General features: G+C 39.7%; 1 protein-coding gene across 2 annotated transcripts; it reads right to left on the bottom strand.

The window, feature by feature from the left end:
* Window positions 1-59,750: 59,750 nt before the first annotated feature.
* On the bottom strand, window positions 59,751-110,257 carry PLOD2 (procollagen-lysine,2-oxoglutarate 5-dioxygenase 2). 2 transcript variants are annotated; one of them, XM_053952109.1, is made up of 20 exons: window positions 110,069-110,257; window positions 95,357-95,448; window positions 93,760-93,896; window positions 88,022-88,185; window positions 86,819-86,931; window positions 84,870-84,933; window positions 83,947-84,044; window positions 82,088-82,189; window positions 78,231-78,356; window positions 76,500-76,621; window positions 69,304-69,408; window positions 68,914-69,039; window positions 67,585-67,726; window positions 66,317-66,379; window positions 64,880-64,993; window positions 64,411-64,476; window positions 63,848-63,952; window positions 62,376-62,522; window positions 62,026-62,151; window positions 59,751-60,980 (listed from the first exon to the last, which is right to left on the bottom strand). In XM_053952109.1, exons 1-20 carry the CDS (start codon window positions 110,166-110,168, stop codon window positions 60,825-60,827), a joined length of 2,268 nt encoding a protein of 755 aa, XP_053808084.1. In that variant the 5' UTR covers window positions 110,169-110,257; the 3' UTR covers window positions 59,751-60,824. The 2 variants fall into 2 exon arrangements, with proteins under 2 accessions (XP_053808084.1, XP_053808085.1); XM_053952110.1 differs by lacking the exon at window positions 66,317-66,379.
* Window positions 110,258-128,478: the final 18,221 nt, after the last annotated feature.

Raw genomic sequence — 128,478 nt, 5'->3', positions numbered from 1 at the left:
TGGGCAGTGTGGGCAGTGGGAGCAGTGTGGGCAGTGGGAGCAGTGTGGGCAGTGTGGGCAGGGAGCAGTGTGAGCAGTGTGAGCAGTGTGGGCAGTGTGGGCAGTGTGGGCAGTGTGGGCAGTGTGAGCAGTGGGAGCAGTGTGGGCAGTGTGGGCAGTGTGGGCAGTGTGGGCAGTGTGGGCAGTGTGAGCAGTGTGAGCACTGTGGGCAGTGTGGGCAGTGTGGGCAGTGTGGGCAGTGGAAGCAGTGTGGGCAGTGTGAGCAGTGTGGGCAGTGTGGGCAGTGTGAGCAGTGGGAGCAGTGGGAGCAGTGGGAGCACTGTGGGCACTGTGGGCAGTGTGGGCAGTGTGGGCAGTGTGGGCAGTGGAAGCAGTGTGGGCAGTGTGAGCAGTGTGGGCAGTGTGGGCAGTGTGAGCAGTGTGGGCAGGGGGAGCAGTGTGAGCACTGTGGGCAGTGTGAGCAGTGTGGGCAGTGTGAGCAGTGGGAGCAGTGTGGGCAGTGTGGGCAGTGTGAGCAGTGTGAGCAGTGTGAGCAGTGTGAGCACTGTGGGCAGTGTGAGCAGGGAGCAGTGGGAGCAGTGTGGGCAGTGTGAGCAGTGGGAGCAGTGTGGGCAGTGTGGGCAGTGTGAGCAGTGTGGGCAGTGTGAGCAGTGTGGGCAGGGGGAGCAGTGGGAGCAGTGGGAGCAGTGGGAGCAGTGGGAGCAGTGTGGGCAGTGTGAGCACTGTGGGCAGTGTGGGCAGTGTGAGCAGTGTGGGCAGTGTGAGCAGTGTGGGCAGGGGGAGCAGTGGGAGCAGTGTGAGCACTGTGGGCAGTGTGGGCAGTGTGAGCAGTGTGGGCAGTGTGGGCAGTGTGGGCAGTGTGGGCAGTGTGAGCAGTGTGGGCAGGGGGCAGCAGGTGAGGCACCCCCAGGACAGACCCCTGAGCTCTGCCCTGGCCATGCTGCCCAGGGAGGACAAGGACAGGGCAGGGTGGGGAGCTGGGGAGGCTGTGAACACCCTGCTGCCTCCAAAGAGCTGGCAAAGGAATGAGCAAAGCTTGCCAGAGATCCTTCTCCCTTCTTTTCTTACACAGCGCTGGGAAATGACATTTTGCTGGCCGCTGAGATAATTCTCTGAGTACCCTTTACCTTTGACAAAGACATTCTTATTGAAGTTTGTACAAAATAATTCTAATCTATTGAAGAGCACCACTTCATTCACAGCTACCACAATTAAATGTATCCAGAACAGAGCTGGAAGGTAATTAGCAGTGATAACTGTCTGTCACCTTTTTCATATCTGACATTTTCAAGCCCTGTAAATTAGAAGTGTCTAATGCTAATAACTTATTTATTTTTATATACCATTGAACTTGCCAGTAATTTTTAGTTATCAGTTCTTAAAGAAAACACTTTAGAACTGGAATCTTGTAAAATTTCAGCCTAGAGCAGACTACACCAAAGTTAATGAGCCATGAAAAATAAGACTTAGTTTGAGAAGGCTGTTAATACAATTTTTCAGCTGTAGCCTGTACTGGCAGGCCATGATCAGTTAAAATAGATACTTCAATGAATCCATTATTGGATATTGAGAAAATAACCTACAGGGCTTCATTAAATTAAAAAAAAAAGAAAAATTAAAAAAAAACCCACAGTTTTTCTACTGGGTTTTAGTACCTTTGGCAGCAAGATGAGAACAGTCCCAGCAGGAGGCAGAGCTCTCGTTCCAGGGCAGTGTGAGGGTCAGCACTGAGCTGAGCTGCTGCTTTACTCACTCCTTGTCCTCTGTCCCTCGGGCTGGCCCCTGGGTACGCAGGGATGGAGCTGTGAAACCTCCCCTGCCCTGCGGCAGAGTCACTTTGCTGAAGCTGCAGGAGCCTGGGGACTTGTGCTGGCCAAGGGCGAGCTCCCTCCTGGGCTCCTGCTGCCCTATCCCTGCCGCCGAGAGGCATTCACAAGGAGTCAAACACGCTGCTGTATCTGCCCACCATTTCTCAACACTGTGCTTTGAAAACAATCCTGAAATACTCTTTTATATGTTCTACATTATATTTGGTGTTGTCTTTTTTTTTTTTTTCCCTTACCTGGAACAATATTAAACTGTACCAGAAAAAAAATGCAAACATGCAATGGTAAATCCAGGTGCCTGGGGTTTGGTATCATGCTAAATTTTATCTACATATTTATAGGTTTTCTTTTAGAAGAATAGCCTATTTATTTTCCTAATTAATTGAGGTTATTGCAAAAATGCAAAGAAAACAAAGAACAAAGCAATCTACTCCCCCCCCCCACACCCCCCATTTTGTTTTGTTTTGTTTTTTGGCAGGGTAAACCAATACAGTTAATTTGTAATAAGGTTTTTCTCAATTCTATTTTGCATTCAAAATGTTTTGACTTTCAGAGTCATCCTTTTTTTCCAAGAAAGGTGTCTGAGAAAAACAGAAAAGAACAAATTGTCACTAAATTCACCATGTTGGCCTCTTTTCCCAAGTGTCATTTTCACTCATACTGCTTGGCAAGCTGATATGAGAAATGACAAAGAAAGTTCACAGAACCATCACTTCTCTATTAAAATGAAATAGCCTCTCTTTTGCTGGCCTTCTTCACCATTTTCAGAATTTAATGTCGGCCAATGAGTGGCACACCAGTGGCATTTATAAATTCAGTTCATTTTGCTCTATCTGGAAAACAGAAATGGAACTTGGCACCTGTGTATTTTCTTGATATCAGATATTTAGAAACTATCTGACTACATGAAGAAGCATTTATCAAACTAAACATGCTATCTATATGTAAACACCCCTACCTGTTGCAGAGATTACTTTTATATCCCCATTTTTCTCCAGTCTTGATGGTGTATTGTAGCACTCAAACTGCTGATGAAAATGATTGGGTTCTGCTGATGACAGAATGGGAAATGACAAATAGATTGAAATCCACAGATTATTGTAAAAATAATTGCTAAACTTGCTCCTGTAACTCTTACATATTTTCTTGCCACACAATGTCCATATTAAATAAACAAATGTAATAGATAAGTGTCTCTCTAGCCCAAAAAACCTGCTTTTACCATTAGTGACTATAAACATTAGCACTCCATCTTAGTGGGTGAATGTCTGTATGAGATTCAGCACTGGACTTCCCTCATTACCTTTTAGATAATACTTTACACATATTTACATTTATATATAATATATATAAATATTTAATGTATAATTTATACATTACCTTTTAGATCCCATACTGGCTGCTGCCTGTCACCACCAGTCTGTGACCATCTGGGCTGTGGGAATACACATTTAAAGGTGTTGTGTGGTGGGGGGATGGGTGCAGTTCTTTAATATGTGGAAAAGGAGAGCTCACACTCTATACTAAAATAATTTCCTGCCCCGAGTGGTCACTGTGTGCAGCTCCTTGTGCATGGAATGGTGTCAGCACAGCTGTCCCAAAGCAGCCCGGGGTCACCAAGATCTCAGCTCCCTCCCTGCTGAGCTCCCAGCACCAGCACAGCCTCATTTCTCAGCCTTACCTAAAATCCAGCTTCCACACAGTTACCACACTGAGCTCTTGGAGACTGAGCTCGTGGTTGGACTGCTCTCGCATTCTTGGTGTTGCTTTTCAAGCCCTCTCCCTCCTGGATCTTCATTTCTGTCTCTGTCCCTCTTTGTTTCCTTGTCCTTGCCTGGGGCAGTCATCACCTAATTTTGTCTTGCACTCATTTCCCCATCTCCCTCCATGCTTCAGTCACTGTCACGTTATGCAGCTAAAAGGTGCTGTCTGCCCCTTACACCCACATCTGAAGGGATGATTAAAATCCTGTTCAGAGCCTTGCAGCATTCTGTGCCAGGTTGTTCACCACTGTGGGGTGGAATAGTGGGAGTGTCTGGAGGTGCTTGTATCTGACTGCCAGCTCTCCTGTCACACTTTCTCACTAATACCCCCTTGCATTAGCTCTCCCATCTGTACTCCCATAAACTTCATTCATGTTCCTACTGAGAGCACAACGTGCCCATATCCTGTAGGATATCCTGCATTGCCTTAAATCTCCCATCTTCCGTTGCTCTTTCATTTTGCTATCCAAGGTTTGCAGTGTGTTCTTAATTTCCTCTGCAAAGTCTGGCAACTTTCACTTCCTCACGTCTTCCCCTTCATCTGTTGCTTTGCCTAAATCTTCCAGATTCAGCCTTTTTTTCCTGCTTGCTCTTTTCTGCTCTACAAGAGGGGGTTATTTGTCCAACAATTTTTCACCTACTAATTTTCACGTATCCCTGGGATACAGTTTTCAGACAATTTTTGCCTTTGTTTTAAAAATAACTTAACCTCTGTATCCCACTTTCTTTTATTGACTGTTTCTCTTGCTATCTAAAAGCCTGGCCTTTTGAAAACAAAACTTACTATTTGTTGATATTTAAGCAAAATTAATGTGTGAGCTCCTATCAGTTTCAAATTAATCTCTTCACGAAAATTCATGGCAGAATGAAAATACATTTTGCTTCAGAAATGCTGAAGTCTTTCACCTGTAACAAGCTGCATTAACTGGACCATTTTGACAATACCTGTTCTCCAGTCTACATTTGGGAAGGTATATTATTTTGTGATGTTAGAGATCCCAGCAGTATTTATCTCCCTAGTAAAATGTCTTTTCAGCTTTATCTCTTTCCAGTCTACTTGAGCAGAGGAGAGTCATGACAAGCAAAGTATTCAGGACAGATGCAGCCTTCAACACCAACAGAAATTAATCTACAGCAATTCTCCAGTGTGCTTTGGCTCCAGACTCCAGCTTTCACCAGCTTTCCAAGCAGTGCATGCCACCAGCCCTTGTCTCAGTCAAGGCAGGGGCTTGGCTGCTGCTACAATGTCTGACTCATCCTGCAACAGAAACTCAAATTGCTCTTTTATTCTCCTGAGGGTTTATCTCCTTATATTAAACAAACATCATAGTTGTTCCTTTTGCCTTAAACCTGATAGTGTGACATTACAGCTAAGTAGCTCATGGTCCCTGCTGCTGAACAATAATATTTTTTATGTCAACTAGAGCCCTTTGTAATACTTCATGCAGTCAGCGCAGCATTCTGAATATTTTCTGAGTTCTTGGAAAACTCTTGTGTTTAAGATGTACAGAAGGGTTTTCTTGATTAAAGGAAGTACAGTGACAGATTCTGCTGGATCAGATCTCTCTTATGCACCTTCTGTTACTGCTCAAGTGAGGCAGATGAATGAAAGATGGGGATTCTTCTTCTTGCCAGCTATTCCAGAATTTCTTAAGAGTTCATGTATTTATATGGAGAAGTTGTATGGTTTTTCAATACTAGACTTTCTGCAGTATTATGCTTGGGGGTACAGACAATTTTTCATACCAAGCAGAAAGACAAATGGAAACAGCACTTTGCTGTTCCTCTGTCTGTAAAAGTGATTTTCCTGTTGCTTCTATTCTTCAGCTATTGAGTTGGAAAACTAGATTCTGGAATTTTGCAACTGAAATCCATTGACATTAGCAGCAAAATGTACAGTCAAATGAGCAGAGGGCAGAGGTCCCCTGAAGAGTATGAGAGAGTCTAACTTTATAGCACAGTTTGGTTCTCATTCTGTGGAGTATAAAGTAGATAAAAATATCTAAGGATAGCCAGGAACAGGAAAATCAGTCTAGGCAAGAGGCAGATCTGCCAGGACCATCTCCAGCCATTCTAAAGTTTATCTATGATGCAATAATTGACCTGGCTCTGTTTCATGAGCTCTAGCTCAGAACCACTTTGGTACTTGAGGGCTATGGAACATAAAATTTGATAAGTGTGTGTCCTGAGAAGGGCACAGAATTACAAGACAGTAAATTTGATATCGATACTTTAAGAATAATTTGGAAGTACAAGAAAAATTGAAACAGATAAACTAAAACATAAATGAATCTTTATTCTTTGTTTTTTTGAAGGAGACAAAAAGTCTGTGATAAAGAAGATCCACTTAATATAATATATCTGGCTTTCCAAGAGGCTCTCAAAATCTCCCTTGCCAAATGAGAAAACAGAGAGTAGGAGAAGTTGAAAGAAAAAAACCCTTTGAGATGGGCAACTGGTCATTTAAATGGCAGATACAATTGACCAAAATAAATGTGAAATTATCTAGATAAGGGAAAGATAAATCATCATTTCACATATAACATGTTGTGTTATAAATTACAGCAGACTGCATCTTGCAGTCCATGAGAACATCAGCTCAAAGAATAGAAAAATAAAGATAAATGTTAGGAATTATTAAGAACAGGAAAAAAAAAAAAAAAGAGAACCTTCTCACCTTCTCTGACTGAGGTAGTTTCTGATTTCATGTTTGGTCTGTCTGAGACATCTGCTTTTACTCATTACTTGAGACAGCATACTATGGACTTTGGTTTTACCCTGTATAGCCATTTTAAAGCTTTTACTGACATGCCTCAGTGTATTCAGCAATTTAGTCACTAAAAAGCATAAAACCCATATTTTATAAATAACAGAACTAAGCCTAATTACATGTCTTGTTTTCATTTTCAGTAAGTGTGTATATATATGCATATATATAGATATATATATATATATATATTTCATTTTTCTAATCCTCAATTCTAAATTTCAATGTTGTCTTTATTTCATTTTATATCCTCTATATTTATAGCTCCTTGCAAGCTCCTAATATGTTCCTCAAGATCACAACTCTGACTAGGAAGATGACGGAACATTCAATTAACAATACTGAACATAATTTGACTGGCAGCTTGCCTCAAATACTATTTTTCTCCTTGTCTTTCCTTTTGATTTTACAGCAGAAATTTCCCTGAAGCAACACTTACATTGTGATGCCTTCCCTGACACAGGTTAATTGCTATTTGCTTTAATTATTCTCTACTCAGCTTCTGAAGAGCTGTCAAAATACACCTTCCTGATTATATATTTCACAATAAGGCTGGAATGAAGACTGGATCATTGAAATAGTAGTAAAAATAACCCATTATTTCTAGGTTAAGTTAGTTTTTCTCATCAGCTGCTTTGCAAGAAATTGGCACATTCTTGCAAGTATGCTAAGAAAAGCTTACTGAGACAGACAAATAATTAAAATAAAGTTTGATAGGGGAAACATGCAAGCATATAACAATTCATAAAAAATAATACATTTTTTTAGATGCAAAGCATACACAAAATGGAGCTCCTTCAAATCGTGTCCTCCTTCAGATATTCCTATGCCAAGCTCAAAATTTAAAAAATTGAAAAATTGGTATAAAATTATGTCCCAGCCTGGAAAATTTCTTCATCATTGTGCTGTAAGTTGCCAGAGAACATTATCTGTATAATAAATCAGGGTCTATATCTTGGATTTTGCCAAGTTATTCTCTATCTTCCCTGGCTTTTGATATGTATTATTTTCTCTGGGCTTATGCTGCTCTCAGTGAGGTATAGCTTTTCTCTAACTCGCCTCTTTCCCTCTGCTCTTGAATGAATCCATTTTACCTTGTCAGAGCTCACATGCCTCAGGAGTCTATGAGTGCACAGTTTCTCCTGAAATGGGTACAGACAATGCCAGCATGAAGCTCCATCACTATTTCAGGCTAATCCAGATCTGAGGGCATAGTCTTTCAAATTAGATATAGAAAGAAATTGTTTTATTACTTGTTTGGATCCCTCAGAATCAAACTCAAGACTACTCTTTGGATCTCTTTCTCTTCTCTCATAACCAAAATCATCGTCACGTAAGTTAAATTAGTCTCAGCATTGCCAAGGAAAGCAGAGCCCCCCTCAGAGTTTTTGGATACCCACCTTTTGCTGGGTGAGGTGGATGTGTGGAGCTGCTACATCTGCAGGATGCTGGGGTCTCCACTTCCAGTGCGCAGCCTTCAATGCCTCCTGCCTTGGGCCAATGGGCTGGTTTTGCTCAAATAATCCCAAAATTACCTGAAAGTAATTATGATAGGTCTGAAAACTGCTCATAGGTGTCTAACATGAAACAATTCTGGCTTAAGACTGGAAGACAAAATGATATCAAAATAAATATTCAACATGGCAAATCTTCACAGTGCATAGCTTGCATTTTTCAAACCTAAGGAGCTAAAGAGAGGCCAGTACCACCTACACAGCTGAATTTGAAGCTTGTATTTCCCTGAGAAAACAAACATACCATTGACTTTCATGGTTACTGTTTAACATATTTCTTAAATGGAGTGTAATACATGCAAGGTTTCATAATATTTTTTCTACAAGATAATTTTGGGAGATATTTTTGTTCTCATACACCTCTCTCTGTACTCACCAGTATTAGATTGGTAAGATTTTCTAAGAGAGCTCAAACTCACCCAGAGAGGAAGTCTTTAGGATACAGAAAGGGCAGTGTTTGCAAATGCTCCTCTTGCCTTTCTTTATGAGGACTGTACGTGAGCAAACACAAGTAATTGAGCTTGCCAATCCCCAGCTGTTTATTCCCAATTATGAGGTTTACCCCAACAAGATAACTTCTCAACTTTATCTTACTCTGAATCTCAAGCAGAGAAGAAAAATCTTTTTTAACAAAGCAATGTGTTTGTGGAACAGGTTTAACATTGAGGCTGGAACTATTTGATGGCAGGATGAATCTTCTACATTCCTCTGCTTCTCACCTTTCCTTAGCACAGTAGTGCTTATTCTAGAATAGAATAGAAAAGGGAGTACTTTTCTGCAATTTTTTAGTCATCATTTGTGGTTATTCTAAGTTTGTGATTTGGGGGCCTTCTTCATGGAATTTGGCCATTGTAATGACACTTTGTAATTTGCTTTGCTCAGAGAGGATTTTCAGCCACACAAGTAGCGTTAAGCAAAAAATACAGAATACAAAAATAAATGTTTTTCCAAACAGCAAGGTGTTTATATAGAAGGCTTGCAGAGAAATGATGGCACTGTGGGAAGAATGAAAATATCCTGCAGAGCTCTGTTGGCCACATACATCTTTAGCAAATAATACTTCATGTTATTTGGGACACCTATTCCAAAAGACAAAACACACCAAAACCCACATGAAAAATAGAAACTTTTTCCCTGCAATTTTCTGGAACTCTAAAATGTAAGATCTTGAACCCTCAGAAAAAAAGTATTATTTCAATGCTTCTGTTGTCATATTGCCATCTCTTACTATGAAATTCCAGTTTTGTTTCCATTTCAGGATATAGGAGATTCACATATCTGATTTTTCTGCCATCTATTTATTGTGTCATGTTTATTGTTTATGGGGCACTCACATTCCAGGCCAGGAATGCTATCTGGGGTGTGCAATATGTGGCATTTCTAATCTTTGCCAGCTTAACGAAAGCATTTTCTTTTTACGAGCAATTGCTCAACAGGGATTGAAGTGTGCAATGAAATATCAATACCTGTAGGTAAAACCCTTTTCCACCTTGCCTGTTTTTATGGCTACTATAGATCAGTTTTTCCTACACTGCTGTAGGAACTGTTTTCTATCAAATCACTGCTCAGGCATAGCCTGGAAAATGGAAACCCACCCACAGTGATGACAGCTAAATGAATATGCAGTACAATGCAAATAGCTCACATGTTAACTGGAACAAAATAAATGATTCCTATATGTGCCGAGACATTTTCAGGCAGGTTTCACCACTTCAGCAGAATAAATCCACTCATTCCTTTGATGTTTCTTCAACTATGAGAAAGAAAGTTCTCCATAGTAGCCTGACTGGATTTTGTACGGAATCACATTGTGACCAAGGCTAAAGAAGGGAGAAAAAGTCAGCAGCAGCCAAAGATCAACTGTCATTGGAAATCAGGGGACAACCCTGGGAAGTACATGAGACATTTTTGGAGCAGTGTGTTGCCATCAGTGGACATCATTCTTAGTAATACCATTATTTTATGACCAGGTATGTGCTCATTTGTTTTCCTCACTTTCAAAAACATTAAAATAGAAATGCAAACCCTTCCTATAATAAGAATGGGGTTTGTGGCATTCGTGTAATTTTTCATAGTTTTTCTTTTGTTGAGAGAAAGCAAAATCCAGGAACATGTACAAATATAAGAAGGAAGAAATTTAAAAAAAAAAATTAAATTATGTGAAAATAAAAAAAACTTCTACAGCTCTTTCTAACTTTTTTTTCCCCTAGTACTTTTCATGTTTTTCCTCCTGGAAAGTGATGGTTCAAACATTTCTTTTACTCACTCCTTCTTACTGACTTCAAATTTGAAAAAAATAATTCAATTGTTTTCTTGTAAATAGAGGAGATTCTTACAGCAGAAAATTCCTAGAAAGATTGAAATAGCATATGCTGCCCTGGCCTATTCCATATCCTGCTGCACAATAGCCTTAAAGAAAGACATTTCCTCATCTGCATGGTGGGAAAAAGAGGATTTCCATTACGATCTCTCACAGCAGAGAGACTGGTGATCAACATTGCAGCGACTCGCAGGATTTATGTTAATAGAATTGTGGCCCAAGGTTTTACAGGAAACAATTTGTTGGAGCTGTTCTGCTAGACAATATTTTACAGTTAAAAATTTCACAGGCGACAGGGGTGTCTTCAATTCCATGGGTTTCCACATATAAAATTAATGACCTTAGAAGCCCCAGTGTTTACTCCAAGACTGGGTGCATCCAAATTTAAGTGTTACTGTTCTGTTTGCATCACTTGTACAACAGCTCTCCTGAATTCAGCATTTTCCTGAGGACATCAGTGGACTTTATAACTGTGTCTGAAAGCATCTCAGAAACTATTGACAGCAGGGCAAAAAAATATGGCAATACCTAACTGGGAGAAGTGAGCTATAAGAAAGGAAATTTGCTCTATAGTTTGAGTTCTTTGATTGGTATTGGAAAAAAAATGGGTGGATCTAAAATCAATGAAATATGAACATAGTTCACATTTAAATAAAATTTTGATTGTTATCCCAAATCTGTGGAAGGTCTCACATTGTGTTCAAAGAATGTTGAACTGTGGAATAGTTCCTCAGCTGCCTTTGGGTTATGGAAATCACAGGAACATGTGACAAAATTGCAACCATCTGCTGAAATCATATAGATCAATAGAAAAGTCAAGTGTGCACTTTAAGCCATTTTCCACTTAGTACAGAATTGTTTCATACAGAGTGGAATCTTTTAAATAAGGTGTCAAATATGGCTTTCTATATGCATCAAAGAAATAGCTGTGTAGAAATATATGTCAATTTCAAACTGGCACAGAATCGTCCTTCTGGTTCAACTTAGAAGCTTTCACAGATTTTTGCCAAAATACTTACTCCTCTGATCTCATTTATGTGTTAAAACTCATCACCACATACACTGCATTTATGCTATTTTGACATTTGGTCTTTTTTTTTTTTTTTTTGTGAATGTATAAAGCATTTGACCTACTTTCAAAAATATATTGTGTGTGATATGATTTGTTTCTTGTGTAAAAGTAAAACACCCTCTGATATACCTTTATGTGTGTTCTGCTGCAAAGCTCACACAGTTTTATGACTTCAGCATTAACTGCTCCTGGAAGGAGCTCACTTGGAGTCTGTTCTCTACCCTTAAAATAAAGGCTGTTGTGTTTTGACTGGTCAAAAGTCTTTATCCAATTGCTAAGCTGCATGGACATAGATCAAAGCTACCATGCCCAAGAGTGTTTTAGCTTATATCAAAATGGGGACTGCAGAACCATAAACACAGTATTTTAATGTAATATTAATACATTATAATGCTAATACTACTATTTGGGGGGCCTTATATTAGGATTTTGGGCCTTAAAGGTAACATTATAGTCATAGTGAACATAATTTTGGTGAACTATCCAATCCTCATGTTCGCTTTGTGGGCTTCCAAATACCACTCAAAATAGACACAGATACTGCAAGAAAATAACTATGGGAGCAAGGAGTAAATTTGGGGTTTTAATCTGGAAAATATATTTTCAGAACTGATTATATAATTTAGTGGAGCCACTGGTATTCAGTTTAGATATGTTGATTAACTAAATATAGGTTTAAATATCAGCCAATAGAGAGGAGCTGGGGTAGAGCAGCCCTGATTTCCTATTCTATCAAAACAGGCTTCAGACAGAAGAAACTTGTAGCTGTTTGCAAGGATCTAATATGTGCCCTTGAATTTATTGTAAACCTTTGCTCTAGACATTATAAACCTTTGTCAACAAACACTTCTTGGTTTGGAAGGAATCTGACATAGTTCTATCTTAATAATTCAATTCTTCATTAGTTTATCCCTTCAACATCTTTTTTACTGTGTGGGAAGTTCTGAAATCCCAGAGCAAACAACAACAGTCTTTAAAAAAATGCTGTGATATTTGGAATACAATACAGTAAAATCAGACATAGACAAATCACAATTTTTTCATACTCAAGCCCTTTGGTAAATCAGGTTCCTTTTTTAAGGGATGGATCACAGACTGTTGTGAAATGTGGCTTCAGTAAATTTCTGTCTGAAACCTGCACCAGCCAGTAAGTTTTTACTGAACATCAAACTTGAAAACTACTCCTGCACACTTCTATTTCAGTGCAATACCACATGTTGCCATGGTCATTAGGTGCTGATATAACCACAGCAGCCAAACCCACATTTTTCTCCTGCTCTTTCCCACCACACCTGCTGCACCCCAGACCTGCACTGACTCCCTTGTGGCGTTACAGACACATTCCTTCTCCTGCATCATGGATTGCAAAGGGAGGATTACACTATTTGGAATCAGCTTCCATTTCTCCAGCTAACACTGTAGCAATATTTGCCAGAAAAAGAGATAGTTTAACAAAACATAAGGCTCTGAAAAATGAAGCAGTTTGAAATAAGGATTTGTATTAATCTGCTGGAAAAAATTGCTCCTGGGATTTTCTGCTAGGATTAATGCAGACAAGCTGAACACAAATGACTAAAAAATCCCTGTATCTTACCTTTTGTTTTCTTTTTCACCCTGACTTCTTCTTTCTCATTTTCCAGATATGATGCTCTGTCATCCCTAGTTGTTCCTCCATGTTTCAAAATTCTCTTTTCTTTCTGTTAAGCAAAGCTATCAAAAAACACTATCTTGTTTAATTATTGCATTTTTAACTTTTTCCAGATGCCTTTTAATACTTCAAAACAATAACAAAGCTGTAGTTACTAGTAGTTCCACACTACTTAATAAAGACCAAGTCCACCTCAGCTGTCACTCTTAACACCCTCCCTCCTTAGGTCTTGCTTTTCTCTCTAGAGCCAGATGTGCTCCCTGAGCAATTTCCCCAGGAGAGAAGAAAAAAAAATCACCGAGTAGATATCATAGTGATTGGGAGACTGTTTATTTTTGTTGATTTATTTCATTAGCTAGCATGGGCATCTCAATAGTTGTGTCTTCTTATGATATCCTACAGTCTGACTTCACAGAGTTTTAACTGGCCATTAACTTTTTAAGCTGATTTAACTCAGAAAATATCCACAGCATGGCTCCAGTTTGTCTGGAAGTCATAGAATTCTAGAACGGTCTCTGTTGGAAGGCACCTTAAGGATCCTCTTGTTCCAACCCCCCTGCAATGGGCAGGGACACCTTCCACCATCCCAGGCTGGATGGGGCTGCTCAGAGCCCAGCCTGGCCTTGAACATTTCCAGGGATGGGGCAGCCACAGCTTCTCTGGACAACCTGAGGCCAGGGCCTCACCACCCTCACAGGGTACAATTTCTTCCTAACACTGAATCTAAATCCACCCTCCTTCAGTTTAAAACAATCCCCCTTATTGAACTTCATGAGGTTTGCCCTTCTCTCAAGCCTGTCAAGGTCTCACTGGATGGAATTTGATCTCTTCAGTCATTCCAATCTTAATGTCAGCCTACTTCAGTGGCAGCTCAGAGTAGCCTAAGACTATACAGTTCCCAAAACATGAAAAAAAGAACTAATTCATATAGCTCAGCACTGATCTAAACTCTTGCAGACCTGGACAGAGTGTGAGACATCTCACAGAATATTAAGAATATATTTTTAGCTATTTCAGTGACATTTCACTTCAAACAAATTCAGTTTGCATGTTTAAATTGTTCATAAAGAATAATAGGAAAGACCAAGTCTCTCTACAGTGTTTTAATAGATACGTAATCTACTGAAAACCAGCAGGATAATAATTAACGGGAAGAAACAGAAGAACAAATAAAGTTTTCTAGGAAAGAAAAGTGCTCTCTTAAAGACAGAGAAGACAAGGTGGAAAAGGAGATAAGAGCTGTGACAAAGAAGAATTACAGACCTTTGGCAGAAAAGCAGGGTTTTTAAATCTATTTTGTAGCAATCTTAACCTAAAGCATGCTGGTTTTGTCTCAATGTGAAATGTTTGCAGTTTTGGGCTAGCTAAGCCTAGAAGGTGCTGTTACACATATCTGATTGGCAATGTTATTAGTGCAGGGAGTAAATCCAAACTAAACCAAATGAAGGGTAAGTAGTATAGATAGTCTGCTATTTTTCAGAATGCTCTGGTGTAGGAAGAATTTCTTTTAGAGCAAGAATTAAATCAAAATTAAAAGATCATAAAATAATAATAATATAATTGCATCTACTTGCCAACCATTGAAAAATAAAAAAAAAAACAGCATTTGCCAATCAGTTAATGGGTTATTTGTTCCTGCTACTATTATTTTATGCTTCCAGGTACTCAAAATGGCTACATTACACAGAGACACAGTTATAATACTATCACCAAACTGCAGCAAGATAGGTTGCCTAGAGAATATTATGCCAGAAGACTCAATTTACTTCTCCTTTGTCCTTCAGCACATCTTTATATAGCCCATGAAGTTTTAAGAGTTACTTTTTGCTTTTAACCTAATTCCTTATTTTCACCATAAAGTTGTCTCTCAAGCAGAATTTGCTTTCAGAGCATCACATCGTTGTACTTGGCCAAAGCACAGCAAGTCTGCACATGTGTACTGCTCCCTCAGGCATCTGAATCTGGAATTCCCAGGAGGACTATCAGCACTGCAGCTCCCTGGGGGCATCCCCAGTGTCACACACACAACTCACACACACACACTCTGTTGTGTGGATAAACAAGCATGCAGGAAGGCACCAGTGCCAGGCTTCCCTGGGTTTCCTCTGAGCAGGAGCATCTCTGAGTCTGTCATTAGCCACTCGTGGACTACCTGAGCCACTCTCCTTCACAGGGCAGGCTCATGCCTCTTTCACACATTTGTGTTGTATCTTACTGCTCTTGGCCATTCCTGCTCCAGTTAGATGTAATATTTGTACTGAAGAAACCTTCCAGAAAGATGGCTGTGTTTGCTCCTCAGTGACAGGAATGCTCTTTAGACAGATTTCTGCCCTTATTTAATCACTGCATGTGTTTTTGTGTGCTACATACCAGTGCTCTTTTTATAGTTCCCTCTTTCTTTAGGCCTGCAGCTTCTTCTACTGATCTGCTGACTCAGTAATCTCCGTGATCCACACTATCTTCTTAAAGTTCTTCTTTTCTCATAACAGATCAGGAACTGCTGCACGTATTGGACCCGTGTACCTCTACAGAAATCACCAGGCTGCAGTTTTTGTAGTTCCTGCACTCCATCTTTGCCCCAGGCATCAATGTCACAGTGTCACCTGAAGATAGTTACTTTCTTGCTTTACAACTAAGTTTTTATCCTGGTTGATTTACAATCTGCTCCCAGACCACTCTTTTTGAAAGATGGATTACCCATCACCTTGGTACTCTGAGTCATTAAACTCATGATTAAGCCAATCTGTCTTTAAGTCTCTAGATCTCATCAGCTCTAAACACGTTGCCTTGGCTGTACCTGAACAAAGCACTTGTGCCATTTTTTCCCAGTGCAGATGCCTGGATCTCCACTGGACAGGAGTAACCAACTCGAGCTGGCTGCCAGCACAGCCCAGCAGTGCTCCATAACCCCAGCATGCTACACGTTTTCCAGGCTGCTTTAAAGCACGAAAATAATGTATAAAGTTTCAAAATGTATCATCACCTCTGACCCTGTATCTCTAAAAGATGGGCAAACTCTGAAGCCTTTGAGGTGCCATGACTGAGCGCATGCCAACATAAACCTTAAGAAATCCACTGCTCTACAGGATTTTCTCTCCACTCTCCCTGCAATGCTGTACAGGGATTAGTGAAATATAGCTGTTATATAAAAAGTCCCATGTTATGTATAATTAGTGAATGCATGAGCAGGCAATAGGCTGGTTAATATTTCTGCTTGATATCTGTGTTGTCATAATGATTAACCTTTCATAACTGTCAGAGCAGCAACACTATGTGAAAATGCCAAAACAGAAAAGGGCTGGGAGGGAACAAAGATCTTTGTGTAAAAGCTGATGCACTGCCTCCTGAGTCAAGTGCTCTTTATGATGTAGAAGAACCACATGTAGAAGTACAGGTCAGCAGATTGGAGGCAAACATCTAAGTAAGAAGGAAAATAACTTGGCAGACCAGACTTTGGATAACAAACATTGAATATGAATCCTGAAGTAAAATGGTAGCAGACTCATGTGTAAGTGAAAAAGCTGTCAGTGAAATGGTCTTGGATGCTCTTTACCAATGTGATACTAAGTAAAAGAGCAGGAGAGTGCTTACAACTCTAGTATAAATATGACAATATTTCTATGTCATATATTTCATGAAAATAAAAAGGCAAAAACCTCTCTGTGAATCCAATGAAGATAATATCCATCAGTTTATAGTTTGCTGAACTTGGATTCAGCTCCACTGAAATTGCTTATGCAGGCACACAGAAAGTGAATGTCAACATTTGGACTGAAGTGCAATTAAGCAATTAAGACTTATTAATACTGAGTATTAATAAGTAATACTTATTAATAAGTAGTAATACTGAGAGGCCTTGGATGAAGTGAGTGTCCCATTTCCTCAGGTATAGTGTAAGAAATGCCATGGAGTTACGACATGGCCATGGTGTGAAAAGGGAAAAGCCTTTCTAAGGGCAGAACCAATTCACAGATCTGTCTCAACAAGAAATTTTCCTTCTGTACCCTTTTTTGTTCCATACTTTGGGCAGATGCCTTGAGCTAGATCTGAGTTGTTGACATTTCTACTGGGCCTGTTTTAGGAGACTATTTCTAAAGATTCTCCTCTTGTATTTTAACATCTACCCCAGTTCATCAGCGCTATAAACCACAAATTTCTTGAGGAGAATATCAGGTGTGTGTGCACACACACATAATTCTGTGTGAAATCCTTCCTTCCTTTGCCTGCTGTGTGTTTCAGTGAGGAGCAGGCAGTCCTCCCAGGCACAGTGAGACGAGTGCAAGGCTTCCTGAGTCTGAATGGTGAAGAAAAAATGAGCTGCTTTTCCATGGAGCTATTGTGGTAACTCCCTGTGCCAAAGGGAAGGTCCAGTGCTTGAATGCACATCTTTGTCTGGAGGTCACTGGTAAGGCTCAGCAGAACCCTGAGAGGTCATGCAGGGACAGAACTCGTGTCCTCAAACAACACCTGGGATATGTACACAAACACTGCCCAGAGGAAGCTACATCTTCAGTAAAAAGAGACATTTGTTGTCTCTGTTTACAGCTGTCTCACTTCTCAGTGAATTCACTAACCTCAGACCTTGCCTCTCTCTTCAGGCTCTTGCAGGTATAAAAGTGAATAAAACCTTTGCAGCTGAAAGGATTTTGGTGCGAGTCATTTGGCACCCAAATGCTGAGTCCATTTCTCAAGCATAAAATATTTTTTATATCTTATGTTTAAAAATAATAAGTATTTCTTATACCAAGTGTTTATCACATGGGGGGGGGGAAATTATCACCTTTTGGTGTTTATATGCATAAATCTAGATGAGCTATTTTTTTGTAGAAAAATGAATAAAAAATTTTAACTGGGTACCCCCAAAAAAATTGACACAGCATCAGCTTATCTAAACTATTTTGTACCTCTCCATTTCTGAGTGTGATGTCAGCAATTGTTTTTGCTTTTCACAAAGTCCTTTAGAAAACACTTACAAGAACAATTAGAAATTTAACTCATTAGAGTATTGAGAGGACTGTTTCCAAGAGCTTCAAATTTGTATTTGGAAAGCTCTGCAATTTAAAATTTGTGATTATTCCAATGTGTAAAAGTTTCAAATGCCTTTAATCAACAAGATTAACATACTAAGGTTGCTAATATTTCTTCCATTTATAATTAATTTCCATGAAATGGTATATACCAATTACATATAAAAAACTTTTAGTCCCAAGATGCCTTCTCTAGAGCCACCTGCTTCTGATACAATTCTATTAATTTTCATTTTCAAAACAAAGAATATATTCTGCTACTTCTGTATAATAAGTGCAGATTTTTGACAAATGGAGAATGATAGCTATGCTGCACTTATGAGTCTTGTTTAAATTAGATTTCAGAAAAAGGCTGGAAAATAATCAGGTTTTAATGGACAAAGACATAATTAATAGAGTGAAGTTTGTCAAAATACAAATTCAGTTTGAATTTTCAAAGAAGAATTAGTCAAGTAAATAGAAAAAAAAAGAAAAAGTAAGCAGGAAAAAGAAACTAAACAGAACTGTTAAGCAGTAGGATGGTAAAAATTTTAAAGAACTTTAAGCCCGAAAATTAAATGCAAAATATACCTACGTTTTTTGTAAAGAAGATAAAGTAGAATATTGGGATGAAACTATGGTTAGCTAATGAACTGTGACTACAGAAATTAAAATTACCATATTCAGCATTCATCCAGGCTGAAATTTATATGTTCACACAAGGAATATCCATCCAGAATGTTAAAAGAACTGGCATGGGGTCAGACCTGAAAGGACTCGTGACTGAGGAAAAATAAAACTTCTGTTTACGAAGAAGGAAAATTGTAGTCCCAAAAACTGACTGATATGTCATGACCATCAACACCAACATAAGTAACACCAGAAAATATATGAATACTACAAACAAGAGAAAAATATTGATAAATTAAAAAAGGATACTAAAAAACAGCACGTGATTAATAGTGAACTGTTGCATCAAAGTCACTGCACTGATTCTTGAATTAAAATGCAATGATTTTTTGTTGCTGTGCTTTATTTTCCAAAGATGTGGAGAAATCTGCATTCTTCAGGATTCATTCAGGCTGCTGAGAATGCTGTGGAACCCAGGAGCAGCCCAGCCAAGCAGCTGAAGCACTTGTGTTCCTCTGTTCTCACATTCTCCCAGCCCCTGCTTCCCCTCTCAGCAGATTTGCAGACTTCTAAAGGCTGAACCTTCATATAAAATTAGAATTTAAAAATGGGACCAGTAAGCCACACAAACCTAAGAGGACATTATACCATTTACCAAACAATAAATGTATCAGTTCCAGGTATTTATAGATGAAATTGAATGTGCCAGTTTGGGCATATGTGAGTAAATTTAGCTTCCTTGTCTTTTTATTTTAATGCAATATGTGGTAGATACAGTAACTTATTTTTAAAACCCACAAAACATAAGCTTCATTTCCTCCTACTTATTAAGGATCTCAGTTTATACACTTCCATGGAAATAGAGTGTTCAGCTTCCTGCTAAACTGTTAGCATGTTTCTGCCAACTTCTCAAACTGTTTCCCTTTACCCTTGTTGATTGTGAAAATACTTCAAATCTTGGGGCAAATCACAGTGGAAAAGAACAGAGGCTATAAGTAGGTAATATTAATTTCTTCACACTGTGAGCTGATATTCACGGAACTTTTTCCTCTGAAAGGTGGGAAATCAGACTACACTAAGGGAAGGTCTGGGCCTCCTCAGTAGAAGCCATTTCTTTTCCAACTTGTCTGCCACCATTAAACAATTTTCCATGAACCACAAGCCCATCATTCCTGAGAAGCCTCTGTCAACTCCCTTGCAAACTTTAACTGCATTTCCTAACTAAAGACTCAGCAAAAATCATTCACTGCTCCCTCAGAACCAGGGTAAGAGCAAACTGTATGAATTTATATCTTTCACATACAGCTCACATATGATGGACTCTACTATGGGCCCTGAATCACAGATTCTCTCCTACTGGCTGTGCTCAAGTCACATTTCTATGTAGTACTTTCCTAGTAGTCAAAAAAATTTACATTTGCATGGAAACATTTCCTTCAAAGCCATGACCTTGTTGGAATCACCATTCTACACAAAGGATCTGCTCTGATCTAGCAGAGATGAAAACCAAATTCTGAAACACTCATGGTCACAGAGGAGTGGTGATAACTCCAGCTTATGCTATTTCCACAGTCTGTCCCTACTATAATAATTTCTCACAGCTGGAGAAATAGAAACAAAGGCAAAAAACTGTAGTTCTGTTGCCCATAAGGAGCAGAAAAAAACCCTAAGATCAATAAAAATCTTTGAAAGTTGCTTGGAATAATCTCCATTTTCTTCACCCCTGAAATAGTAACTTCACTTTTAGTAGTTGCTTCATCCTTTTATTGTTTACCAGATGCAGACAGTGAGCTACAGCAAAATAAAACCAGAGCTATCTCTCCCCTTACAGCCTGTACTCCTGCACGCTTCTTCATATGGTTTTATTTTTAAACATTTTCCCATAAAGATGTAACTTACTTTAGGGCTTACTTGAAGGAAGCTCCCAACATGTTCCCATATGCGACTGCTTAACCCAGAACAGCTGAGATTTGTAAATCAGCAACAGACCCAGCAGCACTCTCTGCCTGCACAGGCTGCTGGGGTTTGCCTTTTGCAGAGCAGCCCTCCACTAATGAGGAGCTGGCAAGAGGCACAATGCCCCCCGGAGCTCATTAAATGGCTTATTTTGGGCTGCTGGAGCCTTACCTCAGGCCTGAGCACGGGGCTGGAGCAGCAGTGCTGCTGCATGAGCAGGGGCTCTTCCGGAAGAGTTTGAAGTGAGGTTTCCTCCCTCACTCTCTTATTGTGACATAAAGTTTCAATGGCACTTTAGTGGTTTACCTCAGGAACTTGTCAATGCTCACATCGAAGAGGCTTCAGCCTGGGGCCACTCTGGAGTCACTCCCCCACATGTCACCGTGTCCCTGCACTGACAGCCTCCAAACACTGCTGGCCCTTCTCAGCCTGCTCTGCAGAGCTGCCACTTCTCAACAAACTGCACAGACATCTTCCCAAAGTAAGGGAAATTACCTGAGCAGCAGCAGAGCCAGCCCGTGCCACACTCTGCTCCAGATGAGGCACCCTTGGGGCTGCTGAGCAGGGAAAGCCACAAATGCAGTAATGTTGCTCTAGTCAAAACTCATTACTCAGTTCTCTCGGCCGTGGGTGAGTCTGGAAGTGAACAACAGTCATTAGTGCTTCCTAACCTGCTCTCATTCTCCTCAGCTGTCATGTCCAGGTTTGCATTTTCTAGCTCAGACATGCTGGCAAAAGAGATTCTTATGAAGTGAAGCTCAAGTGCCAAGTCCAGTGGCCCCTCCGGGCTGCAGATTATTTTGCTTGGAGGCTCATCTGCTCTGGCTAAGCAGAAGAGTAAAAACACTACAAATTTGATCAATCTTTCCTCTGCTCACAGGTAGGCAACTTATATTCTATAGAAACTGGAATCCGAGGCTGTGGTTGTGCAAAACCTCAAGTTCCTTTCAAAGAGGAAGAACTACCTGAGGAGCACTCGAGCCGTGACAGCAGTGCTTCAAGAAAAACTGTGGTCACCTTGTCCCATGGCACAGCTTGGTGCACAGTGCCAGCTCTGCCCTGCTCAGGGTGGGTGCAGGAGGTCTGTGCAAGCACAGTGGGGCCATTAGGCTGGTCAGGGGAGCCCCTGCTGGATTTTGGACTCTTCCCCTGTTGGGCAGCCTCTGCAGCTGGTACAGGACTGTCAGCAGAAGTGGCCTTCTGCAGTCAGATTTTTTTCTTATAAGTCAGTGGGTGTTGGATTGTACCCAAAGCTGCAGAAGTATTTGGAAAAAGACTTAGGATCATAATGGCAGATTTTCATTAGCAAAGATTAAAAGCTGCTTTAAGTTAGCCTAAATAGGAGCTTTACTTACTAACATAGCATTATGCATTTCCAAGTCCCTCTAAGTACAGCTGGACGTGCAGTGTCAGCACGAGTGCAGCTGGTGTCTGGAGACCACCCATGTTTCTCTGCCAGGTTGTGAGCCAGGCCTGCAGGTGGTGCTTGGCAATGTCCTGCTGGCCTGGCTGCCACTGCACACCAGGGTGTGTGTAAAGAGTATATGAGCTGTGCTTTTCTAAATTAGTAATGACTTATTAATCTGGACAGGGATACTCTGGCCATGGACATCTAACAAGAAGTGAGAGAGCTATTTTTGCTCTTCTGTGTTGGTGCAGAAATATGTTTGACAAGGCTGGTAGCAGCCAGCTCGCTGAAACATCCATCAAAGCAGCTGAAGCTGAGTCTCAGTGGGGTTTTTGTTCTGGACAGCACCTTTAGCCATTCTGACCCCTCAGGGAGTTTGATCTCCTGCTGGCTCAGCAAGGCTCAGTGCTGGCTTGCTCTTATCATGACTTTGGCTGTGCTGTCACTTCCAGTGTAACTAAAGCAGTGCTCTGAAGAGCAAGGGTGAAACTCAAACTTTGTGTTGTGCCTTATTTGACAAAGCTCACAGCTCTGCTGTGGCTGTGGTTTATTGTAATAAAGTAACTGGTTTAGTGTACACAGAGGTGTTCCTTTTTCCTCTCAGTCTCCTGTGCTTCTGATGCATTGTGGTTCCACGGTGCCTCCCCTGGTAAGTGCTCTCACACACTTTCAGCAGACACCTCTCATGGCAGATTGCCATTTGGAAGGGAAGCAGTTTATTCCTGTTTTGAGATTCGCCATTGAGCATCTCTGTGGAACAAATTCACATGAACAAAGGAGAAAGCTGAGCACACTCCAGGACAGTCCAGAAGCCAGGCTGCAGGTGAGCAGGAGCCCTGAGGGGCTGCAGCAGCATTTCCCAGATTCTCCCTGTGGAGTGGGACTGCAGCTCAGGACCAGTGTGCTTAGCCTCAGACAATTTTCCCAACTCATTCAGTTCATTACTGGGCATAAGCTGTGACTGCCTTGCTTTCAATGGTTTTGATGTTTATTGGATGTTTGATGTTTGTTTGATGAGACTACTTACTAACAAAGCTGCACTTTGTTAGCAAAGAAGCACTTCAAGGTAGCTTAGAAAACTGCCTGGTAGTTTTCTCTAATTTTAATAACACACTTTTGTCTGAGTGCACCATGCTTTGTGTCTGTTGCTTTCACAAAATAAAAGCAAAAGTAGAAAAGTTCATCAACTGCACTGCTAGCATAAGGCAGTCCCCAAAGGTCTGGTAGGGAGCCATTGCATCCTAAGCCTTTCTGAAATTACCTGTCAAAATTTTAGTGAAGTATCTTTTTTTGTTTGGTCCACCTAGTTACTGATACAGAAAAAACCTACACCTTAAAGAAATAAATAGGAAGGGCACTTTAAAAAGTGATGATCTTATTCTTCTCAGCTGTGTAAATTTCCACTAAAATTGAAATCCAGTGATGTGTTTCCCACGCTTAATTACAGAACTTAAGCCACTGTATATTATCATCTATTCCTGAACTTAATGGTGACTGTACATCATCAAGACTATTTATGAATTGTTTGCAGACAAACAGGCTACATTTTCATTGTTACCTAAAAAGTGCTGTGATTTCTTTGATTTTTTATATGTTTGTTCACCAAAACCAACTTGTGTTGCTAAATTATGTTTCTGGTTTAATAAAGCTTCATTAGAACCTGTTCTGCCTAAAGTTTCATCTCTAACTAATAACTTTTACTTGTCTTCTAAGATGGGCAAAATTAGTTTAAGACTCTTACCCATTTGGAGTGCAATGATGAGTTTCAAAAAAACCCTGTAGTATTAAACCACACAGAAGTACTCACAACACTGAGTGCAGGGAATTCGACAAGATTTTGCAGATTTTTCTCGTGCCATGAGATCCTGAATTCCCAGACTGTAAATGGAGGCCAAGCAGGACTTCTGACAGGGTCTGTGGAAAACAGAACAGTAATAGTAATTTAAATAATTACTTTAAAAGCAGTGTTCATGAGAAATATCTTTTTAGATGAGTTGTACTGATAGGGGTTTCAGACTGAGCTGTTAAACAGATTAGTTCTAGATGGGGCCTAGTGCTGCCAGAGCAAACAGCATCCAGCTACAGTCATAGGTCCCCATGGAAATGTTTGTGCATAACCACATCCCTCAAGCAGGCAAAAAAAAGCAAAAATTTGCATTTTTACTGTTCAACTGCTGAGTTATTTCTCTTCCATTTTCAATTTCCAGCATGAATTAAGCTGTGCAATAGATCCCCAGGTTCATTGATCTGTTTAAATAAACAATGTGATATATTTAAATAAACAATGTGATACACACCAGACCGCAAGGACATGAGACACCGATTTCTTTTGTTGCCATTTGTGGAGCAGGCAAATTATATCCTGCACAGTCAGAACAGACCCATCCATGTGATTTCATCAAAGATCTCCATTTGTGGTGGTAAGTGCCACCACACCACTTGATGGTCTGTTTTTCCTAAATGGAAACATTTCTGGCTCTCAGAGGGTAAGGGAGATTTCCGTAAGAGGAGTTGCTACATGTACATTTGTGGTTCTGCCACTGGCACAACACCAGGAAATGCCAAACTCACAGGGCTCATGATTGTATATATGTTAACTACAAGTTTGTTTCTGCTTTGAAGGACTTAAAAAGGAGGATGATGGAGACTTTTTGCCCATTTGTGATATGATTTACAGGTTAGGAAAGTTAAATTTATAGGTGCCATTTCCTCTCATACAGCAAGATTGTTTCCATAAGAAAAGAGGCACTATTCCCTGGTGTAAATATACATTAAGTAAAAAGCCTTCTGCAGGCAGAGTTTAAAATTTCACAAGAATTGATTGAGCAAACCTTCAGCCCCTGAGCCTGGAACACGCAGAGCCCTGGGAGGCTCTGCAAGGGAACAGACTCCTCTCCCAGGAGTGTCTCTCCCCCACAGGGTAAAGGATGCTTTGCAGCACAGGGCTCCTACATCTCCTTAAGGCTGTCCCCACAACCACCCAGGTCCAAGGGACTTACTGGAGTAAAGGCTGCACCAGCACTATTCCATTCTCAGCCCTTAGGATCAGGCAGTCAAGCCTCAGTCACTGACCCTTGGTGTCAAACCCTCCAAAGCAGCAAAGCCAAGGCTCTAAAAGAAAAGACCCCATAGCAGGAAAAGTAAGAGGAGAGTTAATTGCCCAGAAGAAAACATGTGAAGGCACTCCAATGGTTCCCTAACAGAGAAAGAAGGAACCAGGTACCAGCTGGTTACTCCATTGTCAGAAGCTCTGCCAGTCCTCTTGCCATGCAACAGTGACACTAGGAAAAGAAAAAAAAAGTATTTGAAGCAGTAAAGATGTGTTTCTTAATTTTTCTTATGTAGTGCAATTTACATGCCAGAGAACTTTTTTTTTCTTTACATAACAGGCTTTTCTGCCAGAAGTGTTAATATTCCATACCAATATTTTCTCATTTATTATTACAAAAGGAAGGATTTTTCTTCTACAGCCAGATTATTTTGTTCCCTGAGTACTATTTGTGACTATTGGCAGTCCAACTGCCTGCTGTTTATCAAAAAGATAATTTCATCAATCCTATAGCAGGCAGATCCATGGCTCTCCTCCAGACAGTATTGAAAATGCTTATGTTTAAATGTTTAGAATCAAGGTTATAAATCCACATCATGTGATCAAGCTGAAGGAACAGCTATATTCAAAAATAACTATTAATTTTCTTACAGCCTTGAGTTAATTTCAAAAATAGCTGGTTCCTCTATCATCTGATTTATGTGCCAGAACAACATAAACAATATTGTAGAGCAACCCCATAGATTTTCAAAATTTTGTAATATTAAGAGATAACCACATAGATTGACTGGAAAAATGAATAAATATTTGAAAGAAAATAAAGACTTCTGTGCCCCAGAGTTATTTAAAAAATTGAATTTTTCTGTATTTAGTTAGACATTCTAGGAGAGTTTTCAGACCATAAGCATCACACAGTTGGAAAGCTCTTTGTACTTTGAGAGGACTAGAAAATGTGATTTTTGTTGAAGATGACATGTTCTGGCAATGTAACTCACTTTGCCATTACCATCCTCAGGAATATTTTCCTTTCTTTCAGAGGTGGATATGTGTATGTCCATGTGCTCGGCCTGGCAGAAGATGTAGGAAGGAGCTGCTCACATTTGGACAGAGCTGTTGGTAACTTGTGTGCCCGCATTTCTCATGGAGCAGCAGCTTCTCTGCATGCCTATGATAGAGGTCCTAATTTACATGTGGAAGTGTTAATTAATGGCAATTCATAAGGTCATCTCTCTACAACTGAAATTCTTTCCCTGTGGAGAGGAACAGAGAGCAGCACTGATGCCAAAGAGCACACAAGAGCCATTGCAGATAGAACAAACACGCACATCCACTCCCTGAGCTTCTCTAATTTTTTTTTTTAATTTAGCCTCCAAATAGTTCATATAATTTCTCAGTGATTACAAGCCAGACAGATCTTCTGCTGCAGAACAGGCATGCCCATTTACCTAATAAAAATTTCACAGATTTACAGGAAAAAGTTGTAAATTGGTAACAAAGTGGAAAAGAAATGCGATAGAGCCATGCCATTTCTTCCTGTGAAAGAATATGTGAAACAACTTACAACTCCTGCAATCACTGCCTAAGCACCCTTTCTGAGGGAAGTGCTTGCAGGACAGCAGAGTGAAGATCATGAAGATCAAGATGTTCCTTAAGGGCTCCCTGGGCTCTGGGTCAATAGGAATTTGTCTTCAGACCTGTCTCAAATGGCTTATATCAGTCAAAAATTAAACCCAGGAGGATGCTAAGAGGCTGGTTTAGAATGTAATAAAAATTAGGTAAGAAAGGTATATTCCCTGCTCTTCTCTCCTGAGTGAGAGGTTGCTAAATCAGCTAAAAGAGCAAGCAGAGACCTGGCTTTGTTGAATTATAAGACAGAGAAAGAGAAAATCCTTTTTGTAAGCCATTTTTTGTACATGGTGAGTCGGGGAATTTACATTTCATTATGTGCTCAGCAAGAAGTGTAAAATACAAATCCTTCAAGCAGATGTGAACAGACACTTGGGATCAATCTAATGTCAACTGCAGAAAAAATTGATAGCGTATGAATTAATGTTTCATTATGTCAGATCTAAGAAGGCTGGATGATCTCAGGCATGCAGATAATATGCCTGTCCAATCTGCCACTTATTTTTGTCGTCCAAGACATAGACAGAAGAAGCAGAGTTGCTGCCAGCTGACGTGAGGGTGGTGGGTGAGAGAACTCTGAGGTTAGGCTGCAGTGGTTATGCAGCCATTTGGAGAGAGACATTAGTTATACCTTCTTGTCACAGCTGAGGTCCCTGCGTCTAGAAAGCTGCTTCTCTGAATTTTGTCTGTGAGGAAGAGACCAAGCATCCCTCCCCATGTGGAACAGTTGCAAGAGTGCTCATACAAGCCCTGAAGGCTACATGGGGCTGTGCCTGTCTGTTTGTTTACCAGAAACTCAGTTTTTGTACTCAGGTTTGACTTACGCAGCTCCTTCCAAACAAATGGAGGTGCAGCTTCTTTATCCATCTGTCATGGTGTGTGCTAGTTGTGCCTCTATAGATCCTTGTATTGAATTTAGCCCTAAAGCTATGACAGTTTCACAGGTACTAAATTCTCCAACATAATTTTTAGAACTATAAACTAAGGCAGTAAAGTTGCTAACTTAGAACTTAGTTGATGTATTGTCAGCTCGAGGTCTTTCTAAGAAAACACATGACAGAAAAGCAAAAGAAAACTAAACAGTGACATAAATTCCAAGTTTATAAAATGTTCAGTGCAATTTGCAGCATTATAGTAGTCACAGTTCTGTCTTATATTGACTGGAAGCATTTAAACATACTTATGTGTGTATATATATATATATATATATATATATATATGCATGATCTACCCTGCCAGACAAAGCTGTATGCTACATAAAGACAGGTGGGAAAGAGCTGTGTGTTCTGTGCTTGATTGCTGCATTGTGTCAGACTAAGACTGGCCATAATCATAAAGCTGGTTCATGCAACTATTCATATTTACCTAGAAGTTCTCCAAACAACCATTGGAACAGTAGTTGTTTTCTTAACCAAGAAAACACAGCATTTGAAAGTCTCTGAGTTCTTCTGGAAGATGGTGTTGTAAGTAAAGATTGCTTAATGCTGCCTTCCTTCAATCACACAGGCAGATGGGTGGAGTGTAGCAGGCACTGCAGAGAAAATAAAGCCCTTGGAGCTGGGAGCCAGACCAACGTAACACAGCAGAAGCTGGAGGCTAAACCTGTGAATCATTCCAGAAATAAAGTGGTAGGGATTTAAGCTTTGGGGAAATATTACCCTGTAGTAAAAAAATGTGAATCTTCATCAAGAAGTCAATCTAAAACAGGACAATTTTTTCTAAAGGACTTAAAAATTAAATGCCTCTGTCATGCAGTAACTCTGGAGTTTGCAAGAGAAGTAGAGACCATCTGTTCAAGAGACCAGAACCACAGTCTGTGCAGCTAATCAGCATGATAGCAGTAGGAAATGATTTCATAGGGGCCTATCACATCTGGTTTTAAAACTAGTAAGCAGGCTTTTTTTATATTTTAAGTTTTCTGCATCTCTCACAAAACCTCTTTCCTGATAGGATTTATATTTTAAGTATTTTGTTGAATTCTGAATATGGAAGTCTGGAATGCTTTACTGAGGGCCTTTTCAATCAATTTATTTTTTGCCAAGAATTGAGAAAATGTACATTAAAAAGTGCTACAGTTTTCAGAAATCTATTTACAGCCTCCCTGATGGTAGTAATACCGGAAGCAAAATATCTAAATGAACATATCTTAAAGCATTTAGTAAAAAAAAAAAAAAAGAAAAAGGAGTTATCAGGTATTTCTGAGGATGGTGGGAGATGCAGTTTTTTTTGCACCAGTGTTACACACAGGTCAATATAAATATCCTGAATATTGTGCCAAAACACTTCTAATGCTTCAGTGAATCTCACTAACATTTCTTGTTGCATTCAGCTCTCTAAAGCCTACCTGACTTCTTCCTTCGAAGGACAGCTGTGTGTCCCCTGCTTGCTTTCAGGGCACAAACAGCTCACAGATTCCTAAGGACTTTGAGAAATTAATAGAAATTAAAGAAAAACTGACCTCATGACTCTGTTCCTGTTGGTCATGCACCAGTGAAGGAGGGTTTGCAAAGAGGCAGATGAGCTCTGCAGAAGGAACAACAACATTACTGAAAGGAAGAAGCCCCCTGAGCATTGCCCACAGCAGATCAGCTGAGGTTTGCCCACACCAGGAGCGAGCAGGCAGTGACAGCAAGGCTCAGGTGGCACTAACGCCCCAGCAAGGTCCCAGCAGCTCTGATCAAGTGAATGTGGGCCAGGTGGGTCCATACCTCACCCTGCTCTTGATAAAAACAGGATTTGTTGGCCTGGAGTAGGTACACATTTGGTACCACCTTCACTGTAAAACAGTCATTTCATAGCGTTTAGAGCTAAATGGGGGAAAAAAAAAAAAAGAAAATAAAGAAAGACAGGAAAGTTGTGTATTTCTCCTTTTTTTATGTTTATGTCTGCCTCTTTATTGTCTATCTGCTTCTTTAAGTCCTCTGGAGCATAAGTACAAATAAGTTCAAACTGCCTGATAACTCTAAGAATCCAAGATCTGGACATTCTACAGTTGGAGACTAAATACGGATTGATCTCTTACAATAAAGCATCAAAGTGTACAAAATTGATTTCATTACTTCTTGGAAGTATGAATTTGGGGAAAAAATATTTAAGAAATAAACTGAGAAAAAAAAGACCTTTTGATTTCACACAAAGAGTAGTAGGAATGTTTTTCATACCGCTGCATGTCAGCAATTTGGAAAGTCAGTACGACCTAATGAAAACAGCAATGTGCTCTACATCTTTGTTCCAGCAGAAATATTGACTCTCAGCTCCATGTGCCTCTAGATGTGCAATTCTGATCGTTTATGGGATTTTCACCTAATTTCATTGACAATATGTCTCCAAGTGGTTAAATCAACCATGATAGTTCAAGAACACATAATATCTAATCTTCTATTTGCAGCAAGAATGGCAAAGCAGGAATAGTTACATAGAAAAAATAAATAAGAAATGGAAATATCTGAATTATTTCAGTATTGAAAATATTGTTTACGTCTCAGTGTTGCATTATTATTTTATGCAGGATTTCCCCTTTCACACTGTTGATGAACTACTCCTGGTAATTGTTTCTGGCAGCACAAAGGAGTTAATAGTGCTCAAATTGCTTGGAGCTGTACCACAGTCTAATAGAAAAGGGGAGCTATGTCCTAGGGAAGAAACTCACAGCCTCCCTTCCAGACCCCTGTCTTCATGCCAACAATTTCCCAGCCAGCTGGAGTTTCCTTTCCTTGTGGGAGCTAGCCCAGAGCTCATCCCTCTAGCCTCAGGACCCCAGGATATTGCCATTTGCTGAACCCTGACTCTTACAAAGAGCCCAGCAGGACTCAAAACATCCTGTTTCTCTGGTGGCCTGATGAGTTTTCTCCCTAATAATGTCCCCTCCTCTGCTGCCACATCTTAGCAGTTCTGTCATAACAACAGCGAACCTCAACTCAGCGGTGAGTGTTTCCAACAGGGGTATTCAGAGTGGATGTTGAGCTGGTTTATTACAGATCCATTTTTATGGGATAGGGCTTGTTCTAGTGCCTTGCACTCCTGCCCAGAGATGTCTAAACACAGTCATTGATGGATTTGGAAGCAGGAATACATTTATGTTTATCTCAGAGTAAAGTTCTTATCAATTCTAATGGTAACAGGGAGCTGAACCTGCAAGAAAATGAGCTGGGTCCTGAGAAGTGAGTAGCACAGGTGGTCTATCAACCAGGAGAGTTGGTATTTTTTTCCTGAAAACAAATCTGACTTGTTTGTTATCCTCATCTGCTTGCACATGCCATGTGCTGTCTATGTATTGACTGCAGCAGTCCCAAGATATGGATTGGCTTTATGGTAGTTTCCTGAACAAGAACTCCACTTGAAAGCAAGGGTGGGCAGAAAGGATCAATGCATATTTGCAATTTATAAGCAGTTACAAATCAACCTAATTTAGGTGCTGCCTGGACAATGTAGATGAATACTTAGAGCTATTCTATTAAGATTAGGCTAATTAAACTAATTTTGAGCCACAGATTTTGGGTGTTAATAATAGACTATTGGTATGCAAGAAAGCGAAAGAAACTATTTGAATTTAATTTTGACTCCAGATCCGATCTTTGCAAGTCAGTGCTAAGCAGGGAACTCCTCAGGTTCCCCTGTCTTCTGCTCTCTCCCTACTCTGCCTCTTATCATAACAAAAAATTCCAGCTGTGAACAGTTTGAGGACTGAGTTGCTCCTCACCACTATTCTGTAACTAGGGCTTTAAAAAATACTAATGCAAACAACACAGAGCTTGCACAGAAAAACAGATCACTTAAAATATAAAGAGGAATGGCAGGAAAACATCAGTGCAAGGCCTCTAGGTTATCTCCTCAGTCGCCAGGAATTAAAAGTGTATTTGGCAAGCTATTATTGTTAGTCCCCTAAGTGCACTGAAGGTATGTAGTTATGCCTACAGGCCAGTGGACAGAAACAGAGGGTTTAATTCCAGCTTCTCTCCACCTGCTTTACTGAAGTGGTCTAGCAGCTCCTGCAATACTAGCACAAGCTCCAACAATAATGATGGTTTAGTAAGTATAATGACAACATCTGTAAGATATTAAGGGCCAAACCTCAGGTTTTCTTGCATATTTCTAAAGGTCTTAAAAAAAAAAAAAAAAAAGAAGGAAAAGTACTTTGTGAAATACTTTTTTTGGTTGAGTGGTTAAAGGACAATTTGCAGCCAGGCATTTCCTAGAATCATAAAATCATTTAGGTTGGAAAAGGCCTCTAAGTCCATTGAGTCCAACCTTTAATCTAACACTGCCAGGTCCAGCACTAAAACAGGTCTATAGCATCACATCTCCATTGTTTTCAAGCACATCTAACAGCAGTGATTCCACCATTCCCCTGGGCAGCAATGCCTGACCACCCTTTCAGTGAAGAAATTTTTCCCTAGTATCCAATCTAAACCTCCTTTGGCACAATGTGAGGGCATTTCCTCTTGTCCTGTCCCTTACCACCTTGGAGAAAAGGTCGGCCCCCACCTGGCTACAACCTCCTTTCAGGTTCCTACCACATTTGCAAAAAATAATTACATTATCATGTTGATGGCATAGAATGTCTAGAAAGCTTTGGAAAAATAAAAGGAATGAAGCTGGTGGAGTCATCAGCAATAACCTCTGTGCCCTCTGCTTCCAGCCCCTTGTCTTCCAGGAGGGCATGGATAGAATAAGCTGCTGTGGCCATCCCTGAATGCAAACTGCCACCCTCACCTACTGAACTGATGTTCCAAATTAACATTACACACAGACAATGGAGTTAAATATTTTACATCTGCACCTGACTCCTTCAAGGCACTGAGGTTAGGGACAATTTGGCTCTAGGAGCAGAATGTAACTGCTTAGGCAGGTCCTCCTGCTTTTCAAGGAGGAAGGACCAACCTCCAAAATAGGGAAATGCTGATCAACAACTTTTGTGTGTCATTATTTTTGTCTCAGAGTACTTTCCAACCTGTTGGGTTATTTTTCCTTTTCCATGCTGAAAACCAGGACACTCCTCAGGAAGAAATAATGTTTCTGTTTGAGACAGAAAACACTTCAGGGAATTATGTGGTTTTCTACATGTACGCAAACCAGAGCGTCTTCTGTCTGAGAATTTTCAAAGTAAGCACCAGATTCCTCCTCCCCACTGTGGATCCTTTACAGTGCCCAAGTGGCAACAGCTAAGAGGAAAAGTGGGTTACTGTAATACATTTTCCTGAGCTTTCTAAAATCAGAGTCTGCGATGTTACCTAACACAGAATATAGCTTGCCTGTTTAACACACTGCTGCAGTGACAGAAACATTATTTTCAAGGTGTTCACTTAGAATATTGATCCCAAAATAAAAGGCTCATGTTTAAAAGCCTTCTTACTACAACCCTTTCAAAATATTCAGTGAACTTTTTATACTCCAACTTTGATCAAATATGTCCCACATACTTGACACATTAATCAGGTACTGAATTTCCTAAATCAGGCAGTTTGAGGGCATGGTGATGTGTATTTGCTACCTAAGTGCTAATTTTTTCACCACAGTAAAGAATCTGTGCCTTGAGTCTGTTTTGTCATCATTATTAAATATTCAGTAACTCTGCCACAGAGGCCACCTAAACATTATGGGTTTCATTGCTATAAAAGCTGTTAAATGAAAACCAGCAAAAATCCACAAGCAGATATTTTCCTGATCCTTTTACTGTCATGGAAACTGAGGTGGAGTTATTTGTACAGCCCCAGAATCACTGAACCTGTGTGTTGACATGAGCAACAGAAAGAATGGACTGGGCTGGGAAATGTATCTCTGATACTGCCACAAGTTTCCATGCAGCCCAAAGCTTCCTGGAAAGCTTCAGGAGAGAGAGAAGATCACAATCTCAGCACACAACAGCTTGTGTTAGAGAAGTGTTTGCTGCTCAATGGCAACAGAGAGATTTTTGGCTAGCAACAGTTTTGTATCTACATTTACAAAGAGAGTTCTGATGGTGCAGTAGTAAGAAGGTTGGGAGATTGAGAAAGTGGACTATTATGGGATGGCAGCCAGGTTATGCAGCGATAGCAGGGAGTCCTGCCCACTGCAAGGCTCATTACAAATGCTTTGCACTCACCAGCACAACAACCTCAGTCACATCAGCAAAGCAGAACTTTTCTCTAAATGGACTTACTGCTCTTAAAGGAGTGAAACAAAACAACCCTCAAAGAGAAATGGAGCAACATAAGACACGCAGACCTTGGCACTTGAGCCCTTCCAAACTTAGGTCTCTGTTTTGGCACAGATCCCTCTGACAAGGCACTAAGCAGCAAACCATCCACATAGGTCAGATACAAGTCCCAGCAAAGCAATGATATCATTGTCAAAGATCATGGAGCAATTTTTGAAGATGAAACTACCCAAAATAAGTCTCTTCTTGCAGTCTCATCAGCTTCACTGGTAGTCACATGTGAGATTCAGTTTTACAGTCATAATAGATTTGTGTATGTCAGCAGCTAAGAGGGTTTTACAGGCATCATCTCTTGAAGTTCTCTATTCTGCTTTTGCTGTATAAACCCTGAAGGTTAATGATTTTACCTCAGGGAACTTTTTTCCATCAAGGAATAAATTACAGACAACATATTTGTAAAAAAAAAACAAAGAAAAAATTATATGTGATGGTTAAAATATTAGCAGGTTAATAGTGTTTTTGTATATTTTTTAAGGTTATATTTGCAAATGGTTAGTCTAAAAAATAAAACCGTGGATAATTATATACATAAATATTCAGCTGACAATATTGTAGTTATAAATAACAATGTCAGAAAATCCTGTGGCTCAAATGGAGTGAATCTGAAAATCAGCATTCAGGCTTTATTTTCTTATATAAAAGAGATGTTGAAACCTTCTACAGCATTTTTTTTTTACCAAAGCCAAGATTATCATAACTTTTCAGGGGGAGTTTCTTGTGTGCTCACTTAAATAACCTTGAAAGAAATCAAAATATCTGATGGGAATTTTTTGATAACAGCTATATTTTCAAACTGTATCAAGAATTAAAATTTCCTAATGCTTTAAATTCCTTCATTTGTAGTAGTAAAGAGTTCATCTAGGGGAAAAGTTCATTGGTAAAATTACTGAAAGTTGCACATTAAATATATATATGTGCCAAATAATAGAAATAACTTCTAGAAACATTGTTTGAGAAAATAACTGTATAGCAACTTAGGAAAATATTAACTTTATCAAAGATGAGAGGTAGCAACACAATGGATGACAAACAATTTGCAAAATGTTTGAAAACCACGCTCAGTGGTAACTTGTCAAAGGATATATTTTACTTTTCATTCTGAAAAAGAAATTAGAACCCTTTTACTCACATTCTCAGCTAAGACTGGTTACACTCAGATTACACATGACTGTAAGCAACATAATCAAAGGAATAGGAGGAAATTTTCTTATTCCCTTGGCTAAATTAAGTCTTAAATAGGCAAAAGCAAGCTAGCCACTTTAAAAAATTGCTTTATACCTTAACAGCCATGAATGAGGATTAAAAATAATAATAAAAAAAAGATTATGTAGGATTTTTTAGGATTTTTTTTCTCTTTAAAGAGTTATATTGAGAAATACCAATTTTCAGCATTAAGGATGACTGCTACAACTCCAAATCCTGTGCTCTGAATGCATGGACATATGGTAAATTATTCCATTTGTTGTTTCTGATAGAAAAAGGCATTTCATAACATGTCACCCTGAAATGTTTTTAATAATTTGGTTAAAATTTTCATTTGCTCTTTTTGACTAAAAGTTTGTTTCCTGGTATCTCTGATATCAGTAATGCATTAGCTGTTTAATTAAAGCAAGTAGCAGAAAAGAAGGTGGCTGAAAAGAATTTCTAAGACCCAAAAAACATCTTGCTTAAGATTTAGACAGGGACATTTATAGTCCATCTTAAACAAAGACAATTTAGCTTTTACTGAGAATATAAATTGAATGTCTTTCTTTTCCAGTGTAGACATTGCCTTCCTATTTTATGCCAAAATACTACTTAGGCTCCAGTGTACCTTGAGTTTAAACCAAAGCATCAAAAGCAGGTGAGTTTGATAACCTAAAATCTTGTGCAGGTGTTTTCCCAGTAATGAATAATTGAGTATTCTGATTAACCTCTACTTTTGGAGCCAAGTGAGAGTTTTATCATCAGTTTTAATTGTATTAAATATACATTTGGAATCTATAAACACATTGAAGAAAGTTTTAACAACAAGACTGGTTATTCAAGAGCATTTTATACAGACTTCTAAAATTAATTTCCTTACTCATAGGATAACTGATGAAAGAAAACTGGTTACTCTCCCAGCTTTGTATACCTACCAATTTGATTTTTTTTCTAAGTATTTCAGCATTAAAATGTCCCAGACTCTGAACATAATGGCTCTCATCCATTTCTTCTGGGCTTTTACATCTGCAGCTGAGTTAGAGCACAAGCCCAGGAGGAAGGAGAAGGCACTGCCCATGGTTCTGGCAGGATGGTGAGCAGTTCTCCTCCAAGTGCCAGGAAACTCCCACAGGGTGGGGCAGGCACACAGGTGTGCTCAGGCAGGTCCACGAGCACCCAAGGGCCACTTTGGTGTCCGGTGCTTTGGGCCATGCCCTGGCAGGAGGTGGTGCCTGGCTGCTGGGAGTGGCCTTGGTGACCCGGGGCACACCTTGGAGTCCTGGAAATGTCCAAATCCTCACTTCAGACCTGGCACAAATCATGAGACAGAATGGAGGGACTGGGTTAGATGAGTGCTAAAGGAAGCATAAGTCTTGTGTGCTTAGAAGCCAAGCTAAAAGAAGGGGAAAAAATTAAACTTCTGGTGGATTAAAGTGCCTGTGTATCCCCATGCCATGGAGCTGAGATGTGTGAGCAGGAGGTGTGATAGCAGGCTTCACCTTGGAGGACAGCATTATCCATCTGTCACTTTTAGAGATATCTTTCTAAAAGATGAGCCTAGACTCAAAGGTCTAACCTATAAATTAAAGAATTAAGAGAAATTATTCCTCAAAGGAAACCAATTAGCAATGAGCCTTTCCATGACAGGGTACTTTTTTTCATAATTTTACTTTCACTGAACTCAAATGAATTGTATATTAGCTTTTTAAAATGCTTTGAAATGAAGATTTTTTTTACTCAATATAAGTAGGCATAAGAGAATGTAAAGGGGGTTAAAAGTTCAGAAACATACTAGAGACAAATAATTGCATAAAATGTGTCAGTACATTCTCAAGGAGGAGAAAAAGCAATGGTGGTTTATGAATCTTTAATGATTTTACTCCAGGACCAGCGAAGTCTTAATCAAAGTGGGATGCACACTTCGCCTGAGCAAATAAGGCATGAAGTTTCAAAAATTCTTTCTGAATACTAATGTGGTTTTATACTTGGACATTTAGGAAACTAAGATTAGAAAAATGTCCAAAGGCCTCCAAACCATGTGGAAAAAAAAAAAAATCATGGTTCAGTTAAACATTTTAAATTTTGTGTCTTAAACATAAATATTAAGCCATTTACTGAAATTAAACTCTCTACTAACCTTTTTCTGAAGCAGACTCAGGAATGCTGAATGCCTTTTGGCAAGCACACTCTGAGAAAGGTTTCTGAATATTCTCTTTAGCATCAGACACTTTATGTTCTCTTCAGCAAAAAGCACAGCAGGCAATAGTAACACATGCAAAGAAATGTTGGAAGGTAGGAAACTCCACCCTCTGTGTTATGGCAAGATTGCTAGATGTGAAAATGGGTAAGTACATCCTAGGACCAACAACAAAAAGAAAAGGCAAGAAAAATATACTGCTATTTTGGTTTTGTGAAAGGGTGGGGGGGAGGGGGTTAATACCTAATTTACTTTGTTTTCTAATCAATACTAAGGCATTTAACTGCCAATGTGACCTAACAGTTTATTAAGGTTTGTAGTTAATTAAGGCCACAGTAAGATTTTGATTTATCTCTGTTAAAAGGGCCATGCTCCAACAATACCCCAGTGTAAGTGCTTCTGCACTCCCGGGTGTGTGAAAAAAGTGAAAGCTTTTTTTGCTTTCACTGTTATTACATACATATGCACACCTTGTCTAGACCTGAAATAGGAGGAAATATGAAATCACATCCATTAGTAATGTCCTCATCCAAGGTTTGTAAAGTTCTCTGGAATAGTTTTCCTATCAGAAGGAAACTGCTCCACCAGTTGTATGGAAATTCAGTGATGTTCAAGGATCACAAGTCAAACCCTTCTTACTTTCAAGACACAAAGTCTGTGCAGAGAAAGACAAAGATATTTAAGAGCAGGCATTGCAGACCAGCCAACACATGATTTTAACGAGTGAGAAGAGATTAATTTTAATGTGCCTAATGCAGAAATACTTTCACATCATGTATGTTCCGCACAAAAATAAATTTAACATTTTAATATTTAAAATATATAGAGAGTAAAAACCCAGTATCTCTGGGAAATAATAGATTGATATATTCCATTATTTTTAATGAGTAAAGTTTGTGCAGTTAATTTTTACAGGCTGATGAAATAGGTGGATAATTCCTTATGAAAGAGGGGAGTGGTTATAGGATTTCACTGTCACTGAGACTATCCAAAATCTATTCACTGGTGAATGTCTGCCATATAAATCTATGTAGAAGGCAGCAAGCAGAGAGAAAACATAGTGAAGGTATGATTACTAAGGAAATTAACAGGACAAATATTCGTTAATTCTTAAAATTTAAGAAATGGATGTTTAGTCCTTTAATAAAAGAACCAGAATTAGCAGTTGCTTCCTGTATGTACACTTCAATTACTTTTCCTTTGAGGAAGAAGGTTACCAGATTCCTACCACTAAACTAAAACTAATATGCAGCACTTTCTGCTGCTTAGTACAATGAGGATATGCATTTAGAACTGCTAGCAATCCATGCACTCTGCTTGTTCTTTTCTAGGTATTTTGAAAGTGTTTGCTGAAAACCATCCCACTGTTGGGACAGTCAGAATAGCTCTCTTTAGCCGAGATAGCTGTAATGTGGAAAATGCAAGCCAGCCATACCCAAGGAGACCTGGCTGCAAACAGAATGTTCTGACATTTGGTGGTGGTATTTCCTTCTCTGGCTTTATGAAATAAATCTTGAAAGTATGCAAATCATCAACACTCAGAGAAAACTGGAAAATATTATGTTGTTGAACTTGCCTCTTGCTCCTGGAGGTGGCCCTTTCAAAACAGAGCTGAACACCTCTGCCAGAGCTCAGTGCCAGTGTTGGTGTTGCTCAGTTTGTCCATAAACTGAACTCAAGGTTTCCACCTCTGCTGAAACTTGGCAGAAGTTCTTTTTAGGAAGAAATGAAAGAGAAATACTTAGTTATATGGACTATGAAACAACTTTGAAACAACAAAAAAAATCTAGGATAGCTTTCTAAAGTCAGGTACTTTAAGGGAAAAGGGTCCTGTAGCTCAAATCAACAGCCTTTGACCTTTCCAGCTCTTGAAGGACACTGGGTTTGTGAATGTGGTATTGATTGTGTCTAGCAAAAAAGGACACTGCAGCTTAGAGGCTTATGGGTCCCTTGTTTGAAAAAAGAGCTTGGCACCAAATAAGTGATCCTGCAATCAAGAACTGACTCCTGGTTACTGCTCCCATTGGTTAGAGGGATTCCCAGGGGGACCCAAACACCAGCTCTGAGGCTTGACACCAACAGCATTGGTGTATTGATGGACCTAATGGTGCCTGACTCCAGTTTCACAACTGGGAGCACAGACAGCACTGATGTATCTATATTTGCTAGGACAGAGAATTGCTCTGGCAATTAGGTTTACAAATATTCAAAAAACTTAGATAATCTGATACTTTAAGTAGTAGCTGCCTTCTTTCCTTACCTTTATTTTCTCTATTTTTAAAAAAATCAGTATTTCTCCCTTAGCAATGCAGATGTTTTGAACTAATAAGACAAGTGAATACATAGGACCATGTAAACCCCCCAAATGGTAGCATCACATGCTCCTTGTAATTACTGTTTCCAGATATGTCACCTCCTTGACTGCTCACTTTTAAAAGTTTTCATAAGCATTTTCTCCGGATATGACAATTCTGCTTAAAATATCGGTAGGAAAAGCATAAGAAAAGGTCAATTTATTATCTGTGGCTCTCTATTGGAGGTTTTATTTTCTGTCACTACACAAATACTGTGAGTTTAGATCTTAGAGTAGGTATCAATTATTTAAAAAGGTGATGCAGAAAACAAGCACAGTTTTTCATGACAAATGGCACCATCAGCAGAGTTCCATAATCCAGCATGCAGCATTTTCATTTTTCAGAGGACAAAGAGAGGAATGACTAATACATCAATTTCAGTGATATTCCCCTGCACTTTTTGAAAAGCACCTTGCTACCCAGGACCACCCTTAATTTACCATCTTTTGAAGACAGAAAATGTAATGAAAACATCCGTCTCTGGTTCCTGCTAGCCTGTAAAATCAAATATCAAAGTAATAGTTATTCTCCACCCACTCATCAATCATGCCCATATCCATGCATACAACTCTGCTCTTCTGACACGTTATTTAAACCACCTAAAACCTCTGCTTAAAGAAATTTTCACTAGTGCAGAGATGGAAACTGGCCCTGAACTCTATCAAGTCAAGATGTACAGTCTTTCTCTCATGCTGATGATCCAGAGCTTTAGATTTTAGTTCCTTAGTGCTATTAAGGAGTTTAGAATTCCTGGAATTTAGAATTACATTCATCACAACGTGCTAGGTCCTAAACTCTACAGTAAGAGGTTTTGAAGAGACACATCACCATGCACTTCAGGAGAATTAAGGTGTTTGTACCCACCTGAGAGCTTCCCATTCTTTTTTACAGTTCAATAAACAAATTGTCCTTCACTCACCCATGACACTTAGAACCAACTTGTGTTCACCATGCCCTGGAGGACACAAACCACCTGACCTGATCCAAAAGCCATCTGACTCCATGAGTGCAGCACAGGGCCCACACAAATGTGCTTATTTCTCTGGAGGACTGACTCACTCAGAAGTGTCATGCTAGTACAGTGACAGAGCTGGCAGCAAGCTCAGAGCATCACCAGGGGAGCCTGTTCCTGTCCATGTCCCCACTCCCCTCAGAGAGAGGCTCACTGCTTTGGAAATGTTTATAGGATACAGTGGAACAACACTGGTCTCTGCTTGCCAGAAATTATGGCAACTGCCTGTGCCTCTAGTTGGGGATGCTTTTAAGCTGCAAAAACTCTGCTTCTTACCCTCACTGGCTGCCGCAAGGTTCTGTGCAGACCCACCTGCCCTCCTGAGCCTCCCACAGCCTGCCTTAAGGGTTCCCAATTCCCCCAGCCCTTCCCAGGTTCTGCCTACAGTCAGTACAAATCCCAGAACACTTTGTAAAGTCCCTGACTCCTCCTCCACAGTAGGAAGTCACTGCTAGGGAATAAATTTCAAATCATTTATGAGTGTTCAACAGCTGGGTGTCTAAGGGATTACGTACAGAGGATACAGTGCATGCAGAGCACTTCCTTTTTAGAAGAATTTGTGTGTGTGCACACGAGTGTAGGTGTGTCAAATTTTTCAGTGACAGAATTTGGAAACATCAGTTCATCTTTACTCCTTTTATTTACTGCAGTGCCCTAGGCACAGGCTCTGCAGGCCCTGGCTAAGGCAGTCACTGCAGCTCTGTGGATTTCTGCCACATCCGTAGCTGCTCCGGCAGGTCCCGGCAGCAGCCAATCATAACCTAGTCCTGGCACCCACACCCAGGGCCCGGGGGCCAAGGAACTCATTGAAATCAGTGAGTTTATACACAAACACAGCTACATGCATGCAAAAAAACATGCTTCACCTTGAAATCATATTTTTCAATTGAAAAAATCAAACCAATCCAGAAAGCACTCACCAGTACTTGGTAGCAGAAAACTATTGCCCACCATCCTAAGTGGTGGGATGTGTGCAGCCTGTCCAAGAGATTGTCATCATTGTTCAATGCTTTATGTTATCTGAAGCTTGATTTAGCAAGGCTATAGAGTAAAGAATAGCAGTCTTTTACATTGATGTTGAAACAATATTAACCCCTGTAACCACCCTATATCCTGTCTCTTTCCCCAGTTTCAGATTTTTCTCTAAATTTTGCCATTTGACACCGTTTAATGTAGAAACCTGTGCTATAAGTGGATCCAGTCCAAATACTTTATGCTTTTTGGAGGTGGAAGGGAAAAAAGGGGGACTTTTATGAATATCATATTTCTATACCCTATCATCCCACTTGCTGTAAATCAACTGTCAATGAGAATCTAACATTCCAGCTCCATAGGCCTTTCTCACAGCAGCAGGGATGTTTTTGAGATGTTTCCCATCCAATCCCATGCACAATTTGTGGAGTTCCTCAGCAGCAAAAGCTCACCTGGGGTTGCCACAGCAATGCAGCAGTGCAGGGGTGGGGGAGGCACAGGCACCAGAGAGCTTGTGAAATTACTCATCAGAAGGGGTTTGTAGAGTGCTCCAGGAGGAGAAAAAGAGGGTTGGAGAAGAGGGATTAAGAGGTGGCATGAGAAGGCAATTTGTAGATGGAGAGGAAAATTGAGCAAATTGTGGCACCTCTGTTTGAGGCAAGTCAGGGCAGACTGAGCTCATCGAAAATAGTGTCTTACCTACTCTTGCTATGCTACCCTTGGCTTTCTACCTGTGCACCAAGGTCTGGAAGGGAGCCTGGGATTGCTGTGCCCATTGTGGGAGCAATTCTCTGCCATGGTAGATGTGTCTGACCGAGCCCTGGCACTGCCTCTGCTGCAGGGGCTCCCATGGACAGAGAAGATGCTGTGTTGGCACAGGCCTGAGCCCTCCTTCTGCCCATCCACAGCATGGCCACACCTGTATATTTACATCTGCCCACCTTTAGGTGCTTATTTTGGGCTCTTTTTTGCCCTGGATTTGATCTGCCTGACTGCTTTTTATAGGGCAGCCTTCTCACTGTAACCATGCATGGAGCATCTTGCCCCCAGTAAACTTCGACAAATCAGTAGGAAGAGGTAAAATATAAGTGGGACAAACCTCCTAGATTCCACATAAGCCATCAAAAATAAGTCAAATGCACTTGTAGAAACTACAATTACTTTTAAGAAGTAAGTAAGTCTTAAGAGACTTAAAACTCATCCGGGTTTCTTTAAGTTTTCATTAGCATAACTGAACTTTACATAAAAACACTAAGCTTTTTTATTACTCACCCTTAAGAGATCATGTTGATTGATCCCTTAGTATTCCTTAGTACTTACACCCTTTGCTGATAATCAGTTGAACTAATGCATCCAAAGACCTACAGTTCTTACTGGCAAGGCCAGGACTGCGGAGACAAACAAAGCTGTTGTTCGAGAATAACAGAAGGATAACAGAGTAGGTTTGAAGGTCAAATAATTTCCAGATTGACTTCTTTTTTCCTTCATTAAAGAATAATGATTTGGAGCAATTCTAGCTCCCAAGGACCCAAAAATGGCATTTTCTGATAAAGAGAAAAATGGACACAAGCCTGTTCTTCTACTTGAAATTTTTTTTGAGTCCTTGCAAGATTGATAGCTTCCCAAATGTCAATTCACAGAGAGTTAATCTTACTGGCTATATGAAACTACATAACTGCCTCTGGCTAAACTAGAAGTGATACACATCCAAACAATTGCTTTTGTAATAAAATACTAGAAGGTATCCTTTACCCACCAATCCATCATCTCTAATGTCCTATCAATGTTGTTTTAGTATATGCCAATATACTTCAGGAGCTCCTGGGGTAAAAAAAAAAAAAAAAAAAAAAGGAAAAAGAGGGCTGAGGAGAAGACTAGATCATTCTTTCCTGATTTGAACATTAAAAAGGAAATTCAAGTATTATCCCCTTGCAGGAACTTGGCACAAAAATCCATCCCTTGTTAGAGACTCCTGGTTTTCAATTTCAATAATGCTTTTAGCTTATATTTCTGGGGAAGGGGGAGTTTCCAAACTATAAATTTTGTTTTAATCGGCAATATACTGCCTATATGAAACCCCAAAGCACCTGAATGAAGATCTCTTAACCATACCACTAACATCCATATAAAACCTGAAACCTCCCTCACCCTGACTGTGGATTAATGACTCTAATAGAAGACACCACCTTTACTAAGTCACTTTACCTTGTTTATCCCTCCAGATAATTTTGGTTAGAAACAAAAATGTTATTAGTGCCTGATATATCACAGCCTCCATCTGGGTCTCCATCCCCCCTTGGAGAAAAGACCCTGAGAGTTCAGGTAATTCCCCTGGCAAAACCAGCTTTGCCAGCCAAAGGGATACAGCAGAAGAAAAGTTTGTGAAGTCTTGGTTGCAATCACAAGTCCTCTCTCCCTTTACTCACCTGTTAATCAATGATCCTGACAGGTCTCTTCCAACACAGCATAGTCTATAGTTCTATGAACCTGAAAACATGTAATCCAGAGACTCAGAAAGCCTGAGTGCCAAGCTCTGTCTGATCTGGCAGATCTGCTCCATATTTCAGCTCCTCTAGAGTCAGGCTTCTCAGCCTCCCAAAGCACCTCACTCCAGAGTGTGCTCAGCATTTATGGAGACTGCAGGTTATTGCAAAACAAACCCTTTGTACTGCTGCCTTTGCTACACTGCTACTGCAAGCCAGCTGCATTAAACACCAAAGCTGGTACCTTGCTGAAATAACTGAACTTCATGCCATCAGGGTTGTGCAACTCTCAGCCTGCAATCTGTGTAGCACAGCCTTTAACAAACAGGTGCTCTTAGAGAATGCCACAACCCAAAATTGTAACCCATTTTCCACAACACAACACTTAACTATGCTATACAGCTTGAAAAGAGACGTAAGAAAAGAAAAAAAAAACAAAACAGGACTACGCCCAAGTAAACAACTTTGTCTTATTCCTCACATCATATGTTGTTGGCTACAGACAACAAAAGGAATTTAGAGCAATTACAGATTAGCCACAAATACAACCAAAACCAGAGAGGATGCAGAATGACATACCACTAAATAGCCATGGTCTATAATACCTCTAAATTAGCTCATTCGTTTCAATTCATTGATTCTTATATTAGCAAACTGTACACCTGTTCTGGCAATGCCTGTTTCAGCTGCAGCTCGATGTTGCCCTCCTGTGGGCTGAAAAAAGGGAGAGCCCTTGAGCTCCTTCACACTTTCACCACAGCAAGAGAAATCTGGGCATTATTTGCTTCTTTCCAGCTGAGAAGGAATAAGCACTGATGAGCTGAATTCCTGTGGATCATGTAAATGTAACATTGTTCTCCAGATTTAATCACTTTTGGACTACTTTTGGAACAAGTCTGCTGCATAGGAAATTATTCCATAGGAATAAACATCTGCATCTTGCCAGATCAACCACAGTTTACAAGATGGTATTTATGCTGACTTTCTTCCAGCCGAGGGAGGGGAAGAGATACATGAAGTTTGCTGGAACAAAAGCAACTCTTCAATTTCTTCAGCAGTTTTTAATGGTAGAGTGATGTTTTTTTCCATCCTTTGCCTGACAGTGGGGAGCTTCAGTCCAGACACAAATCATTTTTGCTTGAAATTTGATGAAGACCTCTCCCTTGCCTAGACTGGGTGAATTTGTCTGAATGAGCCTTGTTATAACAAAGTTTAGTCTTTGTCACTTGTGTGAATCTTCCCATGTTTTGTCACTTGGGGACTGCAGGTCCCCATTTCTGTACCAGACTGAATTTGGGGCCTATCTGCATTCTGAACTGTGGCTACATTGATTTGGGGATGGCATACAGTTAAGCTGGTCTCCCACTAATCTTCCACTTCCCAAGGATCGGGTAAATAAGCAAATTCCCCACCAGCAGGAGGTAGGAAACACTCCAAAATCAGTGATTCACAAAACACAGACACTACTTAAACACTGGGAAGCTAATATTTGATTTCTTCATGCCAGAAGCAACAGCCAGGAGACAGGATGGGATTACCTGGGCTATGTGAGAAAAGAGTATTCTCCATTTCTTGTGCTTGATTCATGAGTAGTGAGAGCTATGAGGAACATAGGTTAAATATAGCTTGTTTTGGTACTTACACTGGTAATTAATAATTCTCTCTGCAAAGACCCAGCACTGTCACATCTGTCACTCCAACAAGGTTGACTCCCCCAAGACTCCTCTAGGAACAATGGGAAGGGAAAGGTGTTTGAGGCAGCTGCAAGAAGAACGTGAGCTCCAATTCCTCTTACCAGAGCAGCACAGCCCAGGTCTGTGCCAGGGTCATTGGGGAGAGATGGTCTCAATAATATATGATACTGATATTTATGGCCCTCAAGAACAAAATCACATCAAGCACAGAGTTTCAGGTTATTTAATTCCTCTGAAAATGCAAGCTGCCCATAGCAGTGTTCCAAACAAAAGGAAAGGGGTTAAATCTTTAGCAACAGGATTTGACTCTACACATAGTCAACATAAAACAAGCTGGGTAGTCTTGGATCATTGGTAAAATCCACCTCTGAATCCAGAAATGCACTTCGTGGCTGGGTCTGACTGTTGCCATAGGCCAAACCAACATCTTAAATCCAAACACAACCTCAAACGGAGGAAGCTGAGGTCAGACAGTTGTGGCCTGGGTTCATGTCTGCTTGCTACCAAGTGAAAGGCTTCCCTCTCAAAAACAGAGTGCTAATGATCAAGTGACAATCCAAACGAAAACAAGAAAAAAGCACCAAGACAACATCTGGAAGCAATACTGGTAGGAAGAGAACATGAAGACGTGGCCAAATGCTTCACTGCCAAAGAGGGGTGAAAAAAAAAAAAAGAAAATATTTATGACAAGGGGTTTTTCCCTGCCTGTGTTCAAAGAACATCAACAGAGCATCTGTGCAGAATAAAAGACTAGGAGAGAAAGTACATACGTGGAGAGGCAATGAGGAAAGTAGAAACTGCTAGAAAAGCAACTCCAGGCTAGCTAAGGAAAAAGCAGCTGATTAGCATGCAGTCAGTTGAGATCTACACAATAAATAGCATAATCAGCATTCATACACATCTGTCCAATAAAGGCTGTAGGAGCCACCAGTTTCCCTTAACAATCTCCACGTTTAAATCAGAAATTACCATGCACTGCAAACAAAGTCAAATTTCTGAAATCTTTCTTGCCACAATCAATCCATAGATTAGGCATCAGCATAACACAAGGGTTAAAATTAATAAAATCCCCTGGAAACCTTTGCAGTAGTGCTTAGGCTATAGTGACTTCTGACACAATGAATGCAGATGAATTCCAGAGACAAGCCAGCAAAGAAAATACTTTGAAGCAGAAGGAAATTTTTAAAGCAAATCTGTGCATTTCCTGAAATGGTAATTTTACTGGATTTGGTTTCTGAGGAGGAGGAGGGAGGAAAAAAAAAAATTAAAAGCTACTTTTCTCTCCTCTTCTGCTGCAACTTTAACAGAAACATTCCTCTTTATTCCCTGTCCCGTTCTTATAGCCTCACACCTTCAGAGCATATTTCCAAATACTAGGAGATAGAGAGAGATTCAGGACAAATATTTATTCTGTTCTGGGAGGGAGGAAGTGAGGGACAGCAAAACCCAGGTATGCAGTCTTATAAAAAGAGAGAGATGGATGTTGCCAAAAACATCCACAGCCTGGTTTCCATTTCCCAGCTCCCAATGCCTCTCTGCAGGAGGCTGAGGCTCCCAGTGGTGGGGGGAGAGCCTGGCAGCAGCCAGGGCTCATGGTCTCTGTCCTCAGGAACAAGCTTTGGCACAAGCCTTCAAGCTGAGCTTGAAGCAGCCTCATGGCTGCAAACACAGGAGACAACACCCCTTAGAGTCAGGACATGGAAAAATCTGTTGTCTGTACAAGCTGCTTTTAGAGGACCTGGATCTGCAGCTGAAAGCACTTCTAACCTACTGTTGAATTATACAATGGAGCAAGAGACAAATTACTGCCTTTTTCCACCTCTGCTTGAAGTGAGTTTCACAGGCTTTCCTCTGAATCACTTCAGCTCTGAGACAGTCTTCCAGTAAAAAATCCATTTCTGAAAGCACCTCCATCCAACTGACAATTCAAATAAAATATACTACACACATTTATTTGTCCTTCATAGTATCTTCCTTGATGGAACATGTACTTGCCATACATGTACAAAATGAAACCTGACCAGAGATGTGAAGAATTCCTGAGGATGCAAGAGCTGATGAGTAAGCAGCTGCTTTATTAGCAGCCATACAGCTCTTGATTTAGAGGCTTCATTCATTTATAGCATCAGGCACAGAAGATGTGCCTGATGCTATAAATGTCAGTCAGGACTAAAAATGGCAACAGGACATTTCTGTTGTTGCTTCCCAGGCTTGTCACCTGAGCCCACTGAAGCTGAATGGGTGAGAGAGGAAGCAGATGCCCTGGCAGGGGCACAGCAGCCCCAGCTCTTGCATCCACACCTCCTCCTGTGCTCCTGCAGCAAGGATGGCTGCCGAGGGAAAGCAGAGCCATAAAACAAAGAGGTCTCCCTGCACCCACTCACAGCCCAAAGCACAGACTGAACCCGCTCTGCATCTCCAAATTCCCACCGATGGGACGAAAGCTCAGCTCTCCAGCACTGCTTCGTACTTTCAAAACTATCTGGGACTACCAGATCTGCATTGATCCCTGGCCAAGAATGACCTCTCAGGGTAAACACTGCATGACCTACCCAGCTGACAGCCCAGCTGTGGCTGCAAAGTGCTGTAGGATAACCAGGGTACTGCTGGCAAAGCAGGGCTGACACGTGGCACAAGAGCCACTCCATGCACCTTCCTATTTCCAACACTCTGCTTTCTCTGGAAAGAAAGCCTTTCCCCCTTGCCCCATCAGTCTACTTTAACCTGACTCATTACTACCAACCACAGACATCCCATGATAAATGAAGATACTTGCTACATTTTCCATTCTTATAGGAAAAAATGTTCTTAACCCTTCATGTGCTCCTTTAGTGCATTTAGAATGAGCAAAACATTAAGTAACCACCAAACAAGAAAAAGGGTTGTTTTTTTTTCTGGATTAGTCTTTAAGGCCAGTTTAGGAATTCCCTAATTTTCCAGCTATTTTTTTGAAAACGCTCTTCCCATTTATCATAACTAGAAAGGAAATCCCACAGCATGAAAAGGCTCAAAACTGTAACTTTTCAGCTCCCATGAAGATGACATCAACAATCTCAAGTAAGAAAAAAATTGCAGTTGTATTCTCTGATCTGCCACACCCATAAAATCAAAAGCCAATCCAAAAAATTCAAAATTACTTAACTCACAAAGAAATTGCCTCTTCTGATAATGATTTCCTTTGACAATAAAGTTACATTGAAACAACTGAACTTTGCCAACAGAGAAGTTATGAGGTAACACAAAGATTTCACATTCCATTAGTCAGCAGCTTAAAATCTTTACTTCCAGAGCAGGTAAAGAAAATAAATTAACAATGAATGTTTATGAAACATAATAGCCCAAGCATTTTAGAGGTTTAAGGTGTAAAATGTGCATAATTTTTCCTTTTCGCATTTTTCTCTGAAGCCTACAAACCACATAATTGGTTAATGCACCACTGAAGTATACAAAGTTTCCATTTAAGTTTTTCTGACTTGACTGAGTAGACAAATCCACCAAATTAGAGATGATGAAAATTGCTCTATTCACTTGCCTCTTGTTAAGAAACTTCAAGACATGGGTCTGTGCAAATTTTTTTTTTTAAATATAGTTTTAAGTTCTATGTTATTTTTTCGACCTGGCTTTCAAAATGTACAACAAAACATACATGCCAGTGGTCACCTGAAATATTTGAGTGCTATGGTAAGGAATTAAGATATTAAAAAAAAATAGGGTTTCAATATTTGAAACAGTAAATAATTTTAAAGAAACACGATGACATTTTACTTCTGGGAGGTAAGAGTTATTTTCTCTTACCCACATAATTAGCAGAAAGGCTTAGAAAAGGGGTCACACCTCTCCAGGTAACTTCATGCTCACCACCATACGGAAATGGCACATTCAACTACCATCTAGGAAAACATTAACCAAATAATCAGCCCCATTGTGTATTAAAACAACCTCTTTATATTAACATTCAAATTTACAAGAGCACGAGAGTCAGAGGCAGCATTTCACTAGAAGGTAGAACAGGTACAGGAGAGGCTGAGCACAGAGGCTCTCTGCTCCCACGGCATCGCTTTGGCTGCTGCCGCTCTTGGCTCCCGCAGTCCGGCTGATTTTGGGCTCATACCAGAAGACATTTTTAGAAAGTAACAGAATAGCACCAGGAAAGAGATCCCGCACCAAACATCAGCTTGTTGGGAAAGTTTGGTCTTTGTTTCCTCGCTCTGCAGATGGAGCTGGCACAGGCTGTGTCTGCTGTTCGAAGCTGTCCCTGCTCAGAGCCCTCTCCCGCCCCAGCTCCACTGCCGGGAAGCGCTCGCAGCCACCGCGGCCGCTCGCCTGGCAACTGAGTCACTCAGCCAGGGGCCATGGCCAAGGCTGGAAATCGAGACTCTGCAGCCTCTTCCCAGATTTGCTGCCAAATGGAATGAACAAATCAGTTCTGAGCCACAATTTTCCCATCAAATGCTTTGACGCACTTAGATGAAAGGCTGTGCGAGCGCTCTATTACCAGACACTATTTCATCCTCTCCCAGGTTGTAAATTGTAACTTCCACCTAAAAATGTGGGTATGCAAGTATTATTCATGACATTTTTAGGTGCATGTGGACAAATGCACACTGTACAAATATGACCATATTGCTTGAGTCCTATAAATGTACCCTAAGTTTTATGTTGGAAGTATTTTGCAGCTAATATTTCTGTCCTAATTTCTGTTATCCAGACCCCATCCTGGTTTTAACAAGCATCTGTACAATTCAATTTTGGCCACAGGATGACTGACAGAGGGTAAAGGCATTACTTTATCTACAACTTCTACTCACCAGAGAAAAAGTACATAGATAAGACAAAGCCTTTTTTTCCTTACACTGTCTGTTTGCTCATACTTTCATAACTAGTTTAAAAATATTTTGACTTCCCCAGCATATTACAGAAGAGAGTTTATAGAACACAGATCATGAAATGAAACTGAGAAAGGTCATTTCCCAGAAGTTTAAGTCAAATGTGCAGAAATTCAGCATTTTGCAGGCATGGTCCCAAAACATAACTCACTGTTTCATAGTTCATACACTTTGTTTCAAAATTATGGATATTTAGTCTCTGTTTATCAGAGTTTAAGATTATTCCTGTGAGCAGCCTTAAGTAACCACCAAATAAATCAAATAATGTTCTTGTGGTATATTTATGCAATACATACTCAAGATAGCAGAATTACCAGAAGCTTAGCAGACAGGAGACTATTGTAGGACTGTCCAAAACTCACTCCTAAATTAAAAGCATTTTTTCATGCTGTTATTATTCTTGGTTTAAGTTTAGTGAATATGAGAATTCTAGTAGCCTTCTGCCCCAAATTCTCATGAAAATGAGGACAAAAAGCAACATTACATATTCAGAGGGCCTTCTTTGAGCTTCATGTGTTATCATTTAACCAAAACATAATGCACTCCAGCTTGCTGAGGGCAGCAGTTCAGTTCAAAGAGTTTTAACACACCTTCAAATAATTTCCTGAATGACAAATAAATACAAAATTGACGCTGTGCAAAGCTGCTTGTCCATCTGTTCAAGTCTTTAGACAGTCCTGAACTTACAGATAGTATAAAAAGTAAAGGAAAGTTCTATTTTGGCATTTGGTTTGTATATATTTATTTCTGAACTAAAGGAAGAATGAAGAGAGAGGAACTGGAGCCTGGAGAAGCATACCATGAAGAAACCATGCTTCACATTTAAGTAGCATTTTTATTGCCAGTGGTATTGGCTGTGTTGTTGGACTGTTTTCTCCTTTCCCACACCACTCTACTGCACAGAAAAACATTCATAATTCAAAAGGTAGGCAGTTGGAAAGCTAGATGAAAAGGAAGAATATTCTCTTTATCAAGGTTCACTTTATACAGAGGGCTATCAACATGCTGAACTCAAGCCAGGTGGGAACACAGAAAGAAGCTCTGTATCTTCAACCACCTTCCAGGAATCCAAGAGAAGCAGTGAAATGTTCCATCAGCAGTGAGGAAGGACTGCAGGCATCTCTGTAATCACTTTACCAGCGGACCACAGGCGTTTAGGAAAATACTGGGTTCAAGAAAGAAGTTGGCACAAGGGCTGGAGAAGTGCCAGGGCTTAGCAATGCTCTGCTTGGACCACGAGACATTGCACCAAGCAACACACAAGGAAGGCAAAAGCACAGTAAAGGCAAAAATTAATGAATTAAATTTATCTAACAACTGTTGGCAAGGAAACAAAGAGTAAACTAAAGTTGGAGTGGGAGAATGCAGGGGTTCCAATGAGTGGCCTCATAAATAATTCTTATTGTTTCAACTGGCCAAATATGAGAAAGCAGAGATTCCTATTGGGAATTCAGCCCCTTAGAACAGAAAATGGAAGACAACAGAGCATCTGTTATTGTCTGACATGATCAATGTATTTCACTCTCCATTACAGCTTGGCAAGTGGATAGAAATAAGACATTTAATATCATGGATAGACCATGATATGCAATGCACTTGCTCACTCAATTCCACTGCCTTGCACTTTTTCTAAACTCATTTCCTATGGATTAAGATTTATAATTTTGCTTTGTATACATCTACTTGGTTCCATTATTAAAGAAAAAAATCCCAACAAACAAAAACTCAAAAAAATCAAACCCACAATCTCATTTCTTTCCTTCTAAAAATGAAACTGAATCCCAAATCAGTTTTCTTTAATAGGGTTTTTTTTCTTTAAAATCTGCAAGCTCCAGTAGTGAAAGGAAAACATTCTTATCATTAGCAACAAACACTCATCACCTCTTAGACATTTAAAAGGGAAAAGATAAAAATCTAGTAAAGTTTGCTGTAAGTTTTTACCATGAGCAGATTTTCTGTGGAAGATATTCAGTCCAAAAGAGCTTCCTTGGCTTGCCTTTGAAGTAAAGAAGCAGCACTACAATACAGCATGCTGCACATAAAACCTTCAGCTTGGAGATAAGCACATCAAAAACAAAAGGGCAAAAGCAGATGGGAATATTTGTAAAAGAATTATTCAGAAGCAAAATTTATATTTGAGTTACTTACAATAAATACATGAGTACCCATCTCTCAAGTTTCTTTGTTAAGCAAAAAAAAAAACTTTTCAGCCTTATGAGATCAATTCCTCTTGCATTAGCAAGGAGCTACAGTTTTATGTTGTGCATATCTTACTCCAATATCTGCAGAAATCAAATAACTCTGTAAGGGCATTTCCAGAAAAAAGAACAAGATTTCCTTACTGCAGATCTCCTACACTTTGTCAACCAGAGTTTCTTTACATTTCAACACTCAGATTATGTATTTCTACTATTTCTCTGAAAGAAAGAAGTGTTCACTTCTCATTTCTATAGTTCTAATTATTTACATTGTTCAAGAACTGTACTAGCTTCCTTCATTTCCCAATTAAAAAGAAGGAACAAAAAACAAGCAAATAAAAAGGGTGTAAGAAACCAGCCCTGATCAGTGCCATGGAAAAAACAGAGTGTGGTATCAGCCTCCCCTCTTCCAGAGGCTTTGCTGTGTCTCAGTGCTCTGCTTGGACATCCATCCATCCATCCCTGGTGCTACTCTGCAGTTGCCATCCTGCTCCTACAGATCCACAAGAAAAAACAACAAGGAGCTCTGGTTGGATTTCTTAATTACCAAGACAGAAAAGGTTCATTTGCTCCCATCCTCAAGAAAAGAGTGTCTTTATTTCCCAGCTGTAAGAGCCAGGCTAGATTTCAGCATCCTTTGAGATGAGCTTCCTTTCATTCAACAACAGTCTTATTTATTCTAAGTGTGAAGCTTGTCCCAGACACCAGAATTGTGGACCTATGCTCTCTCAACCCTTGGCCTCTGTGGTCTCACTATCAAATTACACCTCCTGCTTTGCAGGAAATAGATAAATTAGCACTTTAGGCCCAAGTATTTTGCAAACTTCTTACCCACAAGCTCTTACATATCCACAAGCAGAGGACATGTTGAAGCTGTGTGCAAAAGTTTGTTCTAGCTGAAATTAATCCTTGCACTGGCAACCTGCACTCAGATGCAATCAGTGTCAGTACTGCATGAAACCTGTCAAAAATACACCTGTCCCTGTACTTGAGTACTTTTTGCCTGCTAGCTTAGCAGAATTTATCCTGGAATTTTCATGCCAAGCATGAGACTGGGCAGGTATTAGAGCATTGCATGTGGGGGCATCTCAGCTAAGGAACTTTGATTAGGTTGGTAATTTGGCTTTATTTCTGAATACACGTTTTTAATTAAATCTCTCATTTTGGTTGTACGTGAAGAAAAGACCCTTCAGGATTAAAGTTTGCAACTAGAAGGTCTTTTTAAAGAGAGTTAAAATTATGCCAAAAAAATTGTCTTCAGGCTGTGGTATTTTGATGACTTTCCTCAAGTGCCATCTCAGGGTTCTGGTCACAAAATACTCCAAGCAGGGAATATTTTTGTTGCCTCAATGGCTGTAAAGTTTTTCTTTCCTCTGCAATATAATCTCTATTTATTTATTTTGAGCTTCTGATTCCCAGCATTTGAATGCTGCTATAGCAGTACATTAATGTACTTTTGTTCCCTTGATACTACAAGTAAATAAAAATGGAAACAGCTTGCCAAGAACAGATCCATTTATTTGCTCAAAAAACATTTCAAGAACACCTGCGCAGCTATTTTGGAAACATACTGGGATGTCCATTCAGTCTTTCTTTCTGTGTATCTTCAGGTAGATTATGTCTACCTGAAAAACAGAGCATTTCCCATACCACTATGTTCAAGCTAAAGAACTTCTCATTTTTCCTACTTTTGCTATTTGAACAACTAACATGGATCAATTAATTCATGTGAAATTCATATTCATATGCTCTTTTTGTCAGTAATACAGAAAAATGAAGCCATGCTTGTGTTCTCTTCTATGTGCCCTAATTTTCAGAAAAAAAGGGATAATTTTTTTCTGTATGAACTGCACAATGAAAAAACTCTATTTGCAGAACAAGGCAAAGCTACAACCAGGCTACAGGAAAAAAAATGAAGCATAGGGTTTTGTTCATACACATACACTGATGGATAATGAGATGAAGACTAAAAAGCCCTCACCAAAGACAGACCACAGCAGTGAAACATGGCATGGGTCACCTGCTCCAAGAGCCACAAGCTCAGGATGAAGGGCTCACCCATGGGAGCTGAGAAACTGCTCTTGCCTGGAGCCCTCTGTGTCCATCTCATCCCACTGGCTGCACAGACTACTCGAAGAAAATCAGGAAACCTCGTCTGTGCTTTTATACAGAGCACAGCTCTGTAGAAGCAGTTTAAAAATTTACACTTCAAGGACACTTGAGAATAAAGATCCCTTGTCTCAGTCTTCCTTGCTCCTGCTTCAATTCATGCAAAAGCCATTGGCCACCCATGTTTATTTTTGTCCCTGGAAAGCTGACATCTGGCAAACACACGAGATGTGAGGGGGGCATGGTTTGCATGGAGAGACGTGCACTGTATGCCTGAATGATGGGAACACAGGCAAGGAGGCTAAGAGAACTAAAAGTTCATAGCACATGTGGCCAAAATGCTCTCATGCAGATTAACATATGTGATTGAAGTATAAGAACTGAGAATTTCCTCTATTTTCAAGTAACTCTATCAAAATTTCCAGTTTACAATTCCTGATGGCACAGCAAAGTCTGTGATGGCTGGATCTGGGAATTCTACAGCAAATCACTCTTTTATATACCAGGACCTAGCCTACTTTATGTGGTACGTATTTTAAACAATGACCAAATGCTTGAAATAGCTCCCTGGGTGAATCACAGTGTACAAAAGTGATTCAGAGATGATGAGTCTCTAAATCTGGCTGTGTCAGAAGTTCATTGTTGTATCTGAACCCGCCCACCTCGTACATTCTCCCAGCCCTGCCAAAGATAAAACTAGCTTCTAGTAGCTTACACTGAATACTTTCTGCCCCAGCTTCTCATGCATTCTATTTACTTCATGCTGGAGTACCTTCCTTTAGAAGGCACTTCTTACAGAAATGCCTTAATTGCACCATATCTATGTTAGACGTCTGTGAGGAAAAAGCAAGTTAACCCCTCCAAATCTTCATCTCTCATAAACTCAGAGACTTTATATAATTTAGGAGCTAAAACATCAGAGGAGTTAATCCTTAAAAAGCACGCTCCATTTTCTCTAAGCTCTTTATACACATCCTGGGGCAACTAAGTTGGAGCAAACTGTAGCAGTAAACCCTAGATTTCTCTTTAATCAGTGTGCTTACTGTGGGATCAGAGCAGGATGCAGCTTACTCTCTCTGGTACCCTCACCAATTCCATCCTGACTGCTACCACAAGAGGTGGAGAAAGACCTATCATTCAAATATTAACATCACAAGTTGAACACTTTGAAGTTGAACCTTCCCGTTACAGAAGAGTGATAATTGTTACCAGTCAGCAATTTGCTTTAAGGAACAAAGACCTGAGCAGTTATTCTGTTAGTCCTGCTGCTAGGGACATGGAGAAGTGGAAAACAGCAAGGCTGCAAACCTCCTCTTCACACACTGACAGTGCATGACCGGACCCTGCGAGAGACCAGTGACCCACATCTGAGAAAGCTTAAAGCCTCAAGTGTCAGCAAAGCCCACTCTGAAGGGTAGGTCCTGATGTTTAAAAGTATTAAATATGGTAAACCATCTCATGGGTTTACATTACTGCTCACACTGATTATTATTCCAACTCAGGCTCTGAAAACGCAATGCTTTCATGCCCTGTTTACACTACAGACATTATAGCAAGGAATTAGCTTATAATAAATTTATTCTACTCCCTTCCTTCTTTCTCTGCTCCTCTCTCAGACTGCAGAAACAAAATAGTACAGAGTCACTGGAAGTTGAGCAACTCCTTTCACAACTAAGCAAAATTCTGGGAAACAGGAGAACTCTGGTTTGAGGCCAGCAGACGAGTTCCTGAGTCTGCTACTATATGACTATACATCTCCCTTGCCAACCTCAGGCACTCAGACACTCTACAACCATAAAGCAGAAGTAAGTAAAGAGGCAAGTGCAAAAGGATCAATATTCAGGACCCACAACACAAGCAGGATTTTTCAAGAAAGCACAGTTTTCTCCACTGCCCAAGCAGGACAGCATCACTCCAGGCCAAGACCCTCCTCACCGGCCAGGCTCTCAGCTTTGCTACTTCTGCAGCTGCACTGATGCCAATCCAGGCTGTAGTCATGCTGACTGAAATCCTACTTTTGAACTGTTGCCACACTCTATTAAATAACTTAAGACTAATATGACTGATCTTACATTTGATCCTTGTGCAAAATAATCCTAAGGGGCATTGCTTTAACACAGCCAAAACATCTCTTGTGAAGTGAAGCTTAATCCAAAAAACTCACTTTCCAGAAGCAATAAACTGCCAAGAGAAAAAGATGATCCTGCATTTAACAGCCTTTGCATCATGCCAGGATATCAAGAGCTTCTCAGACCTCCTCCTGTTAGTTTAGGATTGAGGTGTTGTAGGAACACAGCTCTATGCAAACAGATTCAGAAGGAAGCAATTGTGTGGGGTAAATGCTGAACCCATCCCTTCTTCATTCTGCCCTCCCCCTAGCCCTGAAATACAATAAAAGACAGCCACCACCCTGTAAGTGGGATGCACTTATACAGCTTTGACCCATGTGTCAAATAGGAAGAGAATTACACACAGAAGAGAGGGAAAAAAAAAAAAAGAGACGAAGTGCCAAATGAAGAAAAAAAAAGAGCTTCTCTTTCCATTTGTATTTAAGGTTTTGACCTAGGTTCTTCAGCACTGTTGAGCAAGACTATCTGCTTTATTAGATTCCAACTTCTTACATTAAGATACAGAAAGCATTTGTGCTGGAAAGCCATTTAAGTGGCACTTCCACCATCTAGGTACAACAAAATCCTGGCAGTCATAAATTAATTACTTATTCTTCCAACTCTACAGTTAACACTACTAGGGCAAATCTCCTCTCTAAGAACCACCAATAGCAATTCTACAAATGCATTTTGTGAAAGCTCTGCCCTCCAATTCATAGTCTGTTGTGGAATCCAAAAATATCCCGCAAGTAATTTATTTGACACCTCAATCACAGGGGCTGTTGACACAGGTATTGTCTTCCCTTCCACTCAAAAATAGCAGAGCAGCTTCCTCTGCCATGCAAGAAAGTGAGAATTCACAGAGGCAAAGATTCAAAAAAATACTTACTCATTCCAGAATTGAATCCACTGAAGACCATATCAGAAATAAATCAAATAAAACTGAAGTTCTTTGAAAAGCTCACTGCAGTAGCTGAACAGAAAAATCTAAAGCAGTTCTTTGAAGCAGAAAAACAAAAGTAAAACTGGTTAAACACACATGGGAGGAAAAAAGTACAAGGGTCCTTACTAGATTTTCTGTCTCTTAAATATCTTTATCTGCTGCAAAAGAGAAGCTGCTGTGGAAGCCCTGCATTGAATTAGCATTTAGTCCATGAATACAGCAGATGTGGGGGAAAAGTCATTATAAAGAAACAGGCACAATCAAATAGATTTCATTATTATTGCTTCACTGAAAATAATCTGTTCTTTTGGGGCTTATCAGTCTTACCCCTACCTGCTCACAGTAAGCATGAAACAGTAATCCTTTGGGAGCAAAAAAATGAACTGACAAATAGATAGTGGAATTACTTGTTGAACAGTGATGTTAAAGAAGATTAAATGTGTAAAACACGACCAAAACCACTGAACATTTCTTAGGAGTACAGCTGGAATAGTTCACAAATATGAAATAAAACCAAGCTATATTCAGTATTTTTAAGCAAAAGGAGACTTCAGAAATCTATTGCCTATATACTGTTCTCTTACCCACACCACAGTCTCTCCAGGCACTTAACAGTGAAAAGTAAAGCTTGATGAAAGCAGAACAAACAAAACACTTCACAAATGCCTCAGCTGTTGCAGAGCACCCTTATGTCCCTGCACTCCCGAGGTTTTTCATACACCCTTCCAACAAATGTGCAGCACAGTAAACACAGAACTACCTGTCATTAAGTGGCAGAGTGAACTAAGAGTTGCAAACATAAAAATTTAGCAGTAATTAAAGCCCTCGGGGTGTTCTTGAGGCAAAATACACACTAAAAAAAGAGAGAAGTTTCGCTGAGGATTACAGAGCACATAATTGAAATACAAATTATGGGAGGGGGAGGGGGGAATTCTGCAAAAATGCAGAAACTCCCCTGTGTTACAGGATTATATTTTTGTGCTTTTTTTTTTTCAAGAAATCTCCTCAAAACAATAAACTGTCTGTTAACTGATCCAATGGTAAAAAATATTATTCTATTCTAAGTTAGCCTAAGAGACCACAGAGAAATGCTCAGAAAAAGATGACAAACAAAGGCTGTTTTCATTTTGAAGGCCTGAAGATTTTCATATCTGTAAGGTTTGTCTAAGCACAGGCAGTACAAAGAGAGACACTGAGACAGCTGTTCCACACCAGAAAACAAAGCTGAGGGATAGCAATCCCCAAATATTAGCCTGAAAAGGAGAAAAGTTGACAGTGTAAAGAGAAACTGAAAGAAAGCAAAAAATTTCCCGTCAAAAGCCATTCCTTTTCAAGCCAGCCCATTTTAATACATGATTGAGGTTAACTCAGTTTGATGTATTTGCTTCAGCATAACTTTAAATACAGCTAAAACACATTCCTCAAAACTGCAAACCAGGGAAATAAGCAGATGTGGTTATTTTCAGTAAAAGAAAAATCTTTGAAACTCTTGCCTAATCCTGTCAGCTGCAAATAAAGTTTCTGTTTAGAAATGTGATATAAAGCTTCTTCAAAGATACACAGTTAAAAAGTGAAGTACTCTTTAGATCATCAAACAGCCTCCATATAAAAACAAACCCAGGAACCATCACTCCTGCTGGGATCATTCTGAAAGTGTAATGCAAGGCTTGGTACACAGGCACTCACTGAAATAACTCCAATAGCAAGCAAGCCAAAACCTGACATGACCATCTCCCATCTACAGATCATTAGAAAATCTTTGTCAGTACAGTTTAAGAACAGTCGCAAATGCAAAGAAACTACCTGATAGTCGTGTAACAGCTGCTCCATTAATTTAAAATTACCCTTTATTTTTCACAAGGTTTTCCAACATGTCGTGCATTTTGGCACGGTAGACTTTGAGACAGTTAGCTTCAAGTTTCTTTAAATTACAAACAGTAGATACAGTAGGAATATTTTAAACCAATTTCTTTAAAATAAATGTCAAGTTAAGACCCTTAGCTTTAAAAGAGACTGCCACCATTTCATTTTCCTGATACAAAATTCAAGTAATTTTAAGAGTAGAAAACTGTCCCTATAAAACATCCTATTAAAATTTACCAGCATTCTGAAAATAAGCATCAAATTTCCAGTATCCATTGGGTGCAACTACACATTTAGAAAAATAATTCACTTTAAACAAAGGTCACTTGCTGAAGAAAAGTAAGCTTTCAACAGGATAAGTTCTCAGAACAAACAATAAAACATTTTCTCCTTAGATAAAGGATTTAATCCTTGTTCCATCTCTGCAATTAATTTATTTTTTTCTTCTAAGGGTGTACATTTCAGTATTGACAATGAATTAAGAGACCAAGCTACAGAGACATTTTCCCCCTTCAGTATAAACCAGCATATGGAATTATTGCTTACCAGAAACAACTGTAAACAAGATTCATTTGATTTTGTTTTGATGCTGTGATTTTCCTTTCTTTGGTTGGTACCAAATATACAGACCACCAAACTTTAGCTGTGTCACTTAACTGAATGAAAATCAGGATAAATTTTTCCGATGATTTTGTATTTTTGATTTAGTATTTAGTATTCCTTGGGGTTTGGGTTTTTTTCAACGAAGAAATGGGTTCACTGTGCTTTTCCATTTTCTCTCCTTACCCACTCTTTAGGACAGCAGAATGGAAAAACAAGTAGGACACGTTTACTTTGGGACTCAAGGCTCAGAGCAGATATCAAGAAATCTTCAACAATATTAGAAAACATTTTCTTTTTTCCTCCTTTTAGCCCAAAGTACCTCTGCCATGTAGTAACAGTAACTTAAAGTTTCTTTTATCGCCATCTTCCGGAAGAGATCTATAAATAAATGTTTATGTAAAGAACACTGCTGTTGAAGAGGACAAAGAAAAATAAAATTAAGGATCAATAAATGATACTGCAATGTATCTTGTGCCATTCAAGATAGGAAGTCCTTCATGTAAATGTGTGAGTCTTCCTGGGTGCATGAAGCTCCATCCTTTCCTGGGAGACTCAATGGAGCAGTTGTACCTAAGGAATTTACATCCACCTCCCTGTAGTGAAAACACAAACACAATAAACCTCAAATATTTATCTTGTGCTTTAATAAATTCCTTTTCATATATCCATTACTTCAAATTATTTGTTATTATTAATAGGCTGGGTTTTTTTCTTTTATCATCCCTTAGTAAGGTTGTTTCCATGACACCATCTTTAGAGCATTAATTAACAGACAAGTATTTGCAATCAGATTTCCCCTTGTCTTGCTTTAGCATTCACTGGATAACAACTCACTCAAGAAAAAAATTTGAAACAGATCTTCAATAACTTCAGATTGGTAGGTTCTACCAGAGAGAAGCAAATCGTGTTCACAGGCCTTGTTTCAAAACTGCACCCCTACCCAGGACAGCATTTTAAAAAATCTTAAATGAATTAATCTGGATGCTGATTTCAAACTGAAGGTATGCTTTCTAAAACAGTACGTGTGGCAAGCACATTTATTGGCATTAAGTACTATGAATGATACAGGCTTATAAACACAACAGGTTAAATTTCTCTGTAAGTAAAAATTTGATATTATTGCCACTGCCCTGCCTAGCTCCACACTCTGGGGACTGTTTTATTTGAATCAATATCAGACTAGAAAATAATCTAGCTCAAAAAAAACCTAAACAGATACAAGAGTTAAAAATTTTCATTCTGTGGCTGACCTAAAAAAGAACCACTAAAAAAGTTCTACAGAAAAGATGCCACTTTGAGTCAGCTTGGCACTATTTAAACTCTTCTGAAAAATTGGTTTTCACTGTACAGAAATGAAGCATTTCAGAAATGCTAAAAATGAAATTACTAACATCTCCTAAGTTTTTCTTCAGACTCCTTCTCTCCTACCACCTGAAACCACTTTGATAATTCAGCCTGACGGCATCAACAGTTCTGGATCCTGGAATTGAGCAAATTTAGTGCTCATCAAAAACCCACAAGGCGTAACGTATCTCAATTTGTGATGTGCATCTTTTCCTTCTCAGCTGGGTCTCTATATGTGTTTGGGCTCTAGTATTAGATACTCAAAGGACAGCATTGTTTAAGTCAGTAAGTTACCTGAAAGTCCTCTCCTACTTTGTTGAGGGCGATGTTGATCGTGAACGTAGAGGAGTCGTGGTGAGGTCTGAGCGACCGTTGTCTGTCAGGGCTGTATTTTACAACAAAGTTCAGTAGAGCATAGCCCTGCAACAAAATACACAGTCAGACTTCAAACTGTGAGCTGCCAAGTCACACAGGATTCTTGGGATTTTGTTTAAAGCTTAGTTAAAATAAAACAACAACATTCACCTTTAACTACTGCTATGTGACATATAAACTTCCCAACCAAACCAAAGAGGTGTATTCATTAAAATACTTAAATTTAGTCACACCATGGAGTAATTTCTGCAAAAGCTTTTAACCCATACCTTGGTATAATAGCCAGCAAAGACTTTTAGTGTTACTGGGGCAATAAACTCTCGTATGAAATGCAGCCATTCATTATCCAGTCCTATTTGCTTCATATGAATGTCATCGGTTGGGACATTTTCATAACCTCCAGAAATGCGGCTGTCCTAATGAAAACACCACAGATAGTTTGGAAACAGGAACATGGAATGTTTCTGACATTTCAACAAATATTTATTTGAAATCTGCAGAATCATAGAACTGCAACAAATCAATGTTTCAGTGGCTGTCTGTACAGCAATTCCACAGCTAACTGTCAAGGAAAAAAGTGTGCTGAGAGCAAAAATTGGAAGTTTTCATAGGATGAGCCAATATTTGGATGTGTCACCTGTAAATAAAAGGGCTTCTTGGGATAATAAGTTTTATTTACCGAGCTGCAGATGCAACTGAAATTCTATCTGATCAAGAGACTACAGGCCTCAACTTGACAAGTTAATATATGTTGAAATAATTTGAAGATAAACGTATGTTAAAATTCTTTCCAGAGGCTCCTACCTACATAACAATTGTGACTATAGTTTCTCATGGTTCTACATTTGTGAATAAAAGAAACATTCCTCTGATTTTAGTGGTAGCTAATAAATACCTTGAATTCTCTGAGAACATTGACACAATAGCTCATAACATTTTCAGGTAACTTTAGGGGGACAAGTCTGACAAATTAGTACTTAAGAGGTAAATGACTAAAACTTGTCTGAACGGTTATCAACAGCCATCCAAAATCAGCCTTGGGTAACTGTCAGGTACCTGCTACAGAGCTGCACCACTGTTAGTGTATAATTTGCTGATTCAAAGTCTGCACTGGGTTTATGTGGCACAGCATGGGCAGCAGGGGGGCTGCAGGGATGGCCTTTGTGAGAAGCTGCTGGAAGCTTCTCCAATGCCAGACGCTGCAAGAACAACGGCCACTGGCCAAGGCTGAGCCCAGCAGCGACAGAGACAGCGTACACTGTGACAGCAGTGCCTTTAAGAAAGGGGCATAAGTGGAGGGAAGGTGTTTTTAAGATGTTTCATTGCTCATTATATTACCAACTGAATCAGAGTAGAAAGTAAACTAATCTCCTCAAACTGAGTCTGTTTTGCCTATATTGGCTATTGAATGATCTCTCCCTGTCCTTATCTCTCAAGTCAAACTCTTTTTTTTTAACTTTCTCTCTCCTGTCCAGCTGAGGGCAGTGACAGAGTGACTTTGGTGGGTTCCTGGTATCCAGCCAGGGTCAGCACACCACAACATTAATTGAAGAATGCCTCTAAATCTACTGAAGAAGCAGCTACATGGTAGACTAAAATAAGCACTTCATATCACAAAGCAGATGTTTCAGACCACGGGCAACTGTTGGGATGTTTGTTTGTTGCAGTAAACTGTGAGTTACTATTGTAAAAGTAGTTAAGATTGCTCATTAAGATTATGTTTATATAGGCTGACACTTACTTGGTGTTTGCCACCAGACCATTGACCAAAATGTTCCATTTCTTCTACTAATTCATCACAGGCAGTGTCAGAAAATATGGGAAACCAAAACACATCTGGACATGGCTACAAGAAAACCCCAAACAATTAAAAACTTGATTCTCAAGCACATTTTCACAAAAACAAAAATTATGAGCTACATTCTAAGCACTAAGAACATGTCAGTGCACCCACACCTTCTGTGCCTAAATAACAACCCTGGTCTTCCACATTTCAGGTTAATATGGGATAACAGCTTAAAACTTAACATTGCTATACACACAATTTATCCCAGCTTTTTAGAGAGGCAATGTTCATTAAATCACTGTCCCTAACTGTCACAACTGATCATCCAACACAAGAGCTCTGTCCAGATCAGTTGCATAAAAGCAAGCAGCCTAATGAATGGCAAAAATTCAGTTCTGATCCAAAACATCAAAAAACTGTTTAGTCACAGACCAAAACAGCATTTGCATGGAAATATTTACTGCATGCCAATTTATTACCAGTCAGCCACACTTTTTTAAAAAGCTACTTATACTCGCCTGTTCTACTATGTTATCAGTGAAGATCTTTGAGTAGTTTGGATTTATGTAAGTTTCCTTCCAATCCTAAAAAAACATGATTTAAAAACATTACAACAGAACAATGACATTTATAAGTGATATAAAAGAATTTATACTCTATTCATTGCTCTACTGAAAGCACTGAAAACAATTAAAAAATTTCTTATTCTCGTAAACAAATTGGTTCCTATCATGTCAATAATCATGAAACCTGTTACCTCAGGGTCATATCTCCAATTTCATGCTCTGATCACCAGCTGGCTTACTGATATGATATATTGTCATTTGCTTAGATGGGTAAGAACACCTTTTAGCACATAATCAATATTTAGCCCACAGTAAACAAAAGTTCTCCACACATATCCTTTAAATTTGAAGTCCTTTAGAATGTATAAATTTATACTTTTTTAAAAATGAAATCTCTTTTTAGGAATAATTAGATACATACCACAGGATTCTCAAATATCTGCCAGAGGTCATTGTTGTAGTGGGAAGTATTGTAATTGGCTGTAGAAAGAAGTCTTCCAAATTCATGTCTGTTGGTAATGTACATGAAAACACCCTATACCAATTAGAGAAAGCATCATTAGTAAAACTGTCCATCTTAGCAAAGTTTTAAAAAGGTCTGTTCATGATTGTGCTTTCATAAAACATAACTGTTCACACATTTGTACACATATATTGTAAAGGTGCTGTTAATTTAGCACCTTAATTTTCAAAGGGTTGACTCTAACCAGCAACCACTCTTCATAACTTCTTGTTTACAAGCATTTACCTGCATTTATTTTCTAAACACAGTAAAACATATATTGTTGAGAACATATGTAGAGCTATAGAAAGGAAAAAGCAGAGGAGTGATTGATTGATTTGCTTTCCAGAAAACTTAAGCAGACACAATGAAAGCATCTGATCTCAAACTGAAAATGCTCATACACAAGAGAACCAACATCTTGGCTTTAGTTTCAAATTAAAAACTGTAAGCTAGCAATCAATGGGTTCATGAAAGTCAGAACAAGAAACTTATTTCAGAGTATTCACTACATGATCCATCTGGTGAATTGGCCTGAAATAAAAAGGTATTGGCAAATATAGCACACAAGAATATTCAGATCAGCATCCAAAACAGCTGAGCACTCTGAAGTCTGTTCACGTAATTATATGCAAGATATCAAGTGTGGTAAGATACAGCTTTATTATCAAGCTATTAACAGAAGGTATTAACAGAACTCTCTTGATTAGAAGTAGTAGCAGAAAATAGTATTTTTTAAAAGAAAAGTAAGTTCTACGGGATTTTTTTTAGTTTAAGGTTTTTCAGACTAAAACTTTTTTCTGAAATGTTTGTGACTTTTAGATTTGCAGCAGATGAAGACATTACCATCTGGGTACTTTGGTACTTCTGTCTATGTTTTTGTCTGAAAAAGAGTTAAACTGTTAGAAAGATAATGATTATGTTAAACATGCCCAGTTCTGGGCACTTACCAAATCATAAAATAGCTGCAGCAGGGAGAATAAGGAGGGCCTGGGTCAAGAAAAACAGCTTAAAGTGACAATGTGGTCACTGAGGGGGCCTGGCAGACCTACAAGTGATCTGAGCTTTACTCCTTCCTAGGACTGCTCCATCCATTGTAGCTACAGAAGCAGTGTCAGCACACCTTGACCTTAGAAGCACTGAGAAACCTCCCTGAGGAGACAAAGAGCCTCTCTGAGATGCTTTCAGCTGGGCTTGAAAAACCTGTCCCTGGCTAAAACCTGAACCTTAGAAGACTGAAGAGAAAGCCAGAGCAGTATTTCATCAGAGGAAGTGGACAGAGGAGAAGTATCTTCCTGTGGTAGAATGATACTGCATGTAATAATAACTAATTAATAAAAAAAAATAAAGCAACACCTTTGGGGCTCTGAGCATATGGAATGTTTCCGAAGAAGGGGAGTCTTTTTCCCTTTGTAAAGTCTAAAATGAAGGAGAATCATCACATCAGTTTTCTGACACAATCTTTTTCTCTTTTTCCGACTACTTTTAGGTTTCCACGGGTACATCAGGGAAATTAGCAGCCTTTGACCAAAAGCTGATATGCCTTTACAGACAACATGCATCTCCAAGCAAAGCTCTTCATACACATGTCAAAGCTGTTTCCACCAGCCCCTTCTTATCTGCTGCAATACAAAAACAAGCACGTACCAAACCCTACAGCCCAGACTGACAAAGAGGAAAAGAGAAAGCAATTTTCTCATGAGCCAGTCAGATTAGTTTAATGAGCACATGGAAAGCACAGGTTTTGCAGGAACTGATGCTGAGGAGGTTTGAATACAACAGGACTGGACGGGGATATTCTGAAGAATCAGTACAAACAGAGGAGATCATGCCTTGTTATGAGGGAATAAAAAAATTAATACTTGCCAACTTTTCTTGTTCAATTCAGCAAAAATATTTTTCAATGCTATAGTGTCTGGAAATAGGTCTGGTTTAGGTCTTATTTGCCTCTGTGCTGAAACTAGCGTAAATATCAGTAGAAATATGGATTTACAGATTCATAACTTTACAGTACAAACAAGTTCTCTCATTACTTCCAGATTAACACATGTAACATTTATCTGATGCAGTTTTAATCTATCTAGAAAAATTAATGAGTAATTCATGCTCCCTAAGAAGATTCCTACCATTACTTGAATCACCTAGGCTTTTTATTTGACACTGCCCATCATTAGTTTCAATATATAACTACTTAATAAAAAATGGCAAAATATTCCAACTTAGTCTGCTGGAAGTTTCACACTGTATAAAAATATGCATGATAGAGATGATCCAAATGCATTAGTAAATTTTAAGTCATACACAGCAGAGCAGTTGAGCCCTCTTTCATTACTGAGGTTGTGCCAAGGAGAAAGGTATTTTAACCTCAAGAGAGATTTTCAGGGAATTTAACTAGAAAACACTATGCAGTCATTGCATCAGTGCATTGGCCTTGAGAAAACCTCTGTTCTCAAGAATTTAAAAAAATACACCTGAAGGGTTGTATCACACAAAAATTGGCCAGTACTTGGAATTAGAAGTAAAAATATAATATCCAAGATCAATCAAGTGAAGCAGTCTATGAGTACAGCAGGACACAAAGAAATGTGTGTATTTGAAAGCAAGCTGTTCCAGATACACCTTACCATTTCCCTGGCATTCCTGCAGAGTGCCATATCAGGGTCCAGCTTATCACGCATGAAGTAGTTCTTTTCTTTCATCTCAGATCTGAGAGTTTGTCCCTTAATTAAGTATATATTAGCCATATAAGGGATATTCCATACACCTCTGTTGAAAATAAAAAGAAAAACCAACACAAAAATAGTTTAAAGCTATGAAAACTAATTTGTTGCCTATTCTATTAAATCAGCATCTCTGTATTTGCTGACAAGACTAAGCAAGTTGCAAGGAGAAGCAGCTGAAAGGTTCCCAAGACATTTGCAAAACTGCATCTGGACATCTCAAAAGTAGACGTAGGCAGTAATTCAATTTTTATGAAATACTCTTATAAAAATATAGCAAGGTCAAATTCTCTATGGAGTTTTAACTACACACGTACTTCATGTTTCCATAGTCAATAGCAATAGTCATAGCAATCAGTCAAACTCTCTTATAATATTATTCTACAGTACCAGATGGAGAAAGTAACTCCAAAACAGATTTTTAAATGAGTTTAAAGACTTCACTGAGACTCCACACAGCTGGTCTGACCTCCTCACACAAATACCCACAGACCACAGCAGGCCATGTATTTATGTGAGTTGGGCCAATATCAACAGAAAAGCATTGCTTTCAAAATGCTCCCTCTGCAGATTTCCCCCCCACTCAGTGCCACAAGCACATCTTTTAGTACAGTAGGACTGAAAACAAGCCAGTCCTATTCAAGCAGTCTGTTTCAGACCCTTTTGTTCTTCCAGAGCAAAGAAAAGGTATCACCATATGGAACAGTCAATTTAGGGGAGGGATAAACCCAAAAGTTTATCCTTGACAAAAGTATTGCTGAAGATCTCCTCAAGATATACATGACATCATATACACAAAGGATGAAATACACAAAGAAGTTACAGCTGTTCCATGGACGAAGCATTTTCCCCAAGGAGATGACAAAGTCATTTCATGAATACAACAACCATTCCTTTTGCCTGAGGTTCCAGGGATGTAGAGTTTTGGGTTTGCTATTTGTTTATCTTGTCTATTTCTATACTGTGCACTGGTAGAGCAACCAGACACCATCAGACAGGTGCCAGTAATGACTGTGTCAAGTCCTAACACCAGCTCATCACATTAAACACTTGGCTTTTTTTTCAAGCTGTGAGTGGGAATTTAAAAGTGTATTTCTATGAAATAGAAAACAAAACAATATATCTAACCTCATCTCTCCAGGAGTAATACCATATTCATATATCTTCATGCAATATGTTGCTAGTAACCATAGTGGGTGCCTTGACTTTAACAATTAGTTTACAGTTACTTACACTCTGTTCCCCTGGACAATGTCCACATAATCTTCTGATCGAGCATAATAACCATCTGGGCTCAAAGCACCCCAGAAATTGGACCAAAGCTTCCCATGGCGAGTTACGAGAGGAGCAATTATCTTCCTGTGAAGTGACATATTGAATAAGAAAATATGAAAATCTGAAGCACTTGAAATTCACATCAGGAATTGCTGTTTGACAGGAAAAAAAATGCTTTACGAATTGTTGGCCCCCAAGCCCATTATGAACTATGGCAATGAAATAACACAAATAAACAAAGAGGATTTAACTCTCCAAAAACAAATGGGATCTTATTTTCTCTGGACAGACCCCAGGGAATCCTTTCAATTTAGAAGAAATTCTACAAAATAAAGAGATTTACTATACCTGTTCTGTTCTATCAGTATTCTTAAAGTTTTTGGGTTTGTCAGCACAACATCTGCATCTATGCTTAAGTAATATTCACATGTTTTATCCTGGCGACAAAGGTCCCTAAAAAGAAAAAAAAGAATTATTTACTCATGTTAATAATAGTGTCCACATGGATATATGTCCAGAAAAAATTCACAAACCAAACAAAAAGATTTAAAAAAAACCCAAACTACAAGTATTGAACTGATTCATTGCATTAAAAGTCCTCTGCAGCACAGTATTGTAAATAAAGGTGTCTTTAGATTACAGTAGTGTGATTAACTAAAAGATTAAAATACATGGATTGGATGCCTTATATTTTTCTTTTAATTAACTAAGTGGCCTTTAGCCTTTACCAAGTTCAGTAATACCTTCTATAGAGTGTCCTAATAGAAAATGGGGCCGGGGGAACATGCCATTAATTTATATAACTGGGTATCAGTACAATCACTTAATAGTGAAGTGACCTTATTTAGTAAGCTCCTCTACCACGTGGCTGTAATGCTGTCTTTGGAAAAAGATTCCACAGATGCAATCTGAATGGTAATTGAAACCTTATGGAGAGTGTAAGACAAAAATTTATAAACTTATATAAAGAAATACATATTAAAAGACTTCGTCTTTTTGACCTACAAGAACAAAAAAATTGGTAAAGAGAAATATAAACCAATTGCAAAGGCAGTGAATTTATACCAAAGAAAGTAGCTGAATGTGTCCATACACTATTTCTATCAGTCCTGATTTTGAACTCAGATGAATAAACCGCACAAATTCCCATACCTTCAAGAGAAAGACAAAGTAAACACATTCTACTGTAAATATGAAAGATACACAGACTATAATTGTGTGTTTCTGGTAGGGTGGACTTGCTAGGCCAAAACTTGGTATAGTGAAGTCAGCTTTCCTATGCCATCAGAATTATAGGAGATTATAGGCAATCAAATATACTTTTAGACAAGGTGGAACAATTTCCTCAGGTCAATACTACAGCAATAGCTTCCTATCATACAGGTGGCATTATTGAATTTGTCCATTTTCCCTACTTTAATTCCACCATAACAGCTTGAAACATTACCTTACTTTCTTGTCTTAAAATATCTATAATCAGTGCTTTAGTTCAAGTTCCACTTGTTTTGATTGACTGTGACTTGTTTTCTGCAAAGGCAAAGATCTCTGTCACTTCAAAAGATCTGACAAAGGGTGGATGTGACAGGTTACATACAAGTCAAGGTAAGGGCTGCCATGGTCCTGCCTGCTCTTCTTCCATCCCCCTCCAAATCCAGCACTAAATCTTCCATCAAAATTACTACTTATCAACACCTTTTGGCTCTTTCTGTTCAAACTTTCTTCTGCTCAAAGGACTCAAGAGGTATGAATTTGTTAGAATCACAGTACAAGGCAGAGCTTTTTTATTCCATAACTTTAAGCACTCCTTCCTCTTCAAGCTTGATCACTAAAGATCTAGCAATAATTTCAGAATTTTTTTTTTAAATACCCATATGTCAGAAACTATCTTCCCACTGCTGCTAAAATCACTGTGTTTGAACATAAACCCAGTTTACATCTCTGGGCAGTCTCTGGGCTTGCCTTAACTGACATCTCATACAGACATTTTTTTGTGACAGAAATTCCTTAATCAGCACTTTCTCACATAATTGCCCCAACTGAAACCAGCAGGTTTGATTTTAGCCATAACATGGTCCTGCCATTCAGTCTTGATGGTATTTTCCTTTACTAACCCACTCTGTTCAAAGCTTTACAACCACTGAACACAAGTCATATGTAGACTTATCATTGACTTAATTACAATTATTAATAGTAACCTGACTTTTATACTGCACTTGGCATTAGATGTTAAATTTCTTCCAAAAACATTCAGCACCTTTATCCTTATTCTAGTGAGGAAAATAGAACTGAGACCAGACTTGATCTCAGTCCAGAGTTCCAGCCAAAACACTTGCCAGCACTGCCCCAAAAGCAGGTAAAATTTCTGCTGCTAACAAAACCATGAAGATAATTAATGTTTTTAATTAAACAAATGTGAAAAAGTGGAACAATATTTAGTTATAGGCAAATATACCTGTAAATTTAATTACATAATAGCAAAATGCATTATCCTTTAACTTTTGCCATTTTATCTGTCCCCCATCCCTTTTAAATCCAGAACCAGAAAATTCTATTCCAACTGGTCCCATGTGCTTAGTGTTAGAAACCCTCCTGTGCCTCATTGACATAATAATCTAAACCACAAAATACTAAATTAAAAGTTTTGGTCTAAGTCACACTCAGTCATTCAGTACTCTCTTAAGAACTCTCTGAAAGCATTCCTGTCCTAAGCAGTCAGGAAATTTCAAGGTTACTATTTTGGCTTATTTTTCCCTCCAATTTCTTTCTCTACAGTGTTGAAGACTGGTTCACCACATGGCAGAACTTATCTTCCACATTTGACATGATGGCTTGTATCTGAAAATGCTGGAAGAATTATGCTGCAAGCATGAAGTTTTGCCATTTGGTGATCCTTTGCACTTTAAGGTCACTAACAAAAATCTCCCCAGAACACTACAGGTTTCAGATGGAGAGAAAGAAAATGATAAAAGTTTCAGTCAAAATTAATAAAGCAAGGACACTCTCCAGAAATTAATGCATATTCTCTTTAGGCGTTCAGTGTTTCCCAGTAGCTTTGCCCAAGGAAATAAATGTAACCCTTTATATTGTCATGCTTTAGAGTGGTATTTCTTACACTGCATGCTAACCTCTCCAGATGTGGAAATCCCAGATTATATGTGAAACTATTTGTATGCATATCCAGGTCACTCCAAGGAACACGTGAAAAATGCTTTCTGGCAAAGTTCATGTGTAAAATGCTTCCCTATCTACATTCAATGGCTAAAACCTTCAATCTACTTGCTTTCCACTCCACCTGCTCTGAAGTAAGACCAAATGTTGAAAAGAAAGTTGTGTCCTTGTACATCACTTAGAGCAATTTCAGTCCAGCAATTAAGAACAATCTAGAAGAAAGCCAAGATTTTTGGTTGGCAGTGTGAAGCTCAGCTCAGCAGACCAGTTTAAAGTATTTTGCAATCAGAGTGATGTCTGACTGAGTTTACAAACCACAAGTCCATCTGGAACAGTGACCTCATCTGAAAATGGGAGAATGTCACAGCTCTTCCCCTCATCACACTTTCCACTGAGATATTCCAAGGGTCTACTTGGTTGTAACAGAGACATATTGTCTACCCAATTTCTCTGCCATTAAGCCATCTCTCTTTTTTTTAGACATAGTTTGAACTTGTCTAATCAATTTATCATTTTCAGACCTCTCAGTTTGGAAATACAATTCCAAATATGGACTGCAAGCCCAGAGGGAGAGCACTGAAACCATGAAACCACTGAGACCTCTGAAAGAAAAGGTGCTCCAGATACAAGTCTGCAACCAAAAGCCTGGATGACATCTCCTGCCATTTAGGGTTACAATTTGCATCTCTCCAGACAGCCACAACAGCATAAACACATTCACATCAACCATCACTAAGAGAAAATAAATCCAGGAAACAGATAAAGCACTGATGTTTAGTTTTGCATCTCAGGTTAAAGCATTGTTACCACAGTCATCACATCTAGAAATTACTGAAATCAGCTATGAGTGGAAAATGTTTTCAGCAACACTCAAAATTCAGTGTTACTCCTCCATCTGAGACTGAAACCCAAAACTGCTGAAGTGTTCTGGAGAAGCAGCTCCAGAAACTCCAGTCTCTAACAGAAAACACTTGACATCTGGGAGACAGAGGTTTAATCCCTGATCTTCCTTCCCCCACAGCCACGATACTTGCCCTGCTCAAAGGCTGTGTCCTTCTCCCTCCAGTGTCCATGCCATTGTTTATCAATATCAAATGGCAACTCAGAGACAATGACTTAATACCCTCCTTCAAGAAACACATGGGAGACCTCAAACATGACTCAAAATTCAACAGTGCTGTCAATGAACTCTGGCTCTGATCTCTCTACTCTTTTGCCTGAAATTTTTGAAAGCTTTCAATGTGAACTTCCATTAAAATGTGCACATTCCCACTTAAAAGCTGAGATTTTTTATAAAGTTTTGGGAAATTCCTACCCTGCTCTGTTACTAATATTTTTGAGTGAGGAACAAAAAAGCACCAACTCCCCCAAAAGAGAAACCCTGAAGGCTGTAAGTACCAGGAGAAAAAAATATTATGGAAAACATACATTTTATAAATAAAATCTCTGAAGTTAATATTTCCCAACTTTCTGTTATTACTTGAACATATTTAATTGCTTTTTATTTTTTCTGTCATAACAAATTCTGTAACAGCTGGCTGAAATCTCATCTGCAACCAAGGCAGAAGCAAAGATGATTTTTCCTTAAAGAAAAAAAGAACTAACTGTAAGAACTCACACCTTACAGACAAAGGCTAAAAAAAGACAGACATGGAAATGCCACACAAGTGTTTCAAGTGACAAAAATGCAGAGAAAATATTCAGACAACAAGCAGCTAAACCTTTCTTCTCTTTATTCTTCTTAGTTTTGCTTCCTTTTTATCTCAATTCAGCCCACAAGAAGGAAAGTTGGGCACTCCTGTTTCCCAGTATTGCTCAATTCTAAAAAGTTTTGCAGACTGAACAACTTTGGATCCTTTCCAACACCTATCCAACTTTCACAAGCACATGAGAGGAAGAAGCAATAAATTAAATGCTTCAATTACTCCTTATTATGTGAATGAGAAAAGGTGACCAAAGTTTGCTGCAAGGCTATGGGTGAAATTGAATAAAGGTTATTTTCTCACATTTATACTGACATGAGAGTGTCATTTACTGAGAATCTCATTATGATTTATCACCATTTTTTACTGAGCCAAAAGCCAAGAAGAAGAGAGGTGAGGAGAAAACTGATCAAACTGCATTATTTACTCCAAAGTATTCTGCTGGAAACAAACTAGACCTTCAATGCTTAAGTGCCCCTCTTTGTATTAACTAAACCCTGCTAGGTTTCTCCAACTAAATAGACTCAGTGTGAAATGTGCAAGTGAGAAGATCAAATTAATTCCAAATTTACCCGAAACTAACAGAGAGACACTAATAGCAGATTTGGAAAAGAAGAGAAAGCAAGTATTTGAGGCAGATAGTTTTGTTCTATCTGTCAGTAATGCAGGTAGAGGCAGGAGAAGATGAATCAGAAGACTGAATCTGAATCTCTAAATCAGAACAATAAGCAAGTTTGAAGAACCACTCTTTTCAAATTATTCCCATTGCAGTATTGGTGAGAAATAAATGAGGTTTGATGATCAAAGCCAGATGAAGGGCTGAAAACAAATATTTTTTTATAGTTACTTCCTTCACCTTGAACATCCCAGACTTCCAAGCTAGACTTTTTAAAGAAATGTAAAATGTGTTTGTTCCAGTGAAGTCAGTGATGTTCACAAGGGCAGCCAAGCACACCAGGTGTGCAAAGCAAGCAGCAGATTAATCAAATCTGCTTCAGACAAATTGAAAGGAGCTGTGGAATTACATCCACATTGTTTACTGGGAAAATCTTACTACTAGGTTTCACACTTTTTGGACAATTCAGTGCTTTGCCGTGGTCTCATTCCACACGCATTGTACTTCAGGTTTTCTCTGTGTATCTCTTAGGACAGAATCTTTATCAAAGGGGCCTTTCAAAACTGGAACAACGTGGGTCAAATTACATCCATACAATGGATAACATCACACAATTATCTACCTGTCTTTCAAACAGGACTCAAAATGACTTTGTGCAAATATACATGTGAATTACTATTTCTTTTTATCCACAGATCAAGCAGGGACCATATATCAAAAGCTCTGTCATTATAAGTCAGTAGGTTCTACCAAAAGATGACAGGTTTCCAGGTCTTTGGGTGAGATTTAGTATTACTATAGATACTGATTACACTGAAGATTCTGCCTTATGTTGTCCATATAACAACAAAGAGCAAAAGGCGACTCCAGAAACTCCACCTCAGTTACACGTAACATACACCAAAAAAAGTTTGTCAACATGGTACATCTGCTTTAGAGAGTATTAGAAACAGAGAAAGAATGATTTATAAACATATGAATGGGTGCTTAGACTACCACTGGACATCTGCAGCTTTCCTAGAAAGGCGAGGGGAGAAGTTTGGACCTCAGACAAATCAGTTTTCCAATGGCTTCAGCACAACAAAGCCCCATTCAAACAAATTTCCAAGAACACCACAGAGAGTCAAGACCTTCATTCTTTCAGCTGAGGCTATGAGCAGCCTATGCTCAACCTCTGAATAGAAAATGGCCTTTTGAAATTAACTTCTCTGCTCTGACACTCAGGGGAGATTTGGTGGAAGGGTGAGTCAAAGTATTATCATTGAATGAATCCTGCTGCAGGGCCACAGCAAGGCGGTCCTGATCCTGGTGGGATCCTGGGCTGAGAAACTCCATCATGTGGCTGATGCACTGGCAGAGCCACAAGGCACTCTGTAGGAGCCAGCTGCAGCACTGAAGAGACCCTGTGACAGGCAGGGCTGACAAGGTTCAACTTTGGGCACAGAAAGTGCCAGGGTTAAAAGCTAAAGTTTTGGATACACTAGTAAGAATAAAAGAAAAAAGCAAGACCAAACATAAGATAAAGTCAGTTGCCTTTGTGAGAAATTTCTGCTAGAGCACTTCTGAAGGATATTCCTGCCTCTTTGAACCACAGGAGGAAACAGAATTTGGTCACCTGTACATCCAGGTCAAGTTTTAACCATGTGTGTACTTAAATATAATGTCACTTAAGAAAAAAGAAAAAAAGAGTAAGCACTAGGACAACAAAAGAGCAATTGTTAAAAGCATACCCAATGCAAAAATGAAAAAAATTCAGCAGTAAGGTCACTGGAAAATAAAAAAAACACCATGCATTGTCTACTTCATCACAAGACGACAGACTATTGAAGTAGCCCAAACCAGATAGATTTTTTCACAATGATCAACAGCTTTTTATCTTAGACAGAAACCATAAAACACTTGACAATTCACATCTTATGTCTAGATCTTTTCTACCACAAAAGCTCCCATTTTCACAGGTGAATATGTAAACATTAAAGGCACAAAATAATACACATGCAAGATGAAAACATGTGAGTGTATGCATCAAAATAACAGATTTATAAATTAGAACCTACATTCCCATGTTCCGGGCTTCTGCTTGACTCAGGTTTTCTTCAGGTCCAACAATTTTAAAATTTCTGATAATGTTCTTGGCTTTTTCCCAGAATTTCTTGATGTGCTTTTCATGGTAAACCTCCTGTAATCATGTAAACATTTTTTATCACAAATGTAAGGCACCAATAACTATGAATCATAAACACAGTGTCCAAGAACACGCTGTATTCTGTCCTAAAGAAACAGATGCCAAACAGTGTTTGAAGATATTCCAGTATATCTGTCATTAAAATGAACCTCCTCTGTCCAAAATTTTAGGAAAATAATCCAACATGTCAGCGATGTTACTCAAAGCTGTACAACAATGCAAGATTCAAAACCTATCTATGCAGTATTTTTCAGGATATTTATGTTGCAGTCTTTAAAACCCATCCTACAACCCCAGTGGCATGCAGTTTTTTATGCCACTCCACTCTCCACTTTAGAGAGGAAGCTGAACCTATACCAAATTGTACAGGCACAGCCATTGTTTCTTTAAGATGCAGTCCCTCTGATTGTTCCTTTAATTTCTATTTATCCTCCCCCTTACCTCTCTATTTATCTGTATTTAAGAGCTCTCAGCTGCACACAATCCTTCCAAACCAGTGCCCTCATTGTAGCTTTTGCCTATTATGGCTGACATTAGAATAATTGAAATATCGGGTAGGGGTTTTCCCCCTCTATAATAAAAAGCTGTTCAGTCTTTATATTCCATTTCAAACACCATAAAACTTTTGGCTCAAGCTACAAAACCTCCATAGCCTACAATTCCCATGTGACCATTACATTTATACCCTCAAAATCCCCTTACAAAACCACAATGAACACTTTAGAGATAAGCTCTACTTCTATTACTGATCCCCTTTTTGCTATCGTATCAACAGCAATGTATGCACACTGAAGAGGGGTACAACTAAATTTTACTCCCATTTCTCTTCCAGCCTCATTTTCTTCCAAAAGAATTGCACACATTCGACACCTCACTCATTAAAATCACAGAATTCCAGAATGATTTGGGTTGGAAGGGACTTTAAATATCATCTTCTTCCAGCCCCCCTGCCTTGGGCAGGGAGAGCTTCCACTGGATCAGGCTGCCCAAAACAGCAATACTGACAGAAGTCGCTGGGGAAGTATCAGCAATGCCAGATCATTAGGTAATTAGCAGGGAGTATTCAAAATGATTCAACTTATCATCTGCAGTGCCAGTCAAAATATATCTGAACACACCAATCTTTCCATGGGACCCAGCAGGAGTGCCAACAGAAACAAAAATGCACTGGGATACCAGCAAGATGTAAAACAGGTTCCATGTCAACTATCAGGTGGCAGTTGTTAATGATTTGGTATCGCTGCTGCTCAGTCCTGAAGTGGTCAGCAGCCCATGTGGTCATTGCAGGCCCCTTCCAACTGGAACTGCTCTGTTCTTATTTTACTCTATTGTTTTATGTCAGTCAGTACTTCCTCCAGAAGCACACACTTCAAAATACATTTTTTCATTAGTAAAATAATCTAAGCAGTTTCTTTAAATAGACTTCAGTAAGTCCTGACACAATTTCATTTAATTTTTCCAGCTCTGCATACTAAACTCAGAAGGATTATCTCTTCCTATGCATTTTAACTGTGTTATTATATCAAATCCATATACTCCACACTTTGATTCATTGCATAATTTCCAAAATTGAAGCTTTGTGCAATGATAAAGTCATACTTACATTATTATGAACGAAGATACTGAGCGCCTCCCGTGGGTAGTCCAGAGTCAACAGTCTGTCTAAAAATTTAGTTAGGAAAGGAGTGGGTTGTTCAATGAAAACACCAATTTTTACTCTTGGATATTCCTAAAAAAAATGATATTTTGATACAACCAATAAGACTTGCCTCTTTTCTAAGATTAGTTATAGTAAAGAGCAACTCATGTCATGTAGTAAACTTAGTCCACACAGCTTTCAAACAATCAAAACCAGTGTGCTCAAAAGCGCTATGCACCCCATTTATTTTCACTGGCTTCACAAAATAAGCAAAGATAATGGATTTAATGTTGGTATGAAACTCTTTGCATTTAATAACACACACCAGAAGTAGAAAATAATGTAATATGATTTCAAAATTCTAACTTTAAAAAACCCACTAAAACAGCAAAAGAATCATTTAAGGAAATATACCTAGAACAGAATGGCAAATTCTTTTTTTTTAAACAAGATACAGACACAGATTACATTTACAAGAAAATATAGGGGAGAGCAGTTTTTAAAAAATACTTAAAGAATAAATTCCACAAAATATTTTACTCAGTTGTACTTTAAGCTAAAGACTGCAATACCCTTCCATAAATGTATATGCATTATTTCTCCCCATTCATTTTAACTGGGCCCTGCATTCCTTCCCCATGCACTGATTTTAGAAAGATCTTTAATAAACTAACAGAGCTGCTATCCTTACATCCAAGAATACTGAACTTTCATGGACCTTATTTTAGAGTAAATTCACAACTTTTGATGGTATTTGGCTGCTTTATATGTGCTTGATAGAGATCATGAGATCATGACCACTAAAAGAAACAGACAGTACTTTTTTTGTAGTCCTGATGTGTATTACTGCAGTATGCAAGACAAAAAAAATTTAACCTTCAAAGATCTCAACTCCTGCACAAAGAAATATACTGACTAAAAATTATTTCCACCTCTAAACCAGACAATTACTATAAAAATCTAATTCATTACAAGGCTCAGAGAGACACTTTATATGAGCATAAAAGGCTGCCAGCTAGCTCTTTAAGCAGGCCAACACCCACTTGAGAAGTGTCTGGATAAAGCATCAACACATGCTGAGGTTTCACAGTGTCACTGTCTACATGGGAACCCAGAAACAGCCAGTGTTTACCCTGACCCCTCCTGCTCACAGCTGCATCTGCAAAGCTCATAAGGACTGCTGGGAAAGCACAGCCACACTGATACCCCAAGAACTCCAGAACAACTGACCAGCAATGTGCTGTGTGTCTGCAAGAAAGCACCTGTGCCCCTCTCTGCTGGCACTGCTGAGGCTGTCACAGGCACTGGTCCCACGATGGCCAGGGACAAGGAAAGCTGCCCAGGCTAAGCTGAGCACACTGAGCTACCAGTGCTACAACTGCTGCAGTCATTGTACTTTGTACACTTTTCTAACTCAGAGTCATTCTCCCCTTATTCTCCAGGGGAAAGAGAAAGAGGTTCAGGCTGGATGTGCCAAGGCTATGGGGACAATGAGGAATGACTGACACTGCTTCATTACACTGAAACGTGAACCACTTGGCTCTACACTGAAATCTCAGTGTGACCAAAGCACAATGGTGTTTAAAAAATTAGGGGTAAAAATTCCTGTAAATTGCATCTCCTCAAAGCACAGAGTTCATCATTTCAGACTTTGGTTTACCACAAGGAGTTGTCACTGCATAATCTGAATCTAGGTCACAATGAACATTTTGAAATCAAAAGTTGCCTCTCAGCAAAGCAACTTTGGGAATACCCAGTCTGCACCCAGATGCTACATTTTATCTGGCAGATTTTCTCATTTTCAGTGAAGTCATGTATTTGACTTTAAAAGTTTACTTTTTAATAAACAGTAGTTGAGTGTAAGACAATTTTTGGAAGAAATATAGGACAATGTCTCAGTACAATTGTACAAAGTCCATGATCTCTTGCCACAAGAGTTGCCAGTGAAATAAGAAGAGGAGTGAGATCATTCTTTTCAGCCACATTGGAAAGTCTCCACACCAGTAAGAAGCATTAGAATTTAAAAGCATTTCTAGGGAGGTTAAATTGGGTACCAAACTTAATTTAGGTTTCAGAAAAAAAGAACAAAACAAAATAAAAACCCCTTAGCAAAAATTTGCACTTATTGAGTCCAGGTGCTCTCTTCAACTTTTCCATTATGCTGCTTCTACCTGAAAAGGTGGCTAATTTGGGGGTGGCACAGGCTGCTGACATTACTAAAGAGAGCAGTTACTGAGTTTTCCCACACCTCAGCCATAACTGCAGCCCAGGAGATCCTGTTTCTGTCAAAAGGATAAGGACTGAGCAAAAGACCATGCATATGTACCTCTGAGCTCCTTTGTAGGCAATCCCAAAAAACAAGCAAAATCCTCAGAAGACATGAATGTATAAATGCAGCCAGTTAAATAAAACAATATGGAGAAAATTATTAGAGGCACAGGACAGGAACTGCTCTTTTCACTGAAAATTTCTTATTAAGCAGCAACCAGACTGGCCTGAACAGAGAGCATGTTCAGAAAACAAAATCCTGCTGGGTACTTAGAAATGCCTGAAGTAAACACTTCCACTGAGGCCAAGGAAAAGCCTTGTTATTTCTTCTGGCAGAGTGAGAGAGGCATGAAGTCCAAATGCATTACAGTAAAGAAGACACACTCCAAGTAGGTGTACATAAACTATAGGAAGCTATCCAGTAAATCATTGCATCCCCCTTACTGGCTTTAAGATTTAACTGCTCCAAAAACATGTCTTAATTACCAACACCATTGGAAAAAATCTTTGACAATATCTTTTCCTCAGGTAAACTTTATAATGGTAGTGCAAACATTAATTATAACACCATTCAAATGTTTATCTTAAAAGCAAAAATAAAATTTAAAAACAGAGAAAGAATCTGAAAGTTATTAAAACTCCAGCAATAACTTTTTTAGTTTATATACCAGTCCATTAGCTACTTATTGCCCAGAAATTCTTTCAGTTTTTCCTTTCATTACAAAGATAACAAGCCACTATTTCTTTCATGCTATCCTCAACATGATTTAAGACCTGTTCTCATTCAAATCGTCAATACAGAACAGAAATGAAACATCTGCTGGAAAGATCCTGTTAGACGTAATCAGAATTTACTTTTTCGTCCAAGTCTTACAGTTCCACATGGTAGAGCTCAGTATTTACTCTGCCTCAAATTGACTGTGTACAAGCTGAAATATTTACAGAGACATGAAAGAAATCATGCTTGGAGTGGAGGAGCCAAAGCTGCCAAGTACTGGATATACACATATGCCACGTGTATGTGTATATTTGTCCCACAAGAATTCTGAAAACTGTACTGAAATCCAGATCTCTTTCTACAGAAACACATTTGCTTACATAATACAAATACGGGTATTGTCCTTGACAAGGCAAATCAGTTTTGGACTGTTTAATCTCAGAAAATAGTTATTGTAACCATGTTAGTTGACTATTAAACTCTATTTGCAACAGATGTTGATCAAATTATGCATATTGACTGTTTTGTAGGTCAAAAAATCTGAAATATCTAGGGTTTTTTCTACCTCTTCCAAAATTCTAATTATTCTCCAGAACCTTGCACAATTCAAAAATTGTTCATTCACCCTCAGTGAACAGAGGTGGAAATCTGGAGGGCTTTTGGGGATGGCATCACCTTCAGTAATACTGTGCAAAGCTATATTAAAATACATGCATAAAAATATTCCTGAAAGTAGTAAAACATATTGCATGAAGCAGGCACTTGGCCTCAGAAATCACTGAACACCTATCAGCTGCAGCCAAAAGGGCCTTGTACCAGGGCAGAGTGCTCTTACCTTTACTGCTGACAGGTCTAGTAAGTCCAAATCACAAACACTGCAGCCAGCTTCCCGTGTCCAAGCATTAGGAATATAGTTTCCCAAATAATTCAACTGAATCTGATACATAAATGAACAATTCAAATTAATGAAAGATGCATGCAAAGGATGATCTGTACCTTTCAAACAATTCAGGTTTACTCATTTAATCACTTGTAACTAAAGGCAACTGACAGAAAACAAACATAAAAAAATAGCAGGTAAAAATTTTACTTTATTCTTTTTGTTGACAAAATAGAGATTACATATGTACCATGAAGTCTAAAAAAATAAGTATTTCATAAAAATGACATGGACTTCAGGTGAAAAATAAAAGTATTACAGATCAGAATGTAAAAATTATTTGGTATGCATTTCAAGAAGTGTATCTAACCAATGTAATTTACTAATCTGCAGATTGGAGAGATTAAGTACAAAGGAGAAGTTTCTCATTAATAAAATCTTTTAACTATTGGGAGTGAATTCCGGGAATTTTTTTTATGCTAGTTTATTTATTAACTAGAGAAAACTTTTTGCCTAATATATTATTGTCTTTGTGATTTTATCCTGGGTTTAAAACAGAACAATTTAACCACACTGACAAAGTGATGCATAGCAAAAGTTTCCTCTTTGTTTTTAAAACATCACTACAGGCAGAGGTGGAGTTGTTTTTTTTACTGTTTTGGAGTTGTAGCATAATTCTTGCATTAGTATAAGAAGTTCCATCCTAAACTGTTTGCCCAACTGTAGAATATAGAACCTTTCTTCTGTTGGCAACATATCAGCAAAGCCAGTGATGACTGAATTTGAGGATTGAATTGAGGCAAAAATGGAAGGAATTAGTCATACATTTCACCCCTAATGAGTAGTTATAAGGCAAACAGATAAAGGCAACATTATATTCACTAACTCCAAAATCAAAATACAAGTATAAAAATAAAGAAGCAGCAGAGATTAGTGATTTTCAAACTTTACTTCATTCTCCTGAAAGGCATTTTTGTGAAAATAAGGAGCTACAGTAAGGAACATTTATTCAGAAGAAAGTAGAAGCCATGCTCAATCCTTCACCCAACAGACACTACTGTAAACAATACACCTTTCACTTCTGGGCACAGAACAAAGAGATGCAGCTGCCATATTACCACAACACAGCCATTTCTCTCAGAGAAACTGTGCAGGGACCTCTGAACCACTGAATCCTTAGACATGAACAGAATCTGTCAAAACAGCTATTTCACAGGGCAGACAGGGCTCTACCATGTGCCCAAAGCTGACAAGCCATGGGCACACTGACAGCAGTGATCAGTGACACTGAAGGCAATGGCAAAAGCCAGCCACACCTGTACCTACACAGATACACTTAGAGAGATTTCCTCTTTTGCCTAAATGCAATGTAGTTTTTTTATATATGTGTATACACACCTGGATCTAGGGTAGGAACAGATGTGTTACTGTTTTGTATCCCAGCCCATCACTCTGCGCTAGATTCTCCTGCCCCCCATTGTTCTGCTTGGCAATAACCAGATGGACATCCTTCACTCGCTTCAAGAACAGCTCTGTGTTAGTGAACCAATTAACACAAGCTTACTTGCTTCTAATGCCCCATGCTATGATGAATTTGGGAGCAAAATGAGTTGTTTCAGCAGCAATATCAAGTTACAGTGAGAGCAGAATAACATGAATTCGAAGGGTTTTTTTATCCCCTCAATTCCTAACAACATTAAATGGAAATGTGCACTGGTGGTGTGCTATGACTGTTTCATACCCTTCTACCATTTTATTTTTTTCCTCATGGATGTTTTGGTTTTACATGAAAATAAAACCAAACTGTCACTCACTTTAGTTGGACCATTCCCATGAATGGTGACTGGTAGGGTGTCATACACTGAATTCCTTGCTCTTACTTTTCCTTCTTCAAATTTCAAAAGGACTTCATCTGCAAATCAACAAAGCAGTACAGTAAGTTCATAAAAAAAGCTAAAATTTCAGAGTTTTTAAGTCCTTGCCGATACAATATACCTTGCTGTTGCTACCACTGTCAGTATTATTTATTTAGAAGATTTTGTTCACTTTTTTTAACTAGATCTTGAATTCTAAGCTCCTTATGATAAATAAGGTGATACCAAACTTCATCGTTTCTCATCAGCAGCTTCAGTATTGGAATAAAATCTGCTTTAAAAATAATTCTAATTTAGAGCAAATGCTATTTATAGAGAAATCAGTTATTTCAGATATGATCTGACTACAAAATGTTGTTCCAAAATTGGACATCAGGTGTAAGAAAGGAAGTTTGCAGAGATGCATTTTTCCATTTAAATTCAGTTTAAATGACAGTTTAATTTAAATTCCATTAAATTCATTGACAGTCAAATAAAGGAAATTCTACATTATTCTACATTCTACTTCACTATGTATAGCCGTTTGCTTGAGAACATCTAAAATGCAATTTTAATTACTAATCTTACTCCTGTAATTAAGTTTTGGAAAAGCAGATAGAAAAATTATCCTTAACTCTGTTTTTACTGCTAACTTCATTTATTTTAAACTATTTTTTCCATTTTAAATCAAATATTTTACAATGAGAGAATTCAATTAATAATCAACCCAAAAGACTTGTATCTAATCTGGTGATTAGGTTTACCCATCCAAACACTTCCTTAAAAATAAGCACATGTTTAAAGAACTACATACATGGTTAAGCATAAAAAAGAAGTGTTAATAACAGTTAATGAAACACACAATGTGCCAATCATACACTTACCAACAGCTCCATTTAGGGTCTGGAAAATTGTACATTTGTGGTCCAAAGTAATGTTAATGTGCTCCTGAAATCAAAGTACCAAAGCTGTTGAGGCATTCTAAAAGCCAATGTTTTTACAGTAACACTGCAATTATACCACAGTGGCAGCAAGGAATCAGGGAAAATGTGTTCTTCAAATTGCTATATTTTTATGTGTTCCCAAGTTGTGCAGTTCTATAGCAATCAGTTTTGCATATGCAGAAACTTTAAACTTGAAGGATAAAGGTCATAACCCTCCACAGGAACTGCAATTTAGCAGTATAAGCCAAAGAAAAGTTGTCTCTTAAAAAAAAAATTAACAAGTCTTGGCCAAGAAACAAAACATGCTGTGTTTCAGAGTCACAAAAATATAAAAGTCAAATTTAAGTATCATGAAGTAGCATGTCAGAATAGAAAACACTGGTGATTAAAGCATGTTCCTAATGTTGTATTACTAATCCTAGCTTACTTTAAATACCATGTTTTACCGTTTTTAAAATGTTGATTCAAGTATGTAACATTTAAAACACACTTAAAAACGGATGACGTCCTTTGTTTTGGTCTTCCAAGATCATCTTACACATTCTACAACACTGGGCATATTATTACTATACAAAGAATGAGTGGTGATGTACAGTAAGCACCATGGAAGTGTTTTGAATCATGGTGCAGCAGTGCTCTGCACAGATACACAGTTTTGGTCTAGAAGACAATTCACTTAGACAAGTAATTACATTACTTCTGACTTGGATGCAGAATCAGCTTTAATATCTCTACACCCTGTCTCTTCAATTGCATACCTGGCATCTGACTGAACTTGCATGTAAGCAACTCAGACATTAAAGGCTGGAAGGAATTTCCTGTGAGGAGCAGCTGAGGTTTGTCTAGAGGAGCAGGCTGAGGGGCCACTCCGTGCTCCCTACAGCTTCCTGAGCAGGGGAAAGGGAGAGGGAGGTGCTGAGCTGGTGAGAACGGTTCAAAGCTGCACCAGGGAAGGGTCAGACTTCCCTTGGACAGATTTAGACATTAGGAAGGATTTCTTTATGAACAGGGTGGTCAAACCCTGGATCAGTTCCTAGAGAGGTTGTCAATACCTCCAGCCTGTCAGGTACTTAAAAAGCATTTGGGCAATGAGCTTAGTAACACTCTGGCTGATACTGGTCAGCCAGTCAGACTAGATGATCACTGTAGGTCCCTTCCAACAGAAATATTCTATTTCTGAACTGTATCCAAACAGACCTGATTTTCCATTACATTATGCCAGAAACAACATGTATATATTTCAAAAACTTTGCATCTGCCTTAAGCATACAAATTACTAAAATCCTTCTCAAAATTCTTCTGTATCAGCTTCTAAAGTCTTTTTGCATCAATATCCCTCTTTTTCCAGCATCAGGGACACACCTCTAACACCTATCATGCTTTAATGTTGCAACTCAGCAGAGAACTCCGTTAAGTGAGGACATAGAGAGGTCTTCACCAAAAATTTACAAAGCAGCTTTATTGAACATATTTGCACAGAAAGCTGAAGGCAGGATCTGAAATGGCAGCAAGCCAAAGTATAAAACACTAGATCAGCAAGTAGTTCAGTCACACCCTGGCAAAATGCCACATTCTCTGACCATCAAACTGCCAAGTACATAGGACCCTCATTGAGATAAATGTGTCTGATCATATACCTCAGAGCTGTTATTTCTAACAATGAAGCACAACCTGCCTGGGTCTGAAGACAGCCTGAAATAGTATATCAAGTCGTGACCCTTTGGGAGCCTGTTCATCATTCCAGCAGTAGGAACCTCAGGAAAACAAATAATTGTCAACATGGCACTCCAGTATAGACAGCATTCCTTGTCTTTTCATCTCCTGGTGTTTTATGAGGAGCAGCATGCTATTTCAAGCAGAAAGAAAAGAGAAAGCGAGTTACTACCTACCCTTGCCAATGGGTCAACATAGATTTTGGTGTAAAACAGCTGGTCATCATCATTATCCTGCAGATTCCATTGCTGCACAATACGATTTATGGATGGAGCGTAACCAATGAATCCTGCAACATCACACACACATGGGTTATTTCTATAAAAAAGCACTACCCTGCCAACACTGTCCAACAACCAGGGACTTCATTCTGAATGTTGCCAGTAAAGAAAAAGTATGAAATTTATGAAACTCAGCTCAAAATCCAATCTTCTTCCTGAGGTATGTAACAGGTCTGTTTCAAAAAGTTAATAATTATTGGCTATTTTTATACTAATGGTATTTTAAGGAAAAAAATAAATCAGACCTGCCCAGGATGATTCTGAGAATGCCAAAGCATGATATCAGACTATCACTTTCCCAAGAAGCCCATCTGTGGAAAAAGTTTCATTTTCATCAATCACTTCTAACTGGCAGAGATGTCTGAATCAAATACTGCCAGAAATACAATGAGAATTCAACTCAAAACCAATATACACCAAAATAAAAAAAGATAGGACTGATAGGTGAGGGAAAGAAACAGATCTGCACACTGAAGAAGGCTGCCCCAGAAATTATACACTCAATAGCTTCTACACAGCACAGTGTTTGAATCAGTACATGTGTTAATCAAGTGCAAAATTATTAGCAAAGCTGGCATTTAAAGGATTCCAGAATTCATCCATCATTGAGATTACAGGGAGTAGCTCCCACTCCTTGGAGAAGGAGCTGTGTAAGCCATGCTGACAGGCCAAGCAGAGCTGCCAGCACATCCACCCTGTATGCAGAGATCGGGAACCAGGCAGCCAAGTTTGTAATTCTGTGACCAGGCTATAAACACCACGTGCTGCTTTGCTAGGCTTGTGCACTGCATTGTTTCTGCAGCAATGGGGTCATCCTTGCACAGCATTATGCTGCCATGCACAGCTGCTTGCTAGACCCTGACTATATTTATCTGCTTTTTACAAGTTATTGCCAAACACACACTGTGCAAATTTGAATGAAAACTATGCCTGAGCACAGAAGAGAAGGTACTCATGTGCGGAGGGAAGATGACAGCATATCCAGTCATCAGTTTTGTACTTGGGTAATTCAGGAACAGCTCCACATGCAACAAGTACATAGAACAGATAACAGAGATGGGTCATGTTCAAGTTCAAGTGTTTGAGGATCCCACTTGCCTCCTGAGTTCAGGAATCGTTTCCCACTCTGGACAACAGGATACTTGTCAGCCAGCCTTTTATCCGGCCAAATTAGTCCATCTGCTGCAAACACCACTTTGTGATTTGTTTCCCGAAATTTCTTTAGCAGTTCTTCAGGGCCCCCGGCAAAGATAACATCAAAGCTTAAAAGGAAAGACAATTCATCCGTTAGGTTCGTTTCATTGTAATGTTTCTGTGTTCAAAACGAGCCATTGGACTATTGAAATTTAAAAACCAAACAGCCCTTTCATTCTGAAAAATGACTCAAATAATATTTAACCACTATGTAAAAATTCTGTACCCTTCTACGAGAGAAACTTCAATCAGTACTACTTATCCAAAGTAGTTTCTCCTTCTGCTTTTTAGTCTTCCACATTTTGGACATTCTTTTTTCTTCACATTTTGTTTATCTGAAATTCATTTTCCTATTTCAGGTATTTTGCTTATGTTTTTAAGAACAATGAATTAAAATCAAACCTTAATAGATGAAAAGTAGGACTAAAAAATGACTTAGATGAGTTTCACTGGGAAAATCTAGATGATCTTATTCCTAAACACAACAGCACTGACTTTTCTAAAAAGTCTTAATCAAGAATGTACTTAGATCTCAATGAAGTCTAGTTGCCCATAAAAAGTGCATTGCATCCTAACAAGGCATAGACTTCTCCTTCAACCTCTTTAATGTGCTGAAGACTTAACAAGGCTCAAAGTATCACAATACCTATTTATGAAGAAATTTACCTGCCTTTGAGTCACAATTCCTATTGAAGATACAGACCTAAAGGTGTGGGGTTCATCTTTGGCTGTTAGACACAGACAAACGTCTGTGCCAAACCAGAATGAAACCTGCCTGGGTTTGGCCAAGGTCCTGTAAGAATGGATCATCCCAAGCCTGGTGGTTTCTTGTGGCTGAACCAAATCTAAATCAATGTCTGGTGGGCACAGGGGGCTGGGAACACAACCACACAAACAAACCAATCCCCCCACCATGGGCAGGGATGCCACACACCAGACCAGCCGGCCCAAAGCCCCATCCAATCTGGTCTGGAACTTGGAATTTGCCAGGGATTTGGCATCCACAGCTGCTCTGGGTGACCTGTGCCAATGCCTCCCACTTCAAGGTTCACTTTATACAGCATGAAGAATGTGACAGTGAAATTGGAATCACATCACAAATTAGCCTCTGACTGAAGCAGCGGAATATTTTAATGGCAGCATCTCAGCCTTGCAGTTTCCTCATCTGAACACAGGAATATTCTTGCTCTACACACATACCTTAAAACTTGAGAATCACTAGTCCTGATAACAGGTAAAGTAACAGCAGAGCTACCAGAAACCAAGGTCTAACCTCGACCAAGACTTTTCTTGCAAAGCCTTTTAGCTGGGCTAACTGTGACAGCAGCACCCCCATCTGCAGTACACAGAACATTTTGCATTGCAAAGGATTACCCAGCAATAGTGCCAACAGATCAACCATTACTGACTTATGGTACTCCTTTATTACAGTTCTGAAATTATTCAAGATGTCATTTCTTCAAAGAGGATTTCATGAAATTGGCCTAAGAGAACTGAACAACAGCTGGCTTACAAATGTAAAAAAAAAAGTATTTTCACCACAAAGCAAAGTTTAAACCCTGGAGAGGAACTGTGTTATGTAGCCTATATAAGTAAGTGGTGTTCTGAAAACTCTGTTATGTTTTTCTGCAACTTTGGCAGAAGAACGCATCAAAGAAATTGTACATTTTGGACCTTCCCCAGTTTCACAAAAATTGCCTGTTTCTGCCCAAATTTACAGGAAAACACTTCACTCCCTTTTCCATTCAATTTCTGTAGCCCGACCCAATGCCAGACTGAGCCTGTAGAACACACAAGAAACAGGAGACATGTTGAAGACAGACAAAAAGAGATCTGTCTGAGGCTTTAACTTAATAGCTCATGGCAGGCTGCGCTTCTCCTCCGTGATCAGGGTAGTGCTGCTAGGACTCACAGCTGCAGGAAGGAACCAAACACCCTGGAACATTGCTTCCAAGGACTGTCATTCTGTGAAAGAAAGCCAAAGTTGAGCAACATGCTGGGCCAGCCACAGGCTCTGCTTGTGAAAGGGATATGCTACTTAATACAGCACAGTTTATAAAGAAAAAAAAGCTCTAAACCCAGAGCTGAGCTGCTAAACTGCAATGGATATTATGCCGCTCTATTAATCCTACACTTGCCATTAATGATCAAGGCTCTCTTGTCAAACTCTTCCTGGGCAGGACCTCCACCAACCTTCCAGCCCTTGCTGACAGTATCCTCATCAGCTGCTTTATGAGGCTCCCACTTTTCTCTCCATGCAAAAGGAAAACTTCTTAACACCTGTAAATGCACCATTTGCTTTGTTTACCTGCTCTGTCAGATTACATTTAGCCTATTCAGACCTCACCTCCTGCTGTAAGGGGGTATTCACTTCAAGTCTACACCACTAAAGCCATCACAAAACAGGTCCAAAGACTATCCTTGACAGTTTATACTGTTATTAGAGGTGACACAATGACTTACTTTAAACATAACTTCAAAATTTGACAGGGAAAAAGAGTGTGGACATATCCAGGAAAAAGCAGGCGTCCTTGGCAAGCAGGAACAGCTCAGATATTCTTTTATTTATTCTTCATAAATCCTTCAAATTAAGTAGAAAGCAAAAAGGAAAAAAAAAAAAGGGAAAAAAAAAAAACCCAGAAAGTTTCCACAACCTAATCCCATTTCCTGAAGCTCCCAGATGGCAGATGCTTGGGACTGGAATCCACTCCTCCCTCCCTCTCTTTTGCAGCAGCAAAGCATCCTGGCTATGCACCCTGCACTCCCAGCAACACAGGGAAACAGCAGCAGAGACTCAGGTGCTCTAGAACTGACCATGCAATATTTGCATCCACAACTTCAACAATGAGAACTTGCTACTAATGGAACTGCAGGGTAAGAGTGCAAAATACAAGATAGTGCCTCCTAGTGACTAGCAATGTCACAAAACAGACACAAAACTATTTTGTCACTTAGACTGTGTCCCCACCAGGACCACACCTCAACCATTTTGAGATACATAGAAAATATAATTATCCCTTAGTTTCTGATGAATGTTAAAAAAAAATACAACAAAACAAACAAACTGAGAGGCTTCAAAATTCTTCCACGATACAAAGAGATGTCTGTGAGAGTTCTGGATGAGCAGTCACAGCACCAACCAATTTATCCAGTCTACATTGGCCATTAGCCAGTTCAATCTGAAATGGTCCAAAATAAACCAGAAGTTGGCTTGAGCAAAAAAAAAGCCTAATTTAAATAGTTTTCCATCTGCAGGCATTTTGCTATCTACACATAGGCACAAGCTGTCCACAGAAGAAGCTCAAACTATTTCCAGAATCCTGAGCCATGTAAAAAACTGCTGGGGAAAAAAAAAAATAAAAACTAAGCTAAGAAACTAAGTTTGTTAAGTAAACAGCTCCCTATAAATTACTTTCCTAGTTACAGTAACCAAACCAGACATTTCCTTTCCCCACCCCCAAAATTAATATTCCAAATGCTTCACAATGAATATAATAAAAAACACTTGAAGAAGAAAGGAAGCTCATGACATTTGTCTTTTCCAAACTTACTGCTACATTGATCAGTGTTTAAATTGCAAACCAGGATTTCTGGAAATGCAAAAGCTCATTAGAATTAAAATGTAATGCTATAATCAGTAAACTTTTTTCTCTCCTGTCTGGAATCAGTTCCACCAGCTTTAAACGAATATGTACTTGGGATGTTGGACTTCAGGAACTTGGGAGGCCTTAAATCCTGTGATTTTTCATGGGAAGAAAGATTATGGCTTTTGCACTTCAACACACGTGGTCCTCTGTACTCTCATCCGTGCCAGCAGACAGCCTGCCCCTCTAGAGAGTAAATTATGATAGAGAAAAATTTGAGCTAGACCTTTGTACCAATGTGATAATAAATTTGCACATTTTACCACATAGGAAGAAAATAGTTATGAATTAGGATAATAAATTCAGAAACAAAGAAATTCAATGTAAGTAGAAAACATTTGGGAAATGCTTGTTTTATCTCAGCTTTAGCACAGAACAAAATCTTTTAAATTAACCTTTAAAAGTGTCAGTTCTTGTATGATTAGTAGGACAACACTATGAACAAACATATAATGTATTTACTTTTAGAAAGATTATTTTTCCACTTAGCAACTGCAAAATTGAACAAGTCAATAAAAAAAGAAATTCAAAAACTGGATGTGTATCTTCAAACTAGGTAAATTTTACAGACCTAAGCATGCATAAAAATATTCAGCATAATAAGCATCCCTTATAATGCTTATTTATAAATTAGTGAAAATTATTTCGATTTTTTGCTTTCTAGGTATTTCTTTTACTCATCATAAGAGGTGAAATTGGAACAGAAAATTAAGTAACATATTTGAATTTGCTACCAGTTTAATAGGCTACCCCAACTTTCCCAAAGTGTTAACTTATACAAAACAAATTAACTTTGCCAGTGTCCAGCCACTTTGCCTTGTGACAATATCTGCTGTGCAAAACCTCCTGCCAAGCTCCTGCCTTGAAAAAGTGCCCCTAAGTTTCTTCAACTGTCAAATTTTAAATAAATAAAGCAGGTTAAATGCTGAAAGAGAATTCTGGAGCAGACATTCCAACATCACCTGGTAACAGCAGCATGGGTGAACTCATGCATAAATCCTTCATGTTACTTTTTAACAGATTTACAGATGTAAGAGATGTTCATAGTTCATAAACATGACTCTCACCAAGCTCACACTCAGCTACCCCTCTCCAAGGCTGCCTGTCAGCCACTGGAGCTTCCTGTCCCTCATTCCAGACCTGGTCCCATGCCTTCCCTGCAGTGATTATTTCAGAGCTCTGACCCTGCTCTGGTTAACATTAGCACGGAAGAGCCTGGTGTCTGCTGCAAGCTGGATTCTGAGCTACTCTCATCGTGCTGCTGTCACAGGAGGAAAATAAGAGGAAGAGAAAAAGCAGAGGGAAGCAATAGAGAAAGTGTGTTTTGAACATGTTTGAGCTCTATGCTTTCTGTGACAAGAGAAGCCTATCTGGCCTGCAGGGAGGATGTTCAAGCATAGATGTGCTATGAGCTATAATCTGGCACCTGCAGCAGCACTGTCTCTCCCTGCTTCCATCCCACAGAGAGCACAGGCACCAGGCTACATCTGACACCAAGACTCTTGTTTCAGCTCTCTAACACGTAGACGTTCTCCTGTTAAATGCTTTCCTCAGGGAGCCGTTTTCCAGCTTCCTCCATATCACTGTTACTTCATGGAACCAGATTATGCCTCTGGTCCCTACTGGACACTATTTCTGGAGCTGCTTTTGCTCCCCCTCCCATCCACACTCCCAGCCTGCAGCCACATCCTGCTCTTACTGCAACTGAACAGGGAGAGGACAAAAGCTTGCCTAAAAGCCTGTCAGCTCCCAGCAACATTTTTCTACCCCCTCGAGGCAGCAGAACTATGAAAAACTCTTACATCTGTAAATCTGTTAAAAAGTAACAATTGCTCCAAAAGCAATCTACTATTTTTATGAATGAAGAAAAAAAGACACCAACTCTCTCAAATAAAACAGTGAAGAACAAAAGCATCTTGCAACTTTCAGCATGTCACAGCAGCTACTTTTGCATGTCTACCCAAAATAAAACAAAGACAAGAAGCCAGGTTTGCTCACCATTCCACAAACAGTACAACCAAGTCCTCTTGATCAGCATAGCTTTCAATGCCTTCTTTCAGCAGTCGAACTTTCTGCCCTCCGCCAATAGAGTTGGGCAGCTCACCACCTTTCCATTCTTCACCTTTTCCAAGAACCTGGAACAAGAGGTAAAAAAAACCACCACTTTTTGCTAGTACCCAAACCCATGAGGCTTTTTTAAAGCAGACCCTTATTGAAAACAGATGCTAAGGCATCATGTGTTGCTACACATTAAAGCATAGCAAGCCAGCACTTCCAGCATCGTAGGTTTTCCATGTCTGAAGCAACGTTCAGCACAATGACATCACTGCAAAAACATGAGAGAGACATTTCTTAACCAAATAAGAATAAAGCAATTGCCTGCTACTGCCATTTACTCAAATGTGTCTCCTTCAGGCAAAAAAAAATAGAAAAAGAAGCTAAGGATTGTTTAAAAATTTGTATTAGAAAAACATTCTGAATGCAACATTTAAAATTCAATAACATCCCTTTAGGAACAGGAGGCACAAAAGACCTTGGTGGATTAGGGTATAACTAATTCAAATTGCAAGTTTTTTGTACAAAAAGGAAAGGATAGGTTTCCCAGTACACAGTCATTGCTAAAGCTGAGTTAAACATAAAACTCCTCCCCAGCCAAGCACTATAGCAGATTACATGTCAAAAAAGCAAAAAAAAAAAAAAAAAAGCTCTTTATGTATTTTGAACATAAAGTTTTTGGAACATATAAAGCCTAGAAGAACTACATTGCATGATGATTTGCACAAATCTGCAAATCTAAAAGACATATCCAGAGTTCAGGCTGCTCAGGTGCTCTAGTACAGCTTTATCATATTAAGAAAGATTCTCTCAGTCCTCTGAATTCAGTGGTAGAAGTCAAAGACCCAAATCATTTCCTATTTATAGTGCAGGCACTGTGGTAAGTGAGAAGAAAAACTTCATAACAGCATCTGAATTCCTGGATTTTCTCTTGGCAGAACCAATTTGTGAGGAAAGTTTAGAAGGTTAGTGCCCTCCCTTTTTCCCAAGGTCATGCAGAGGCCAACCTAAGTACGTGACATACAGAGGCATGGAGCAAGGCAGAAAAGGCTGGAAAGAATGATAGAAACACATTGTCCTCTCAGAAATGACAGGCTCTTGGGAAAGAGAGAAATTTTCAGTTGTGAGCCTCCCTCCTTCCTTGCAGCAGTGTTCCAGCCTTGCTTAAGGAAAGCAATCCAAAGCCCTGGAGTGCAGTACAGCTCCCAGAAGTGTTCATACAAACAAAATCAGACACACTGAAAAACGAGGCTCTGTGATAAAATGTGCCAGAACCTGTGAGTGAGGAGGATGCTGACCATGATAGCTACAAACCCCTAAAGCAGCTCCTAAGGCACTGGAAGCACTTCCCTCCCATGGTTCAGAGGGGCATCAGCAGGTAAGCAACAGGGAGGGCAGCAAGTGCCCTTCTGCCCCCCAGCTCTGCTGTTGTTTCCCTCTGTCCCAGCACACAATGAAGCTAAGGCAAGGTCAGCTACCATTTACTGGTTCTGTTTTACAGCATGGACAGCACAAATATTTGGTACAAAACACACAATACCTTTACTGTGTAGTTGAAATGCTTTGCAGTTCGCATGAAACGGTGAAAGCCATCAGTTTCTTTAGTTGCTACAGTAAAGACTAGAAGTTTATCTGAGGAAGAAAAGGAAAGAAAAGGAAAGAACATGTATTAATATGCTTTCAGGGCACAGTTTGTGACATAAAATGCAATGAACAGCAGCACTAGCTCAGGAGGATCTCATTCAAAGAGAGGAGGCAAATACGCTGCCACAGTATAGGTGTGAGACATTACCAAACAACAACTGCTATGGGCAAGATGCTGTATTTTAAATTATCCTCTGGAAGACAAAGGAAATAAGTCTATCTACTCTGTAAACAACTAGTTCAAGACACAAAAACAAAGCTAGTGTGACTACTGGACAAGAAGAAATCTTCAAAACAAAATAACTTACTACTTTTCAGTCTGAGCTAGTCCTGTTACCTTTTACCACAGGACTGAGTGGTGGTAAGAGAGCTTCACCCAACCCCAGTAGCTCCCCTGAAAGCCAATAGTGCATACTCTTCATGAAAAGAAGGCCAAAAAAACCCAACCAATGAAACCGGTCCCTCAACAAACACAGTTTAGTGCTTTTAAGTCCTTGAGCAGAGACAAAAGAGCAAGGAGTTTGGTTGTTTTTTATTATTCAGAGAATACATACATTACAGCACCACTAATTTTGCCCTCTTATTGCACACAGGCAAGTGACCATGCAACCAATTTCCTCTTTACATTCCACAGCTTTTAAGACACTTCAAAGAGGGGCATGAATTTCCACTAAATACCTTCCCAATTAAACTACTGAAGAACATTTAGAACCCTATGGAATATGCTGCATAATGAAACTCAATAATTTGAAGCTATGAAAGGTTTTATCCCTATCTAAAATCAAGTATTTAGTCAAACCAGCCTGGATGTCAGAGTACATTGCAGCTTCCCCAATTCAGGCCAAGTTCAAGCAATAGCTGTGCTCTAACCAAAGCCCATGAGATCAATCCTTACAATAAAATAAAATTAATCACCTATGATGAGTATTCCAGACAGAGTGCCTGTTACTGCATTATTTGCCAAAAAAACATCTTCTGGATTTACCTTCCTCAATCCAGTAACATGTGCAAGAAGTGTCTGCTATGGAAAACATTCCTATTAACTCTTCAGCCTTGTCCACCACCACAGGCTTAGCAGCCCTCAGACACCCAGGACATCATCCTGAGTGTATTCAAACCACTCTCCACTTCCCATTTTGCTTTATGTGACAATAGCAAAAGTTTACACAAAAGATGATGATCCAGTTCCCACGTTGTAGGAGAAATGCACCTTGCAACTTACTCATGTGATGCTCTGCAGCCAATACTTCAAGTGTATTGTATTAACTCAGGCAGAAATACCTGTCAGAATACAGACATAGCTTGTAGAGAAGCCTAAAAGCCCTGTTCTAATGAAATTCAAGTCTGTCTAAAGTACCACAGCAGACAAACTCTGCAGACCAGTCTCAGGTGGCAATCATTCTGTTTCCACTGAAATACAGCTCAGATTCAGCCCTAGTCACCAGGTCACCTCCAGAGCATCCTGCCAGGTCTGGCAGTGGTCTGGCTGCTCCATCCTCACCAGCAGCTCCACTGGTGTACATGGGGCAAGCAGGGATAAGACAAGCACATGTGATACTTTCTCTGCTTTTGCTACTGGTCTCAGTTTAAGGGTGGGGTGTTCCTGACCCAGGTGGTGTTTCTGCAAATTGCAGAACCCTTGATCTGCTTTGTGACCTTGCTCTTCCCTAGACACTCCTTGAACAGGTGTAACCTTTAAGCAGTGACAGCACCCTGTGCCCAGTACCTACACCACCAAAACCAACCTGTGCCTTGAGCAAGGCTCCTGCAATTTTATCTGACACTGCCCAAGTTCCTCAGCTACAGATGACATCTCTACCTGCCCTCCCCGCTGCACACAATTTTATGGATTTCTCTCACATCCTGCTATCACTTTTTTTTTAATTTTTTTTTTCCCATGGGAGGCATGTCTGTGAACAGGGGGCAAGACACAATCCTTTTCCTCAAAGGTCCTAGAGACAATTTTAACTGCTAGCTCTACTGAACCAGACACTCCTGCAATACAATATGCAACAAAGAAACTGGAAATATTGTAAATTCTTCCATCAACTCAACTTGAACATCCAAAAATTTTGGAAAGCCAGATTTGGAAGATAATTTGCTCCACCTTTTTTCCCCCTTAAGTGTCTTTTGTAGCAAAGAATCAGAATAAAATTCCCCAAAAACATCTCAAAAGGACAGGAGGACCTCACAGTGCAATGAGTTCACATGGACTCACAAAGAGACAGAAACAGCAATAATGGCCCAATACTTTCCAAAGGTATTACAAAGATCAGGCAATTTCAAGTAATTCTACTGAACTCACCACAAAATTAATAAAGAACATTGTAACTTAGACTGTGATTAAAACAGAACTGAAGGCAGAGGAGGGTTTTCCTCTATGAAGGAAATTAAGACTACTTTTTGTTCAAGCACTACATTTTCAAGTTACAGGGAACTGGAAAAATCTGATCATACCAGAATTGCATCATCAAGCCAACTGGATCCATCATTAAAAGTTTCCTAGGTGACCAGATCATTGACTATAAACACGGAATTTGGTTTGAAGTAGGCATATTTCACACCTACACATTGCTAAGAAATGCTACCAGCAAAGATCTCAAAAATCTGTACTTGACACCATGATGTAAATGACAGAATGTGGGCTGCATCAGATTCCTTCCACAGTTACTAAGTCAAAGAAAGTTTAAACTAACATACAAGTACAGTTTGGCAAGCAAAAAATAATCTACTATTCTTTATGGGATATTGTTACTCTCTCTTAATGGAATACACATTATTCATGTATTTTAAGATTCACTATCGAGTCTGGTATGTTACTTGACTTTTGTGGAACAGGAGGAAAGAGAATAATGTGCCAAATCTTAAGGGATTTCAAGCTGAACTACACAAAATGAAGAAAGCTGAGCAGGCAAATAGTACAGTTTATATTGATATGAAATGGTGAAAGAGGCTGTACTGCACCAACAGAAAATGAAGCAACTTAATAGGCTGCCAGATTGGGGTTTGCAAACAGCCACAGACATCTTTGCCAAAAAAACATCTTCTGGATTTACCTTCCTCAATCCAGTAACATGTGCAAGAAGTGTCTGCTATGGAAAACATTCCTATTAACTCTTCAGCCTTGTAGAGTAAAGAAAGGTATTTTAAAGACACTATTTACAAGTAAAATGTTTTCTTTTTAACATGCTTACCCATGGTCTTTTTTTTTTAATTAGACTTGAAGAAGTTTATGAGGCTTTATTTTATGCCATTGTTTCACCACTGACTTTTAAGTGCAGGTGGTACTTAACTTTTTAAGTGCGGCAGAACTGTAATTATAGCATTTGAAGTCCCCTTAGAATTAGAGTTTCTTTCTAGATGACTTAGTCTTCACTGGGGCCTCTTTTGTTTTGGTTTGTTTGGTTTTTGCAGTGGTTTGGGGTTTTTTTAATTTTTTTTAAGCTGTGTCTGACCAAAAAGCATGCTTTTATTCTATATATAGTATAAATAGAGAGACAATGGAAATTGCAGTAAATGATAGTTACCTTGGCACATTATAGAGGGTATTATTAACCAAATGAGGAAAGCAGAACCATTCTCCTCCAGCTAATAAAAATATTACCCTAGTTCCTGTAGGTTGCCATGACTATATTTAGATGTGACAACTCGCGCAGTTTCACTGGCAGATTTCCACTAAAGGTAGCATGGGAGATGTCTGTTTCTTTCAGTGGAAGTGAGTGAAGAGAATGCTTCTGACCACTAAATACTTCTGCTAATTCCTTTTCAACCTTTTCAACTTCATTCACTTTGAAAAATCTACTCCTTTTTTACTATATTTAGGTACAACTTCTTGGAACACTTATCCCAGTCGTGCATAGCAACATGGATACAAAGTGACTTTCATGATCTCGTAGGAGTGTCAACGTGAAGCACAACACTCCCAAGGCAGTATGTTTATCCAAGTGTCATTTCCATTTCAGGATGTGCTCAGCTATTTCAGCTGCTGCCGCCCACAGTGTCCCTGGGCACAGAGCAGGTTTGGCCCCAGGACGCCCTGTGGGTGCAGAGGTTCAGGGCTGCACCAGAGAGGCTGAGTGAGTGCCCAGAGCCCCCAGCAGCATCCCTGTCTCCAGCTGTGCAGTGAAGACCCAGGCACAGCAGTGGAAGGATGTCTGCAATTACTCAGACCCCAAGGTGCCTGGTACTCCCCAGTGCGAGTGCTGCAAAATCCCCACAAGGAACTCCAGCTGCAGCTAGACACCATTCCTGCTTCACCATCCCCTCCACAAACCCCCACCCTCCATCGAGGTGTCCACCCCAAGGAGCTCTGCTGTGTGATCCTACACACAGGCTTGAGCTCTGCAGTTCAACCCTGACTATCCACCCCACACAGGGACAAACACAGCCTTGGGAGTGTCTTCCAACAGGAACAGCATCCTCAAATGCAAACCTCCATGAGACCAGGAACACAGCAGGCAGTCCCCCTGCTTCCCACTTGCAGGGTGCTGAGATGCCACAGAGGGTCTGGGCTGGCAGCTCCCCCGCACTCAGCCTGCCAGAGGCACCTTGGCACTCACCCAGGGGATTGCTGAGCTTGGCATTTATTTCCACAAGTCAGTTTGTGTAAAAAGGAAATGTAAACCCTATGCTGAAGTTCAACAGGAAGGCATGAAAAAAAATCTCCCAAGAGCTCCATGCCAGGTATGTGTTCGGTTACTAGGACAAAATTGTGTCAGACAGATTTCCAATAGTTACACCCACAAAACAGCTGCTCTGTTTTGAAAACAAGCCTGAGAGGGCACAAGTTTAGCCAAGAAAAGTATATCCAGTGACTAACAGAATTCATTTTTACATGCAAATTAGAAACCCTCTAGCACACAAGCTGTGAAAGACAACAACACTTCACACAGAGCACATGCAGCACATTAGGAAATCCAGTGAAAGTTTATCAAAACAACTCACTTTTCTAGTCTTTTCTTGCTGCTACCTTCAGGGACCTGACTGCATCATAAATATTTATTTCCAGAAAGAAGATCAACAAACCAGAGGCTTTGCCTTGAGTGAATTGCCTGGCAAGGTCTAAGCCAGGAATTGCCGTGGCTGGACCGCTTTAAGTAGCGGTGACCTTTCTCCTTGTATCCTGGCAAAGAAGCATGCAAAGAACTACAGTCATTCCTCACACACCCACATGGTTCTTATTTATCTTGAATGAACACTCTCAGAGATTACTACATAATTTCTACCAGGGGTTGTGGGCACTGGTACAGTAGCTTCAGAGGAGCCAAAACTGAGGATATTGCTCACAGCCACACGGAAGCTGACATTTAGTCCTTGGATTCAAGTACTACAGGCTTCTCTGGAGTAGAAGTGAGCTGGAAGATCAAAGGACATCTGTATATGGCAACACATTATGCCATTAAACTCTATCTCTATCTTTAAAACTAGTGGCTTATAATGGTAAACAAATGATGTTTGGTACTTGTAACAATACTTATCCATATTCTTATCTAGTGTCTACATAAAACAGCTTACTTTCCTGTTTGCAGATTACATCCCACCCTGATCTGCTCAACACAAGAATTGTTGATTGCTCATTGATTGCTCATTTAATGGAAAGATTGATACCCAAAGTCAGTTATTACAATATGCAAAATAAATCAACAGCAAGCTAATAAATGAGTTGCTAGATATCACAGAAAAGGCTTGAAAACTGGAAGGATACTAGGAATACTTCTATGGGTTAAAGAAAAAAAAAAAACCACACAAAATGGAAAAGAAAGGTCTGGTAGTACTAAAGCATAGGCTGGACAGATACCTGGAAGAAGCACATGGATGCATCCAAGCTCATTAATAAAGCTCTGTAATTATCTACTGTGTCTCCTGAATCTCTGGTAATGTGGGAAACCAAGAGGATATAGTTTCCCACAAAAACAAACAAACAAACACAAAAACAAAACAAACAAAAAAAAAAAAGGAAGGAAAAAACCCCAAACAAACTCCAAGCAAAGCACAGACTTGATCCAGCATGCCTTGACACCTCAAAGCATGCTTCTCTATCATTGGAGGAATGCACTAAAGCTCAACACAACTGAAAACCTGTTTTCAGCATGGATTCCTCTTGTCAAACTTAAAGAGCACAAAACTCAATTCCTCCACATGCTTTCATGGCAAGCTGAAGCTTTGCAGATAACTAGAGAATCACCAGTGGTGCCAACAGCAACTTCCCTATTTATATGGACTCAGACTGTATGTTCAAAATCCCAAGAACCATTAAGTCATCTAAAATACCATAGAATACTTTCAAAATCCAGATCTTTTAGCACAACACAGTCTTACAATTATCACTGACAAAGGCAATATTAGACTTTACAAAAAGGAGTCTGGATTTTCCACTATGAATAGGAGTTATTGCCTAAACTTAGGATTCTGTGTCAAAATATTTGAAAATCTGCATACTCTGAAAAGATGTCAAACAGCTGGAGATGGGAAAAACCCATCATATACAATGTAACCATGATTATAAGTTATACCTACCGACATATGCTTGGTTACTGTAATCCAGCAGCAAACAAAGATCTTAAGTACACAATGAGAAAAACACAAACTATATGTGTGTATATTTATGCATATGCACATCCAGTGAGAGCTTATGAGGTACATATGCTCAAATAAAATAGTAAGCCAATAGAAGAGTTTCTGGTCAAATAAAACTTTTGGCATAAAGAGAGAAAAGACAGAGCCATCCGACAGCTGTTTATTTTTCCCCTAGGATTCTTCAGAAACACAACAATGTGCTGAAATAGCAGACATGGTCATCTTCTTTTCTCAGGAAATAAATGTACATTACACTGCAGGAGGGGGAAAGATGACTGGGGCATAAAACAATACTACTTCATACTTGGGAGTCCTGAAGTTTTTTTAATCTGATCTTTATACAGTGCAGTCATCTTCCACTCTGCACAGAACACTGCTGCATGCCTCCACTCATGCCACACTTCACTGCTTCCCCGAGAGGCAGACTGGTTTCAAAGTCCCACTAACCACAGCCATGATCACATAATAAGATTGGATTCTCTGCACTTCAGTAGCATGGTTGGATTGATGCTAAAAGCTGTCCTTGAATGGGAGATAAAATATGTTTGAAAAGCTCACGAAAGATCAGAAAGTGGTAAAACTTAAAATAAACTGTAAAATTAGAATTAACAGATAGCAAGAGCAGTCATGGATTGCCAAACATCTAGTGCATACTGATTTTCTATACCAATACAATTGTTCTGTGAGAGAAAAGGTTTTCTAAAAAACCAATGCCTTTAAAGGCCAGAATTTGAAGAAACTGACCTTACTGTACAGACCTCAGTTTGATCTGTTTTCCTCTGTATGACAAACCTCCCTTTAATCACTGCACTTCTATGCATACATGTCTTACTGCAAAATACAGACAGTAACACACACATTACTTGTGTAACTTCCAAAAACTTATTAGATTCTTCTTGGCCAGCTACTAATAGATTTGTAAAAATTTTTCTTTTGATGATGTAAAGTTATTGCAGAACTAATGGAGGCATACAGGTATCACCTCTGCTACCACCTACTCTTTATACTGATTCAGCCTGCAGGAAAAAAAAAAAAAAAAAAATCTGTCTTTAAGCCGCTGCAAACAGTTTATAACCACAGCTGGCATTTATGGTTATTATTGGCATTTATCAGGATCATTCAAAGCATGGGCTGTCTATGGATAATCCTTCCTGTGCTCTTCCATGTTATCTGTAAACCTTCCTGAGGTTACTGAGCAATAGCTACTGGTCTTGAAGCTGCCAACTTTCCCAAGCCAGGGAAGAGACCTAATAAAGGCAAGAAGCTCTCAGGAGCATTCTAGGGAAAGAAATATACAAAGTATCATTTCCCCCTTTCAAACAGCTGGTACTGTTGCAACTTCCTCAGCCACAGTACCTGCAGCCTGTTACAGGCTTCTCCCTCTTCTCATGTGTTTTACAGGAACAAAGAAGCTGAGTTAGCAAAAACACATCCTTACACTAAGCAGGAGCTGCTCTCTATTTTCTCACAGTAGAGAATCTATGTTAGATTAGCACTTGCAAACACACACCCTGGACAGGACAGTACTTTTTTTTTTTTCTTTTCTCTTCTACAAACTGAAATTCCTTCAGGCTTTAATTCACAACTCGCAGTGGTGTGAACAGGCATTTTCCTCTTCCATGCAGACTGACTCAAATGGCAAATGTACAGAGCTGCTGCTCACTGCTGTCTTTTATCACATTGTTTCTGATGTCACACCGATACAGCAGCTAAATTAGTTACATTAAAATGATCAAATATTGAACAGAGACAGTTCAAAACCAATTAAATAAAAATTTGTGACACACAAATCACAGATCTTTCTGTGTATGTTTATCTATACCTACACACACATTCAAAGGTTAGCAGGAACTCCCAATAGAAAACTGATTTCAGGAAACATTTGAAAGCTGTTTGTGTCTCAGCTCTTAACTTTCTTTTCATTCAGTAGTATTGAATATATAGTCAACAAGAGCTCATTAAGAACTGTATGTGCACTCATCAATCACGCGCGTCAGCCCTTAGTGCAGCACTGGCCAGTGCTCAGGCCTGCACTCACTCTAATGCAAGATTTCCTTGTTTTGATAGTTAAACAAGCCAAATACAAGCAGCAGTAAAGTGCTTTTCCATCAGCTTCAGAGGACTTGGATGAGACTCTACATACTGACTCAGCTATTCTCTAGTAAAGCAAAGATAAGACATGTTCCTTAGTTCCCAAACAAAGAAAAAAAAATTAAAATCGACTGTTTGTAAATGACATCATTGCCATGCATGAAGGAACTCCTAGCTGCCTAACTTCCTGACAAATGGGGAACAGATCAGGTTGCAGCTGTTTATGGGTGCCCAAATAGAAATGAAACCACAAACGTCTTGAGAGGGAGTGGATGGAGTCATGGCACAGGCTGTGTCTTGTCTGAATGCACAGCTTGGACAGCCCCGCTATAAACTGTCATCAGGGCTGTGCAGCTGAGAGCAGGACACAATTAGCATCAGCTGGCTAAGTGAGAAAGTTTACTCAGCTTCTGCCTTTTTGCAGCCTTGCCCTCTCTTGTCTCTCTCATAAATATGTATCTGCAAAAGAGCATGTTCCTTCTTGGGCTGTTGTTTAACAAACCCAGCTGTTTAAACAGAAGCGGTCGCACACAGCACCAGGCATTGCTGAAGTCAATCTTTTGACAGCTAATCAATCCACCAGTGAAACTCAGCAGTTAAGATTTGCAATAATAGTTTCTCCTTCGACTAGTCTTTAAAAAAAAAGAAAAAAAAAGAGGAATTGAGCTGGAAGTGGGGCCATCCTGAAGACCCACAGCTATCCTTCACCATGCTTCATGCCTGCACTGTAGTTCATGTTGTAAGCAGATGCTACCACCCAGATCAGTCAGTTCATTTGAAAAAGCTGCCCTACAGCTTCACATCTGGCTCTGTGTCCAAACACTGGACACATGTAGTGTAAAATTCTTCACACATGTGACACTACCCCTGAAATAAAAAAAACCCCATACTTTTCAAAGTTCCCTATTCTGTGTGAACAAGAAATTCAAACTCCACACTTGTGCCTTGTCCTGTACAACTCAGGCCTTTAAATAATGAAATAAAAATTCTGTCCTACTTGTGACACAAGACACATGACATGGCACGTATGATGTATATTTAAAGGTGTTTTTAACATCATACATTTCACCCAGAAATTTCAGGTATTAAAGTTATGGGCCTGGTTCTGATCTAACACAATGGCTTTACAATGAAGTAAGGCATAATTAAGTAAAATGCTTACAAACACACTGTATTAAAGTATTATGTGAATTACAAAAGTAAACAATTTATTTTTACTTTAAAAGAAAGAAAAAATAAAATATCAATGCTATCAGATGTTGATTAGTTTCTACAGAGCTGATACCAGGATGGGTTCATTCAGCACATTAAAACAGAACTACAGGTACAGAATCCATTCTCAGAGGAGCAGCACTTAAATGACAAGCCTATTTTTGTTTAGCATTTTTTTGTCTTTTGTTTCCTTACAGTATGTTTCCATTAATTACAAATACTGCAGCTTTAAAAACATACTTGCTCTTTCCTTACAAAACCAGATATCTGGGATAAAACTGCAACCTTATGTATTTAGTCTCCTTATCATCAGTATAATCCATATTTTTAAAATCAAACTCGCCTTAAGGAAAAAATTGAGAAGCAGTTCTATTAATCCTAAAGCTACTTGTAGCGTCAGGCTGTGCTTGCAAGCACGTATTCCTTGCTAGGTAAGTGTCATTTGTTCTGTAGAGCTACATTACCACACATGAGACACAAACTTGCTGCTAATCTGTTTGGTCAGGCTGTATTTTGTGCTGGAGAGAACCCTGCTACTGTTCAAATTAAGAGGGATCAAAAATATTCTTCCCTTTCCAACTGGTTTGCAAGTGGTCCCTCAAAAACTATAAAAAAATAACATTATAAACGAAAACAAAAATGCCCTTACTGCAACCATGCTTACTCCTATGACAAGGGAATTCACATGAACAACATGTCAATTAATTTGTAATTCAGACAAATGGAAAGATACTGCTTTTGATTACACAGTGCAATAGTGCTAATTCAACAGACAAACTAAACACTTCCCCATGAAAAGATGAAGTCACTTATGCTTAAGTAAGCAGCAGTGAATGAAAAAGCCAAAAACTTTCCCATAAATGATGACTCCCCAGGCCACCAACCTAAAGAAAACCTGAGAAATAATGTTAGTTTAGATCCTTGACAGAAATACATTTCACACAAAACACCTCTGGCTCAGATAAATATAGCAGTCATTCCACTGTGCCCCTCCAGTGCAATTTACAGCATCCAGGGCTGATAAAGGTCTCCTTGCTTTAACTTAAAATGCATTTTACAATCAAAGTTGCAGGAACCCCAGTGTATATCAGAGCAAAGCAACAACACATCCAACCCTGTGGTGTACTTCCACAGCTTAATTATTACCTTCCTCTATGAAAAGAAAGAAAAGCCTGACCAAATAAATCTACAGGGTTTTTTGTTTGTTTGTTTTTTGCCGAAGAGACTGGCATTGAGCAGCCTCTAACACAAGTGCTATGGAGAACTCAGACTGCAAACCTTGGGTGCCTTCAAGGATGCGTATTTGCCAGGAAACAATACACGATGAACGCACAACTTGGCCGCTCTGCACCTCTACCACAACGTTTGCTTATTTTTAACTAACTCCTAACACCCACACCTCCCACTATACATTGTTTTATTTGCCATTCACTATTTATTTCAAAACTGGAGGCTAAAGATATCTCCATGAGTAGGTAACTCCCATCTAAGTGGTGCACACTGATGGTACCTGCATGATGTGCTCCAGACAGGTAACCCAAGCACTGCCTACTGCACAGTCAGTTCTGGGTCCATCACCCTCTGCTTTTCCCCTTTTCCTCTAAGGGGCAGCTTTTCCTTACAGTCCTCACAAAAAGGGTACAAAACTTCCAAGAGATCTGGAGGAGGTTTTTCCACAACACAGGTTTATGTAGCAGCTTTAGGTACTATGGTGACAAGAGGAGACAGAAGCAGCACCAGTAAAGAGGCTGGGCAGAGACAGAGAGCTGTGCTTACGGCCTCTCCTTCCCCAAGCATGCTGAGTCTGTCAGTACTTCTAACAAGTATGTCAGGATGTTTGAACGGCTAAATTTTCTTGTTTGGGCACCACAGGTAACCCAGAAGGAAAGGCCTATCGATTGCTGTCACTCAGACCACTTAGGCTGAGCCCAAATTAACAGAAATGGCAGCAGTACATGCTGTAACTCAAAGCCAGTCCTCGCAGTTAGACCAGCCAGCAATTACTGCTTGAATCGCTTGTGACCAGCACTTGAGGGACACTGGTGTGGAGGAGAGCCCAGAGGCTCAGAGCGCTCCAGAGCCAGCTGAGCCGCCACACTTCCCAGCCCAACTGCTCTGGGAAGCCACCCATGCTGCTGGAGCCCCCCAGAGCCACCCCTCCTGCTTTGGGAGGGCACACAGACAGCAACAAACCATGGGGCACCATGGGGCCCGCCAGCCACCATCACAACCTGGGCCCCGACGCCTCAGCGTGGCTCCAGCCAAGCCTCCACAGCTGCTCTGGGGAACAGACTCAAAGGTGGCAAAGTAATTTTCCATGCAAACAGCTGATTGATAAAACATCCCAGGTGAGAACATCATTTACATCTGCTGCCAAGAGAGTGTCTGCCTCTCGCACAATCACAAATGTAATTTCCACTGACTTTGTGTGTCACAATAAGCAATCTGCAAGCAGCAAGCGTGGTGCAATGAAAATATTTCAGCGCTGATGTTTTAACACAGAAACTTTTGCATCTCCACCACACAGGAGCCAGTGTTTCAGAGCTCAACAGTGCTCTTCTCTGTGACTGCCTGAAACATAACCCTGCGGCCAAGGAAGGAGCAGAGGGATTTCTGCAAACAGTTTGCCACAGGGCTGCACTGATTGCTCCCTGTAAGCAGTGCTGTGCAACAGGCAGCTCTCCTGAAATCACTTTTCCAAGCCTTTCTAAGTAAGGTCTTATTAAGAAATAAAGATGCAGCTTGGCAGCTGGTTCCAGATAGTCGTGTCAAGCTTTTATAGCAAGTAAGCAACGCTAATGGACTGCAGTAAAAACTGACATGTGTCTTCACCTGCTGTTTTTACACCGAATTGTACGAAGTATCAAGAAACTAGAAATTGAAAAACAGATTTCTAGAAATAGAGGCACCATAAGGTCTGTGTTTCTTCAAGTAATACAGCATAGACTTAGGGAAAACATTTAAGGGTTAAAACTGGAATAAAAACAAGTAACACAGCAGGCAGTGTCCGAGGTCAAGAAACTACTCAGAGCAGTTTTAGTTCAGCAGAGATTGTTACAATTCAGGCTACTCATGTCTAAATTAAAAAGAATTAAGGTCTTGCTGCATGAATACCTTACCAGTGCACCTACCAGTGCTTTCTTGCACTGTAACTTGCATAGAATCATTTTTATTATTGATATAGACAAAGCAGTCTATTTTTGGGTTGCTGAATCATACATTGCTGTCTGGAATAGGGACTCTGCTTTGCACACATTTGAAAAGCAGAAGGATTATAGAAGAATCCTTACCATGTCAGCTATTAGTTTACACCAGCCTGAGAGCCCACATTTCAAGTGCACAGTTAAAACATTATTTGAACAGTTGTTTGCGAGAATAACTGCTTGCCATAACTAATTTCCAAAGAAGTTTAACTTACGATCTCACTGCCCTGAAAACAGGGATAGGAGCTCAACTTTTTGCTCAAACCTGTCCCCGGGGGGTGCATTCCAAGGGGCAGCAAAGGCTGAAGGGTAATGCTCACACCCTCCCCAACACACAGAAACCAGACCATAGCCTTCAGAGAAATACTCTGAATGACCAAAAGCAGCAAAGTATTACAAAAACTGGAAATTAGAACTTCATTGAGTGGTCTGGTATTCTTCAACACCTTTTTTTTTTTAATATTTTAACTTTTTATACTACTTTTCAACTAAATCAGTAGTCTTAATTTCAAAGTTAGAATCTGCTGACAAAACTTGCTGCTCAAATAAAGAAGCTTCCTTGTTCACCCCAGAAGAAATTAAGCTAGATACTAAGAATAACTTGATAACTCTTGAGAAAACAAGACAAGAAATGAAACTATTTTGGATATCATGTGATTATAATGTAGTGGGATGAAATACCTTTGTATGCCTAGAATAGAAATCAGAAGTACAAACTCTAAACAGCATTATAACAAAAAATAGGTTTTGGCATATTGTTGGACATACGTGTGCTTGGACGCCTCTCTCTGAGAGAATTTCCTGTATACATTTCTTTATTTTACATGCTGAAGATAAAATGGCTTTCTACATCCCGGCTCCTTGAAGCAAACACCACTACACGAGTGAAAGGCAGGGAAGGGGCACTGGAGTCTCCAGCTGACTTTTGCACGAAGTAGGAAAGCTCATCAGAGGTTGCTCAAGTTCAGAGAAGCAGTGACTGATGCTATTGCTCCTCCAAGCACTGGAAAAATATGTTCATCAACACCTTGCCTCGTGGAGACGGGAGAAAAAGGGCGGGGGAGCGGGAAACGAGAAACTTTAGGAGTCTCAATTCCCCTTAAGGAATTTTTTTTTTTTTTTTTTTTTTCCTTAAGTGGAATTAGGCATCTACGAACTCCTGGGCGGGTTAAGACAGTTTCAGCCGAGCGGTTCGTCTCGACAACAACCCGGGGAGCGCTGCCCCGGCGGCCCCTTCCCCCAGCGCCGAGCCGCTCCGCGTTACCGTGCGGGGCAGGGACGGGCCGATGGGAAATAAATAAATAAATAAATAAAAATACATAAATAACCCGGCGAAGCGGCGGGTCCCAGCGTTCCCTTCCTGGCGGATGTTGCCGAGCCGCCAGGCACAAAGCGGCCGATGCCGCCCGGCCAGCAGCGCATCCCCGCCGCCCACACACACCTCCCGCGGGCACGGCCACCGCATCCCAACCCCCGCACCGCATCCCAACCCCCGCACCGCATCCCAACCCCCGCACCGCGCTCACCTGCGGGGCCGGGGCGCCGCTCCTCCGCCGCCACCGGCACCGCCAGGGCCAGCAGCGCCGGCAGCAGGAGCCGCGGCCACCGGGCGCCGCTCCTCGCCATCTTCGCCCTCCGCACCCGCCGGCCTGCCCGCGCCACCAGCCCCCGACAGCGGGGGAAAGGGGCGGGCGTGGAAAACGAGAGGGGAGAAGGCGCCTGGGGACCGCGGCGAGCAGACAGCGCTCCTCCTCCGCGGCGGGCAGGAGCCACGGGCGCTCCCCCCGCGCCGGGCTTTATACGGCGGTGGGAGGGCCGGCGCAGCGAGGGCACCGGCGGCGCAACAGGAGCCGCCGCGGGCGCACGGTGCCGCCGCCGGGGAGGGGCGAGCGGCCGAGCCCCGCCTCGGCCCCGCCGCGGGTGCGGCGCTGCACAGGCGCGGCCGCGGGGATGGGGCCGGCGGGCCGGGCGCCGCCGGGGATCCGCCGTGCCGGCCGGGTGAGGGGGGCGCTCCCGCGTTTGCTGTGCCAGCAGCTACGCTCGCCTGCCCCGCCAGACACTTGCTCGGTGCTTTCATTGGCCATTATGTCCCGATAAACGTATTCCCGAACACACGATTGTGTGAGTACCTGAAGCCGCTACGCCGTGAGCCCATAGAAACGATGCGACCCTTCCGCCTGTGTGCCCTGATGGCATCGGGAGCGCACTGCGCATCCGCTCTGCTTGAGAAGAACACGTCTGTCAAAACCTCCATCGCCTCAGCATTCAGCCGACTTGGTTCATTTGTCTAATCAAAACACACAAGACTGCCACATTGTTACCATTAAATAATAGCCAAAAAAATCACTGCAGGCAAGCTCGGTGATGACAAAGGAAGTGTACTGGCCCACCTTCACTTTTTCTTATTGTGATACAAAGCATATTCAAAAAAATACCATAAATGTTTAAAAGTGACATAAAATTATAAAAGCAGATGTCAACCTGTTGGAATCAGTGAAGACTTACACCTTGGAAATACTATTTGAAGACCAAAGGCATAATCCAAAACAAAAATTAGTGGTGACAGTAAGATTCATGTATTTGAGTTCCACATGTATAACCATCAAATAGACACCTCATTTTTTATTCTAAATGTCTCTATGGGCTTAACAGATGTTCGTTTTTGGACCTATAGAGAACAGAAAAAAAAAAAAAAAAAAAAAAAAAAGAAGAAAAGAAAAAAGGGAAAACTTGACCTGGGCTACTACAGCTCTAAGAAGTGTGTGCTGTTATTTGGAACCCAGGCCAGAAATCAGAGCCTGCATTAGTCTTCCAGATGCCTTTATGGTTAATTGGAAGAGCTCGTTCTTTCTGGATCAGGCTGCACAGACAGCAGGGATGGAGAGCAAACCAAGAGCAAACCAAATAAAAAGACTGAGTCCTTGGTCCGGAGGAGCTTCTTCAGCATAGGGGCTCATGAAAGCAGCAGCTGGGAACTAAAAATGTAATCATGCAATTGATGCAGAAACAAAAATGATCCTCCAGTTCTTGGGAAAGTACTCATTATGTACTTTTTCCTCCCACCTCTTCCAGGCACACAGAAATTCATCAGAGAACAAATATGTTTTGAATGCAGACAATATGACCACATTACTGCTCACATCCATGAGCAGCCTCTGCTCACTCCTCCAAGAAGCAGCACCACTGCTGCTGATCACCTCACTGCATTAGGTGAAAGCGAGCAAATACCAAGGGATGATCCTGCAAGTACATCCATCTTCAGGTTTGGTTTTTCAATAAACAAGTTCAAGAAATTTGACTAATGGAAAACGAAGATGGAAAAAAAAAAAAAGAGTTAATCTATCACAGCTGTAGTTTTAAGGTAGAGAACAGTTTAAACAAGCATTTCAAAAGAGGTCCTCAACAGACCAAATCTCACCTCAGATCCAGAACAGCTTCATGGTAACACTTGTATGAGAGATAGAAAGTGTAATTGCAAAGCTGAAAAAAACCTCATTGAGAATAAATCACTAAAGACATGTAGAACACACTTACTACCATCAACCCTGAAAGAAATCACAGATTTCTTCAATAAAGTCTGAGAGGAAAAAACAGGACCATTGGGTATAATTTCAGAATACCATGGAGATGATGTCATGGCTCCCAGGGATGGAATGGAAATCAGACAAAGCTTCAGCCCCTAGAATTGAGAGTAAAATCAGTGGCTGATGGTCACATACATACCCAGTGCTTTGAGAAATCACAGCCATAAGCAGCTGCTTTCACCAGAGAAAACACACAGGTCCTGAAACAGTTAGGTGGAAACCAATGGGCATAAAGAGGAGAGAGTGTCCAAGAGGAATCCTAAGAGGCATTTTGTTATCAAAATGTACAAGTAAACAGTAGCAGGGAAGAATGAAAAGAATTGGTGAGAGAACTCTGTAAATATGCAACAGTGAAAGGAAAGGAAATAGCTGGCAAAGACAGATTTCTAAAGTAGGAGGAAAATGGGTTGAAGGAACTGTGATATAAGCACAGCTAATACAGCTCATACCTGTAAGTGCAAGCCCAGACTTGGACTAGAAATTTATGCATTTTCTTGTTATTTTCCATGGTCTCTTGAGGGATAGTTTCAATTTTAGACCGTTCTTAGAAAATGCAAGCTTTATCCCCAGAGAGAAAACAGAGCTGAAAGCTACCCAAAATACTGCTTTCAAAGTGACAGATGTGGTCAAGACTTCTCCTACCCCCAGAGGCTTCACTCGGACATTGGCTGATGGAAAGGAAAATGCTTGTGAAACTCCAGAACTGAGCTGCACCAGCTGTGCAGTGCCCAGGGGCTCTGTCTTGCCCTGCTCTCACAGACACTTGGGTTGGAAATGCTGCTTTTGTGCACAAATACCAACTTCAAGGCCTGAACTGGCAGCTGGTGGTTAGCAGGCTCTTCAGCTCTCCTGATGCTTTTGCAGGCTGCTTCAGGACTGTATTACTGGTGTAGCAGCTGCAACACTTAAAACATTTCAATATCAGAGCTCCTAAGCTGAGACTTACCCTCAAACCAAAACAATTTTAAAGAATAACATAGGCAGTATTAAGTGAAATGTCCAAGTATGCCTGCTAAGCTATGGAGGTTAATTCCTGAAGCAATTCCTATGGATGTTCCAAGAAACAGGCTCACATTCTTGCTATTCTCGCTATTTGTTTCTTTTGATTTTTTACTTTACTGAGCCTTTTCCCCTTTCCTCTGCAAGAAGGCAATTTCTTCATAAGAAATGAATGTGTTTTGTTAAGTAGGCATGGAGGAGAGCAGAGTTTTAGTTGTGAGGCCTTGAACGTGGGAGCCCAAGGAGTTTTTTTGTCCTAAAACTACAGCAATAGTGGGGAAAACAAGAATGAGAGCAACTGCAAGCAGTCCTCACTTCCAAAAGTAACTGTGTAAAGTTATTTTCTAACCTCATAACCAGTTACCAAATTTATTTATTTTTCAGGCCCTGTGCATTTTCAACAGCTCAGCAATAATATTTGAATGAATAATAAGAAATTCAGCTGGCAAGTATTTGGGCAAAATTCTAGAGGAACTCTGCAGAAGACAACAGCTTCCTGAATTGCTTCTAAGCCCAATTCCTTTGGTAGCTCTTCCTCAATATTTAGAGAGTTCTTTTACAGTCTCAGTAACTCCCTGTCTGTATCTGCCCATCTGTACCTCCTTTTCCCTGTCTCCTAATTGTTTGTAGGAAATCATCATGAGGTTAGAAATCCATCTTACCCAAACCACCACCAATTTTATATTTCAAAATGCATGTAGCCAATGCCACGTGGAATGGAAACAAAGAGTTCACTGCAGTACCAGCCCACTACTGCAGTCAGAGGGAGAGAGGTCCTGTTGCAGAAAGACTTCTAAACCACAGGAACTTCTTATGAGACCTTTTTCACATCCTCTAATTACTCTTCATCTTACTGTCCTTAAAAGAAAAACCAGTCTCAGCAGTTGCAGTGCTTTTCCTCTCCTTGAATTTACCTCACTTTTCATCTAGGCCTCAAAAGCCATTCTTTTATTTTGGAGCCCCACTAGATTACCTTTTCCACAAATGCTAAAATGGAGAAGCGTTGCTCACATGACATGAATTTCTTTCCCTAACCTTGTAACACTGAAATGATTCATTATACATTAATTAAAACAAAAGAAAAATAACAAGATTGATGAGTGGAAAGCCACAGACAGAAGAATTTTCAACCATTCCCCAGCGGCAGCATTCCAAGAATAAAATAAAATCATCATGCAAGGATCCCAAGTCCCTAACCTCAATAAAGATCATAGTTTTCTAACAGATAATAAAGTTTTGTCTGGGCAAAATTAGATATTGCCCATGTATTTTCAATAGCAGCAGTCATTAATTATTTGTTATAAAGAACAAATTGATTCATCTCCTATTCCAGATCTTCCTCTCAAATGTCTTTTTTGTTGCATAAATTTTGTCCTCTTTCTGTGTTACAGAAGTAATTCCATAGCAGCAATTTCACTGCCTGGGTAAAGTAGATATAAGCAATAAAATTAAATAAAAGAATTTGGCTTTTTGCTTATATCATGGATCTAATTTATTTATCAAAGTAGTTACATGAGTTTATTTTTGAGACTAGATTAGTAAAAGACCTTTGAGATAGTAAGTCATACAAATTTTTCCAGTTACATTATTTTCCTAGTATAATTTCTAAAAAGAAATACTAGTTTTGAATTATAAATTCAACACATATCAGTATTTTACATGAGTACGGGAGTAGCTAAAATATATGTTTTATATTTATAAATATAGAATAATACTAATAGGAATTGACATTCCAAATTAATTAAAAAAAAATAAAAATCCCTTGTCAGTCTAAGAAAAAACCTTCTTCATATATATTTAGTTTAGATGCCTGAAGCTGTTTAAATTTGACCACAAGCCAATGAAACACTAGCATTACATTGTAATTAATTTTTCTTCTTTTTCAAAAAAAAATATCAATAGGGATATGAAAGTCCATCTGGCAGTAACATGGCATTAAACTGTGCATCACACTGACTTAGTATGTGTGTGCAAGCCTGTAATAAGGCCTCTTAAGTGCTTCAACCCTAATAGGAACTCTTCCGCTGACAAATTATTTCCAAAGAATCAGGCTAAATGGCACTGAAATTCTAGTCTCGTTCTCTGAAAATAGTTTCTCTTTGGTTGCCTCCCTTTAATTTATCCTGAGTTTCAACCAGAATATTTCTCTGAGTTGCTGCCCCAGTGGTGTGATTATGGGTGTGATCCAACCATGGCCAAGAGCTGCCAAGTGCTCCTCAGGGATGCTGAGCCCCTGCTGATTTCTATGGATGCTCAGCACCTTTCACTATGGAGCACTGGGGGAACCTTTTGGGCTGGAGTCAGGGCTTCTTTCCCAAACCACCTAATCAGAAATGACTCCATTTCATTCACTCGTTTATAATTTTAGCTATAAACAGCCCATATGAGCAAAAGATTAATAGGGCTAGCAAGCATTTCCAGGGTATAATCGGCTGTCATCCCATAATTACTCAAAGAGATTGAACGAGTGGCTTTGAAATTACAAGGAGAGTTGCATTCTTTTACTGAGATGGGAGCAGCAAGACATGAATACCCATGAAAAGCCCTGCTAAGTTTTTGTCTGTGGTCCATCCTTTAGCATTTAGGACATGGTTGCTCCAGCCTCAAGGCCCATCCTGTGGTACAGAAGTCAGTGAGCACCATAAGGGTATTAATCCTGCATTAGACTTCTGGTACTGCTTCTGGTGGACACAAAGCTCTGATCCACATTTTTCACTTCCATCACATTCATTTTTATGTGAAAGGAACTGAGAATTAAATCCTGCAGAGTAATCCCTGCTGATCGTAGTTGATCTTGTAAAGATTTCACTCCCATCACCCAATAAACCATAAAATGCTTCCCAGAGCCTCAAATGAGAGGTGTTGAAATGCACAATTAATCAACATGACTAAAGTGTTGCTTTTGTTATAGTTTGGGGATGCAGAAAAGAATATAATAGAAAAGGAAGCCACATCCAAGAAAACTGGCAAAAAGAAAAATAATTTTAAACATTGGCTGTGTGGAATTAATAGAAACTAGTAGAAAAAATGCCTTTAAGAAATTTTCTGGAGCTGGGAATCGACTGGAGTTTTGTGTCTGTCAAAACCCCATCACTGTGGAAGTGTTCCACTGAAGTGAGCCTGTGGTATTGAGCAGGCTGAAGGGTGTCACACGTGTGTGATCGATAGGGGAGGGGAGCTCATGATGTGTTTTACAATAGTTCCCCTAAAGCTGACTATTTTTGTGATTTCAGAAGACCAGAGGAGAGTTCTAGAGTGGCAATTTGGGAAAACCACTGGAGCAGAGAACCATGCCCCACAAGTATTCTCCTATGGGAATACATCAGATTTCATACGCTCTGTTACTGAAATGGTTTTGGTCAAAATTTCTGTTCCTCCTTCCCCTGCTCTGGGAGTTTTATATCTGTTCTGTCTATCCACAATGATCTCATTCTCTCCAGCTGACTTGTTTGAGGTAAATAGAAACTGCTGTCCTAATTTTGACAGGTAGTTTTTGGGTTTTTTTTAAGTAATTTAGTTTGATTTATAACAAAATTAGTCTTATTCCTACTTCCTGTATGATGCAAATGAGGAATCCCAGATGGCCTGAAAACAACTTCTGGCAGCATTTCTGGAGCATTAGATTCAAGAGAGAAAAGAAAGGAGATGGACTGGACATTATTTTGCTGCTGCAAAGTCCCTTTCCACAGAGCCTTTCAGCTTCAGCTTTTCAGCAGGCAGTGTCTGAAAGAGCAGCCTCAGGAAAGGAGAAGGAAAGCTAAGAGCCACAGATTTTTTTTTAAATTTAGTGGCTGGTCAAAATATTATATAGCTTTTCAACATCCAACTATTTTGCCTCTCGACAAAAAAACCTTTTACAGGGAAAAAAAGGTGGTGGCCAATAAAAACAAGGAGAGTAAAAATAGCATATTTAAATGAACAGTTAAATACAGTTACCAGGAAAGCTGAGGTTGTGAGCAGTGTCCCTGGCACAAGCAAGGAAGCAAGAAAATCTCATGACTCAATCAGCAGGGGAGTGTGCTTTCAAACTTAGACACATTTAGGAGCTTTATACCTTTGAGGGTTTTTTCCTCATCCTCTTCTCCCATCTTGCATTGTGTGTGTACAGAACTTTATTTGATAACAGGGGATTATGAAGGGATGTTAGGTTCAGATCACTACTAGAAAACTCTCTCTGCAGAGCAGGCAGCACAACTGTCAGCTCACACTTGTGTACTCAATCACTTCACTCAGTGGCTGCTAGGGCAAGTGTGAGAGCAAAACAGATTCAGAGCTTTAACGCTGAAATGGCCAGGAGTTACTGAAGGGATGAAAAAAAGTGTTAGGTTACAGGCTGTGTACTGTGAAAGGGAAATGCATCCACTCTGAATGGTTCTTCTAAATTGTATTTTTTAGGCCACTGAGCAAAAGCACACATCCTTTTTTTTTTTTTTAAGGCTGGGAGCTTGACTGTTCTCAGCTTACATGGAAAGGGGCACAGAGGAGGCAAACTTTGAATAGCAGCACAGTTTAGATGAATGTTATCCACTCTGTGTTCAAGACAACTCACCTGTCTACTGTTCATAGAGAGACTGAAATAAATGGAGAACTTCCAACAGAACCTCAAGAGAACTCTTTTCAAAAGATTTTGAAATTTAATTATTTTTTTGCACATCATTCAACAGAAGCCAGGAGGATGGCTGCTTTGAATTCAGAGACTGCAATTTGTGCTTATTTAGTTTGGATGCTCAAGAAGATGAAGTCTCTAACTAAAATAATTCTGATGACTTGTCAAAGTTGGCAAAACCTAACATTGGGAGTACATTTGGTTCTGGCTTTAGGAGGGTAGTTTCAGGGGTGATCTGGCTCTTCATATCCAGACAATCCTAAGCCTCTGGTGTTCAAGGCAACATACAGATTGATTCTGCATTAGGGAAAATGATGGAAAGAAATTCCTTTCTATTTAAAGAAAACTAAACAAAGTTTGTGTATTGGAAGGCAGCAATATCCTCCAGAGTGGGGAGAAAATTGTGATGGATAAACAGCAGAAGTCCCAGGTAGGCCTGCAGTACCCCAGCACTTTGAATGGCTGCTCATAAAGTTCCAGGCAGAATTAAGAAAGTGGTCAAAATGGCACATAAACTGAGTATCAGGTGTTGATGAACTTGGGTCTTTGTCTTCTTCTGCTTTTCCCTCTTCCTCAGTCTTTTTTCACTCCATCAAGAGAATATGTGTAGTATAAAATTCTGTAGCCAAAATAACTTTTGTAGAGTTTAGAAGATTGAAAATTACAGTACTCAGCCTAACAGTACCCTCAGACAAACTGAGCAGGCAGCCTCTGTTCCAGGGTACCTCAAGGAGGAGAGACACTTGGTAGGCACAGAGTGCACATCCCCAGGAGGCTCCTACTAAATGGCCAGGAAAAAGCCAAATTGTTGTCATGGCAAAGAAAAGGGGTTGACACAAGTTCCTTTTCCTTGTATCCCTGTACCAATGTAAGGCTATATTTGCCTTTGTGACATTTACACATTAACGATGTTCTTTGATACAGCCAGAATGAAATAAGGAAGAACCCCTAGCCCCTATCTCTAACTCTGGCAGGCAGCTATCTAGCAAATTATCACCTCTGCAAAACCCTTACATACAGGAAAGTCTTATTAATGTGGCTGTCCCATTGTGCTTACATTCTGCCTGCTACAATTGAGCATTTAGGTGAAAATATGACTGCAGAACTCACTGTGGCTCAGCTATAATGCTCCCCACGTGTAGTGAGGATACTAATTATTACTTGCATTCATGGAGTGGGATTTGTATATGTGATTCAGGAAATACTGAGGTCAGCAATACTACTTTGGTTACTCTGCTTGGAAAAGCTACATAAACATTTGTGTTAACCTACTAAATTCTTCCTAACCAGAGATATGTGATATAAATTATAAACAAAAAAATTACCTTTATATCAGTTATTGTCATATTATTTCCCTTTCATCCTCGTTTTCAAGATGCTTCTTGACAGAAGTTTTTTTGAAGATAAAAAGTTTTTAGTAAACATCTTTCCTCAGCAGGAACATTAAGTAATCTTAGCAGATTATTATTAATTAGATTTTACTGTGGGTATCAGTTTGGTAAATATGGTATTGTCTGACTCCAGAGAGGGGTCAGACACATTGTGCACAGTATTGTAGTGACAGCCTGAAAAGCCTACTGAGCACTACCTGGGCTAGCAGGGGGCTAGCAGTTTGAATGATGATGTTGAAACTGTTACTAAATATTCACTGAGCCATCGGGACTCCTCAAATCACTGTATAAAGATATTGTGAGCTATTATTATTGCCACAGGCTATTCATATTACCCAATTTAAAGGTTCACCCCCAAGGAGGTAATAGTGATAACCTCCCCAGCATTCCAGTCTAAAGAATAGAAATCACTTGCTTCCAAAACAAAATATAATCTTTAAATTGGACCCTGCTCAAATAGCTACCAATGCCAGAGAGAGCACTATGACACAATTTCCAACACCTATCAAAGACAATATAAAAGCAGAAAAAAAATCCCCTCTAAATCACAGATATTCAAGAAAATTTATGCACTGCCAAAGTCAGGCTTCTACAAAATCTCAGTGGCAGCCTCTTTCTGTTCCTGATACCTCATGTGTCTTTTTCCAAATGAGTATCTGAGAGAATGAAGATTCTTGTTGTTTTAGTAAGACCAGGCCATTTAATCCTGCTCTTCATCTCTTCCTTCTGCTGTTCATGAGCAGCCCAGATTGCTGTTTATCAATATGCATTTGTTCTGTTGAGTTATTACAAATAATTCTCCAGTTCTCAAGCATAATTCTAGCTTTTTATTCCCTCTATGCTGTAGGACTGTAATTGAGACAGCTGATGATGTATGTAGCTGAATATAAACTTCCATAAACAGACACTGTGAGTTGGAACTCAGCTGCACGTAGGCCATCCACACACTTTTTCCACTCTGACTCTTTCTCCCTGCATCCACCTGGGGAAGATGTTTTGGCTATGACTCCCCTGTGGCTTATTCCACGTCACACCAATGACCAAATGGAGTGAGGAAGAAGCTACTGGTTAAATGTCCACAGTTCTCAGTCAGCACACCAAGAATCTCATGTGAGATGCACTCCTTTTCTCTTCTGAAAGGGATCTGCAGGCAACCTTCAAAGCCTTGCAGCTTTGTGGAGCCTGTCCTCTTCACCTCTCCAAAGACAAGGAACTTACTGCAGCAATCAAAACTTCACTGGCTGTGTTTGTTCTTCATATAGTGCAGACAGGGGATATTAGGAATTTTCTTTACAATCACCGTTTATATCATTTACTCTTGTTCTTTTCATCCCAGAGGAAGCCTAACCTTTTCCCGTGGAATTTCTGTTAAGTGAGTCACAGAAGTCAACTGCTGCCCAGGCACTCACAGGAAAGGAGGATTTACATTTTATGTGTGTTTTTAGGAACACTCTCCTGTCACACCATTCATCTCCATGATTAAATTAGGTCATTCTTTTGCTTTTTCCCTCTTTGTATTGTAGAGGAAAACAGACGTGATTTATCAGTCTGTCATTATGGTGGAGGCTTCATTCTGAATTTCTCTATTCACTTCTAACTCCACATAAACTTCAGCCTGTGATTCCCATCATTTTGGGGCTCCATAACCAGAGAACATGACTGGGCAAAGACTTGGATACTTTGGTGATTAAATATTTATAAAACACCTAATTTAGATGGTGGGTGGATGAGAGCAAGGAAGCAACACTTCTCTGTGACGTGGTCTCCCCACAACCCACTGGAAAATATTTAGCAGTAAGCAAAGATGCAGAAAGCAGGTACTAGCAAATATGCTTTGTTTCTCCATGTGTGCTGTGCCTGAGGTGCCTGTTCATGGCAGGTCCCTGGGGGACAGCAGGTGTCACTGGCAATGGGACCTCAACCTTCCTGCACAGCACCTGGGTCCTCCTGCACTGCCCTACAGCAGTGCTCTAGGGGGCCCTGTGCCATCCAGAGGTGATGAGGAAAAGAATGCTACTCTTAACGATGTGAATGCTTCTACAGATTTTAAATTTATTGAATAAATTCTTAATCTTGCACCAAAACTCCTTTGGGAGTTGCATATGTAAACTTCTAAACCAAAGTAATCCTTTGAACTTGTGATCTACTCCATTATTAGCATGGAACTGATGGGACTTGGAAGAAACTCAGTTACTGCTCCACTGTCACAAAAATCTCCAACAAACAGGGCACTGTCTAACTAAATCTAATATAATTAATTCAAGGATCATTATTTAGAGAATTTCATCATATACAAAACCTTTAAACACAAAATTGCTAGATTAACAGGAGCACCCTCACTGTTCTACCTGGCTGCTTTTTTTCTTTTTTGGGGGAGAAAAAAAAAATATCGTTCTTATATTTTGACATAAGAAGAGACACTTGATCAGGTGTTCTGACCAGAATGTCACACTCACTGCATTTCTCTTTCACACACTCATATTACAGCCAAAAAAGAACACGTGTTAGATTAAAACATTTTGGTCCTCAGCAGAGTAAACTGTTGATGCCATGCTGACAGCCTGTTAACAGCCATCAGCTATTACTAGAATTGCTGTGGGAGTTTGTAGGAAGGCATTTGCAAATGCTTTATCAATACAGATTTACCTCGGCAGCAAAAGGACAGACAGCATCACTTGTTGCAGCAGTGGAAAATGCCTCATTCTTCCTCCTAGCCAAAGAAAAAGCACCTGAATCAAAATGAATTGCAGGGAGACAGCTCAGGAGCTGTCTGGGGTAGAAGCTAACAATCTCAGGGAAGGAATGAAGCTTCAGGAATTGCAATAGTTTTCCAATTTTTACCTGTAATCAGGCAGCACACCTCCAAAGAAAGGTCTCATCATGCTCTTTTATCCAGTCACTCCAGACTGCAGCTTGATTATTCAGCTGAGATTTCAAGCCCTGATATTTTTAGCATCATTCTCTTGCTTTTTGCCTTTGTCAGCAGGTATATTTGCATTTTTAAATAGTCAAATTCTAATAATAAATGTAGATTACTGAAAAATCCCCCAATCTATATATATATAAATACTGCCCTGACTGGATCTGAGCTGGGATGCAGAGATTTATCAGTGGTGTTAGATGCCCTCTGGACCAGGGAACTCCTTGCCTTTGACTCTGCCCATCTTGGTTCAAAGGATTTTGAAGTCAAATGTGTTTTGTAGATGTTTACACCTCATTACCTCGTTCTGAAAAGATAAAAACTTCACTTGTGCACACTTCTGTCTGCATATTTGGTTTGAGTTCTTCTGATAGTGAGAGCTTTTGCTAAATTTCGCCACATAATTACTGAAGTGCAAATCACTAGGAAAAACAATTTGCTGATAAGATTTCATATTTGCAGCTTAAGAGATGCTGATTAGTTGGTGTTTTACTTTGGCATCATATCGTAGTATCCTCCTTAGAGCATGCATAACCATTTATTTCTTGAAATTTATTTTACATTCCTTTTCATTAATATGCAATTTTGCATAAATATTTCCTTCAGCCAGGTGCATTGCTTAAAAAGCTTAAATGGAGCACAATGTACAAAAATTTAGTTGATTTATTCAACAGATTTTGCTTTCCTCTCTCTTGTTCTCTTCTCTACCACTACCACATCAACTAATTCTCTTTTCCTTTTTTTTTCTCCTTTTTTTTTTTATGTTCTGCAACACATAGGTAAGTTCTTGTTCATTTCAATGGCTGCCTTTAATTCTTGGTTCAATTTAATATTAGCTTACCACCTCTAGTAGCCCTTCCAAAGTTTGTTCAGTGGAAAGGGCAGGGCACAGTGAGCCCTTGTCTGTGTTGAATAACTTTGCTTGTATTTCTTTTCTGTCCCAGTCTGGCACCAAGCAGAATACAGGCATAAACAGTGTCAGCAAGCTCAGCCTCAGTCTGCTGAAAGACCTATATTTTCCATGAGCCACAAATTCTGCTCTCAGAAAAACTAGATAATAAAACGGTGTACCTTGGTCCCTTCATACAGTCATATGCAAGGGGATCAAAAAAAAAAAGTTTTATACCAGTTAAAAAGCAAGATTGGCTGCAGGAGCAAAGGAAGGCAGGATTTAGGTGTTAATGTGTAGGTCTTTGCCAAACATACACACTCTTGCAGTATTAGGATTAATTTTGTTCAAATTCCCCAGAGCAAGTGTTGCTCCTCGTGGTTATGTGTGGCTGGAGAGAGGCACAGTAAGAGCAGGAGACTGAACTAGAGCTGAAATATTGCCTGAGCTTGGGAAAGATCATAAAGAACCGAAGGAACAACTTGCAGCATGTAAAGACTGCTGGAGGGAGCTCCTCAATGATGTACATGACAGCTCAGTTGTACAGCAAGGTATAACTAAACAGAAAGCAGACCAGCACAAAGAAATGCTTGTGCAAGGTCAGGTACCCTGGGAGATTGTGCTGTTCAAATTGTGCCAAAAAACAATCCCCACATTCAGAAGAAACAGTACACTTTCACCAGAGCAGGACTACACTTCAGAGCAGGAACGTGCAGCCAGGACCTCAATTGGAAAACACTACTCTACTGATGTGCTGGTCATACACAATACCAGGAAAATGCTGCTGTAAACCCCAAGGTCAAGGCAGCTCCAAAGTCTTGAGTGTCTTCAGGGTCAAAACATATCACTGGGTCATTTAAATTAGCAAGTTACCTGTTGTTTATACTTCTCTTCTTATGAATAGCTTTAATTATAGCTTTCAGCACAAGCCTCAGTTAGCCTGGGAGTTTCCCCGCAGCATTTGCTGCCCACAGCTCATTCCTGGGGCTCCTGCCAGCTCAGTGAAGCACCAGGGTGCCAGCCCTGCCTCCCAGCCTCACAGGCAGTGCCATGGCAGCGCTGCAGTGGCTGCACACTTACCTTTGAGCTGCACCTTTGTCCATGTGGGGATGTGCAGCTGCATGGGAATGTTCCTGTAGCTGAACATCTCCACAGCACTCCCTCTCTGCAGCACATGCATCAAGGGACTGGAGGCTCCTGGCCAGTGGTGCCTGCGCTGCACTGGCCCACTGCCCCATGGTTTTCTTGGCATGCATTTGCCCTCAGGGACTAATGGTGCTTGTGCATGAGCGGCAGTGGGAGCTGCGAGGTCCTGGCACACACACAGCTCTGTGCTTGCTGCTCAGCCTCCCACCACTGTCTGCCTGCTCCTTGGAAAAGGCAAGCAACAAAGGAGAAATATCGACTGCCCTGGTTCAATAACTAGGTCAGCTAAAGGTTAAACCAGCTGAGGCACAAGCAGCAAGTTTAAATTTAACAAAAACAAAAAAAAAGAAAAAACAAACCACCACCCAAATAAAAAGAGAGAGAGAGAAAAAACAAAGCCAGGGGGGTGGGGACAGCAGTCCATGTCACAGCCATTCCCACTGAGCCATCTCATTTCTACATGCACCTGAGACATAAATCAATGACATTAAACCAGCAATGAAATCAGCCTGCTTGCTTCATGTACCCTGCTGTGATATATTAATAACTTTTTGCTTTCTGTAGTAAATTCTGTCAGAGATCATAGTCCAATTCCAAATTATACCATTTACCAAGCCTAATGCAACTTTAAGGACATTACACAGTATTTTGTCTAAGTATTTTAAATCAATCATGGTTTAACATGCACATGCACATTTTTTAATTTTTCCTAGTGGTGTGTAATTGCATTAGAAGCGTAGGACTGTGCTGCTTTGGTGGGAAAGACACCTCTAGCTTTCCACACTCATGTAGGGACATACTTCGGAGATAATGTAATGTGAAATTCCTCCACTGAGAAAAGCAGAATGACATCTAAGGAAACTGCCTGGAGATCTCAGAGCCAGGTTTAAGCAGTGGAAAGATAATTTCTGTGCTAACACTGCCACCCATCGAAAAATAAGAGGCACAGTCATTGTATGTCCCTGCTTCCCCCTTTGGTATGCTGCAGTGTTTTCATGGCTATTTTCTCCTCATTGCTGTCTTTAATAATGTAATGTTATCAGGTAAAAATTGTAAATAAACTAAACATAAGTGGGAAGTCAAATATAGCTATAAACCAGACGATAAATTCTCTCCAGAACAAAATCAGTAACATATGGAAATCTCCCTGTGAATGGTGACAGGGACTAAACCCCCAGCACAAAAACATGGCATATATAAACACATCATGAAAGTACATGTAGAGCCCTGATCCAACAGAATTCCACCAGCTGGGCTCTTCTCTCCACCCTGGGAGCGCTGCACTTTTCCCTTGCTAGAGGGAGAATCTCCCTCTGACCTCTTGCCATTTTCTCTGACGTTCTTATACCTTTTTTATCTCCTGCCTCACTAATCTTAAGATCGATGCAAGCCATAATTTCCTTGCCCTGATTGTGGGAGGTTCCCTCACCTTCAAGTGTCTCTGATTTCACAACTTCTTCCCTGAATCATGCTTTTACCATTTCCTCTCACAAATTATTAACATCCATATCATACAATGGCTATCAGCAGTGAAACACTTGGAACCATGCAATTTTACCATACATTCCCTTGCACAAAGATTTGATTTTCTTTATTATCTCTTGCATTTCCCAAGAGTTACCCCTGCACCTACATTAGAGGGAGTTAATTTAGCTCAGGAAACCAGCTGCTCTCTCCTTCCCTAACTCACCTTTTGCTGTGCAGTCCTGCTCCCACTCAGCTTTTCATCAAAGTTATTCTTGTTAGTAAAGCCAGCACAAGGTACATGAGGGATGTAAAGGATGTCCTTGGGTCAACAAAAAGACCCAAGGAGACCTTTTAATGAACTTTGCAAATATGATCTGAAATGTTTTTAAAAGGCAAACTCTTATACTTTAATCCTTTAAAACAATGCTCTCTTTTCCAATTAGCAAGGTTATTAGCAAAACCCCATCTTGCTTATGACTAAAGTAGTAAATCACTTTTTTTTAACACTTATGACTTTGTTTTCTGGAAAGTGGAATTAATTACACTTTTCTATTGAGAAACATCATATAAATTACATTTTTGTGTGCTATATGGACCCCAGGGTTTTATTAAGTGACTCTATCTCCTGTGCAACTGGAGATGAAAAACTTAGCAGGACAGGACAGATGGAAAGGTCATTACCAGAAGTAGAGAAATCCATCTGCAAATCTCACTCTGTAAAGGGTTTTATGTAACAGCTCAATCTCACTGAGATGCTATTGAATAACAGGAGGCATGCTGGAAATCTTCTAATGCTTTACACAGCCTGAATTTATGGACAGGGGGTTAAATTGTTGTATTGCTTATTGTCTGAAGGATGAAGAGTGGAGAGTTCTATGGATGCTGTTATGATTCTTTCAAAATGAAAAAAAAAGACAGCTTAAAGAATGGTTTATTCTTCACTTAACACAGTTTCAGAAATGAGCAAATCTCTAGAAGTTCTTGAAAAACTTAAGGACTAGCCATTTTTCAATTAAACAGCAACAGAAAAAAAAAGTGAGATGACAAAGGCAATAAGATATTGTTCGGGTAACTAGAGAGTTAGCCCTGGACAGCTTTAGTTAGGACTTCCTATGCAATATTTTTACCTTCATGAGAGAGTGTGAACTGTTTCACAAGACAAAAGTTTATGAGGTGTGTGACCAGTGTCAGAGCTATCCAGTTCCCCAGCTGATGGAAAGTTCCTCCAAGTCCAAAGTTCTCTCTGTTGCTTTATGATCTGAGGTTGTAGAACTTCTTTCCAGTTCTTACCACAATTCTGGCAAATCTAAGATGCTTAGCTGCCACTTCTTACTTCTTAGCTGGATTCACTTATTCTATCAGTGAATAATAAATGTAAATCTACATTTTCACCTTATTTACTAATTTTGCTGAATACATGGTAAAGGAATAAACTGCAGCAATCTGACCACTAAACTTGAGCAGCACAAAATCAAAAAATCTAAATGGGCAACAGCAAAACTTACACAACTTCAATGTTGGATTTCACTGTATTTGAGAAACCTGTGTGTAAGCACAGATTGCTCTGATTAGGCTTCACTCAATTGTTACTGCTTGCAATTGAAATTCTCCTTATGATACAAGGATTGTAACATTGTTTTCCTGCACATCTTGATGTGAAGTTGATCATTTTTAATGATTTGCATTCTCCCATTCTTCTCTTACTGACCTACAGAGATTAATTTTGTAATTTTGTATGCAAGCTTATTGGAACAATGGCGCTTCCAGGACCTAGGATGAATAACTAAGAAAAAAAATTGAATCAAAGAATTTTAATTACTTGAAAGAATGAAAACAAAGTCTCCTGGTTATGTCCTATTAGGCCAACATCCTAACACCTCACTTGAATTTGCATACCCTCCCAATTTATTGTCAACAGATGAATTTATGATACAAGATCCTTTTCACCAAAGGCAAAGGTATCCCTGTTTTGTCTACTTGCAAAATGCGATTCCATCCATTCCTCAAACATGGACCTCAGTCGAATGCAAATTGTAAATTTAAATTCTATGCAGCACCTTCCATGGAGGTAAATAGGTAATTTCAAATACCTCTCAAAGAATGTTTATTAAATATTTGAATAACTGCTGAAGTGCAGGGATCAAATATGCTTGAGGCTGGGACTTCAGAGCTACAGACAGAAATGAAGCTGTGTGCCACCCCTTGCAGGAAAAATAAAAATGACGGATTTAGTCACGTGAATCCCTAGAAGACAGGGCTGGTTTCTAATACATGCAGCTTCTGCTCCTAACTCAAGTAACCAGAAACTTTTAGCAGATTTTAGCAAGATTTAATGAGATTGGTATCTCATTAATAGACGGTCAATAAAACGCAAAATATTTTTTAAAGTTATACTATTAAGTTAATTCCCTAAGAAGAGTGCTGATTAATCAAAAATACCCCTCCAGCAAGTCCATATACAAGGAAATTTAGCAGCAGAAGCTAATTTAACAAGGAATAATATACAATTTAAAGACTTTCAGAACAATCTGGACTGTTGTCCCAAATTTGCACAATTATTCCAACATCAAAAAGAATCCAGGTACACAGCAGCAGTGGCATTTCTCTTTTCTTTTGCTTTTTGACTGACCAGAAGCAACCAATAAACTGAAAATACTGAACAAAAGGACTCTTCAGCAGGACAAGAATGCAACTGAAAATACTGGCAAGGACTGCTCCCCATAGCTGGATCCCAAGAACCATTCAGTGCATGTGCTTGTGTGCTAGGGTAAGAAATTGCAACTTATCCATTGCTTGGACATTTAAATAAAATACTTAAATAATTTAAATAAAGCTATAAATGCTAAGAAGTTGACCTGCCATTTCATGTGTCTGCTTTTGAAGTGAAACTGTTCTGTTTATGCAGAACACTTGTTCTGTTTACTCTGTGCCCTC

The sequence above is a fragment of the Vidua chalybeata genome, chromosome 10, assembly GCF_026979565.1.
Source record: "Vidua chalybeata isolate OUT-0048 chromosome 10, bVidCha1 merged haplotype, whole genome shotgun sequence".
NCBI classification, from domain to species: Eukaryota; Metazoa; Chordata; class Aves; order Passeriformes; family Viduidae; genus Vidua; species Vidua chalybeata.
Note: the sequence above shows the minus strand (reverse complement) of the source record. Positions and strands in the feature narration are given on the sequence as shown.

Coding starts and splice junctions, on each gene's coding strand:
- PLOD2 (XM_053952109.1), bottom strand. CDS start 110,168: ATGGCGAGGAGCGGCGCCCGGTGGCCGCGGCTCCTGCTGCCGGCGCTG. Junction 67,727..68,913: donor ATTGTCCAGGGGAACAGAGT/GTAAGTAACTGT, acceptor TATTTTCAACAG/AGGTGTATGGAATATCCCTT. Junction 62,523..63,847: donor GGTCTGGTGGCAAACACCAA/GTAAGTGTCAGC, acceptor TGTTTTCATTAG/GACAGCCGCATTTCTGGAGG.